This window comes from Argopecten irradians, chromosome 2, assembly GCF_041381155.1.
Source record: "Argopecten irradians isolate NY chromosome 2, Ai_NY, whole genome shotgun sequence".
Taxonomy (NCBI): domain Eukaryota; kingdom Metazoa; phylum Mollusca; class Bivalvia; order Pectinida; family Pectinidae; genus Argopecten; species Argopecten irradians.
In genome coordinates, this window is record NC_091135.1 from 39709372 (window position 1) to 39853550 (window position 144179).

Here is a 144179-nt window from a genome sequence, read left to right on the forward strand (position 1 = left end):
ATTTTAAGTAAATTATGTTTATATCGCTATTTTAATTTTTCACAAGATTTTTTTCCTGCCCGGAATCAATTGCAATTATTTAAAAATTCGTTATATTATATACATTGACATTTATACGCCTTGGGCGTTACTCTTAATCTTTACATCAAATCCGAACCCCTTTTTCTATTTCATGTTGAGGATGATCTAATTGTTTCATGATGGACAGGCCTAGCTGCTAGTAATTAAATTTAATAGCCGACGCGTCTTTGTTTAATTTATATATAATATATGAGGACAAAATAAAAACTAATATGAAGTTCCTTTGTCTCGTAACTTATGAAACCTGTGTTAAATTCAGAACGGGACAAAGGAACTTCATATTAGTTTTTATTTTGTCCTCATGTTTTTGTTAGTTTCTTCCAGAACCATTCACAAATATCTTTATGTACCATGTCATGACGTAATCTTACTATGACGTCATTTTACTATGACGTCATGTTTTACAAATAAAAGAATTCAAACCCCTGAAGACCGGCATGAGCCGAGAAAGCGCTAGGAAGGAAAAACTGTTTTATAGTTGTGTTTTCTTTCTATGTATATATATATATTTATAGCTAGAGTCCTTTTTGACCTTGTCATGCAAATGGCGGTTATAAATTATATCACGCAAATATGAGATAAAAATTTATAAAAGGCATACACCATGAAATATTTTTGGAACACTGAACATGAAACTCAAACTTTTCTAGTTTTGAGAAAAATGCTCAACCGCTGTATTTGGGGAAAACTTGCATGTTTGTAAAGCCAACGTAGACGTTAATATTACAGGACGGCTCAATATGTATACATTCCATATAATTTATGTAATCAAAGGGATTCAGAGTGTTATATGCTTTTGTAACCCAAATGAGTCCTTGTTCAATCACAGTTTAAACTCACTACTAACATGACTAACACAAGTGAATCAGGAGAGTATCACGCATGAACACGAGGCGTTCGTGTGTTTACAGTTAATTATAGATCGACCGGAGTGCGCCGAAATTTGTCGAATGAATGTCCTCGTTCCCTGACTTCATGAAATTAGTTTACTATATAATTTTATCTTAAACACAGCCGTTAAGATTAAAAACTTCTGCATGGTAAGTTGAGTTCTTATTCAATTTACAAGAAAACCGTATTAATATTAGAACGCAAAATAATCCCATGCAGGCATTGACACCTGTAACTAGGCACAGTACGTCTGGGATCAGAAGAACTGTCAAACAACCACAACAATCACACGTGATCAGTGAATGCGCACGCAGATTGGTTGCCATATACGGGACCACAAACTCATCAATATTCATGAGATTACCATATATGGCATACATAATTGTAGTATTAGCCAATCAAAAAGCGCCATCAAAACGTAAACACGACTGCGTCGTTGCATTCATCTGTCAGAAGAAGAACAGCTGATACGAGAACAACATTGCAGAAAATTAACAGATTTTCACTGAAATTTGTCGAAGTATCCACAGAAAGTGATCGTGATTGATAGAAAGATAGTTGTGGTACAGAGTCAGGTATGTTATATGCTTTAATTTGTTATAATTTTGCAGAATTTTGATTTGGTGTTTGAGGTAGGCGATCGACCTTCATTTTCTCATTTTGCAACGCCAATCCTTGCAAAAAATCTCGCTACGGAGACTTGATTCAATGCGATTCCTTAATTGTGTTATCTCAAACCTGGCTTATTATGTAACAGAGATAGATGTACGAGGCAATAATGAAATTGCATATCATACAGCTTTGATTTTCCATCAAATGCGATTTTCTTTGTTGATTTGAATTTGACGAACCAGGCCTAACAAAGGGCGTTACTTCGCTAGCATATCTCCGCGTCTACTAATGTCTAATTATCGCGGACGCTAACCATAGTGATGCTTATTGATTATAGATGTATTTCGTCTACATTTTACCGGTCAAATGAACAATATCAATTTAAAATGAAAACGTAGGTATTTTATAATATAGGTTTAAGAATTGTGCATCATCATCTACTTATTAAAAAACTGGGCGCGACTCCAAAAAAATAAAAGTGAACCTCAGCTTATATCCCATCTTATCTGTTTGCCACAAAATACTGGTATGTTAGGCCTAGTAACTGTTTGCATGTGTAACAAGAGATTCCGGATACCTCAAAAAATTTTCAAACTTCAACTATCAAAATCCAAGAATATTGTTATATAACGGACGGACAGAAGGACGGACGAAAGGCGATTTTGAATAGCCCACCATCTGATGATGATGGGCAAAAAAGTGATCATGAAATATGATATAAATTTCCTGACCTTTATCTATTTATAGGTCCTTATTTTATCTGACCTGATTGCATCACCTTTTGCAATTCTATTTTTACTTTTGAATCATGACATAAAATCTAAAACTGGAAAGATTAATTGTGATTTGTGTTGAAACTGCATGCTATCAGTATAATATAGTCTGTCCCAAGAGATAATTTCAATTTCTGATTGGAATTGGAAAGATTTATTGTATTGTTATTCTATATTACACCACATACTATGTGCAATTTTTATGTGAAGCTAAATTATAATATATTAGCTGTTCTTTTAGTGACCATTTGATCTCTGATTGGAAACCTTAACTTGAATAGGTAGCAAGATGCTGACAAGTGTTGCTAGCTATCTGTTCGGGGGCTCTGGTGCCGAAGAGATGGAGACTACCCCAGTGGAACTGGAGACCAAACCTGCACCCGACCAGGACCAGGACTGGGTTCTTGTGGATGTCCCAGGTAAATTGAATAGGATCAAAATAAGAAAGGGAGTTAAGAATGAGGCATGTCTGATCTGTTGACTGTATCCATTGATAACAATGACAGAGGGAAAATCATTGTTATCTAAGGATAAAGTAAAGGATTGACTTCATTTTTAGCCGTTTTTCACTATGAGCAGCATGTGACTGGAGTACCGTTAAATAGATAAAAATAAATATACCTTTCAATATAGTAAATATTAAAATTCTATGTTATAGGAAACATACGATAACATGATTCTGTTAAATTAATTAAATTATGAAAATATTTAAATACTTATTGATAATTCTTCTAATTAAATATGGGTAGGAAGTAAATGGTTGAGCATTACTGTATAGTACAGTATTGTTCATTGCAGATACAGCATGCAAACCTTCAACATCACCAAAAGCAGAAATTCATGGTCACACAAAATGTTGCCGACTTGTGCGAATAGCAAATCCTGTAAATAGTGACAGTGATTCTGAAACTGCCTCCAATTCTCATCCGGCTAGCCAAACTCCATCCACTCCCGGCTCTTTGAGCCCCGTGGGACATTCCAGATACTGTTTGAACGCTAAAATTGGTTTTCATGAAAGTTGGATTCTTACACCTCCTCCATGTTTCACTGCAGGCGGCGCAACCTCTTCCCAGGTAGGAATGGATCCCATGGAAAATCTCCTCATAGAACACCCTAGTATGTCTGTTTACAACAGCCATTGTTCTGGAGGAAGTGCAGGTGAGGAAAGTGACTTGTCAGAGTCTTCCACAGACAATATTGCCAGAACAATTCAAAAACGTGGTCTCCGTCCAAGAAATGCCCGTGGTATCGTTGTACAGCAGTCCCCACGAAAACCACAGGCTGTGGCAGCAAGGGCTGGGATCATCACTCAGACTGATTCCTTCAAGTCCTCCCAAAGGTCAAAGCACTACAAGGAGACTCGCCGCCTAACACGAGCTACCCTTGACCGCAACAACCAAACCACTAGAGTAAACTCTGCTACTAAACGTAAAAATAATAACCACCAGCGCATCAACTGTCCAAAGACCTGTGTCATGTCCTACCAGGCCAAGCACTAACATTTCTGTTAAACTAGGTACGAGTTTTGACCCATCCATTGTAGCCCCTAGCTCTAACTGGTTGTTTATGATATATCTATATATACAGTTCAGTAGTTTTAAAACACCCAGACTTATTATACAAATGGAACGATCTTGCTGAATTTAATGTTTGTATATCTGTAAAATGTCAGTTGTTATACCTGTTTATTTGTTAATTATAAATCCATTTAGTTGTTATTTCAGTGAACAAGAGTTGTTAAATGAGAGAAAAGGAATGCAGTAAAGAATGAGATAAATTTATAATTACAAATGATCTGAATATTTTATCAATGGGAACATTTTTTGAAGATAACATCAAATTGTTCTAGTTTAAGATCATGCAGATTTATTCAATCAATAATTATTTCTTAATTTAATTTCAAATGTTGCAAAAACATAATTATTGACAAAGCAATATATGTTTACAATGTATATGTATGAATTAATTCCTTTCATGATATACTAGATCTGAATGTTCTCAGTGATAGGTATATTATACAATAGAAAATTGTATACCTATGATAGATCTCCACACAGTATCCACACAAGCATTTGAGAATTTGAGTGAGCTGAAATATTGCAGCTTAAAGTCGTTGTTTTCAGTTAATATTCAGTTAATTATAGTCTGTATATATGTGCATGTAGTTTATAAAGTTAGATATTGTGCAAATAACTGTTTTTATTTCCACAATTATCTCAAAAGCATTGCCATTATTTTAAAACAAGTATGTAATGTTATTTTTCTATTTCACTCAGAAAACTAAAAGATCTCATCTCATTGGAAATAGTAGACCCCTTCTATTGGTGCTGGCCTTGAGAAACAACATTCAGTAAATTTTGGTCAGTTTTGTTATTCTCGGGTATATAAATCAACGTGGTGCATAAATATACTGTAAATAACATCCAGCGATTAGTATAGAATAATTAATAACTTCTTAATGCCATCGCCTAGTTAATTGTAGTTGTATGTCCGTTTTCATTAGTAGTAGCAAATTTTAAAGAAAGCTTTGGTAACGTTTATTATGTAGGTCTATGATATAGTCAAAATAAATGAGTAATTCAATATATGCTTGACAAGTGTAAATATCTTGAACAAATCGGCTTCTTCTGTTGTTGTAAATAGCAAGATATTTGATATTATATTGTCTTCTTTTGATATACACTACATCCCATGGCAGATAATTTATTGTTAATCATGAATAAAGTAACAGTGTGTCTGTTAAGTGTGCAATAATATGTATATATATATCGTAGAGTAACAAATTATGTGTTGGTGTGGGCAGTAGTTACTAATGTACATACATCACCTAAAGATCAAGTCGTCATCTGTATATAATTGTCATCAATCAATAGTGATAAAAAATCCAACAGCAAACTGATTATTTTTCAAATTGTACCGAGTATTGATTTTTTATTCTTATATATTATTTTTATCAATTTTTGCACCTGTTATGAACTTTGATGTGCAAATTACTGAAAAGGGAGTTCGGACAATGAAATATTTATAACATATTGATCCCATGAATTTCATCTTATATATACACCTTTGAGTTTTATCCAACTGCTTTTGTTAATAATAGTGTGAATGTGTCTGCAAAGCTAATATCCGCCCCACTTAATTTGTTAGCTCATTCCAACATCTGTTGGTTCATATTAATTACTGGTATGGTAACTCAATGTACCTGTAGATAAAATTGATTACTTAAAGAATGGTCCTTGTTACAGATATTAATGCATAAAAGTTTATTAAGATTTATTAATGGTTATATAATTGATATTGTGAGAACAATTTGAAAGCCTACTGTAGATTGTCAGCTTTACACGTAGAGCTTTCAATGTAAACAATTGTCAGGGTGTATCATCCTTATAATTTTCCAATTATTTATAGATCTATGCAAATTTTTTGTCAAAATGCAGAGCATGGATAAGTCTGTGAAAATGAGGTGTCATAATTCATTTAAACGAAAGTGTGGATCCCAGTAAAACACTGCAGGTCGAACAATTCATCTTGGTGTATGTTTAATTTCATTAGATCATATAAGCTTCAAGTTAAATAAGTGAGAGTGTGATAACTGCTTCTGTCGATAAGACACTAAACTCATTGCCCCTAACTAGGGTTAATGCGATGTAAGAAAAGTGGCTGCCCAACGATGCCACATTGTCTCGGGTAGCTACATCCTGCCTTTTATATTGTTACACCTCAGGGAGTAGTTACAAGTGGCATTCTTGTTATTGAAAAAAACAACAACTATTGATCAGCTTATACAGTGACACTAGCCATCTTCAGTCACGTAATCACTGTCGCTCAAATTATATATATATCTTTTAATTAACTGTTTTCTCTGTAGATTTTTAATTTTAAATTATTTATTACTGTTCGCTAGTGTGGCAGAGAGTTGATGCAGATGACCAGTCTGATAGTAAAATGGCGTTTTGTGTGTAGTTAACAGTATGGCTAGTGGCTATCGCAACGACAGAGTTGCAACACAACATAGGAGATATTGTGAGACTAAAAACCTCGTATTTGCATATATTGTTAAAAACAATAAAAAAATGTTTTATTATGTTAATTTGGCCTTATTTCATTATTGATTTGTAACAGATGTACTGTATGCAATGACGGCCTATGAATGATAATGAGAGTGGTGACTTGCCAATAAGAAATACAATGTACTGGAATATTTACAACACTGACAGATGCTGCTATGTTCAAATATTGTTGTATCTATTGTCAACATCAATGGCTGATGGACAATATTATGTAGACATGTAAATAAAGGTTTACAGGTCTATGAAGAGGTAAATTTCAAAACCTGAGATTTGAGATTGAGATTTGAGATTTGACTTTTGTTTGTTTAAGCTTAACGGCCCATCGACAGTCAGGGCCATTTTGGGCCAAACTTTTAAATGTGAAAAACAAACAAAAAGTAAGACTGAGATAATGATCAAGATTTGAGATTTTATATTGTGTTGACATACATTGCATAATGGTATTCCATAGATGATGCTGATATGTTTTAAAATGATCTTAGACAAAGGAAACGTCCAGACATGTTGGTAAGTTTTGATGATTGATGCTACTGGTATATTGATATGTTAAAAGTGTTATGGCATAAAGTTAATGGAGAACACACCTATAAAAAGATAGTGGAGACTAATATATAATGCTGTATTCACTACAGATTATACATGTATAGATCTAATGATTGGTCAAAGTATTCTCAAAAATATTTCTTAAAAATAAAGATTTCTATATAATATTAGAATTCAAATTTTCAAAAACTTGTGGTATAGTTCAAATGTACAGTCTTCTTCATAGCTGTGAGTATATCAGAAATATACTATTCTGAGTTAGGGAAATTTAAAATTGAAATATAGTTCTACAAAAAGAAAACAACGCCTATAGTTATATGATTTCAATAGTTACTTAATTAAGTAATGTCTTGTGACTAAACTTCACAAGTCACAAGAGGAATTCTGAATAAAAGTGTATAAAATATACCTATACCAGTACATGTGTGGTTCAGTTTTAAACAAGTTTTTTTACCAAAGCTATTTTAGGAATTCAATGTTTCATAACCTATACCTAAACCAGTTTAATCATGTGAATGGTCAGAACTACAGGACAGTGACCAATGTCAAGATTGAGGTATATAAGATTGAAACTGCTAAGAGTTTACAAAATAGAGAGGTCAGAACTTGAGGACAGTGACCAGTGTCCTGAGTGAGGTATATAAAATTGACACTGCTGAGAGTATACAAAATAGAGTGGTCAGAACTTGAGGACAGTGACCAGTGTCCTGAGTGAGGTATATAAGATTGACACAGCTGAGAGCTTACATAGAGTAATACCTGATATTATAGTCAGTTACAGATCATTGAAGGATTGTTAGGCCTAAATTTGTCACACAGCATAATCTGATTATATCATAGAAAGGGAGATAATCCTTCTTTGCCACAGTGTGGCACACACAAACAACTTTCTCTTGTCATGTTTATTTGTTTAGTTGACTTTCATAGTCAGTCGACAATCAAATCCTACAAATCCCTATAGATGAACTGTTATGTCCTTATATACACAGTTTAGTGGGACAGCTAGGATAACTTCCTTTATAAGTGAAGCTAAATCAGGTAACTCCTTAAATTACAACACAGATAATAAGTGTAAAACAAATTTGAGACTTGTCTTCAAACGTAAGAATTAGAAAAGTGTGTCAAGATATTGACAGCTGTCCATTTCTGATAAGGGTGTACTAATTGACTGACAAAATTGTTATCAAAGATGATCAAGGAAATTAGTGTTTGTGCAAGAATATGAGAGGTCTGAAAAATGAAAGCATATTATCTTGAACTGTGTATCATATGTCGTATGTAATCTAAGATAAGCTATGAGTATATAGACAGTGAGACCACCTGTCCTAATCTGTCAGTACCTGACAGCTGTCACTCCTAATTACAGGTAATACAAGAACTACAGGTAAACAGATGGTAAGCTGACAAGGTATGCCTTGTCAACTTCACAGGTGGTGAACAATTAGTGGTTATTATATTTAGAAAAATAACACCTAATTGACTGCACAATGTAAAGGAATGAAACACACGATTTATCATGAATAAGAAGTTTCTCTTTAAAATGGCTATCCACTTTGAGTAAAAACACCAGGGCAGGACTTAGATTATGTCAGGTATCCTTAGAATGTATTTCAATAAATAGGCAAGGAATTTAACTGTGAATACAGGTGATTTACAAGGTATTAGGTGTTATGGAATCACAGAGAGATATATAAATAATGCATTATGCCTTAGCTTGTATAACTGAGATGTCAAAAATCCATAGCTTTCATAACTTGCTGTAGTTTTCTCATATTACTACTATCCTACATTACCCACATACAACCCACATACATCAACAGCACACTGACCATATATATATATATATATAGTTGTTGTGATAAAACCTTGAAATGGGGATAGGGGTACATTCATCAATTTTTAGCGTAAATGTGATCTTGATTAGTGCACAGAATCACCATAATGGCTATATAAACAAAACAAAAAATACAATGAGAACAATAATGTATTAGCGCAGCATTTCTAGCGTGAAAAGTGTTGAAATAAGATAATCGCCATTATATGTATGCTCACCGGACTTCTATTTAGATCCCCATATGAAGTGATGATATAATTTAAAACAGTAAAACTTACAGAAAGATCTAACAACATATGTTTATTTTTTAACAATCAGAGATAATATATATTCACATGAAATAATAAACATGGAAACTTGTTAACATTGTAGGCATGATAAAAAAACTAAAAGGATTCACACTCAAAAACCAAAAGCAATGATTATATACATAATTTACACATGGATCTCATGACTAATAGCACTACGTTGTTGCGATTATCAAAGTGATACACTATGTAGGCTAGCATAGTGCTATCAGCTGTAGGTCTGCGACGATGCAACACAAACTGATAAAGATAAATTAAAACTACCTAAAAGAACAATGACTTCATACATTGATATGACATAACACAAATCTTTGTACATCAAAGTACTTATTTTGGGAGTATATTATGATATAAATTGACATTGAGAGAGGTTTTTGCATTTGATTTACCGATTCTAAAACATCAAAAAATTATAAAATAAGTATGATTTAAGTATAAGTATAAATTATGTAATTCTCTGCATTATTGGTTTAACAACATTACACTGTACATGGAATGCAATTATTTTTATAAAGCTTTCAGTTGACAACTAGTGTCTGAGAGCTTCACTAACAAGTCACCATGTATATATATGTCTGTTTTCCAGTAGTTTGTCTCACAAATCTCAATAGATAATTACATATTATAAACAGGCTTATAGTTACCATGGAATACTTATTCAGATGATTTTTAAAAATACTTACCTTGAACTTGGACAAAATTGTAACTTTGTAAACTGATGATACATGTCAATTGTGTATCAACAGTTCCAATTAGAAAACTTCTTTGCAAGCCCATTTTTTTTTATTATAGAAAGAACTTGAAAAATCATAAACATCTCAAATATTTTGAGAAATTATTGCACTATTTTGTAGTATCTTACAGTTCAGATTCATACAAACAAATTCAATATTTAGTTTCCGTAATTGTGGAGGCAAATAAGTGGCATGATTACCTTGTGACAGGACTCACATGTGTAACATTTAGCATACATATATATATAGCACAATAGTTTATATATATAGCACAATACTTAATCTATCACAGAATCATATTAAATCTAGTACAGGCTAGACACCTGAAGAATCTTGCACCATATTTTCTGGTCAACAAGCTGCACCTGGGTATAAGCCGCAGAGGCCTTTTTTATGATTTTTTTTTTTTATCAGGTTTTGTACACGTATAAGACGCATCGTTATGTAAGCCGCACCCAAAAGTTAGGCCCATTTTTACATTTTTATATCCTCACATATATATTGCAGTCTAGATTTTTGCCGACAATCAGAGCAGTTCACAGATCCAAAAATCCAGGACCCAGAAAACATTCCATACAGTAGGAACCAAATGCTTGAAGTAAAATTTCACAGACATGTTTGTTCACTGACAAGAAATGTTTGAAATCATTCCTTTTATATTACAGCAAGCAGAACATCTTAAAAACATTCCAATTTAAGATAAAATGTGCTGACAATGGTTCTCTCATCAGTAGAGATTTCATTGAGTTGGATGCACAAACCAGCATCACACCTAAGATGGCCATTGATGAAGATAGTTTCATATTATGCTATTTAGCCTTGACAGATCAATCACATGGACTATCCATATAAATGTCTTGGCAGTCTACGACTTTTCCAACAACATGGCTCGATCTGGCTAGTCCTTTAATACTGACCTTGACATTTTATCCGTAATGAATCATCTAACAACAGTTTACGATAGGAACAATAGTTTCCTGGGTTATGCTGCCTAAACTTGACCATACAACTGTTCAACGTGATCTTTCACAGAATAATGATACAGGTACCATCAAGTCCGACCACAGAAGTCCAGTTTGTATCTGACCTTGAACTGTTGATTTGGAAAATGAAGTTGATCATGTAATGCAGCAGAATTCATCGCTGGCAAACTTGACCTCTCCTTCAAGGAGGTTACGGATGACCGCCTTTGTGATGTAACTGGTGGTACCATGGCGGATGTTTGGGGGCGTGTTAAAGAAGTTTCGCATCTCATCCATCTTCTCAAGTCCCTCATGCTTACTCTTATCTCTCTGATACTCCTCAAATGCATCATGGATAATCTGTGACAAAGAAAAAAGATCTCATCTTGGCACTACATATCATTTGTTTGCTTTCATTATCATGCAGTGATAGCGTTTATTTTTTCTTATCGGGCAATTTTGAAAGGAATTTACCAATTACGCTTACATTAGTGTGTGACTTACTTTCATCAATTTAAAGTAAACTTATGAATGTTTATCTTTTACATCACTTTCATTGATAGGGATTTCCATCTTCGTAAACGGAAGTAGTCATGAAAGAAAGTTAATTTTCAGTATATCTTTCTTTTAAATTAAGGAAAGTTGAAGTCTGATTACATTGAAATTAGTCATGAATTAATTTTCAGGACCAAGATCTGTTTCAGACCTACCTTATCCATATTAACAGCTTGTTCAAAGGTGACTTCTGGATTTCTGTTCAGCATGGTGGACACCACAACAAATGTCTGTAAAACAACACGAGTTATCTCCCCTTCATAACAATATGAGGCAACATATCTATGCATCAAATACAGTAACGGAAGGTGAGCATTGTGGCTTGGGTATTCTATATAGTATTAAATTTTTGTAATAAGTAATATTGATTTTACATAAATTTCAAAAACATGTAACATTTTAGAAAACTGGAACACCCATATAGAATCAATATGGCTCAAGACGTTCATGTCCAAAAGGGAAATTAAAACCCCTAAATGGTAAATAGAAAGTGTGTTATCACATTTGTAGGACACTTACCTCCACCATGATCTGTCTGTAGGATGGATCCACTATCTTACTCAACATCTGTTCCACCAACAGGGAAAAGTTCAGCTCGTACATTGTCATGTCAGACAGGGTTGGATGCTGAAAAATATTCATGTCACGTTGAATGTCATTCAAAACTCATTAACACACAAGCATATTATTATGCCATCCTGATCTAAATAGCAGTAATGAAATTCTGACACTTAGATGTCGCCTCAGCTGGTATGTGTAATATCTGGTCATTTTAATGTTGCCTTATTTATCTTTATCTTATGAATTAGCACAAAATATATTAAATACCTTCTAAAATATGGTAAATGGTATTCTGATATTTTGATACAACTTCGCTTATGATAAATGGTATTTTGCCACTTTGCTGCCACTTTACCTCTGGTAAATGGTAATTAGCCACTTTGCTGCCACTTTACATGTGGTAAATGGTAATTAGCCACTTTGCTGCCACTTTACCTGTGGTAAGTGATATCCTGCCACTTTGATGCCACCCGGAGTATTTTCAAGGATCTGCCACACACGATCATAGAAGTCCTTGGGAACCTTGTTTAGGGCTCCGTCAAGCTGCCGTTTCTGGAGTGGGGTACGGAGGTGAGCCTCATCTAAGTTACAGGTCAGGAGGGAGTAGAGCCTCAGTTTGATATTGCTAGGCGACAGGGAATACAGGTCAGTCTGTTCAGACTCCAGCTCTATCTGCATAGCACGCACAAACCACCTGGTAAAAAGGCATTAAGTAATAGCTAAGTCTGTGGTGTAATTTGTGTAATAGACACAATGTTTTCCTAATTTAACAAAACCATGTGAATTTACTTTAGCCATTTACACCTTTCCAAATCTAGAATGGTTATGCTTAAGTTCAAGTTTAGGTCAAATGACACAGTACTCAATCTTGATTTTGAGGGGTAAAGATGTTAACACACAACCTACCCTATCCTGATTTTGAGGATGCCCTCAAAGATTTCAGGCTTTGTTGCGATGAGTTTGCCGATACAGAGAATCAGTTCCTGCTGGATAACTGCCTGTTGGATGTCATGGGGAAGACAGACTGAATACAGAATATTCTTTAGTTCATTTGGACTGATGGGTTTGTCTAACACCTCCTCTTCATGTCCGTACACACCAACGGTTATCTATATAAAGAGAATGCTGAATTTATACAGAGTAAACTATAGCAAGTAAATATCTTGAATATATGAAAAGTTGGTACAACTAACCAAATCTCTAAATTCTGAATATTTTTTATTTTGATTTTTACTGTGGAATGTTGAATGCAGAGAGTCAAATACTTGAATGCATGCAAAATGCTTTAACAAATACATGTACTGACAAATGATCATCTATATTTGAAATGTTTGCATAAAACAATTTATTTTAAAGTGAATAGTCGGGCAAAGAAAACCAGTCTAAATGCGTTCATTGGCCTTCCAAAAGTTCTGACATATTAATACGACGGTCAAGTTCTGCTTAGTTTCCCAGTTCTGACCATTAAAGTAAAGAAAAGTTGAAAGCATTGAAAGCGAGGCTGCGTGGAAATGTAATCACGGACATAGTGACCCGGGAGGACGTTTTAGAATTTCCATACTTTAAATTAATTTCTTCGTACGCAGACAGATTTTGACGAGAGATTTTATTTTCCATTTCATAAGAAATTATACTGGACACATTCACACCATTTTACCGACTTTAGCCATCCTTGCCCGACTGTTCACTTTAAGAATTTCATATTAATGAAAAAATAATCTTAATTTGAGTAGAATAATGCATGCTTCAGTCTTCACAAACTAAATAACCATATTCTTCTTCATAAGAAAATAATTTTGATGTACTGTTACCAAATATACATTGAAATACCTTCAGTTGATAAATGAAACAGAACAAGAAAAATAAGTGTTTCTAGATTAGGATGTAAATTAATTGAAGACAACAAGTCTACAGATTTCTCTACCTGTTTGCCTCTGACCAGTATGGTGGTGATGGATGGAGCAAGACTATCCACAAGCTTGCCGAGGAGAGCAGCCATCATTCTGACTACTGACCATTTCTTATACAGACTGGCCTTGTTGATGAGTTTTTCCATCCGATGGGAAATATGTTCATTGTCAATACGGAACTGTGGTCCCTCTCGCTGGTACAGCACCTTCATCAGACGACACTGAGCAGTCATCCCTTCATAGTGGTTCAGCATCTGGACCAGATCCCAGGTCGCCTTGTGACTCAGATCCTTAAATGGAAGTTTTCACTTCATTATCAACCCACCATAGCCAGTGACATTCAATGGTTAAGTATATCTATAGGTTTTTTTTGCTTTGGTTTTGTGTGTGTTTTTTGTTTGGTTTTGTGTATGTGTGTTTTAAATACTGATATAATTAAAACTCAGAAAAATCTTGGATTTAGAAGACAAAACCAAGAAAAATCTATCTTTTGCATCATGACTTACCTATAAAGTATAAACAGTATCAGCACCACCTAACTTTGGACATATTAACATCAGCGTCATCTGACTACTTACTGTATCGGACATGTTGAGATCACCATCATTGAGGTGTGGAAGTTTTGGAATATCTGTGAGACTACGGAAGCTGGAACTGATGGTTTTCCCTTCAAATGCACAGAACTTGAGGGGATCAGGGAGGTTTGACAGGAAGTCAAGGTGTTCTACTGTGGCTGCCGAGATCAGCGACTGAATAAAAAGTGTCAATAATGTAATTACAACAAAACTACTCCCCATTTTACCCTATATGTGTATACATAGTGCTGACTTCCAAGAATACAGTATATCAGGTTGTTTTTGCAAGTCAAAATTTTTGTGATTTTAACTAAAAACAAGAAAGCGAAATTTATATGGTTTTAAATTTTCGTGATCTAGCTGGCTTAAAAGGTATATTGGCAGATCAAATTTTTGCAATCACAGTAATATCCCGAAAAAAATCCCGAAAATATCAGCCCATAAAAACCCTCTGGCTATACGTTAACTAGAAAGTGTGATGACTGGGGACGAGTGTGCCTAAACAAGACAATTAAACAAAGATTTTGTGTGCCATAAAGCAGTGAAGACATCAACAATGATTTGAAAATGTTAACTGTTTTAGCCAGATACTTTCATGGGATGATAATTTCATTCCAGCCAGATAGGTAGTGAGATTTCGATTTGTTAGAATTAAATATTATCGTTTTATGTCAAAATTGCAAAATTTTTAACCCTCAAAGATAACTAGCTGTACAGTAATGCAAATATATTTTCAAGAGAAAATTTGTTAATCTCATAATAATGCTTGGGATATGTTCCGCTGTCATCCAATGTTAACAACATCAAGTAATAAATCTGATAAATTCTATTTTCTAGGAATTTCGTATAATAAATAGTTTACTTTTCATGTTTTCTTATTATTTTTTTCTACACCTGATTATTCTAAAAGTTTAGGATAACCTGTAGAACGCTATAAACACAACAAACTGGCATGTTTATCACTGGTAAGTAAGTGTTATGTCTCACTTGCTATCAACCAATTACATCTTTGACATTAAAATGAAATAGTCAACTTCAAGAGTCATCAAAGACCATCATATACAGCTTGATCTCCCCCCTCTCCTAGTACAACGTAAATTGAATTCTTCATTCCAATCTACAATTACAGTACTTATTTCTTGTCTATAATTTTTAGGAAGTAATTGTAAAACAGAGGATAGATAGAAAAAATGAAACCACTTGATATGAAATTTTGAATATCAAGCTTACAATTCTTTTACAATTGGATGAGGTCAAAGGTTGATCACACCATGAAGGATGCATTCCAAAGGACATGTAAGCATTTAATTAGCCTGTGACATCATCAAGGCCTGGAGGAATGTCACAAATACACAGCTAGGAGCTACAAACATTTAGTGATGGTAATTAAATCTTACCTGTAATTTCCCCAGGCGTACCCGAATATTGTCTACCTGTCCACGTTTGAACTGGGCCAACAGGTCAAGGAACTCACCAAAGTTTTGACCCCTGTAGAGATGAAAAGGGAAAAATACAATATGTGACTTTACTGACTATGGTCGGTGATGAATTTGACATGTGTGTATGCTTACCGGTAATAATGACTATGATAGGTGATGAATTTGACATGTGTGTATGCTTACCGGTAATATGTGATATGATGGTGATCGGTGATGAATTTGACATGTGTGTATGCTTACCGGTAATAATGACTATGGTCGGTGATGAATTTGACATGTGTGTATGCTTACCGGTAATAATGACTATGGTCGGTGATGAATTTGACATGTGTTTATGCTTACCTGTAATAATGACTATTGTCAGTGATGAATTTGACATGTGTGTATGCTTACGTAATAAGTTTTAATGATACCAATTTCTCTTATTTTTTCTCCAATAACCGAGTTTGAATATGGTACAAATGTTCATATGTACCAGGCATATGGTAATAACAATTCTTTTCAGGAAGGCTACAAAATCAGAATTTATGATAAATGTGGTAAAGATATGTTAAATAAAAGAAAACAGTGACAGTTTTTGATTTATCTAGAAACAGGCAAAGTTTGAAACAAATTTGGTTATACAGTAAAAAACTGTTAATGACTTTGTTATAAGCACAGTTTATTAGGTATATACATATTAAAGGCATATCTTAGGAACATTGATGCCGAATGAAAAGTACTTGTAACCATGAATTCTTTGTAGGTGTACTAGTGTTAATTATAAACATGTTTTAATGTAGATACTTTCACTGGTAATGGTTTATCTATACTCATGATAGGAGTATACTAAGCCAAGTGCATACAGATGAGAATGTTAAACACCTATAATTCCAGATTAATTCCCTGTTCATCTTTCATGTATATCTCAGCCAGAGTATAAGATATAAAGGTGACTTTTATTGATTTTTGTTTGGCTTTTAGTACTGCTGACTAAATATAGGACAGTTGGTCAGTGGTCATTACTGTACTACTACTGGTCAAATAAATCAATACTGACCACATCAACAAACACAAAGACACCACCTCGAGCTGCCAGGATGTTTAAAGGCTTCTATAGAGACCTTAACTTTGACATGACCTGGCCTTTTCAAACATGCATTCCTGACAATAAACCAACCAGTCATTCTGTGCAATCAATGGATATAACATATATCTCTCCTTTTAGTTGTTCTCTTGCACAGAGTTATTGTAAAACCACAAGATCTGTCTCTTTCAATGCTTGGTTTGATAGTACATATGTACTCTTCGTAAACTGTGCTTTCAACCTTATACCTTTTACAGTCATATTCAAATATCATATATCACATATATCTTATCCTTAGCATTGTCTAAATAACTATGAATTAATTCCTCACATCTACCAAAGGACATTTATAGATTATTTAATATACAGCATGTATGCAAAGAAAACAGCATGTATGCAAAGAAAACCCACCTAAATGTTTTCATTGGCCTTCCAAAAGTCCTTACATATCAAAAACTAAGGTCAAGTTCTGCTTATGTTGTCCAGTTTTGATCATTAAAATTATATGAAAAAACCCTGTGTAAATTTAGCACCATTCTACAAATAAATCTGTCCAACCTATTGAAAGCGAGGCTGCATGGAAATATCAACACAGACATAGCCAGCCGGGAAGACATTTTAAGATTCCTATATTTATAAATCAATTTCTTCCCATGCAGAGCGATTTTGGTGGGAATTTATTTTATTTTTCTACTTCTTAAGAAATAATCCTGGATATCTTAACACCATTTTTACTGACTTTAGCCTTTCTTTGCCCGACTATTCACTTTAAAATACAATGGTTCTTAACAGCCATGGATGTCTAAAAAAATTAAGGTATGAGATTAAAGCTGGTAAAATGCCTAATGGGCCTGTATCTTCTACCTGTTATCTACATTTTGTCTTTCTCTCAAAATTTTACATATATCTAATTTTATCAAGTCTTCATAAACCCTTTACCTAGGCATACTATAGACACACTATGAGGCCTCTTGGTTTGTGAGAAAAAAGTTGCTTAATGCTACAATTCTAAAATATGGCTTGAAGTGAAATGTAGACAATGATTTTTTTTTCCACAACTCACCTGATGTTATTTTCTCTGAGAATCATACAAAAGGTGGGACGTCCATATAATTTCCAGCACTGGGATAGGAAAGCCAGATCGTTCTGTAAGTAGGTACATAATCACTGTTATGTTGTGATGCTAAAATAACTTTCAACAAAGCTGCCAGAAAACAACAGCCCTCATTCTTCCATGTCAGACCACTTTAATTTTGAACAACCCCCGAGTTGTTCTTAAATATCTTGATTTTACAGTTTTATAGTTAAAAGCAAATAGTCTTTTAGAGGTATCAAATCAAGATAATCTAATATACACAAGTTTATACTTACAGTCAGGTCCGTGATTTTATTTTTAATATTTTTGATGTAGAGCCCATATCTTATTCCTACATATTCTACCTTATTAGAAGTTACAATTCTTCGTTTACTCTCAAAGACAGACAAACCTTTTATTACTATGATTTCACCTATCTTGTTAGAACACCCATTCTGTCACTAGAGTAATATCTGTTTTAAGGGATCATTTCTTCCAGTAGAACTTTTACTCTTACCAGAGTAGAACACACTTCGAGTCCTATTGGACCCCTTCAAAACCCGAAGTAGAACCTTGCTGTTTTATGAGCAAGGGTCATAACCTGTCTTAAGTGACATCCTCTTTACATCGATCCCTTTCTATTACTACTGTAAACTAGAACCTATCCAGGGTTATCTCCCCTTCTGTAAGGGACACACCAATGGTCTTTTGACAACAGAGAAAAATTGTTAGTTATGTGTAAATTATAATTGTCTTTAGACTGCCAAGAAAAATTGTTAGTTATGTGTAAATTGTGCTATTTGATAAATTAAATTGGTGTATTGGTGCTTGTAATAGATACATATCAATGAAAAGTAAACTGCTAAAAGTACATGGTTTTAAAATATCTGGATTGATTCATTTATAATGTAAAAATTATAGTCCTGTACTGTGACACATTAAAAGCAAATGTTTTGATCGTAAACCTTTCAACGGCATGAAATATCTGAGTGTTGTGTGACTTAAACACATCCAGTAATTCCAGTTGCTGGGCAACGGCTCATCAAAATGGTGTAAAAAGTATCATAACTCAATTTCATAATATCGTATTCAACCCAATATAAGTGCCCATGTCCCTATAAGCACCTCTCCCCTTTTTGAGGCCTCATTTCAATTGCCCAGGCATAAGATCAAAACTATCAAAACTGTATCGGTTTGCAAAAATTTTGTCTTATTAAGCACCTTTTCTTTTTTCAATTTTTTCAAACGCCCTGGGCACATATTGGGTCGAATACGGCATGTCACCTACCTTTTTCAATATAGATTTGAAGATTACATGTACACATAATTTTTGTTTCCACAAGGTCTTTTGACAACAGAGAAAAATTGTTAGTTATGTGTAAATTATAATTGTCTTTAGACTGCCAAGAAAAATTGTTAGTTATGTGTAAATTGTGCTATTTGATAAATTAAATTGGTGTATTGGTGCTTGTAATAGATACATATCAATGAAAAGTAAACTGCTAAAAGTACATGGTTTTAAAATATCTGGATTGATTCATTTATAATGTAAAAATTATAGTCCTGTACTGTGACACATTAAAAGCAAATGTTTTGATCGTAAACCTTTCAACGGCATGAAATATCTGAGTGTTGTGTGACTTAAACACATCCAGTGATTCCAGTTGCTGGGCAACGGCTCATCAAAATGGTGTAAAAAGTATCATAACTCAATTTCATAATATCGTATTCAACCCAATATAAGTGCCCATGTCCCTATAAGCACCTCTCCCCTTTTTGAGGCCTCATTTCAATTGCCCAGGCATAAGATCAAAACTATCAAAACTGTATCGGTTTGCAAAAATTTTGTCTTATTAAGCACCTTTTCTTTTTTCAATTTTTTCAAACGCCCTGGGCACATATTGGGTCGAATACGGCATGTCACCTACCTTTTTCAATATAGATTTGAAGATTACATGTACACATAATTTTTGTTTCCATAAATCTGTCCAAGACACTGGGATTATTTGCATTTCTTTATAGATTCATGGCATTGTAAACAAGCATACTTAATTTGTATAAAGGAAAATCTAGGTTTTATGCAAATTACACAAAACAATCAAAACAATTGTATTTTCATTATGCATTCTGATTTATTTACACATTGGTGTTTAGTATTAACTAAATTTTAGCCATAATGTTTTTGGGTGGCCAAGAATTTAACAGATATTTGGTAACATTTTGATGGTGATATACAAAATTATGTGCAAAAATGGATTAATATATCACCAACAAGTATAAGTCAATCAGTAATTGGTGATACCATTTTGTGACATTTGATTCTGCGGCCTCAGATAGCCAGGACAGCATCATGGCAGTAGGCCTCCCGTATCTTTGAGGCTGCATAAAGGCCTCCTACACGTGTAGGGGCTGGGGTAGTGCATTGTTAACACAGCAGATACATGCATACAATATCAGTCAGAAACAACAACCCCATGCATATAACTTCTATCTTATGACACAGATAAATACAACTGATGCAAACTATTTCTTATCATCTCAAACATAATCATTTGTAGATACATCACTTATTTTTTTTTCTTCAGGAGAGCTAAATTGATTTCCATAGTAACGCAAATTTTCAATGAATTTTCTAGAAAAAAAATTGTAAGAGTTACTTCATGAAAAAGTGGAAAACCATAACATCTACATTAAGGGGAAGAGATGGTGTTGTTAATAAAACTACCATGAAAACTGTTAGCAAACATATCCATCAGAACTGGCACAAGTCAATCCTAAACTTTTAAACATCTGCTTTGTAGTAAAATAAATACATGTTCATTGTTCAAAAGGAAAGTGAAAATACATACAAGGGTTATAAATTACACATTTCTTGTAATTTCATACTTTTACTATGACAAAGAGGCATGGATTCAAAATAGTTTAAAAGTTATGGAACAAAAAGACTTAATTTGAAATTCCATATATGTGTATATAAAGTATTGTCAGGAAAAAGATATTAGCAATAAATTATATTAGCAAGAAACCTTATTGGAACTGGTTACATTACATTTATGTACGTCATATCTTTAATATATATAGTGATTTAAATTTTGACACTGAAATTTATAATTACATGTATACCGATGTTGCAGTGCAAACAAATGGTGGTATAAGCTACAGGGAATACATACATATAAATACATAAATACTGGGAAGCTGTAGCCAATTCAACTGTTCGTACCAAGATGTACCAATCACATGATCACATGGAAATTATGTACCACCTGAAGTATATACAGACTGGAATCAATTTCTGATATTTCAAATTCAAATTTAGCTTGTATTACCACAATGAATCACATGTATTTGTATCCCTAACAAGATATTTGCAACACAATCGATTATCAAATTATTCATTGCTGTAATTTTCTTTAATCAACTGTTCCAGCTTTATAGAAATTGAAAACCATATTTATTCACGATTTTAGATAAAATGATGTGAAATAATCGTTTTTTAACATTTTGTGGATCAAACTTTCACGGGCATAGCAATGTTTTGCAAACTCATGAAAATGTCATAATTTTATGGATTCACTCAATTTCTAAATTAGTATCAATTTGACTGGAAAACCAACTTATAATAAACAACAGCTCTTAAGAATGCAATATTTGAACTTTAAACAAAACAACTAACTCTCAGGCACTATATAACATCCATTTCCAAACTCAAACTTCCAACTTTCTAGTTCATAGCTGTTTTAGACAGAATGTAATAAATACGGCAAATGTAAACATTTTTCTTACATTCATGGCTGGCACATCCTCATACAAACAAGCTAACAAACCACAGCGGCCACAGTTGGACTTACTAATGACTAGTTCAACACTTACCCTCTGGTAGTGTTCGGGGGGGATAACAAAAATCACACAATTCTTATACATCAGATAGAACATTTAAGGACATAGTTGGGGATTTCTTTTGACACAGATATGACAATACAATATAAAGATACATAAGACTAAAAGTATGTTATCAGATTTACTTCTAAAAGATTTCTAAAAAGAACAAGAGATCCCAGAAGGATCTTGGCACCCACCAAAGATTGATCTATGTCTGACAAATGAAAGAGGGATCTTTTCTCTGCTTTTCATTTATAAACTTCTGTTTTATGCTTTTCAAACTTAAACTTCTTTTTTTCTGTTTTTCAAACTATAAACTATCAAAATCCAAGATGGTGGTCGGCCAATTCCTTCAGTACTTTCTGAGAAATAGCGGTCACAAACTTTATTTATCCAAGATGGCTGCCTGGTCATCTTGTTTTTCTGATCAGTGTCAAAATCAGCATGACACTCCGTGTGCCCTAGGGGAACCTACATATGAAATTTGAAACAGATTCCATCAGTTCTTTCTGAGCTATAGCGTTAACTGCCAAAATGCAAGATGGTTGCCTGGCGGCCATATTGTTTTTCAGATCAGTCTGAAAATCAGCATGACACTCTGTGTGCCCTAGGGAAACATATGTATTGAGACAGATCCCTTGAGCACTTTCTGAGAAATAGAGGTAACAATCATCAACTGCAAAAATCCAAGATGGCTGCCTGGCGGCCGTATTGTTTTTCCGATCAGTTTGAAAATCTGCATGACACTCCATATGAACTCGGGGAACCTACATATGAAATTTGAGACAGATTCCATTAGTACTTTCTGAGAAATTGCGGTAACAAGCATTGTTTAGGGAGGGACGCCGGATCACGGACGACGGACGAAAGGCGATTTGAATAGCCCACCATCTGATAATGGTGGGTTAACTAGAGATTTGTACAGGAAATAAAATTACGTGTACATATTCTTCTCTCCAGAAAAAAGTTATTTGTCTAAAGGAAGACCACTTACTCTCAAGTTACCTCCCCTTAAGGCAGTTATTAATCCATGTTGTGCCTAACAGATATTACATCCCTCCTACAAAAAACAGACAGCAGACGAAATGACCTACCTTGAGATCGTCCAGTACGATGGACATGTCCTGAGCCAGATAGAAATCGCTGACCTCGAACAGGAGAGGATAACACAACACGGTCTGTCCACCGACACGATAAATCTGGAGCAGAGACATGCTTTTATTACAAAACGTGAATGTATACACAGGCAACATTTCTTCACATGAATTTCAAGTCATTTTTTCTCATGATTGTTTTTTTCACCTGAAGAAATATTGCCTGTGTAAAACTATAAATACCCTGGTAATGCAAATCTGGAGCAGAAACATGCTTGTATTACATGATTACTCGAATACAACTATACAACATGGTATTTGGAGCAGAAAAGGATGATGATGATGTATTACAACAAAATCAATCAACTGTGTTTACAGTCGGGTCATATTTACAAGACAACATGGTCTTTTCTCCAATAATGCAAATCTGGAGCAGATAAAGGCTTCTAGTGTTAAATGTGATGTGCATCATATAATATTAATAATTAGTATCGTAGTAAATTAAATACATGATTTAGTTATATCAATACAAAACAGCACAGTGTGTCTTTCAATAAAGTAAATCCAATACAGAAAAAGTCATGCATCATTCAATTTCATCACATTTTAACACCTATTTTGCAATATTTGTTTTTCATTTAATATTTTTAGATATGTCTCTACATTAAAATGATCATTGTGATGTCATGTATGACAATGATCTGTTTTCAGGAATTTAATGACATATTTTTTTTTTTAATCACATTTTGACTTAAAACTTGAAACAAGGTGGGATGTATATTTTGAAGTTATCTAATTTCTGCATTAATAAGATGGGTTCTACCAAAATTGCTGTACATGCAGCTTTTTACCTTTGATGTGCTGAGAACACCAAACGGCCTTTTTGGTCGACCAGACAGTCCCAGTTTTGTGTTGATGCCCAGATACTCATAGGCTTTTGTCAACTCCTTAGGGGACCATATCTGTATGGGATCTATCTGGTTAGGGGTCTGAGTCTGGATCCCATATGTAGCCAACACCTGTTGTAGTCGGGAACTTTCAGCGATCAGTGCCACCTGGACCACCAAGTCAGGGGGAGTAACCTGTTAATTATATTGACAATTCTAATCATCAATGGTTACATGGTAAAAATATTGTTTTGTAATCACATCAAAGTGAATATGATGCATGCAGTTGATTAAATACTGAATCGAAAAATTATTATAACTTCTTGTTTCCCTATATATACATCTGATGACCTAATTAATACATCATCAATTATTATTATGACAAATTAATAAGGCTCCATAGAAAAGTTTCCTGATACTGGTCATAGGTTAAATAGTAGTGTTTCTTTAGATTTCTTTCATCCACAAAAATAAAGTGCATTTAGTTAAGTCACAGTCAACTATACATGAACAGGAGTTCTTGTTTTCATACAGAACCTGATTTATATTTTAACTAGAAATATGTCTATTAGACAAGTGGGCACAAACTACTTCCTAAAACCTTAATTTCCAGTACAATATGCAACTATAAGGCTCCTGCTGTGAGATATTTTGCACGTACAAAACTGTAACAACTAATTAATAAATAACGTGTAGATATATTCCACCAAGCTTATTTATATGAAATCATTCTAGGCAACAGGTGCACTGTCGCTCATTATCCTTGGGACTAAAGGAGATGGTTTACATCCTTGTTGTATTGTAATAATTTCCTTTACTTCATCAGAACTATAAATGTGAAGTTATTTTGAACTTTGGTAATTGTGTTCTTTGTTACATGGAAGTTTGTTTATTATTTTATTGATATTGATATGATAGACTTGTTTCGCTGTTCAAAATAGTCATCCGCTACAGCACTGTCCAGTCTCTGTGCACGTGGTGATTTACCTGTGTCATGCTTGAATGCCTTTCTGGGGTACATCAGATCTAGAGCTCGGGCACCAGGACTGATATTGTATAATGTGTTTTTTATTCTGTTTCTATTACACAAGGCTGGGTAAATTAATAAATATTTATTAGAACCGTAGCAAATGCAGTCTATGATCACTGGGGTTAGTAAGAGATAGTACAATTAGGACCTAGGATAATGTGAAATAAATTAAATATAATCTGCTAAATAACACTGTAAATGTCTTTGGCCGGTTCTAAAAGTTATCCGTTTCTTCACTTTCTTTCATTGACTATATAAACCTGATTTACATTGTATTGTTCTGGAAGTTTCCAAAGTTGATCAGATGCTTAGAATATCGTGACCGCTGCAGGAGTTTGTATGATATACCACTTGAAGTTTACACAAAACGAATGTGTTTATCACTGTTTAATGTCACTGTTGTTAATTTACAGAATAACATCGCTGACAGGTATCTCTTATTTTTGAAATGTTGGTGTCACTAAATCACGGCGAAATCTATTAAACTGTACAAGACAGTGAATTCTGGAATCACGTGCCCAGTTGGAATCTGCGCATAGCGGATGTACACAGACTCCACACCCGACAAGGAAAACAATAGTGCGAGCCTGCTCGCGCTAAAAATAGTGATTATATTGAATTTCCTCATTGGGCAATCAGTTGAACTTCGACTTTTAAGTACGGTATACAAGAAACCTTTGTTGACATGATAAATGCCCTCATCTCCATATGGAATTGAAACAGGATGTTTTTAACAAGAGGCCAATGGCCTCGTAGCACGATGGTCCAGTTAATTAATGTTTAATAATTGGTTTTGACTAATATTCTTGATTATCATTCATATGCACTGTTTAAACTAATAATTAATTAGGACAATTCAAATGACCACTGGTATTTAATTGTTATCAATGTTGGTATTAAAACAATCATAAAATTCTTTCAAGACAGATGTCATTCATCACATGTTAAGTTATATATAGATCAACAGTTTTATAAAAAGATTGATTTGTGCAGAACAGTTTTTTTCTGAGCAGGATTTTAGTGTGAGCGTATGCAGAAGCAGCATCTTCTTAGTAAGAATATTGTTGGGACCAATTCAAATAGCATCAACTTAACTTCAATATTAGAAAATTTAATAAAATTCAAAATTTAACAATGCTGTTTATTCAAATTTATCAGAATATTGTTATATGATAAAAAATAATTGGGGAAACTGTTTCCTGTATGATTGCTTTAGGTATCACACATGTACAACTATGTATAATCAAAGTGTTAAGTTGACTAGACTTTTAAAAGATACCTGCTGGAGGAGGGCTTAATTCATTATAGGTGTCAAAAAAATCAATGATGTTTGGCTGTCCTGGTTATAAGAGGTAAACTGAATTCGCTTCAATACGTTGGAATTAATTACTTATCTTTTATCTCATTTTCTTCAACACAATATAAATTTCACAATTAAGATAACAATGCACAAGTTGTATTGGCTGGGTCTCGGCACAACGGAATGTGTACTACGGGTCAACAAATTGACATTGGCAGCTACAGTCGAGCCTTTCCCAGGGCCTTGATAACAAAATACATTAATTAACTCTCAACCATTGTTTTTCCCTTTAACAGTAAATGGTATATGTAACACATTTACACACACATATAGGCCTATAAACAGCATCTAGATGAAACTAGGTCACCTGACTTGTGACACTGTCCAGGGAATATAGATTATCCAACACAGGTAATTATGATGTCATGACACTTTGAGTAACATATTTAAGAATAGAAAAATAATGAATATTTCTTAATTGCCTTAATCTTTTCTTAAACTTATTTCTTTTGTATGAAGTGGTACCGTCGGCCATATAATTTCCCATAATGCATTGTGTTTCTCATTTAAATATTACTATAGACAAAGAAGGAATGAAATATATTTTAATTCCTCAAAAATAGAGTTTATGTCTGTTTGTCGCCAAGTTTTATCAGTTCCGTCCTTATCTATAACTACATGTCTCTGTCAAATTTCATTGCTGTCAATGGTGTATAACTTATGATATCCTGTTCACAACGTGATTTTCAAAACTAGGGGGTATGCTATAAGCTACGATGGAGCTACGCTCCATCGTGCTAAAAAGGACAGGTGCAATGCAACGCAACAGCATAGGACATGATGGAATAGAATAGGCAGGGCATAATTATTATTATAGAACATTTTTCAAGACTACTACAATAGGCATACATGGGCTTTCCTGGATAAATATGATAATATTAGATTATTTACCTGGAATGATGAGTATCTGCTACTGTTGACGGGCCGTTCTGAGGCGGGTAGATGTCGTCTAATAGGGTCTAACTCCATTACATTCAGTAGCCCATTCACTGATAAGTAAAAACACAATTTGTCAGTGTGAACAGTAACAACACAGATTTATCTTTACTTGTCTTTTAAACGTTTTCATGATTTCAAATTTGAAATCATTCAACACAGACATTAGATATTGAGTCATTTTGATTTTTTGTAAATGTGATGTACTTCAAAAGGCTTTAAAAATGCAATGCTATAAATAGAATACATTTTAAGACATTTAATCTTGTTTGTTTGTTTGTTTGATTTATTAACGTCCTATCAACAGCTATGGTCATGTAAGGACGGCCTCCCATGTATGCGGTGTGTTGCGTGTATGTTGTGCGAGGTGAGTGTACTGGGAGACTGCGGTATGATCGTGTTGTGTCCTCTTGTATAGTGGAACTGTTGCCCTTTTTATAGTGCTATATCACTGAAGCATGCCGCCGAAGACACCAAGCAACACACCCCATCCGGTCACATTATTCTGACAACGGACGAACCAGTCGTCCCACTCCCTGTATGCTGAGCGCTAAGCAGGAGCAGTAACTTCCACTTTTGGTGTGTCTCGGCCAGGGGACAGAACCCAGAGCCTTCCTCACAAGGGCGAACGCTCAACTTAAGGCCAAAAGTGAGGCGGTGCCAAGGGAGGCATTAGGAAAGATAAAGTCAGTTAGGAAGAAGAGAAAAGATAAGATCCTAAATTTAGTCGCCTTTTACGATCATGCAATAGGGGCAGCAGGTACAATTCTAACGCCCTACCTGCAGGGCATACTACAGTCTATACTATTACCATTTAATCAGAATTATTTGCAAAACAAAATTTGCAAATTAAAAGTAGATTTGATATAAAGTGTAAAGCATTACATACTGAGGAGTTGTGATATGAAGTAAATAGACTGTCCCCACAAAAACACCCCATCTGTAGATCCCTCAGCGCTAGGATACCATTCCGCAGATCCTGGCCTCATGTTACGCTCCAAATCAAGATGTTCCTTTGGCACAAAGTAGAACATCGGCAACAAGTCACCTGTAATAAAATCAATAACTCGTTATTACTAGCTTCACATCAGAACTATTAACAAACAATCAATAACTCATTTTCTGTTTGTTATACGTCCAGTTAGGATCTATAGTTATCAGATTTAAGTGGTTAAGGAAGGTTGGATCATCAAATGTTAACTAATAATTCACCATAGCACCTAGCAATGTCAACGGTGTCATTATAATAAACAAAATCATAAAGAAACAAAACTATATTTTACCATATCTGATTTCTATGTAAGAACTCATAAAAGTATTACCAGGTACATTTTTGTAAGTGTACTTTATTAGAGTTATCCTTACTGACATGATGAAGTTTTACCTGAGTTCTACCTGATAACACTTACTATCCTTACTGACATGATGAATTTTACCAGAGTTCTACCTGATAACACTTACTATCCTTACTGACATGATGAAGTCTTACCTGAGTTCTACCTGATAACACTTACCATCGTTACTTTTCCTGAGTAAAGGATTGATCAGATTTGTGTAGTGTTCTATCCCCTCCATGTCATTACGGAAGATATCTGTGAGTTAGATCAGATGACAAAGTTAGATTTGATTGCTTTCCATACTGAAATAATTTGATTATTATTGTCCGATTTTCTGTGGGAAACAAATCTGTAGATATCAAAATTACCTACAGTCAATATCTGAAAATAGTTTTATATGTCTCTGTAGCAATAGGTTACCATTTCCAGCTGAATTTATTTCGGCATTTATAGTTTGAAATTCTATAATCACAGACCTCTGGAGACCAACGAAATCACTTTTGTTATAGTTTGTTATACACATAGTATAGATATACAATAGAAACTTTGAGGGGGGGGGATGGAAATTACTATGTAATAACTATGGTTTTAAGCGTGTTCGTTATAAACATGTTTTACTGTAATTATGGTAATTTAACTCAATCTCTAGAGTATGAAACGTATAAAGGATTATGCTATAAATATGTTTAAACCCTCAGTAAATCTGAAGTCCAAATACCAAAGTCTTGTGATAACTTGAGTACTGGTTGGCAATCCATCATAGTGATGGAACTATTATCTTGATTTTAAATGGCGCGATATACAAAATGCCATTTTTATAATTTCTTGTGTATAGAAAGATGACACGTACCAAAATTATCAACAATATTTTCAAGTTTTAGAAGAAAATTCGATATTTAGATTTAAAATGGTGAATTTCAGTAAATCTTACCTGACAAGAATGATATTAGTCAGAGGGGAGCATGATATCAGCTTTATTCTAAGATAAATAGTACTGATTCACATATCGTCTGCTTCCTCTGATGTCAGACAACAGCGTTCAAAAAACGAAAGTCGGATGGGAAATCTTAGTAACTTGACACAAAAGAACGCTGGTTTGGGTCACCTTAGCGCTTTTGACCAGATGAAAATACAAGGTAGACCACTATGTTGATTTTGTTTGTTATTTCTATATTTACAGAATCAATCACCATCGAAAATCATTTAAATATCTTTATTTATGCCGAGCAATTATTAATTAAGATATGTTAAAACTATTCATTATTTTGCCAGAAATACATCTTGAAAAGGTGGCTGCTTCATTCCCTCTGTAGTCAGACTCTTACGATATCACTGACTGGTGGCTAACAATTATAAAATTGATCATAAATCTATGGAATTTTATTTGACTGAACTGTTGTGAGGTAAAGATTACTCAGATACCTAGAAATCTGACATTAAATACAACATTTAGAGAAAAATTGAGAAAAGTCTCCATTTTTTCACGATAATGAGTCGCCAGCCAGTAGAATACTGATACATACATTAGTCACTCATATCTTCATATGAAAATCCTTTAACCTATACTCACTGTCCATCAGAAGATATACAAGGAACAGGGGCCATTCACATTCAATCCCATCAAACAACTACAAATAAACATCGAAAATAAATTAAAAAAAGAAATGGATTCATATCTATTTTGTACCATTATGATGTATTATTACCATTTCCTACATTCAGCAAAACATTTTATTCTGTTCTATTTTATTCATCAGGCAATTAATTGTGTCACTTAGACTGTAGGTATTGACATGAGGGAGACAACTCCATTACATCTCATCTTTATGGAGAAAGGAAATATTGAATAAGTGATATTACTTTTGTTTGAAATTCTCTACACAACACAATGTATCAGTGTATAGAACTGAGATCAATGTTTAAACAGTATATGACCTTGACATACAAAGCTGACCTTGACCTTAACTTACCTTAATCTCTGCTGGTTTGTAATGTTTCCTAGTTTTATCCTCTAGCACTGTCCGGTATCCGTCCCTTAGGAATCGTTTGATGCCATGATTGCCTTTGAGTTTTCGCACTACCTTGTCAATGGTACGATGTTTTAAAGACTTTTTGTGGATTGCAAATGCAGGCCAGCTTACGGTAGGCAGGAGAGAAGCATCAGTGTTCTGTGGTAAAACACACCAGGAATTTACTGTATATTTCTAAGGGGTATCGATTATCATTTATAAAGGATTATTATATACAGTCAAACCTTGATGTATTGAAGTTCAAAGGACTGACAGAAAAACTTCGAAACATCGTTCATGGTTAGAATTAGATTGACAAACAAAACAAAATAAAAACGAAGTATACAATTAATCATGTGTATTATTACCATTAGCAATATATTATAAAAAAGACTTGCGTGTACTAGGCCTAACCCATGTACATGTGTACATGTGGTGACTATTGAAGCGATGGTCAATATAACGGATTGAATATAAAAACAAAACACACAGTAAAAACAAAAGTAAAAAGGAGGAACCAAAAGCGCTACAACACCTACAAAAATATTTCAATTTAGAAAAAATTCAATTCATCGGAGTTTGAATCATTGAGGTTTGACTGTACTGCATAGTGAAAAGAACAATAATTTATACATGAGTGTATTAGTTTGTCACATTTAAAATCATGAATTTAGTTTTGCATATTTTTTGCAATAAGTTATACTAAGATCACAACCCTGTACAGTAGAACAACCATATATTCATAAGGAACAAAATTACTCAACATGTACAAGTAAGAAATTACAGGTAGTTATATTTCTACTAGCATTAAAAGGAAATGACAAACACTGTTCTGTATTTCATATTACAAAGTTATCTGCCCTTGCGGGTAGGTATTGATTGTGATGCACATCATGTGTTTGCAAGCACAACATCATATTTTTTTGGAGAAAACAATGTGAATTGTGCTCACAAAATAATGACATCACAATGGATACCTACCCGCAAGTGAGCTAACTCTGTAATATGCAAAGCCGGAATGATGCACTCAATTTCGAGTTGAGTTCATTGAGTCTATAGTAAACCTTAAAGTAATTAATCAGTTGAGAGAAAAAGAATGTTCTGGACCAGTAGAATGGAAGTAAAAAATAAAATGGGTCATCAATTATATGAGGTTGATTCATCAAGGTTCAACTGTAAGTATGGCAATATAGTACATTAATGGATACCTTAGAGTTAGACTCGCGAGGAAGAATAGTTTCAAATATTGTCCTGTTTCTGTTATGGGCATCTATATCCACATAGATAACCGACCATACAGCTCCCTCGGGACCATACAGGTTTTCTCCATTAATGGCCTCCAGAGCTGCTTTGACAAACCCTATGGAACTAAAATTGTGTGTACACTATTATTTATCAATGAAAATGTTGAATTTATATTTAGGAAAGAAAGTATAGAGATAGAATTTGCAATGCGTATGCTTTTAAAGTGCTAAAAACTTTTCATTCATATAAAGAAATAAATATACTTTATCATTTAATGGATTGTCGTATTTAGTTCCATACTGAGAAGACCATATATTGCCAAGTGAATGCACATTTGTGAGTTTTGAGCCCCTGCGCAACATATCGCCGGGTAAAGTTATCATGGGTTTGTTGTTTGTTCTATTGTAAACCATTTGATTTTCACAACATTTTGTGTCTTTGTTATAACATATCAACGAATACATCGTAAATACATAAATTGGCAAATCAACCACTCTTACTGACAATCGTGCGTTCAAATATATATTTATTCATGAAACATTTGAATTCACATCGAATATCTCTCACAAAATTCACAAGAAACTGTTTATATAAGAGCAAAACCAACCACAGTTCTGTTAAAAGATGAAAATGTGGTACCTTGCATGTACTTCTGTTGATCCATTGTTGTATTTACTGCCTCTCTCCCACATCCCATAGTCCGGTGTCCTGTATGCACGCTCTATATAAAACACGAGGTTCTGTATGAAGTTCACTTCGTCTGTCGTATAAATCACCTGTCAGATCAAAGTAATAATTAACAGTTAACATCGTAAATAACAATTCTGAAATTAATTCATGACATTTAATTCTAACTAGAAGTGTGTTTCTGTATAGTGATAACAAAGAATTTTCACTTATTTGTATGAACTTACCTTTAATCCTGAACGAATCATCTGAACCAGGTATATGAGATAAAGTCCAACTACATCAATCTGCAATGAGAGTGCTTACAGTTTATTTCTGTAAATTGTTTTAATAATTGTGATTTCTATAAATATTGCATACATAATATTCAGAACACTCTTGTATAATGTCTCAAACGTCTGTTTTTTTTATTTTTTTTTTTTTAATTTCAGGTGTGTATACATGTAGCAGAGGGCAGGATTTTTACATACCGTTAAATGTAATCACTGCTTTCGCTAGAGATCAAACTCAGGACCTCTGGCTTACTAATCTTACACACAACCGATCAATATAAAGAGAAATTCTCTCTAGCCAAGAGGTACATTGCAGCTAGTATTGGCCTGGTTTACATACCTGATTCCTGAACAGACAAAACTCTAGCATTTATACCTGTAAGTGTCCATACTCTTCATCATTGTACACTGGGTCTCCAGTCACCATGTCAAACACGGAGTGCAGGGCATACGCAGAACTCTGGTTCAACTTAAATTTTTCTACCTGAATTTAATCATAAAAGCATGGCTGACCTCGAGTTTCTCAATCTTACAGTCTGAGACTGTACATGGGTCAATTCTAACTTATTTCACTAGATATCAACTTCTGGGGGCCTTTCTTAAATTCCATCATACCTTTGTGTTTAGGAAAAATAACCAACAAATATTTAGACTTTTTTAATGAAGTATCAATATAAATTATGAAAGAAAATATTAGAGTTATCTCCTTTACAAAAAATAAAAATAAAAATAAATAACATAAGTAATACTTATACTAAGGCTCTGGTTATACAAAACTGAATAAAACATAGTGAAAAGGGATCTGACTGCAGTTTCCAGTGCAGCTTATAAACTTGAAAATACAGCAATACATGTATCATCTATTGATATTTCTTCAGTGATAAATAGTAAAGGATGAGCTTGACCTCTACACTGACCTTGTCTGCTTGTCTTAACCAACAAAAGAGGATCCCTCGCATACATTTTACTGCTGACATGGATAATTCATGTGTCCTTCCCTCATCATCATCAATTTTCCTATCAAAACACAAATCAATGGAACTGTAGCAATGATGCAATACTGTTTCATTTTAACATGTTATGAAAACATTCCTTTCAATAAAATGGATGCACAGTTGCACACAAGGTTCAATAACTTGGTTAATCCCATAGATAGGTAATGGATCTACTGCATATAATTATGTGGTTTTCTATGTACTCTTGAGCTCAAGCTTTCTGCTAAATCTAGACCTCTGTGTTACTTATAATTAGTAATTACTGACAAACAAGTCATGACTAATGATGTGTAAATGGCTTGTTTTGCAAAAATTGTAAAATAGAAATTTAATTCCTCAAAATTATCCAGGTACTCCACTCCAGCTTTAAATTTCCTTTCATCTAAGCTTCTAAACCTGTTAATTCTTAAATAAATGAATCTGGCTATCAGTATTTATAATAAAACAAACCTTCAAAAATTGAACGAAGAGAATGAATTTTTTTGAACGAAGAGAATGAATTTCTAAGTCAATTATGTTATATAGCATCTCATTCGGAGTAGATCTTATTTTCTTATACTAACCACGTGCAAAATTTCATTGACTTTTGAATAAAACATTAAATTAACAGCTATATATTACCTGTATGCTTGTGACAGTGCCCATGTTGCCACAGCACAGTATATGCTGTCACGAACATGAGCGACCTTTGCTTGTTCTCCATCTCTACCAATAGCGGGGTAAAGTCCTAACACACAACCTTGGTACTTTAAAATCTGACGCTTCACTGTTGTGGAAACAATTGAATTTCATTATTCAGTTACATGTATTTGTTTTCTTATATTTAATATAATGTAATGAATATATATATTAATATATCAATACAGGAAAAACATTTTATAACATCACAATTAAAAGTTATTACAAGAATATCAAAAAATAATTTCATGATTCATATATATATATACACAAAATTAATGAAAAACCCCAACAATTTTCATTTTGCTATGTTACATTCTAGTGGAATTGTTTTTGAAATCAGATAATTTTATTTTACTGAATAGAAGACACAGCATATTAATTATCAGTTACTTGACGTATCAATGCATTCACACGTACAATGTAGCTAGGTCTGTCCGATTTCCATTATATACCTTCTCAGTATATATACATACTGATAACAATCTATATAACAATCTAGAGAGACAGATTCATGCTCACATTTATTTTGATATTTTTTTTTCTTTAACTCACAGATAATGTACTGTTCATGCAATCTTCTGGAAAGCAATTCCTGTTCGATTGTTTGGACGGACATTTGTCTGGTATATCCTATACGACCATCAAGTCGTTCCAGTCGGGATGTAGATTGCCGACTAACTGTGACCTCGCTCATGTTTCAGGTCATCAGAGCTGGCCTTGTGACCTTGTTGTAAACATCTATACTGTATACTGAAAAGCGCTTTACACGCCTAAGCAGGAAATTGAGGGAAGATGGAGGAAAGTATTGTTCAATTAATGGTTTAGCTGCGTTTTAGCATTGTTAAATCAGGATTCATTCAGGATGATTGGCACATGGCTGTGATGCAAATGTCACTTTAGACTTCCGGTGTTATCATCATGAGTCACAGTCTTTAACATGTTTGAAATTCAAGGCTCAAAACATCTCACTTTTCAAGCATGTAAACCACATAGATTTTACAAAATTGACAGGTGGAAAATGTTTCAACTTCATGTTTTCGCGTTCAATTTTATAGTTCTAGCTATATTTTTCAAATCGACTAAATCTTCCTTGAGCGATGTAACATTAGAAGCGTTCGGGACAAATTTTAATGGGGTGATTGCTGCTTTTGGTGATTTCAACGCTGATAAAAACATTGATATTTTCATCATAACAGATGGAGGTAAGACAAATGATAAAAATCAGTAAAGCAATCTTTTTTCATGCGATACCATCATCTCCATGGATTCCTTGCTGTTAGATATATCAAGGATTTATAAGATTCGTTTAAGTCCTTGGATATATTTAAAGTGAATCCATCATAGAGAAAAGTGAACTGTAGTTTAGGTGATTTATTTGGTGGAATAAAATATTAAAATAAAGTCTGTGTAAAGATATCTATCTTAAATCTGTATATTGAAATAAAAAGTAAATAAAAAGCTATTGAAAAAAGATAAATTCTAACAGGAGATGATGAAATATTGCGACCAGACTAGGGTTCAACATGTACAAGTATATGCAACATAGACCTGCATTTGAGTAAACAGTCCTGCAGGGAACGACGAATCACCGAAACGGACGGAAACGGACACCAAATCGGACCGAAATGGAGTCGTTTTATAATCTTTTAACTATAAAATGATATTTCTTTGTATAAATAACGTAATATAATGTGTTTTCATATGTACATGACCAATAAACGGTCTTGTAGATAAATACTAATGGACCGAATCGGACCTAAACGGAGAGAGATTAATTACGGGAATATGTTTGATATATTAGAGATAAATAATGATGATATATACATATGACCTCAAATATTAATCAAAATGGTGATTGGAGAGCGAACCGAAACTAGCTTTAAGATAAAATTCGACTGATAAATGACATTTTTGGACAAGACGGTGTGATGAACGCTGATGACTCCATCACGTTTGACAAGATAAGTGACGAACTTGAGACTGCGTGCCAATCCGTCTCTCCTGAGTTCGGTAATTACTTTTCTAGTAGGTTAAAACCATTATTAAAAGAAAAGGTCAATGAACCACAAAGATTAGGCTCAGTGGACAAATAATAATTGCGATAAATCATGTTTTGAAACATTTGGTTGACTGGAAAGCAAAACCTTTAGTTGATTTTGTTGAAGCTCTCAACTCTTTACTTGTCGTGCAGTATAAAGATCTCAGGAGAGCCATCATTGGCACTGGACAATTCAGACTGACCGAACAATTAGGACGTTATAGGACTGACAAGGTTAGGTGGGCGTCCCTGACTTCTGACCAAAAAAACAAGCTCATAGCTAAAGTCAAACGTGGACCAGTGACAGATACTGTAGTGACATCTTCTGACGGACGAATGAAATGCCAAGTACCAAGAACATTAGGGAAGAAACCAGGACAAGGAAAACGACGCAGGACAGAACGAATGATGACTATCAACAAGAAGGCAATGCATTACTAGATTCTGACAATCACAGCTTCTCGCCTCGTCAGGCGCACTATACTAGGTAGTGAATGATCTGTGATAGACATGACAAATGACGCTATGACACTTCTGACAATCACAGCTTCTCGCCTCGTCAGGCGCACTATACTAGGTAGTGAATGATCTGTGATAGACATGACAAATGACGCTATGACACTTCTGACAATCACAGCTTCTCGCCTCGTCAGGCGCACTATACTAGGTAGTGAATGATATGTGATAGACATGACAAATGACGCTATGACACTCCTGATAATCTTAGCTTATCGCTCAACTACAAAATGAAGGAGTATTTATTTATACACAAGTGACACTATTGGCGAAGTGGCACTGAAAGAAATTAGTGATTGATAATATAAATGAACTATTATTGTGTGTTTAAAGTGTGATTAATGTGTAAATATGATTTTGCCTTATAATGGTGTATCACTCCACAAAGTATTTTTTTTTTTAATTTTATATCAACTTTGATAACGCTTGTGATTAATGTGTAAATAATGTGTAAATATGATTTTGCTTTATGATGTGTATCGCCCCACAAAGTATTTTTAATTTCATATCAACTTTATGAGATCTTAATCATGATTTAGGTCGCTAGTATTATTCCAATTTACATTAATAGACTATTCAGAAATCTGGGAAATCCAAATCCATACAATTCAAAGTGTTTATTAAGCCAGAGCTAAATAATGAATTTTTGATAAATGTCGGATTTTTTATTAATAATTTTAAAGGCCCACTACCTTTCCGAAACAAAAAATAAAAGTTAAGTAAAAGCAATAGTAACGTAAGAAATTATATATTGATGGCCTAATATGTAACTTTGAAGTTACAACCCCAAACAAATGCAAAATTACCTGCGTAATCTTTTTTAACAGTAATGATCTATTTCTCTGTTTTACCGTCTGGTGCAGTAAGGCTTATGGAATTAACATATTATTTATCTTGATTAAATTGTTATGGATGTGTTAATAAGTGTAGCCACTGAAAGTAAATTGATAACTTTTGCAACTCTGCAAAATTATCAATCTCGATTGCAAAATTATCAATCTCGATTTACCTTCCATTTTTAAATATTCAAAGATATTTTCGGAAAGGTAGTGATCCTTTCAAGTTATGTTTGTAATGAGAAATTTCTCTTCTTGATATGTTTCGTTAGTATACTGGCTTATAATATCAACTTCATGATTTGGAGCGTGCAGTGTATATACGTAGTCTCTGTTAGTAAATATGAACTCAAAGTGAAAACAACAGCTATTGTACTTTGACAATATGAAATTATAATTAGTAATAAATTAATTATGATTTTTGGGGTATAATTAAATAAAAATGGGGCTTACGAAAGCAGGGTCCTCGATCCCAAGTCCTGGGTGCACGATGTGTAGCTGATGCTTTCGAAAATTTTACATTATACATTTTTCATTACAGTATATTTTGTATCTATTTTAATTTTAATCATGTAACAATTTCGTATAGTCATGTAATATTATATATTTTATATCTATTTTAAGTTAATCATGTACCATTTTTACATATTATATCCATCACGTTATATTTTCTTGTTAAAATGTGCATTTATACTTGTTATCTATTGTATATGGTTATAGCTAAATTATTTACATTCAATTGCATTATACATTTACTTTGTTGCTTATAATAAAACTTTACATCATAAATCAGGTTTTTTTTTCTTTTCGACAAAAATACGCTTTGGTGATTGCATCGCAACAGCTTGTATAAACGGATAATATGATATGAATTAGCATGTCCTATAGTAGAATTTATTTAAGTCATATTTAATCTACATAAATTAATGATGAAATATATAGATTATTATCTAACTGAACGAAATGTTGCGATGCAATCATATTATAAATACAACGTGAACATCATGGTTACTACAAATACATGACCACTTCACTTACTGGTCAGGGCATCTGCAAACACAATATATTACATATTCTATAATAGCTTATATAGAAGAAATTACTTTTTAAAATGAAAAATAGCCATAAATGGTTCAGTTTTGGTCTGATTCTGTGTCCGATTCGGTCCAATTCAGTCCGTTTCGGTGATTCGTCCCACCCGTCCTGCATAGTAGCATTTGAGGGATCATTTTGTTACGTAAATGCAAGATTCTGTGAAATAAAAAAGGAAAGTTATTTTAAACATTTTTACCAATGACGTTTTATATGCCAGCATCACTAATACAACTTGACACATTATTTCTCACATGGAAACAAATTTCATTATCTAAATGTTTGTAAAAGTCATAAACAAAATCACCTCTATTGCTTACTATGGGGCAAAAAACAGGTAAAACCATGACATTTATAAATTTTGTTTCAAAATTACTAATTAACTTCTGTATATATATCAGCCCCTGTGATATAATCACTGCCCACCTGTGCATGAATACTGCTCACCTGTCAATCTCGCCCTAGCTACCTTCTACCTTCACCTCTTATTCCATATGCTACCCATTGGTCATAGACAGGTGTGATAGCCCGAGAATTCATTCTCTCAGATTGTCCCGAAAGACCACTCAAAAACCTTCCCTACCCACCCTAAATTTCTAATTTTTGCTATGTTATGTGGGTTTATTTATATATACATATACATGTAGTAATCAATATTTTCATTGTATTTTATACATTTATAGGTGATAAATATGCATTTTCTACATAATTATTTAATCATGCTCAGTTAGATTGCATAACTTGCATGAGTGCTTGATAAATTTTGTATGCATGTCAGACAATTCTGCTAGCTGCATGCTTGTAATGTATGATGTTATGTTTTGATGGTTGATTTTGCTTGCTTGTGAAGCTGTGTTTGCCTTAGATTGTAAAGCTGTGCTTGCCTGAAATTGTTTGTATATGTAGCCCTTTCATCCCTTATTAGCTCACCTGCCCAAAGGGCAAGTGAGCTTATGCTTTGGTGCAGCGTCTGTCGTCCGTCCGTCTGTCCGGCCATCAGGCGTCAACTTTTCCATTTAAATAACTTCTTCTCCAAAACTTGGAGACCTACTGTCCTGAAATTTGACTTATAGCCTGCTGGGATGAAGGGCTACCAAATTTGTTCAAATGAATGACCTTGACCTTCATTCAAGGTCACAGGGGTCAAGTAGGCTGAAATATCTTGTTAAGACTTCTGCTTCATAACCAAGAGGCCTATTGAACCTGATATTAGGCCTGTGACATACTGGGATAGAGAGCTACTAAGTTTGTTCAAATGAATGACCTTGACCTTCATTCAAGGTCACAGGGGACAAAAAGGCTAAAATCTTTAAACGACTTCTTCTTAATAACCAAACAGCCTAGGGACCTGATATTGGGCCTATGGCATGCTGGGATCAAGGGCTACCAAGTTTGTTCAAAAGAATGACCTTGACCTTGATTCAAGGTCACAGGGGTTGAATAGGCTGAAATCTTTAAGCAACTTCTCCTTAATAACCAGACAGCTTAGGGACCTGATATGGGGCCTGTGGCAAGCTGGGATGAAGCGCTACAAATTTTGTTGAAATGAATGACCTTGACCTTCATTCAAGGTCACAGGGGTCAAAAAGGCTAAAAAAATTTAAACCACTTCTTCTTAATAACCAAGAGGCCTGGGGACCTGATATTGGGCCTGTGACATGCTGGGATCAACGGCTACCAAGTTTGTTCAAATGAATGACCTTGACTTTGATTCAAGGTCAAATAGGTTTAAATCTTTAAACGACTTCTTCTTGATAACCAAGAGGCCTAGAGACCTGATATTGGGCTTGTGACATGTTTGGATGAAGGGTTACAAAGTTTGTTCAAATAAATGACCTTGACCTAATTCAACGTCACAGGGGTCAAATAGGCTAAAATCTTTACACAACTTCTCCTTAATTACCAAGAGCGCTAGAGACCTGATATTGGGCATGTGGCATGCTTGAATAAACGACTACCAAATGTGTTCGAATAAATGACCTTGACCTTCATTCAAGGTCATGGGGGTCAAATAGGCTGAAATATCTTGTTAAGACTTCTGCTTCATAACCAAGAGGCCTAGGAACCTGATATTAGGCCTGTGGCATACTGGGATAGAGAGCTACTAAGTTTGTTCAAATGAATGACCTTGACCATGACTCAAGGTCACTGGGGTCAAATAGGCTAAAATTGTTAAAAGACGTCTTGATAACCAAGAGGCCTAGAGACCTGATATTGGGCCTGTAACATGATGGAATGAAGGGATACAAAATTTGTTCAAATGAATGACCTTGACTTTGATTCAAGGTCACAGGGCTCAAATAGGTTTAAATCTTTAAACGACTTCTTGATAACCAAGAGGCCTAGAGACCTGATATTAGGCCTGTGACATGTTGGGATGAAGGGTTACATAGTTTGTTCAAATGAATGACCTTGACCATCATTCAAGGTCACAGGGATCAAATAGGCTAAAATCTTTAAACGACTTCTTTTTAATAACCAAGAAGGCTAGAGACCTGATATTGGGCATGGGACATGTTGGGATGAAGCGCTACAAAGTTTGTTCAAATGAATGACCTTGACTTTGATTCAAAGTCACAGGGGTCAAATAGGCTTAAATCTTTACACGACTTCTTCTTAATACCAAAACAGTCTAGAGACTTGATATTGGGCATGTGGACATGTTGGGATGAAGCGCTTCAAAGTTCGTTCAAGACCTTGACTTTCATTCAAGGTCTCAGGGGTCAAATAGGCTAAAATATTTAGATGACTTCTTCTTAATAACCAAGAGGCTTAGGGACCTTATATTAGGCCTGTGACATACTGGGATAGAAGGTTACCAAGTTTGTTCAAATGAAAAATAACTTCTTGATAACCAAAAGGCACAGGGACCTGATATTGGCCATGTGGCATGCTTGGATCAAGGGCTACCAAGTTTGTTGAAATGAATGACCTTGACCTTCATTCAAGGTCACAGGGGTCAAATAGGCTTAAATCTTTAAACGACCTCTTTTTAATAACCAAGAGGCAAAGGGGCTTCTAATGTGCCTAGGGATGATATAAATTCTTATTTACTCTATTTGTTAAGTATGAACCATGCATGATTACCAGATTGCAGGTGAGCGATTCAGGCCCATTGGGCCCTTGTTATCAGTGAAAATCTGGAAATATGGACTTGCTGGAAATTCAGACCAGGGGTTAAAGGGCATTTATTTATTTATATATGTTTGTAATAAAATAGCCAAAACTAGATACTTTAGTTTGTGATATATAAAGGGAGGTAATTTGCACTAAATTTCCCTGATGGCTATACATTGTAGTTAATTGAGAGCATCCAACTTGTCATTTTATGACAATCGAGACATTAGAATTCAATAGTTCATGCATTAAAACATAGAATTATAAATCAGTTAAATGGCTATCTGAAAATTATGACACCTTTTCTTGATACAATACAAATTTTTAAAACAACTTTATCTATCTTCATTTCACAGAATCCTGCATTTGCGTATCAAAATGACCCCCCACCCTCAAATACAACACTATTATTCAAATACAGGCTATCCTACATAAAAGGCAACCAACCTGTTCAAACCCAGAACCACGGAAACAAGCCGGATACTCTACTGATTGAGCAAAACGGTGGATAAACGACCCAGTTCATTCCTACTATAAAAAATATATAAAAAAAAACAATGCACAATTAAAAACTATCATCATTGACCTACAAATGATTGAAAATGAAGAGTTGTTTACCATTTTTTCAGGAACCAGTGTGCAAGTACTTCTTACATCCATGGAAAAGGAGCCATTTAAGATTGTTCCTTTGTTGAAGAACAGCAGTGTTATTGGAGTGATCAACAATATTGTTCCAGCCGACTTTGATGGGGACACACAGATGGACCTGATGGTCACTCGCAAGGATAGCTCCTCACCATTCAATGTTCAAGTCCAGATATACTGGGGTGTCCTCACTACAGACAGTCTGGGTAGGGCTATTGTTTGGTGTTAGTGACAGATATATAAAGTCAATGTAACAGTACATGTATTATGATTATTCATGCCCAATAATATTGATGTTTAATGGAGATGATCTCGACTTCTGTATGTTTCACATCTCATTTTAGATGAATGAACTGAAAGCTCATGGTTCCTGCGTTTTGAATTTTCCAGCTTACAGACAGTATATGGGCATGGGTCATGTAGAAAATTGAATTGATTTGGGTACTCCTACTGAATCAGATCATCTCAACATCTTCATGTCAAGTGAATAAATTGGTATATGCATTCCATTTAGGATAAAACATTTAATTTGCATGCTATTTTATCATTAACATCAGTAAATTCTCGAGTTATAAAAGCATGTTTAAATCAATACACTTTTTGATTACAGTACCAGAACCTTTTACATTATCAGGAATTTTTGATGACCAACCTGTATTATTGGAGTAAGTATATAATACAAGATGTGTCTATATATAGCTATATGTAGATTACCCCAGACTGTGTACATGTGTGTAACTAAATATTAGAAAACTTCAGAATTTGGACACATGCCTGAGTTTATTTTTTTGTGAATTCATTCACTAAAATTATAAACTTGACTTGAAATTTTGGTAAGATTTTGGAACATTTTAGCTACTGGACAAATCCCTCTATATAATATTTGACCCATTAGGACATTATTAGAATGACACTATATGCGTTATACCATACTTTTGAATTTTTAGCACGATGGAGCATAGCTCCATCGTAGCTTATAGCATACCCCCTAGTTTTGAAAATCACCTTGTGAACAGGATATCTCAAGTTATACACCATTAACAGCAATGAAATTTGGCACAGACATGTAGTTATAGATAAGGACGGAACTGATAAAACTTGGCGACAAACAGACATAAACTGTATTTTTGAGGAATTAAATAATATTTCATTCCTTCTTTGTCTATAGTAATATTTAAATGAGAAACACAATGCATTATGGGAAATTATATGGCCGACGGTACCACTTCATACAAAAGAAATATAGTTTAAGAAAAGATTAAGGCAATTAAAAAATATTCATTATTTTTCTATTCTTAAATATGTTACTCAAAGTGTCATGACATCATAATTACCTGTGTTGGATAATCTATATTCCCTGGACAGTGTCACAAGTCAGGTGCCCTAGTTTCATCTAGATGCTGTTTATAGGCCTATATGTGTGTGTAAATGTGTTACATATTTAAAGGGAAAAACAATGAGAGTTAATTAATGTATTTTGTTATCAAGTCCTTGGGAAAGGCTCGACTGTAGCTGCCAATGTCAATTTGTTGACCCGTAGTACACATTCCATTATGCCGAAACCCAGCCAATACAACTTGTGCATTGTTATCTTAATTGTGAAATTTATATTGTGTTGAAGAAAATGAGATAAAAGATAAGTAATAAATTTCAACGTATTGAAGCAAATTCAGTTTACCTCTTATAATCAGGACAGCCAAACATCTTTGATTTTTTTTTGTCACCTATAATGAATTAAGCCCTCCTCCAGCAGGTATCTTTTAAAAGTCTAGTCAACTTAACACTTTGATTATACATAGTTGTACATGTGTGATATCGATAAGCAATCATACAGGAAAAAGTTTCCCCAATTATTTTTTATCATATAACAATATTCTGATAAATTTGAATAAAAAGCTTTGTTAAATTTTGAATTTTATTAAATTTTCTAATATTAAAGTTAAGTTGATGCTATTTGAATTGGTCCCAACAATATTCTTACTAAGAAGATGCTGCTTCTGCATACGCTCACACTAAAATCCTGCTCAGAAAAAAAAAACTTTTCTGCACAAATCAATATTTTTATAAAACTGTTGATCTATATATAACTTAACATTTGATGAATGACATCTGTCTTGAAAGAATTTAATGATTGTTTTAATACCAACATTGATAACAATTAAATACCAGTGGTCATTTGAATTGTCCTAAGTATTTATTAGTTTAAACAGTGCATATGAGTGATAATCAAGAATATTAGTCAAAACCAATCATTGAACATTAATTAACTGAACCATTGTGCTACGAGGCCATTGGCCTCTTGTTTATATGTGTCTGAGTCTCAGTGTCTAATCCCTTCATCTTCTGGTCCTGTTTGTTTATTACATCCCCTTCTTCCATTTAAAGAACAACAAGAATTTTATTATATGTATGGATGAAATGTCTTTTTTATTTTCCAGCGCTAATGGTGATCTCATACCTGACCTGCTTGGTGAGCAGAATGGAAATTCTTACTATTGGCTATTTAGGTATGTCTTTAGTATTTGAACATTTACATACATTTATCCTGCAACTGCCCCACATACTGACAGATAACAACTGCTGGATAAACTTGTGCTTTATCCGTCAATACGATCACATGCATTCGTTCCACATCTGACGGAACTTTTTCAAACTTGACCTAGAACTTGAACCTTCTGGTGAATGAAACGTCATTAAGTCCCACTAAAAAATGATGTCATCTTTACGATATCGAAAATCTCATATGGGGATGTCATCTTTTTCTTGGTTCATGGCAAAGGTATGTATTGTAGAGTAATTCTTTGATGGGGAATTATTGTATTTTGATTATTTTCATATTGTTTCAGTGATATTATACACTGAATAGAATTACTGGTACTGTTTGCTGAAGCGCTTATATATATCTCATGGTAGTAAAAAAGGTGTACACTCTCATTCGGTTTAGTTGATGAATCTTTTCTTCCGCATGAAAGAAGCGTCTCGCTTCAAGCAAAACCTAGCAAATAACTGGCAGTTTGCTATTGTTTTGAATGTCATAATGGTTGCAGGATAAACAGAATACATGGTTAGTATCTTACAAGACAAGGTTTATTTTGGTGCTTGACACGAAAAGCCAAGATGACTCGACAAAGCCTCGTCATCTTGGCTTTCCTAAGTCTTGCATCAAAATAAACCCTGTATTATAAGACATAAGACACTAACCATATATTCTCTATATAGACATACATGTTAATGGTGATTCCAGGTATTTTTCTTTATAATCCTAATATACCCTGGATATTTCACTTTCTAATGTCTTTAGATAAGAAGGTAATTTCTATGCATTGTAAAAAACTAATATGTTTATTTCATTTGTCAGTAAAGATTAATACAACTGTGTGTAGTTATTTTCGAAATTTGAATAGTGGAACTCTATAAGACCGTGCAAAACACAGCATAATAGTTGTGATAAAGTATATGCTATTAACACTGCATTTTAGATTTAAGAACTTTTTATATGATTACAGCGAAGGAGTAAGAGGAAATATTACCAAGCATTCAGTATCGCCAATAAAACTCAATATGACGAAGCCTCAGTCTAGTGGGTTTGTGGACCTGAATGGAGATCTGGCAGCTGGTAATATCTTAATAACCTACAATTCTGATAAATGTGTATGCCTTTACAGAGTTTACCATCAATAACTTGGATTTGTATTACTTGAATTAAGACCCTGGTATATTTAAAATATTTTATTGGTTCAGACTAATCTAACTTTTCACCACAATTCTATAACTTGAATAACGTGTACTACAGTAACTCTATGTGATACCATGGTTCTGCCCTTTTGGAGTTTAGAATGTTTTACTCTATTTTGTGAGATAGAATTTTTACTTTTGCATTATATCAATGTGTATTCTTGAATTAAAAAAAAGAAAGAAAAAAACCCCCAAAAAAACCCAAGGGCATTGGAGCAGATTAATTTTGTATTTCCAACTTGTAACTAAGTACAATGAATTATTCTTAATGGCTTACATTGATGTGCCTCTTACAGATATAAGTTTGGTGACAGACAATGGAATTGAACAGTGGTATAATACAGTAAGTATACTTGTTTGGTTTACTTACAAAGACAAACTAGCAGAGTTTGCTTTTGTGAATACAAATTACATCATCAGTGATGGTCTTTTGAGAAGGTATCAGGTTTTAATGGTGGATAAAAGTCAAAGTTCCCTGTAAAAACACAGACCTACGGCCAGTTTATGGCGACTGCCCCTATTCCATGCCCAGTGTTTATGTCAGGAAATGGTAGAATTTAGTTAGTAGAGAACTAGTGGAGAATTTAGAGATCTCATCAGTTAGTGGTAGAATTTTGAGATCTTGCAACCAGTCAGCTGTCTTCTTTACTGAACAAAGAGTTAAGCATATTGAATCATGTTTAACAATTTTTCTGTCTGTCTTACTATGCTTTAATTATGCTAAATGTGATGAAGATTATTGTATTTATTTACACTTTCTTTATAGCGTGGAGAATTCGGCCCGAATCACCCAGTTATTACTTACCCGTCAGCTATGAAGGATGGTGTTCGTGGTCAGGCTACCTATGTGGATGTCGGTAGGTTGTAAGACAAATCAGATTTATGTTTACAGATATGAGTAGTGTTTTGACATCATTTCTATCTGTATTAAATTTCTTTGATCATATTGTTATAGATAAAATCAATATAAGCTTTTAATTTGTGTGTTGGACATGATCAGATATACATGTACTGGGGGTGCAGCGCTCATTGCCAAAAGTTTAGACATTTGAACCAATTAATAACCAATCAGGTTAAAGTGTCCAAAATTTAAGCACTAGACCTTAACTTCTGCAAGATCCTAAGTTCATGGCATATGGAGCAAATGCTAAATATGATCATAAGTTTGTAATTTTTGTGTTTGGTAGATTACTTTTAACTGACCAATAGGTTAAACTTCTTCCCTGAAACAATACTTAATTTACAGTGTTTTAATTCATTTTGTTGACAGATGCGGACAGTAAGGTAGATGTCCTGATGCCAAGTTGTGATGGCGATGAGTGCGACATCTGGGTCCTATCGAAGCTTGAGGTAAGTTATGACATATGGGTCCTATCAAAGCTTGTGGTAGGTTGTGACATCTGGGTCCTATCAAAGCTTGTGGTAGGTTATGGCATCTGGGTCCTATCAAAGCTTGTGGTAGGTTGTAACATCTGGGTCCTATCGAAACTTGAGGTAAGTTATGACATCTGGGTCCTATCAAAGCTTGTGGTAGGTTGTAACATCTGGGTCCTATCAAAGCTTTAGGTAGGTCACAACAATCAACATGTTGTGATGTATAGATACATAGAGTGATCTATTCTTCATGTGTATTTCTGCCAGTTTCTAATTTATTTACAGCTCTAAGTCTTTATATTTCCATATTCCAGTGGCAGAAGCTTGGTGTCAATTTTGACTCGGGAGCTGGAACTAAGTGGAGGTTTGTGGCCGCTAATCAGAACCCACCGGAGATGAAAAATCTGCCCGTCACATTGAGGTCCGGGGACTTTGATCTGGACGGCTTTCCTGATCTATTGGCTGTACTCCAACACACCAAGGATGACGGGTAATATAACAGTAATTAGAACAAAACACAATCTTACAATAACTACATGACCAACAACGGTTAGATAAAACAAAACACAATCTTACAATAACTACATGACCAACAACGGTTAGATAGAACAAAACACAATCTTACAATAACCACATGACCAATGACGGTTAGATAGAACAAAACACAATCTTACAATAACTACATGACCAATGACGGTTATATAGAACAAAACACAATCTTACAATAACTACATGACCAACAACGGTTAGATAGAACAAAACACAATCTTACAATAACTACATGACCAACAACGGTTAGATAGAACAAAACACAATCTTACAATAACTACATGACTAAGAACGGTTAGATAGAACAAAACACAATCTTACAATAACTACATGACCAACAATGGTTAGATAGAACAAAACACAATTTTACAATAACTACATGACTAAGAACGGTTAGATAAAACAAAACACAATCTTACAATAACCACATGACCAACAACGGTTAGATAGAACAAAACACAATCTTACAATAACTACATGACCAATGACGGTTAGATAGAACAAAACACAATCTTACAATAACTACATGACCAACAACGGTTAGATAGAACAAAACACAATCTTACAATAACTACATGACTAAGAACGGTTAGATAAAACAAAACACAATCTTACAATAACTACATGACCAATGACGGTTAGATAGAACAAAACACAATCTTACAATAACTACATGACCAACAACGGTTAGATAGAACAAAACACAATCTTACAATAACTACATGACTAAGAACGGTTAGATAGAACAAAACACAATCTTACAATAACTACATGACCAATGACGGTTAGATAGAACAAAACACAATCTTACAATAACTACATGACCAATGACGGTTAGATAGAACAAAACACAATCTTACAATAACTACATGACCAACAATGGTTAGATAGAACAAAACACAATCTTACAATAACTACATGACCAACAATGGTTAGATAGAACAAAACACAATCTTACAATAACTACATGACTAAGAACGGTTAGATAGAACAAAACACAATCTTACAATAACTACATGACCAACAATGGTTAGATAGAACAAAACACAATCTTACAATAACCACATGACCAACAACGGTTAGATAAAACAAAACACAATCTTACAATAACTACATGACCAATGACGGTTATATAGAACAAAACACAATCTTACAATAACTACATGACCAACAACGGTTAGATAGAACAAAACACAATCTTACAATAACTACATGACTAAGAACGGTTAGATAGAACAAAACACAATCTTACAATAACTACATGACTAAGAACGGTTAGATAGAACAAAACACAATCTTACAATAACCACATGACCAATGACGGTTAGATAGAACAAAACACAATCTTACAATAACTACATGACCAATGACGGTTAGATAGAACAAAACACAATCTTACAATAACTACATGACCAATGACGGTTAGATAGAACAAAACACAATCTTACAATAACTACATGACCAACGACGGTTAGATAGAACAAAACACAATCTTACAATAACTACATGACCAACGACGGTTAGATAGAACAAAACACAATCTTACAATAACTACATGACTAAGAACGGTTAGATAGAACAAAACACAATCTTACAATAACTACATGACCAATGACGGTTAGATAGAACAAAACACAATCTTACAATAACTACATGACCAATGACGGTTATATAGAACAAAACACAATCTTACAATAACTACATGACCAACAATGGTTAGATAGAACAAAACACAATTTTACAATAACTACATGACTAAGAACGGTTAGATAAAACAAAACACAATCTTACAATAACCACATGACCAACAACGGTTAGATAGAACAAAACAACAATCTTACAATAACTACATGACCAATGACGGTTAGATAGAACAAAACACAATCTTACAATAACTACATGACCAACAACGGTTAGATAGAACAAAACACAATCTTACAATAACTACATGACTAAGAACGGTTAGATAAAACAAAACACAATCTTACAATAACTACATGACCAATGACGGTTAGATAGAACAAAACACAATCTTACAATAACTACATGACCAACAATGGTTAGATAGAACAAAACACAATCTTACAATAACTACATGACCAACAATGGTTAGATAGAACAAAACACAATCTTACAATAACTACATGACTAAGAACGGTTAGATAGAACAAAACACAATCTTACAATAACTACATGACCAACAACGGTTAGATAGAACAAAACACAATCTTACAATAACTACATGACCAACAACGGTTAGATAGAACAAAACACAATCTTACAATAACTAGATAGTAGGAAGCACAAAGTTAAGATGTCAGATAATTTAGAGTTGAGTTATAAAAGTTCTAGAAATAATTATTATAGTAATTATTTTCTTTATGAAGTCCCAAGAGAGCAATGATTTGCACGATATTCTGTATCCAATCATGCTTATAGTGTACTATATACAGTAGTAGATCTGAAGGAGATCTCTAAAAAGGCTCTTGTTGTCCTTGCAGATGTGTTGATGTACTATTTCATCCTGTATGAATAATAACAGACAATATGATGACCACCTAATATTTTATACCAGGTTTATTTTACCATTTAGACTAAGTTATCTGCTAATTTTTTCCAGGGAGGTGCTACAGAGAGCCTACATTCTCCTGAATGTGGGATGTAGTGGGGCGGGATGTGAGAAATTTCCCCGAACCTATCGAGTGTCCTGGACTACCACTCTCCACAATCCCTCAGACAGAGCTGTTCTCGCCACATTCTTTGATTATGAGGAAAATGTAAGGGAAATAATTGTATCTAGTCAAATGTGATCTTTCATTTATAAGTTGAAAAATTATTGTATTAGAAAATATCTACAGGGAAAGAAAAAGCATTTTGTTTGCTAAGTCGCTTTCTAGTAAATATCTAAAGTTTGAGTAAACTGGAAAACTGTAATGAATTCTAATAATGAGTATACTTACTTACTAAAATGATAAATTCTATAATGAGAATATTAAAATACTAGGAAAATGAATTCTATAATGAGGGTATACCTTGCTTAATTGAATGATAAATCTATAATAAGAAAATTATATTTAATTATTAGGATGATGAATTGTATTTGAGTACACTTAACTGCCTTGAATGATAAATCTATAATAAGAAAATTAGATTTAATTATTAGGATGATGAATTGTATTTGAGTACACTTAACTGCCTTGAATGATAAATCTATAATAAGAAAATTAGATTTAATTATTAGGATGATGAATTGTATTTGAGTACACTTAACTGCCTTGAATGATAAATCTATAATAAGAAAATTAGATTTAATTATTAGGATGATGAATTGTATTTGAGTACACTTAACTGCCTTGAATGATAAATCTATAATAAGAAAATTAGATTTAATTATTAGGATGATGAATTGTATTTGAGTACACTTAACTGCCTTGAATGATAAATCTATAATAAGAATGTTACATTACTTGGACATGAATTCTATTAATAATGAAAATAATTTTACATTACTGGTATATGGTTATTAAGATGATAAATTATATAATGAGTGTATATCTGTACTTAATTTACTAGGGTATTCTGGATATTCTGGTCACAAGTTTTACAAGTCAGGGCAAATACCAGACTACTCTGATGAAACACACGTTTGAACAGGATGCCTGCTTTATGAAAGTTATGGGTGAGTGAAGTCCTGTCTTTTCTGCATATTCTATCATCTTTAGTGAGCTGATCTTGGTATCTCATTATATTAGGAATCCTGAAAGCCTCCTGGATCCTCACTTTGTGTTTCTTGTCATGACTTCTAAAGGATTGTCTCATGATTTTGTTTACTTACAGTGACCAGTGGCGTGTGTTCTGATAGCTGTCCAGCTCACAGAAAGGTACGATTCAATCTGACACACCATTTCATTACTCTAAACCACTTCATTTTCGAGTACTGTATACAATATTTCGCATTTTTATTTTTTCAAAATATATATGAGTTGAGACATGAACTTGCTATCAAAAACTCTTACTGACAATCGTACAGTCAGATATGTATGCTATGTATGTATACAATTATTTGTTAATTTAATTCGTGTTCAAGCAGAGCTCTTGCAGAATCACGCTAAAAGTTTAATCTCACAAATTTAAAGTGGTTTAAAGTATCTTCAGTGGGTTTTAAAAATGATATATTATGTCAAAATGTAAAGATGGTTTATAAGAAACGTTTCGCTATTATAAAATAAATTTCTTTGGGTTAAAATTGATGTCAAAGAAAATTACATGGTATATTGTGAAAGTGATTTAAAGTTGGTCTTGATAGATACTCTGATACCCAAGTGCAAATGTACCTATATTTGTTTGTCCTGATTTCAGCCATATGGTATCAACCAGCCTGGTCCTGTGGCCAAATTTTCTACCCTGGACACAAACGGAGATCCCCAGGTTGGAGCAGGTGAGACATATCATTTTACAGCCGTGCTACCCCAACTGAGAACGACGCATGTATATAAACCCCTACCGCTCTACCGCTGACTTGTATCGATGTATTGAATGAGTGCACTGTAGCCGTTTTATTTATAGACTCGAGTACTGTCACCAAATCCACAGGTAAATTGGTACTGGATGCTACGCTCCGGCCTCTCATCCAGCTTAACGAAACTGAATGGCTAGTTAGCTTAACAGATCTATATATCATCAACAATGCGTCTGTATCTACTTAACAACAAAACAAATATTCCGCGATTTACCTGTGGATTGGCGACAGTACTCAAGTCTATAAATAACTAGCAACACTCATTCAATACATCGATACAAGTCAGCGGTAGAGCGGTAGGGGTTTATATGCATGCGTCGTTCTCAGTTGAGGTACCACGGCTGTAATTGTAGTTTTAAAATTTTGTTCATTTGAATATGTTTTAAGATAAATTATTAGCAATTTTAATGAGCTTAGGTTTGTGGTTCTAATTTGATATTGATTATATATACATGTACAGTCAAATCTGTCTATATAGACCACCCAAGGAGTATGTAAAAAGTGATTTGTTTAGCCAAGTGTTCTTTATACACAGGTGTGTTGTGTTATAACTGACCATTCGGTACTCTTACAAAGTGTTGTTAATTATCAGGTGGATGCTAACGCAGGTTTCACTCAGATACACATGTTGTGTATTCTTTATGGATTCATACAAGTATTGATATATAAATGTAGGAATTAAGTTTTTCTACATATGATTTGTGGAGTTTTAATGTGATTAACCTGTGATTTTTAACTTTGTATTGACAGCCACCCAGTTGACACAGTCTGCCTACTTTTCCCTACAACAGCCATATATAGTGTTTGGTCTCGGACAGACTCCTAACTTTGTAGACAAGTTGTATGTGGGCATTCCTCATCCTAATGGTACGGTAAGTTTCACCAGGTATTAGTGCTGAGAGCTGTTAACCAGGCAATACTACCAGTGCCAAGAGCTGTTTACTTGAAATTTCTGGAGGGCTACATAGAGATAAGAACATATGTCTAACTTAATTCTAGGTTTGTCAAACAGGAAACTGTCAAACAAAAATTTTTTTAATTATTTAGAAGTGCATGTACTATATAAAGGCACATCTTGTGTGTCTCAAAAAACTATCATGTAAAGATATGTTTGGAGTATGTCAAATGTATTTTATTATTTATCAGTCAAGAAGCTTAAGGAACAAGACACAACGACTTATTCATAAACTTCCCGGTAACAAAACATGTTAGATAATGAATAATACTTTAATAGTAACTTTATACAAATAATTTTTATGGTAACATGTGAGATCATATATTTTCCCATACTTTACTGGGATATCCCGTAGTTGCTAGGGAAAAGATAACTCTATCTTACACAGAGTGGTGTCAGACAGCTGTCATGCACTAGACAATAACATGACGTCATCAATACATGCGGCGTGCATTGACGATGAGGTCATCAATTTTGACACATAACGACGTTCCAGTGATAATGGTGCGATGAAAAAGCTGAAAAGCAACGAGAATTTCATATTTTTCTACTAAGTATGGGAGAAAAATAATCAAACATGGACCTGTAAACGGAGATATCTCGGCAAGCCTCAGGTTGGCCACCAAAATCTTTCACTTGGGTTGAGATATCCCTATCCACTTGACAGACCCATGTAAGATCCTATCAATTACCAACTACCATGAAGATATCAATCTGAATTACCATGTACCATAAATATTTACAGGATGTCAGGACAAGGAGCTGGGCATCGGTCATCCCCAACTCTCAGCTGGTCATCATACCCTACCCTCACGATGATCCATCAAGGTAAACACATTTGAAGTGTGTTAAATCTTTCAGGTTTAAGCACTTTGTTTATTGATTAATCTTTACTTAAGTCTCATTATAAATAATTTACATTTGAACAAACACATTGCAGCAGAGACAGACATATTGTAGCACGACTTTTACTTTAGCACTCTTTGCACCAGGCATTTTGCACTGAAATGTGATTGTAGATAATTAGATTTCTGTGTGTCATCAATGCAGAAATTACCTACTTTAGATTTTTTTAAATGTTAATTCATCACCTTTCTAACTTGTTCAAAAACCCTTTTGCACCATAATTTGTTTGTGCGTAAATAAGTATGTTTACATTATTAATTACTGTGTAATAAACCTTTGTATTTTCCAACTGGGTCAATAAGTTGCTTGTGAATTAGAAGTCATTCTTTGTTTTCCACAGCTGGACCAATAAGTTGTTTGTGACCCCCAGTAAACTTGTACTTCTGACCGGTGCTGCCTTGTTAGGGACCTGTGGCTTCCTGGCTGCCATCGTGGGAATTTTACATTGGAGAGAGAAGGTATGCACTAGTCCATTATCAGTCTGACCTTGAACTGTCTGAATCGGAACTATTTTTTACAATAATTCTATAGACATATACCGAAATGGTTTGCTCATATATTTGCCAGAAGGAAAACGTAAACAAACACATGTGCGCTTACGCAAGTTACCTGGCTCACCATGACACATGCAGGTCGTGTCGAACGTCAGTTACGTGATACGATTCGGAATCCGAAAAAAACCAGCGGTGATTGAGGGCGCTTTATTCAAAACCAGGAATATATGATCCCTAGGTTTCGGCTCTCTTATAGGCCAAAATATGCTTTTGGGGAGCTAAAACAATGCAATATAACTTTAAAGGAAAATATGTTTCTTCTTGTTTTCTGTAATTTGACGTTAAAAGTTGATACATCACATTGAGATGGGATATGCAGTTTAAAGGATCCAAGTTTATATTTACATTTACTTTTCACTTCTACTATATAAACTAACCAAGGCAAAGTGAAGTATATGACGGTTTAACTGATATCCAAAACATGACCATTATGACGTCACTAATGTTGACGTGGTGACGTCAACTGATCACAATAAAAATGGCTGTTCGGTCTTGTGGATTAAATTGTCATTGATAAACGGTTTTTCTGGTCTAGCTTAAACAATGTTTATGCAGAACCCCTAAAATGAGTGATAATGTAAATATAAACATTAAACTATCTTCTTATGGCATCTATGGTCTATATAGATGCCAGAGCTTTGCAGACAATCATCTCATAATGTGCTAGCATGCAGATTCCTAATATAGCTTGCTTCATCAACTGAATATTTGAAATTTTATAACCATAAGGCTTTAGAAATCACAATTCATCTACCACAATATAAATTTTGGACTATAAACTCATGGTGCAGAATATGTCTCATATATTATCAATATTTTTTCTCTAATGGGTTTCATCCAGATTTAATACTGGTTTTCTTTTTTAGCCCACCATCATCAGATGGTGGGCTATTCAAATCACTTTTCGTCCGTGGTCCGTCGTCCGTCCTTCTGTCCGTCCGTTAACATTTTTTGTTACAGCTATTTCTCCGAAAGGACTGGAGGGATCTTTCTCAAATTTCATATGTAGGTTCCTCTAGGGCCCTAGTTGTGCATATTGTATTTTGGGACCGATCGGTGAACAAGATGGCCGCCAGCTTGGATTTTGATAGTTAAAGTTTGTTACCGCTATTTCTCAGAAAGTACTGAAGCAATCTCTCTCAAATTTTATATGTAGGTTCCCCTAGGGCCCTAGTTGTGCATAATGCATTTTGGGACCAATCGGTCAACAAGATGGCCGACAGGTAGCCATCTTGGATTTTGATAGTTAAAGTTTGTTACCGCTATTTCTCAGAAAGTACTGAAGCAATCTCTCTCAAATTTCATATGTAGGTTCCCCTAGGGCCCTAGTTGTGCATATTGCATTTTGGGACCGATCAGTCAACAAGATGGCCGCCAGGCCGCCATCTTGGATTTTGACAATTGAAGTTTGTTACCGCTATTTCTCAGAAAGTACTGAAGCAATCTCTCTCAAATTTCATATGTATTTTCCCCTAGGGCCCAAGTTGTGCATATTGCATTTTGGGACCGATCGGTCAACAAGATGGCTGCCAGATAGCCATCTTGGATTGTGATAGTTAAAGTCTGTTACCGCTATTTCTCAGAAAAAACTGAAGGGATCTCTTTCAAATTTCATTTGTAGGTTCCCCTAGGGCCTTAGTTGTGCATAATGTATTTTGGGACGGATCGGTCAACAAGATGGCCGCCAGGCCGCCATCTTGGATCTTGATAGTTAAAGTTTGTTACCGCTATTTCCCAGAAATAACTGAAGGGGTCTCTCAAATTTCATATGAAGGTTCCCCTAGGGCCCTAGTTGTGCATATTGCATTTTGGGACCGATTGGTCAACAAGATGGCCGACAGGTAGCCATCTTGGATTTTGATAGTTGAAGTTTGTAACTGCTATTTCTTAAAAAGTAATGAAGTGATCTGTTTCGTATTTCATATATGTTGTATGTTTGAAAAAGTTTGAAAAGCAGAGAAAAGATCCCTCTTTCCATTGTCAGACGTAGATCATACTTTGGTGGACGCCAAGATCCCTCTGGGATCTCTTGTTTTTAAAATATTATTAATTTTCATATGTTCTAATAATTTGAACATTTCAGATTGAGGATAAGAAAGAGAAGTTACAGGACGCCCACAAGTTTCACTTTGATGCCATGTGAATATCAGTGGGAGGTCCGTTGTCCTACCTATACAGCTGTATCTCAGAGAATTCCAACAGCTTCTACCTAGGAATAAAGTTACAGTTGGAGAAACCTGAAGATCTCAATGTTTGTGAAATCCGACCATTTGTTTTTAAACTTAGATTCTTCACCCATAGAGCTAGGAGAGACATTGCCTTATTCATATTTTTCACAGAGGGTAGGCGCGGTTCCAGGTCACAAAATATGGTTTTACTTTGAAAATAATAGCCCTTCCCAAACACGACCCATCCCACCACTACATATCATTGACCAAAAATATGTAGCTATGGGATGGGTCATATTCAGGAAGGGCTATTATTTTCATAGTAAAACCATCTTTTGTGACCTGGGACCGCGCCTACCCTCTGTGATCTTTTTATACACTAATCTGTATTCAGCCTATTTTTGTTGTACATCCATCCTGCTTCATCAGTTGTATGTGTGAGTAACAGTGATGAACGCCACCAACTGACTCGAGAAGTTGTTTGCCAGTACACAAATGATTAGAAATGGTGTGTGGTGACAGACAATTGTACTTCACATCTGTCTGAGGAAATCATTATTTCAAATAATTATTTTCTGCTTTATAGACTATTAAACATTGCATTAGTCTTCTTTTATCTAGGTGGAGGTTGAACCAATCTATACATATACATGCAATTGTCAGATGAATATGTGCAATAAGTGAGCAAATGCTCTAATGAGGACAATTTCTGTATGATCAAGGGGAGATAACTCACAACTTTTAGTTTTTAAGAAATGCTTCTGAAGTGAGGTAAAAATAATTTCTTTGGTGAAAAAACAGGTGGGATAAAATTATTGGTATTATGTAAATGTTACCTATGCTCACATTTATTTGTATTTTTTACATGAATTTTGTTTTATTTGGGGATGGAATCTGTTCGAAGAGATTACAAATGTGTAACAACTGTTTTTGAAAACATTCCTACTCTTTTCTCTTTCTGTGATATCTGTAAAAAAAAAATATGCGATTGTATGATGTATGAAAATTATGATGTAGTCAAAACGTTGCAATTGAATTTCATTTTTTTTTTTTAAGAGAAAGTGAAATGTGCATGTGTGTACTTTTTTTAAACAGATGTTTTTTGTTGTTGTCTTGAGTGTTTTTGACAATAATGTCAAGATTGAATCAAAAGAGTCATGAATGAAAAATGTTGTATGAAATTTAGTGAAATCAGTTGAGAGTTGATTTGTGTACAGCCTACTGTGATGTTGAGGTATAGGTATGATATATGTAACTTTATATATTAATTGTATATTGAGGGGATAAAAACATAAAAGTTATCATTTCATCATAACTTTGTCATACAAGTATACCACTAGGATACTATCGTGTATACTAATTTTTCTTTTGAGATTATCATTAAAATAAAAGACACTTTAAGTCAGCAGTGGTTTCATTAAATTTCAGGAGAGGTGGTACAATTGCAATTTCAGAAGGTACTTTTCTATACTATCTGTATGCTATCTAAGGTAATTTCGCCCAAATCAGGTGGTACCACAGCCAGGTTCAACTGGCAAAAAGTACCTGGTACCGCCTGATATTGAAACCCCTGTGTGACTTTAAAGGGACACTACCTTTCCGAAACGGCTTTTAATTTTCAAAATGGGAATGTAAAACAAGATCGATAATTTTGTAGAGTCTTAAGAATTATTAACTTACTGTTAATACTACATTTATCATCACATTCTGAACGATTTGATTAAAATAAATAAAATGTTTATTTTCATAACGCGGGTCGTATTATGTTTCCCACCGTCGTCCTAAATACCGCGCGGTAGTTGACTATCACTGCGCCAGACGGCAAAACAGCGAATGGACTCTCCACTGTTTTCATATATTACGCAGGAAATCTTGCATATGTTTGGTGTCGTAACCTTATTTTAGGTCATCGGTATGCATTTTCTGATGTTATTAATGTTCTTTAAGAAACCTTTATATTTTGCTCCGGAAAGGTTATGGGCCTTTAAGACTTTGCAATTATGCACTGAAAATGACCGTAATGGAACTGGATTTATTTGTGAGGATTTTTTGAAGAGAATACTGTACGTGGACTATTTTTAGCAGTATTCCAATTTTAGCACCTTTCACGATCACTTCATTGCACTAAAATTTATCCGAGATAACATTCTATATACATTTGAATAATGAGATGTAGTGGTTGCACGGATTTAAAACTGCGCTAATAAGTCAATACCCCGTCAGAGTGCTGAAATTTGACTGTGCTAATTTAAGTACTGGTACACATACAGTAGTTTACCCTATCACTTATGACTTCAAGTAAAAACTTTTGTTTTGTATCGCATAGTGCGATTAAGAATCCATTTCTGAATTTCAAATACATGTACTAGGTATGTACTAAGCTTGTAAGAAATAGCAGTAGCAGTCTAGCAAAGTACATTGTGGAGATATTATTTCATAGTTAAATTGTAGTTTCTATGTCCTGTCGTGAAAAAGATAGTGGCTAAACACATCTTATCATGTCCAGTCCCATACCTTCCTGTCCTGTTACAACCTGTCCCAACCTTGATTTAGGGTGTGGAGACAGGAACATTTGTGTCTTTCAGATAGTTCTGGATTCCTTTAAAAGTCTTAAAAGACAAAGACTTATGATGAATTTCCTATCTATTTAATTGATGCTATTTTCTCAGAAATTCCATATCTGTTATTTCTAGTTTATAAAATAGCTTTAACTGACACAATCTGATCAAAATCATACCCTGACTTCCATGCTGTCCCAGAAACTCCTGTTTGTATTACCATGGTCTTCTGTAGCAGAGAAGAATTTACTGAATAGTCTAGAGATCAATATTTCGTTTTATTCAGATAAACACGATCTATGATAAATTATCAAATCATCAAGTTACTGAAATGTATTTTGTGTTTGGACATTATTTTAATGACCACATTTCTTTCTTTCATTCTCACCATCCATTTTTTTTTTTTTTTTTTTTTGTACATTTACCTTTTATTTAAGAATACTGTCGTTATTTTACTTGGTAATTTACCAATCATGATCCTGAAACTGGTCACATGATCAAATATAAAATTTATGTATTCAGCATTTTGATATATGTAATTAAAATTTTTGGCTAAATTTGTTTTTGAACAAAGTACATGCAATGATTAATGTGTGCTTACTAAAATAATGGCTTTATTGCTGTCACACAAAAATACAATTAGAATTATCACATATAAAGGCAAAGTTTCTGACTTAAAAAGCACTAAAATATAAAAAATTGTATGTTTATTGTGTGTATGCAGGGTTTACTTTCTACACTAACAACCTTTATATCAGAAGTACATTCATGTTAGTGTTATGGTTGCGAGTTTCATATCCATGTGGGACTGTTGCCGGGTGCTCTCTTTAGGTCAGTGGCTTTCCTTTGCCCTTTTCACTTGGCACATTCTAACTTGTTAATAGGACATTAAACCAATGAAACCAATATTTGTTTGTTGCCTAAAACATGTTATGAATGAAGTAAAAGCCCTTGGTTGCAAATTGATGTATTCAAGAATATGCTGAAAATAACAAAGATGTGAAATATTGCATACACGAAAATTCTGTACATTTTTGTATTTGCATATTATAGAGTTATCTGTCCTTGTAGGTAAGTATTGATTGTGTCATACTGTAATGTCATACTTTTTTCGTAGAAAACGAGGTGAATTGCACTCACAAAATCAAAACATAACAATCGATACTATCCTGCAAGGGAGCTAACTCTGCAATATGCAAAGACAGAATAATGTGGTTATCAGTTGCACAGTCAGTGATAGTATGATGCAGTAACATGAATACAGTGTGTGACTAAAAGATTGTTTATTCTTTAAGAAACTTGTCAGACATACTTCTAACATTCATTGTATTATTGAAGTACCGTTATGAGGGTTGTTTATTGTATGAGCTCTTAGCTTTTGTTAAGCTTTTACACAATGGTTTTATCATGTATCCATGCTCACATGTATGTACAAGATCTGGGGTGCTTTGTGAAATTGATCTTGTATATATATAACTGACAGTTTTGTTGATAATAAAATATTTATGTGATTCAAAAATGATCGGATTGTTCAGAATCATTTGATTATACTCCATCGCTGCTGTCTTCTTCCATGTCTGAAACCAAAAATATTAAACTTCATAAGATGGAAGAATATAACATCAGGCATATATTATAGTATAGAAAACTCATTTTAAATAAAGACTAGCTTTCAAAATGACTCACATTTCTTCTTGAAACTAAGTACTACAGGATGAAATTACAAATATGGCTTAATCTTGATAAAATATCACAGAAATTTAAGGTATATTGAATACTAATGCCAATCAATCTACTTCAATCTAGGAATCCACTTTTTGTTTAGGAGTACCATCCAAATGGAATCGTAGTTAGAAAAAATGAATTACAAACTTATTGTGCCAAATGTTGATGTTGTAGCCCTATACAAATTTAATAAGGTGTAATTTGACCTGAGTCTCTTTGTAACAAAATGGCTACTGATAACAAAATGACTACTGATAACAAAATGGCTACTGATAACAAAATGACTACTGATAACAAAATGGCTACTGATAACAAAATGATTACGGATAACAAAATGACTACTGATAACAAAATGGCTGTTGATAACAAAATGGCTACTGATAACAAAATGGCTACCGATAACAAAATGGCTACCGATAACAAAATGCTAATGATAACAAAATGGCTACTGATAACAAAATGGCTACTGATAACAAAATGGCTACCGATAACAAAATGGCTACCGATAACAAAATTGCTGCTGATAACAAATTGGCTAATGATAACAAAATGGCTGTTGATAACAAAATGGCTACTAATAACAAAATGGCTAATGATAACAGAATGGCTACTGATAACAAAATGGCTGCTGATAACAAAATGACTTCTGATAACAAAAGGCTAAGCTGATAACAAAAGGCTAAGCTGATAACAAAAGGCTAAGCTGATAACAAAAGGCTAAGCTGATAACAAAATGGCTACTGATAACAAAATGGCTACTGATAACAAAATGGCTGCTGATAACAAAATGGCTGCTGATAACAAAATGGCTACTGATAACAAAAGGCTAAGCTGCTAACAAAATGGCTGCTGATAACAAAATGGCTACTGATAACAAAATGGCTGCTGATAACAAAAGGCTAAGCTGATAACAAAATGGCTACTAATAACAAAATGGCTAATGATAACAAAATGGCTACTAATAACAAAATGGCTAATGATAACAAAATGGCTGCTGATAACAAAATGGCTGCTGATAACAAAATGGCTGCTGATAACAAAATGGCTACTGATAACAAAAGGCTAAGCTGATAACAAAATGGCTACTAATAACAAAATGGCTACTGATAACAAAATGGCTGCTGATAACAAAATGACTTCTGATAACAAAAGGCTAAGCTGATAACAAAATGGCTACTAATAACAAAATGGCTAATGATAACAAAATGGCTACTGATAACAAAATGGCTGCTGATAACAAAATGACTTCTGATAACAAAAGGCTAAGCTGATAACAAAATGGCTACTAATAACAAAATGGCTAATGATAACAAAATGACTTCTGATAACAAAATGGCTGCTGATAACAAAATGACTTCTGATAACAAAAGGCTATGCTGATAACAAAATGGCTACTAATAACAAAATGGCTACTAATACCAAAATGGCTACTGATAACAAAATGGCTGCTGATAACAAAATGACTTCTGATAACAAAAGGCTAAGCTGATAACAAAATGGCTACTGATAACAAAATGGCTAATGATAACAAAATGACTTCTGATAACAAAATGGCTGCTGATAACAAAATGACTTCTGTTAACAAAAGGCTAAGCTGATAACAAAATGGCTACTAATAACAAAATGGCTAATGATAACAAAATGGCTACTAATAACAAAATGGCTAATGATAACAAAATGGCTACTGATAACAAAATGGCTGCTGATAGCAAAATGGCTACTGATAACAAAAGGCTAAGCTGATAACAAAATGGCTGCTGATAACAAAATGGCTACTAATAACAAAATGTCTAATGATAACAAAATGGCTGCTGATAACAAAATGGCTACTGATAACAAAATGGCTGCTGATAACAAAATGGCTGCTGATAACAAAATGGCTACTGATAAAAAAAGGCTAAGCTGATAACAAAATGGCTACTGATAACAAAATGGCTACTAATAACAAAATGGCTGCTGATAACAAAATGGCTGCTGATAACAAAATGGCTACTGATAACAAAAGGCTAAGCTGATAACAAAATGGCTACTAATAACAAAATGGCTTATGATAACAAAATGGCTACTGATAACAAAATGGCTGCTGATAACAAAATGGTTGCTGATAACAAAAGGCTAAGCTGATAACAAAATGGCTACTAATAACAAAATGGCTAATGATAACAAAATGACTTCTGATAACAAAATAGCTGCTGATAACAAAATGACTTCTGATAACAAAAGGCTAAGCTGATAACAAAATGGCTACTAATAACAAAATGGCTAATGATAACAAAATGGCTACTGATAACAAAATGGCTGCTGATAACAAAATGGCTACTGATAACAAAATGGCTACTGATAACAAAATGGCTACTGATAACAAAATGGCTGCTGATAACACAATGGCTACTGATAACAAAAATGGCTGCTCATAAAAAAATGTCTACTGATAACAGAAGGCTAAGCTGATAACGAAATTGGCTACTGATAACAAAAAGCTAAGATGGTTATTTCGATGTTTCATTTTAAGAACTATCTCTACAAAGGAATGAAGAGATAATGGCAGATTTTTACCTTGTATTTGATAGAGAAAATCCAATAGCAGTTGTTTTTTGGTCATTTGTACACCTACAATTGAATCACAAGATCTTAAATTTGAAAGCCTTTATAACAAAAGGGTGAAAATAAAATGATCACAATATACATGTTAAAATTGATTAAAAGCTTGACAGCCTTCTCTGGGCCACTGAATGGCTTACAGTACTTAATTGTAGAGTATAACCTGACTAAACAGGTTCTTATATATTCTCTACTTAATTGTAGAGTATAACCTGACTAAACAGGTCCATATATTCTGTACTTAATTGTAGAGTATAACCTGACTAAACAGGTCCATATATTCTCTACTTAATTGTAGAGTATAACCTGACTAAACAGGTCCTTATATATTCTCTACTTAATTGTAGAGTATAACCTGACTAAACAGGTCCTTATATATTCTCTACTTAATTGTAGAGTATAACCTGACTAAACAGGTCCATATATTCTGTACTTAATTGTACAATATAACATGACTGAACAGGTCCTTATATATTCTCTACTTAATTGTAGAGTATAACCTGACTAAACAGGTCCTTATATATTCTCTACTTAATTGTAGAGTATAACCTGACTAAACAGGTCCATATATTCTGTACTTAATTGTACAATATAACCTGACTAAACAGGTCCTTATATATTCTCTACTTAATTGTAGAGTATAACCTGACTAAACAGGTCCTTATATATTCTCTACTTAATTGTAGAGTATAACCTGACTAAACAGGTCCATATATTCTCTACTTAATTGTAGAGTATAACCTGACTAAACAGGTCCTTATATATTCTCTACTTAATTGTAGAGTATAACCTGACATAAAAGGTCCTTATATATTCTCTACTTAATTGTAGAGTATAACCTGACTAAACACGTCCATATATTCTCTACTTAATTGTACAATATAACCTGACTGAACTGGCCTTTATATATTCTCTACTTAATTGTAGAGTATAACCTGACTAAACAGGTCCTTATATATTCTCTACTTAATTGTAGAGAATAACCTGACTGAACTGGCCCTTATATCCTGACTAAACAGGTCCATATATTCTCTACTTAATTGTAGAGTATAACCTGACTAAACAGGTCCTTATATATTCTCTACTTAATTGTAGAGTATAACCTGACTAAACAGGTCCATATATTCTCTACTTAATTGTAGAGTATAACCTGACTAAACAGGTCCATATATTCTCTACTTAATTGTAGAGTATAACCTGACTAAACAGGTCCTTATATATTCTCTACTTAATTGTAGAGTATAACCTGACTAAACAGGTCCTTATATATTCTCTACTTAATTGTAGAGTATAACCTGACTAAACAGGTCCTTATATATTCTCTACTTAATTGTAGAGTATAACCTGACTAAACAGGTCCATATATTCTCTACTTAATTGTAGAGTATAACCTGACTAAACAGGTCCTTATATATTCTCTACTTAATTGTAGAGTATAACCTGACTAAACAGGTCCTTATATATTCTCTACTTAATTGTAGAGTATAACCTGACTAAACGGGTCCTTATATATTCTCTACTTAATTGTAGAGTATAACCTGACTAAACAGGTCCATATATTCTCTACTTAATTGTAGAGTATAACCTGACTAAACAGGTCCATATATTCTGTACTTAATTGTAGAGTATAACCTGACTAAACAGGTCCATATATTCTCTACTTAATTGTAGAGTATAACCTGACTAAACAGGTCCTTATATATTCTCTACTTAATTGTAGAGTATAACCTGACTAAACAGGTCCTTATATATTCTCTACTTAATTGTAGAGTATAACCTGACTAAACAGGTCCATATATTCTGTACTTAATTGTACAATATAACATGACTGAACAGGTCCTTATATATTCTCTACTTAATTGTAGAGTATAACCTGACTAAACAGGTCCTTATATATTCTCTACTTAATTGTAGAGTATAACCTGACTAAACAGGTCCATATATTCTGTACTTAATTGTACAATATAACCTGACTAAACAGGTCCTTATATATTCTCTACTTAATTGTAGAGTATAACCTGACTAAACAGGTCCTTATATATTCTCTACTTAATTGTAGAGTATAACCTGACTAAACAGGTCCATATATTCTCTACTTAATTGTAGAGTATAACCTGACTAAACAGGTCCTTATATATTCTCTACTTAATTGTAGAGTATAACCTGACTAAACAGGTCCTTATATATTCTCTACTTAATTGTAGAGTATAACCTGACTAAACACGTCCATATATTCTCTACTTAATTGTACAATATAACCTGACTGAACTGGCCTTTATATATTCTCTACTTAATTGTAGAGTATAACCTGACTAAACAGGTCCTTATATATATTCTCTACTTAATTGTAGAGAATAACCTGACTAAACAGGTCCTTATATATTCTCTACTTAATTGTAGAGAATAACCTGACTGAACTGGCCCTTATATCCTGACTAAACAGGTCCATATATATTCTCTACTTAATTGTAGAGTATAACCTGACTAAACAGGTCCTTATATATTCTCTACTTAATTGTAGAGTATAACCTGACTAAACAGGTCCATATATTCTCTACTTAATTGTAGAGTATAACCTGACTAAACAGGTCCTTATATATTCTGTACTTAATTGTAGAGTATAACCTGACTAAACAGGTCCTTATATATTCTCTACTTAATTGTAGAGTATAACTGACTAAGGACTCTAAATTGTAGGTAAACTTATATATTCTCTACTTAATTGTAGAGTATAACCTGACTAAACAGGTCCATATATTCTCTACTTAATTGTAGAGTATAACCTGACTAAACAGGTCCTTATATATTCTCTACTTAATTGTAGAGTATAACCTGACTAAACAGGTCCTTATATATTCTCTACTTAATTGTACAATATAACCTGACTAAACAGGTCCTTATATATTCTCTACTTAATTGTAGAGTATAACCTGACTAAACAGGTCCTTATATATTCTCTACTTAATTGTAGAGTATAACCTGACTAAACAGGTCCATATATATTCTCTACTTAATTGTAGAGTATAACCTGACTAAACAGGTCCATATATATTCTCTACTTAATTGTAGAGTATAACCTGACTAAACAGGTCCTTATATATTCTCTACTTAATTGTAGAGTATAACCTGACTAAACAGGTCCATATATTCTGTACTTAATTGTACAATATAACCTGACTGAACAGGTCCTTATATATTCTCTACTTAATTGTAGAGTATAACCTGACTAAACAGGTCCATATATTCTCTACTTAATTGTAGAGTATAACCTGACTAAACAGGTCCTTATATATTCTCTACTTAATTGTAGAGTATAACCTGACTAAACAGGTCCTTATATATTCTCTACTTAATTGTAGAGTATAACCTGACTAAACAGGTCCTTATATATTCTCTACTTAATTGTAGAGTATAACCTGACTAAACAGGTCCTTATATATTCTGTACTTAATTGTACAATATAACCTGACTAAACAGGTCCTTATATATTCTCTACTTAATTGTAGAGTATAACCTGACTAAACAGGTCCTTATATATTCTCTACTTAATTGTAGAGTATAACCTGACTAAACAGGTCCATATATTCTCTACTTAATTGTAGAGTATAACCTGACTAAACAGGTCCTTATATATTCTCTACTTAATTGTAGAGTATAACCTGACTAAACAGGTCCTTATATATTCTCTACTTAATTGTAGAGTATAACCTGACTAAACAGGTCCATATATTCTCTACTTAATTGTACAATATAACCTGACTAAACAGGTCCTTATATATTCTCTACTTAATTGTAGAGTATAACCTGATAACAGGTCCTTATATATTCTCTACTTAATTGTAGAGTATAACCTGACTAAACAGGTCCATATATTCTCTACTTAATTGTAGAGTATAACCTGACTAAACAGGTCCTTATATATTCTCTACTTAATTGTAGAGTATAACCTGACTAAACAGGTCCTTATATATTCTCTACTTAATTGTAGAGTATAACCTGACTAAACAGGTCCATATATTCTCTACTTAATTGTAGAGTATAACCTGACTAAACAGGTCCTTATATATTCTCTACTTAATTGTAGAGTATAACCTGACTAAACAGGTCCTTATATATTCTCTACTTAATTGTAGAGTATAACCTGACTAAACAGGTCCATATATTCTCTACTTAATTGTAGAGTATAACCTGACTAAACAGGTCCTTATATATTCTCTACTTAATTGTAGAGTATAACCTGACTAAACAGGTCCTTATATATTCTCTACTTAATTGTAGAGTATAACCTGACTAAACAGGTCCTTATATATTCTCTACTTAATTGTAGAGTATAACCTGACTAAACAGGTCCTTATATATTCTCTACTTAATTGTAGAGTATAACCTGACTAAACAGGTCCTATATATTCTCTACTTAATTGTAGAGTATAACCTGACTAAACAGGTCCTTATATATTCTCTACTTAATTGTAGAGTATAACCTGACTAAACAGGTCCTATATATTCTCTACTTAATTGTAGAGTATAACCTGACTAAACAGGTCCTTATATATTCTCTACTTAATTGTAGAGTATAACCTGACTAAACAGGTCCATATATTCTCTACTTAATTGTAGAGTATAACCTGACTAAACAGGTCCTTATATATTCTCTACTTAATTGTAGAGTATAACCTGACTAAACAGGTCCTTATATATTCTGTACTTAATTGTAGAGTATAACCTGACTAAACAGGTCCTTATATATTCTCTACTTAATTGTAGAGTATAACCTGACTAAACAGGTCCATATATTCTCTACTTAATTGTAGAGTATAACCTGACTAAACAGGTCCTTATATATTCTCTACTTAATTGTAGAGTATAACCTGACTAAACAGGTCCATATATTCTGTACTTAATTGTACAATATAACCTGACTGAACAGGTCCTTATATATTCTCTACTTAATTGTAGAGTATAACCTGACTAAACAGGTCCATATATTCTGTACTTAATTGTACAATATAACCTGACTAAACAGGTCCATATATTCTGTACTTAATTGTAGAGTATAACCTGACTAAACAGGTCCATATATTCTGTACTTAATTGTACAATATAACCTGACTGAACAGGTCCATATATTCTCTACTTAATTGTACAATATAACCTGACTGAACAGGTCCATATATTCTGTACTTAATTGTACAATATAACCTGACTAAACAGGTCCATATATTCTGTACTTAATTGTACAATATAACCTGACTGAACAGGTCCATATATTCTCTACTTAATTGTACAATATAACCTGACTGAACAGGTCCATATATTCTGTACTTAATTGTAGAGTGTAACCTGACTAAACAGGTCCATATATTCTGTACTTAATTGTACAATATAACCTGACTAAACAGGTCCATATATTCTGTACTTAATTGTAGAGTATAACCTGACTAAACAGGTCCATATATTCTCTACTTAATTGTACAATATAACCTGACTGAACAGGTCCATATATTCTGTACTTAATTGTACAATATAACCTGACTAAACAGGTCCATATATTCTGTACTTAATTGTAGAGTATAACCTGACTAAACAGGTCCATATATTCTGTACTTAATTGTACAATATAACCTGACTGAACAGGTCCATATATTCTGTACTTAATTGTACAATATAACCTGACTAAACAGGTCCATATATTCTGTACTTAATTGTACAATATAACCTGACTAAACAGGTCCTTATATTCTCTACTTAATTGTACAATATAACCTGACTGAACAGGTCCTTATATATTCTGTACTTAATTGTACAATATAACCTGACTAAACAGGTCCATATATTCTGTACTTAATTGTACAATATAACCTGACTAAACAGGTCCTTATATTCTCTACACTTAATTGTACAATATAACCTGACTAAACAGGTCCATATATTCTGTACTTAATTGTACAATATAACCTGACTAAACAGGTCCATATATTCTGTACTTAATTGTACAATATAACCTGACTGAACAGGTCCATATATTCTCTACTTAATTGTACAATATAACCTGACTGAACTGGCCCTTATCTATTCTGTACTTAATTGTACAATATAACCTGACTAAACAGGTCCTTATCTATTCTGTACTTAATTGTACAATATAACCTGACTGAACAGGTCCATATATTCTCTACTTAATTGTACAATATAACCTGACTGAACAGGTCCATATATTCTGTACTTAATTGTACAATATAACCTGACTGAACAGGTCCATATATTCTCTACTTAATTGTACAATATAACCTGACTGAACAGGTCCATATATTCTGTACTTAATTGTACAATATAACCTGACTAAACAGGTCCATATATTCTGTACTTAATTGTACAATATAACCTGACTGAACAGGTCCATATATTCTGTACTTAATTGTACAATATAACCTGACTGAACAGGTCCATATATTCTGTACTTAATTGTACAATATAACCTGACTGAACAAGTCCATATGTTCTGTACTTAATTGTACAATATAACCTGACTGAACAGGTCCATATATTCTGTACTTAATTGTACAATATAACCTGACTGAACTGGCCCTTATCTATTCTGTACTTAATTGTACAATATAACCTGACTAAACAGGTCCATATATTCTGTACTTAATTGTACAATATAACCTGACTGAACAGGTCCATATATTCTGTACTTAATTGTACAATATAACCTGACTGAACAGGTCCATATATTCTGTACTTAATTGTAGAGTATAACCTGACTAAACAGGTCCTTATATATTCTCTACTTAATTGTACAATATAACCTGACTAAACAGGTCCTTATATATTCTCTACTTAATTGTACAATATAACCTGACTAAACAGGTCCATATATTCTCTACTTAATTGTACAATATAACCTGACTAAACAGGTCCTTATATTCTGTACTTAATTGTACAATATAACCTGACTAAACTGGCCCTTATCTATTCTGGATCCCTGTAGGTTCTGGCACCATTTTATGGCATTTACCTTCTTAACTTAATATTGTAATGAAGACTTGTATAGTCAGGAAACCTGGCTATACTGACCAAATATGCTGATCCCAGTGACATCTGGTTAAGACAAGTTATTCTCCACTCCCTTACACAATTTACCCGTGAGTTTAGTTTTCTAATACGTTATCACCACACCTCCAGGCTTCCTTGACATCTTACCACTCTATGTGGCAGAGTGGTTGAGGAAGGAATAAGCCACAGTTGCTGTGTGGGTAGGGAATTTAAAATTGTACAGCTAGATCCCTGCCTCTGGATCATGGTGGCTTGGTGGTTAAAGTGTCTTGACATTCCACCACTAGCTTCCCAGCTTTGTAAAGACCATGCTGGTCAGATGTCTGATATTCTGCCATTAGCTAGCACATCACACTTGCTAGGTAAATTTATTTAGGAATTGATATTATGTCAGTAATAGTCAGTAATAGTTAACCCCTGGAGTATCGAGGGTGAATGTTGTTATATAGAAATAACATGCATTGGGTTCAGTAGATTTATCAAGGGTTTGTGCCTTACTAATGTAAATACAGTATTGCAGAATAACTACTTACTACATAGCTCCACAGGATCATTCTGGCCACAACTGGTGCCCATTGGACAAGCCGTACATGGTTTCCCTTTCTTATAGGGCTTCTTTCCTTTTATGTTACCACTGGAAAATACAAAGTATTACTTTCAAAGAAAATGTGTTGACATAGCAAGACTGCATATTTATTAGAACTTAAAATATGGTGTTTCTATACATTTTTTTCTCATTTAGAAAATAAGTTGTACGAAATACTCACGCTGGTCCATACTGGCACACCACAAATGTTGCCGAGGGTTTCTTCACCACTTTCGCCCCATTTTTAATTTCGTAAAAAGGCTCGCAGTTGACTGAAGAACATCCCAATTTGGTTGAATCGGCCCACACGACCTGTTGAGAGTGTCATACTCATTTCTACATCATTGAAGATTATTTTGAACTTAAGCAATATTGTCGTTAAGTTCAGAAATGTATGCAACAAGGTAAATAGAATAAACTTAGGTGATAAAAAGTTCAAATGGATCAACATGGCGATTCATGACCAACTAATCTAAATAGATATTGATATGTGTAAATACTTAAAGCAAAAAGGACACCATATTCAACTGGTGTTCAGAATACTATGCAAATAGTTTACAATGGTCACTGTTCCCTGATGCTCAAACCTGTGTAAAATGACCTCCCCCTGAAGATAATGTCTAGGTTCATACATTACTATAATTAAAAAGAGGTACCTGTTTGTAGTGGCCACACACTTTCCCATCCTGACAGCTATTGTCTCGGAAGTTATAGTCCTTTTTCTCCCTGTACCAAAGGTCAAGAACTTTGGTCACATTCAGTTTTTGATTTCCTAAATAAACAATCACTGCATAAGTCATATTATCAGCAACTGCCATCAAAGTTAGGCAATTTAAACCATAATGAAGATTTGTATTTGACAAATGTCAAAAGTATTTTTCTATCAATAAATATATATACATGTGTGTGATCCAATTGCTTGTGATTTGCTGTAATTATAGAAAAGCACATAGAAATTAACTGATTCCCATTTCTCTGTGTTATAAATTTGTATCTGCAACTGATACTCATGTCCCTGTGTTAGAAACCTATATCTCAGATAGAAAAGCACAAAGACAGTAACTTATATATATATATACCGTGTGCATAACACTGCCTTTAACAAAACCTACCTGTAGTATACATAAGGTTTTCTCCGACCACAGTGGGCGTTGTCTGACCGCGCCAAGTGATTTTTCTGTCGTCGGAGGAACTGTGCTCCCAGACACACTTCTTTGCTACCTTATAGGCATTCCTCTTTATAGCTCCAACCCATGTCTGAAAAGGATATTTTTATATACGCCATGCCACAGCAGCTAAGAGCGACAGACAGTGCGACAATACGCCATGCGGCAGCACGACAAGGATATAAGGCGGTCATCGCACGACAATGTGCCCAGCAAAGAGCAACAGTGCGCCTCGAGACAGTGCGCCATGCAACAACGCACAATGATATAGCGCCACATGACCGAAATCATCCACCATATCTTTTAGACTTAATCTATACCTAAGACAAATTGGAAAAGAAAATAAAGGTACATCTAAGTAGTATCAATTCGGAATCCGGTATCAGAACTTTAAAAAAAAATCCGGTAACAGGATTGGCAAATATATTTCAGAGAGTTACTATGGGCTCTTTATCTCTACAATGTCAGGTTTAGATGGCGAAGTAAAAGCCGGAGTTCTCGGAGAAATTGACGGACTAGCGGTCATTACATGGCAATTTACAATTGCTCCACGTGGTCACGATAATTCATATATATCCGATTTTTTAAAAGACACATTGAACACTTTTAAAGCCAGTTGGTCCGCTCACATCGATGAAATAATATTTATATATTTATTAATTATAATATTTCTCATGTAAAAAAAACCATCCATAAATTAAAGACAGACACAATAACTAGGATGAATAATTCAAATAGAAATTCAAATTCTAAGTAGGATTATCATTAAATAAATATTAATAAATGTTCTTGCTGAATTAAACGCTAAGAGTACGTGGTCCTCTCATATTGTAATACATGATTTTGAAAACACAGTTAAATGACAGCGGGCCATTGCACTGTTCAACACGCCCAAAACAAGTGCTCATCGGGCGTCGTCTTAAAAAATATGAAATTGTCGTTAGTGTCGAATTCAAATACTATATATTCAAATCACGATGACATTTTCGTGTGGTGGAATGATTTAAGAAAACTGATATGAATACCACGGGTCTTGATATAAAATGTTCTGATACAGTTGAAGTAATTCGTGTCCTCTGTGAGTGGTCCATCGTTATCTTCTCCATGAATAACCACACATGCGAACTTCTGCTTTTAAACAGGTAAAGAGTGTTTTAAAGTTATTAAGTTATGTCCAAAGCGCGGAAGTATACTAAAATTGTTTCGTGGAAATATTTAGATGTAATTCATAATTGGTGATTTAAGTAATTTGATTTGAGTATCTATATTGGACGTAAGCCACAAAATGACATTATATTTCAAACGTTTCCAACACAAAACACGGGTTTCAAACACAACTCACAGCATTTGAATGCAAAATGAAACTTTTTACATTACACAGCTAAATCACTAAAATTCCCGACGTTTTATACATCTGGAATGATTCGCTTGGATGCACGTCAATTGATTAATCTTGCAGTGAAAATCTTCTAGATAAAGTTCAGTAGGACTAGGGTGAAAACACTGTTCATTCCACTACTTCACTCAAGATTACTTGCAATGATAGTGTTGTTATTATCCAAAAAGTTCGTTGTTTTGCTTTCTGAAGTAATATTTAAGGATAGAATATGTAAATTTTATTTTAAGTTTGATTGAAATTCACACCAACATTACATGTAAAACCAGACGTGTTCCAGAAGATAACCCATATCACTATTCAGTTCTCGAGCACTTTGCTTGCTCAGCCGGGTCCTGTGTTCTTCCATGATTCTATGTTTTAATAAATACATTGCATATCTTCATTGTACAAAGTACTTTTATTCGTAATGTATTGTAGGGAGAATAAAACAGCGCAAATTCTGTATCAATTCAAAGAAAGATTGGAGCTTTGTGCCACCTTAGCTTTACTAAATAAGGATCAAAAGCAAAGGCCCAATGACATCACTTTGGCGAACAACCCCCATAGATTATTTATATTCGAAATTCTTACTAAAGTATATGACGTGATTTCGTGGTATTGCACATCATCTAGGTATTTATCTGTGACTCAAATACAAGTTTCATAAACTAAACTGTTATCAAAAAATAAATTTCGTCAAGATAGCAATGTACGGGTTTAAAAATTTTGATAAGAAAAAGCATTAACAGAAAAAAATCCCATAAAAATTATAGCTTCTTGTGCCATAACAACAATATGTTGTTGTTTTTTCTCGTGAGATAATCGACTATTTGGTGGCTTGGGTTTTTTTCATGATTAAATTGAATTTTTGACGATTTGAAACTCTAAAAGGTATGATATTAACGTAAAAACTAAAAAGAAAAAAAAAAATTGAAAATTCGTATGTTCGTCCAGTTTCTCGTACCTAATTAGATAATATTGCTTTTAAAGAAATAGATAGGTAAACATCTATTTACTTTTTATGACAAAGTTGGCTTCCTGTCGCCTAGTTACTTAGTTAAAAAGCAAAATTTACACGAACAGTGCCTAAGGACAACCGACAAATGGAAATATTAATAACAAAATAAAAAGATTACTCATGCAGAACGAAAGAGAAATGGCGTATCAAATTAATTATCAAAATTAAAAATGTGACGGTCGTTTTTTTGTTTTTTTTTTGTGTTTTTTGTTTTTTGTTTTTTAAATGTTTTCTTCTTCTATTTATTGTTTCCTCCTAAGTCTCAAAACAGAAAATGCATTATAACTAGAACAACATAAGAATATTGAGAACAGTAATGTGCTATCTCTTAATACGAATGTGCTTAATCCAAAGACGACCGCTGTGGCATTTTCATTTGTGACCGTTTCAAGTGTGACCTTTGGCGCATTGCAAATTGTGTCTTACAACAACGTCCATATGGGAAATGTGGACATTGTAATCAATATGTTTAATAATACATGCCTGTTTACATAATACAAGACTTATATTTTCCTAAAAGAATGTAACTGATAGCATATAAAAATTAAATACTATACACTTAGCATATCTGTATTACTGTACATGATATACATGTAGTATAATATACTATCGAACCACATGGATCTGAGAATTAGTTACAGATTATATATCGCATATTTTTATCGCCATGTAAGTATATTTTACATTTTTTATCTAGAGTTAAATTTATTAGTAGTGCCATGTAGAGTATGATTTTTATCGTTTTTTATCTAGAGCTCTAAAAACGTCTTAAATGTTCTTAGGGCACTCTGGTGGGTCCATGATTATATAATCTGTAACTGATTCTCAGATCCCTGTGTATCGAACGTATTGTTTTGCCTTTTATAATGTATATAAAGATCCTCTCACTACTTTCTAATAAATAATTATAACATTAATTTGCACAATCTAGTATGGCCGACTGTCAGTCATATGGTCTCGGGTAGTTTAGAAGAAACACAAATACAGACGGAACTTAAGGGCAAATAAAGTGTGGGATAAATAAATCTAATATTCTTTGAGAAACTGCGATAACAAACATTAGTACAGACGGACAGAAAATAGTCGGATGACAGAGCAGATACTAAAGTAGCTAAAGTGAACTCTCTTCTTTTTAAATTTTCAAAGACCGCTTGCTTGTTCTTGGACTTAATGTAGGACAGTTTCTTATCGGATCTATTATTTAATATATGTTAATGATAAAGTTGAAATCAATATTAATATATATATTTACCATTTCCTGCATGTTTTTTGCGCTCTCCTTCGCTCGATAAGCATTGTGTACTTCCACAAATTTCCTTTGTGCCATGGCTACGGAAAGGATGGGTAGAATGAGCGACAGGACTAATGTAAACTTCTCCATGGTGGTGACGACATAGACATGAAGTATATCTGTACTTATAATATATACCCAGGGTGTCCCCGTAAGTCACGTGACCGTCGGGAAGTGCTGAGACCAGACGTGACATATCGCGAATTTTGAAGAAAAATATCATAATATCTACGTGCTCAACCGAAACCTTTAAATCATGTATGACCTAAAATCAGTCAATTTAATTATATATAGAAAGGAGATTAAAAGATAGGGTTATCGCCTTCTAGATGTTTATGCGACAGTCAATAGGCCGGAAAGAAACAAGTATCACTTTAAGTAACTTTTATCGATCTTACTTACGTCACTGTTATATACTGGTACATTACAAAAATAAAATTAATGTTGGTATAATGTTCCAGAGAAAGTCCTTAATTACGAGAAGTAGAAAATGGTCCATTGATTTACTGCATTATAATATATATATCAATTGTTAACTAGCGCCAATAGGTTTTAGAATGAGAATCATAAGTGGTTTCTTAATGGTCATATAACAGGAAAATGCATTTGCACGCTCATTTGACATGACAAAATAAGTTTAAATAGATGATATACGTTCATAACACAATGCAAAAGTTCATCAACGTAATCACTGGATCAAGAAATATATAGAAAACGCCCTGAACCAGCTCCCAATCTAGTTCTAAGCTACATGTACAAGATATTAAGGAGAAAACAGTGTCATAGGAAGATGAAACTTAATGGGGGATGGGGGCAAAAGCCCTCAATATTTCGTAACAACCCCCACCCCCTCGGGCGCCCCGCATTCACAGGAGATTCTTGATAAACTGTTTTCATATATCATTACATATAATCCTTAATCCTTGTACACATCTATAGACAGTGGTGTTGTTAAAAGAAAATTAATGAATAAGCATGCGAGTTTTGGGGGTCCGGGATATCCCCTCGACAAATATGAGTGTTCCCCGGGGAAAAAATTAAGACTTAGAATGGCTGAGATGAGTTTTACAATGTATTTTGATGGTTTTAAAGCGTTATAACACGGTAATTTTTCGATTTAAAGTTACCTGCGTTTAGAAATGATTATTGTGAGTTTCGTCATACCATTATGCAACAAAATAGACCCCTCCCCGCTTCCTACGCCTCTGGGAAAAGAAAATCCTAAATGACTGAGAATATCACCGCCCTACAGTCATGACATGACAGCTGTCGCCACTCAGGAGTTTTTAAAAAAATATCCAGTCAGCACCGATCTGGCTGGGCCAATATCACGGCAGAAGCAAGAAAGACGTGTAAACATCCAATAATAAGCACCAATCTGTTTGTGTCAATATCCCGTCAACACCAATCTGTTTGTGTCAATATCCAATCAGCACCAATCTGTTTGTGTCAATATCCCGTCAACACCAATCTGTTTGTGTCAATATCCCGTCAACACCAATCTGTTTGTTTCAATATCCAGTCAACACCAATCTGTTTGTGTCAATATCCCGTCAACACCAATCTGTTTGTGTCAATATCCAATCAGCACTAACCTGTTTGTGTCAATATCCCGTCAACACCAATCTGTTTGTGTCAATATCCAATCAGCACGAACCTGTTTGTGTCAATATCCCGTCAACACCAATCTGTTTGTGTTATCCAGTCAGCACTAACCTGTTTGTGTTAACCAGTCAGCACTAACCTGCTTGTGTTATCAAGTCAGCACTAACCTGTTTGGGTCAATATCCAGTCAACACCAATTTGTTTGTTTCAATATCCAGTCAACACCAATCTGTTTGTGTCAATATCCAGTCAACACCAATTTGTTTGTTTCAATATCCAGTCAACACCAATTTGTTTGTGTCAATATCCAGTCAACACCAATCTGTTTGTTTCAATATCCAGTCAACACCAATCTGTTTGTGTCAATATCCAGTCAACACCAATCTGTTTGTTTCAATCATCCAGTCAACCAATCTGTTTGTTTCAATATCCAGTCAACACCAATCTGTTTGTGTCAATATCCAGTCAACACCAATTTGTTTGTTTCAATATCCAGTCAACACCAATCTGTTTGTGTCAATATCCAGTCAACACCAATTTTTTTGTTTCAATATCCAGTCAACACCAATTTGTTTGTGTCAATATCCAGTCAACACACACCAATCTGTTTGTTCAATATCCAGTCAACACCAATCTGTTTGTGTCAATATCCAGTCAACACCAATCTGTTTGTTTCAATATCCAGTCAACACCAATCTGTTTGTTTCAATATCCAGTCAACACCAATTTGTTTGTTTCAATATCCAGTCAACACCAATTTGTTTGTTTCAATATCCAGTCAACACCAATCTGTTTGTGTCAATATCCAGTCAACACCAATCTGTTTGTGTCAATATCCAGTCAACACCAATCTGTTTGTGTCAATATCCAGTCAACACCAATCTGTTTGTTTCAATATCCGTCAACACCAATTGTTTGTGTCAATATCCAGTCAACACCAATCTGTTTGTGTCAATATCCAGTCAACACCAATCTGTTTTGTCAATATCCAGTCAACACCAATTTGTTTGTTCAATATCCAGTCAAACACCAATCTGTTTGTGTCAATATCCAGTCAAACCAATTGTTTGTTCAATATCCAGTCAACACCAATCTGTTTGTGTCAATATCCAGTCAACACCAATCTGTTTGTGTCAATATCCAGTCAACACCAATCTGTTTGTTTCAATATCCAGTCAACACCAATCTGTTTGTTTCAATATCCAGTCAACACCAATCTGTTTGTGTCAATATCCAGTCAACACCAATTTGTTTGTTTCAATATCCAGTCAACACCAATCTGTTTGTGTCAATATCCAGTCAACACCAATTTGTTTGTTTCAATATCCAGTCAACACCAATCTGTTTGTTTCAATATCCAATCTGTTTGTGTCAATATCCAGTCAACACCAATCTGTTTGTTTCAATATCCAGTCAACACCAATCTGTTTGTGTCAATATCCAGTCAACACCAATCTGTTTGTTTCAATATCCAGTCAACACCAATCTGTTTTTAATATCCAGTCAAACCAATCTGTTTGTTTCAATATCCAGTCAACACCAATCTGTTTGTTTCAATATCCAGTCAACACCAATCTGTTTGTGTCAATATCCAGTCAACACCAATCTGTTTGTTTCAATATCCAGTCAACACCAATCTGTTTGTGTCAATATCCAGTCAACACCAATCTGTTTGTGTCAATATCCAGTCAACACCAATCTGTTTGTGTCAATATCCAGTCAACACCAATCTGTATTCTGAAGTTCATAAACAAGAAAAACTGATGATATATGTGTCATGTTATATGTTTATTCTCTTAACAGAAAACAAGAGTGTGACATCTACACAGAACAATAAGTATTGATATCACAGCCTAACATACAGTAGTCACATTCACTTGTCTTCATATGTATGTGTGTCACTTTATAGCCATACATATGATTCTTTTGTTATACACACATACAAGTGTGTACATAATACCTTTAAACATATACCTAATTCACACAGGTATAAAATGACCAGTGATCTGGACTATAATCTGGAAACTTCAGAATTCACGAAAATATTACATTTCCAAAGATATTCTACATGATTAGCAGGTATAAATAAAGAAAATTGAAATCACTTGATGTCACAGGTGAAATAATCAGAGGCTACATTATACCAAGTTCGTCCTTAAAACAGCTGAGTTTTCAATGAAATCCAGAAATCATTGGAAATTAGATGTCAAGGACATATATATACATGACTAAAGGACATTTTACATTTGATATGTATCCATAATAATAACCAGTAACAAGAACAAACAAAGCTGGAACAGTATGCATACTTAGCAGGATACGATTTTTGCAACAATAAAGTTAACTATTCCAGATCTCCTTCACAATGACTTAACTATGATATACAGTTAAATGAATAATAGGGCATGTACATTCAGGGGATATTGTTTAACTACATTTGAGAAAAGTTTACATCAGGAATATCTTATACAATGTTTATACAGTAAAAACATGTTTCTACTGGACACATTTACAACATAGAACTTTTCATTCCCCATCGTGGTTCCTATAAGATGTTTGTAATATGTGTATAACAATCTATGCTTATAACAAACAAGTTTCTTGGACCCCAGAGGTTTGTTATAACCTTGTTTTACTATATCTTAAATAATGTTGAATTCACTGGTACAAGTTGACAAGACAGAGTACCGCATGTTTCAGCTTTTAGAATATGATCTTTTTCTCCAGTTTTTAGAACATGATTTTAAGTGTTCAGACTTTGACAGCTTAATTAGCAGTAATCAGTGCTTCAACACTAACTTCGTAAAAATAAAAATATGTACGTAGACCAATTTCACAACCAAACCTACATTAAGTTGTATTAGAGTACTCATTAAACACATATCACATACACAATTAGGACAGACATCATTACAGCTGTGTTGGGAATGTACTGTAAAACAACTAATTTTTGTGGCAATATAATTTCGTGTTTTCCCATCCCAACCACTTTTTCACTGCGATTTTATTTTGAGATTTACAGTAAAAAGTTTGTTTGTAAATGTAACTGAAAATCATTTGCAATTTTTTAACATCAAATCACCAGCGAAATACATGAAATAAAGTATGCTGGTTAACAGTAGGTTCACTTACTCCATTACAACAAAATGAGACTGTTATGAGACTTGACACATATTATTTCTATTTTCCTCTGTATCTATTAATCTCAGTTTCATAACAAAAAGTAAAATAGTTCTCTTCAGATGTATGTCTTCCGGCTCGATTCCACGACTCCAAAATTGGGTTCTGATTCTGACCTGGCCACCATCATTCTGAATTGACAAGGAAATAAATAAAGTCCTAAAGTCTCCCTAAACAAATTCCATACTTCAATATTGTTTTACATATCAAATACCAATTTTGTTATGCATTACATATTTTGTCAAAGTTTTCAAAGTTGTTAAAGAAATTGAACATAAAATTTTTTCCTAGATTAATATTTAAATAAACATTTTATGTCCATGAAAACCCAGCAATAAGTTTTAAGTTAAAACTGTAATTATCTCTATATCATTCACATATTTTACCACTACTGATGCTAATATGCACAAAACACATCATTCTGCTCTAATCTAAAAACACAAAAAACAATTTTAACCTTACAATATATATACTGAAACTAGATATAAAAGTAGAGGTGTAGACAGAAATTGACCAAGAGTAGCGCTATTCCAGGTGTAGCATTATTCAAACTCATTGCAACTAGCTAGTAAGGGCATGCAATCACGATTTGTAGGCACCAAGAGGAGATTTTCTACCGTCTGTTTTCTTCGTCCTCGAGACTTTCTCTACTTCCTGATCTTTCCTGGTTATGTCTACCACGTCTGGCCGGAGCTGTTGGAGGGGGCATCAAATCTCCTGCACTCTACAAACAGTAATGTATATGTATGTACATTTTGTTGTATAGGTGTAAGAATAAACACATACATTTCTCTAAATGGTTATCTCCCCTGTATGGTTATCTCTCCTCACTTAGACATTTTAACTCATATATATTGTTTGGACATCTATCTGTCAAAATGTCTAAGTTTGGTGTCAAGAAAATGTAAGCTGAGCTTAGATTTCTAGTAATATAATTCACCTTAATTATCAGGCATGCTCATGTAAAGAGATTTATTCAATCAGGCATTTACTATATGAAGTGTTATCTATAAAATGTTTCCTTGATGTATTTCGACTTCTATAATATGGAATTAATCATTTTTGTAAGACGGACAAAATGTACAACAGGTGAAATTTTTATATTATATAAGAAATGTTTTACTTCTCAACATAAGAAATGGCAACAAAGTTCTATAATTGTTGTCAAGTATCTATATCTTGGCAAACTTACAACACCTCGTCGAGGAATCTGAGGGGAAGGACCAGCACTGCCTGGTGGTGTACTGCTGGGACTCCTGGACCGAAGACCCCGGGGACGGTCGCCTGCCACATTCTCTGAGGATCCTTGCCAACTCGTACGAAGCATAGCCTTCCTCATGCCGGCTGACGTTGTTTGTATGAGTGACGTAATGGCTTTGGCACGATTACTCTTTCTAAAGGAAGTACTTCTTAAAAAGGAGTCATCTAACGATCTGCTTGATACTGCAAGTCAACAAGCAAGTCGTACAGTGACATACAGACTAAGGCATGCTGTCTATCATTAGAGAGCCACCAGCCATGTAACAATCTGGGACTTCACTACTACCAAATCTCCACCTCTATTGCATACGTTTGTATGTGAACTCATGCATGAGTAAGGACTTATTTTTGGTAGGGATTTTTTATATAAGAAATACTTTCTTTGTAACCAGATATAGATGGTAAGGGGCTTGTTTGTTGTTGATCGGAATGAGGGCTCTCACTTTGTGAAAAGGATTTAACTTTCAGGTAGTCACGAATTTATTGATGTAGACTAGTTTTAGGGCATGGGTTTATTTATAGGTAAATGCATCAGCATAAAGGATGAGATTTGTGGGAAGAGATAAACTGTACTAGTGGGCATATTTCAATGTTTTTTGTTAATTTGCTTAAGTTGGGTTATTTAGGACAGGAGCATACAAGGAAGGGGGGAGGGTTAGTGGAAAGTTGTCTTAGCATTAACAAATCTATTACATTTACTTTGGTATGAAAAAGGTGTGGACCAGAAAATTAATATTTCTGAACAATTCACTGAACTGGAGAAAAGTGGGGGCACGGGTGTCACTGGCCACACAGCATGCACAGTAAGTGAAACCTGTGTAATCTGTCCCCACAAATATACCAACAGGTGAACCTTGAAAAGTTGGCAAAACAGTGGTAAAACGGTTTTCCTTGTAATAACAAAATACTTTAACATGTAATTAAACTTTGTTTTCAAGTTTATTTTATATTTGTTTTTGATAACAAAGTTTATCTGTCTATCATGCCTTGTTTTGGTATTCTCTCTATTCAGACCAATATTTCTAACATGAAGAGGGTCACATTACACAGGTTTCTTTATATATGCTTATAGTGCTAGCATCTCTAAAACTTCAGCACAGCAAAATAAAGTTCAGATTTAAATGGTGATTAATTCAGAATGATGGTAAAGGTATATATATAGATATCAGATAAATTCTGTGTAAACTTGTCCATGCAATAGATAGATCACCTATGTCTAATAGAATACATTTCTTAATGAGTATAATGTATATAATTACATTACAACATTTCTCTATTTAGCCATTCTCCCTATATTACCAATGTTACATTTCATTTCCTGATAGATGTGACGGAAAGACGGACATTTGACAATGAAATTCACAAACCTGGCCCCAAGATCAGGAAACCGTCTTAATTATAAGTATAAAACAGTCTAAGTTTACACTTAGCCAATCAAAAATGATGTTACAAAATGTTATGTCATATGTGGTTAGCTAAGTCTAAACTGACGTCTAAGATTGTTTCATGATCATGGAGCTGATATTATACGGTAAGTGTTGTTCAAAACTAATATAAGTGAGCTGAATTTTGCGTCTGACCATCATGTAGGAAAGGAAATAGTCTGGACTAAATATACATGTATATTTACACTTACATCAAATATTAAGTATCAAGGACAAATCACATACAGAAGCTTCAACATAAGAGACAACTTACCTAAGGAGGCACCAAGTCGGCGTGAGAGTAACATTTCTGTAACAGAAAAAGTCTGATGGTATATAGACAATGCAATATCCTAATCTCAGCTAAAAAGTGAGTTTGATTTAAGATATGGTACCATGCTTTGTCAATGATCAAAGCTACTAAACTAAACCCCAAATAGGGGCTGTTAGTGTTACAGAGAATCATGCTTTGTTGTTTGAAAAGTGATAGAGAAATAGAATATTTATATATTATACTCAGTAGATACATGTGTAAGCTATGAGGACTATAGTTTATAGAATACAGACTTCTATAAATATGTTTTGTTAGTAGTTGAAATCACTTAGTACTAAAGATTCTGTTGAACATATGTAGTATTTATACAGTATATCGCTGAAATCTAAATTATCTCTTTGTCATTAATATATAAGGAAACTTTTAAATAGAATTGCAATACTTTCTGCCAGTAAAATAACTAGGATCCAGGATATAATAATACAATAACACAAAAATACCAGGCTCCTTTCTTGTCTTTGTCACTTTATTAAGAGACATACAAACAATGATGTCATTTTTGTTACTACGGCTGAATTTGCTGAAATTATGACTCAAGTTCTCGCAAACTTTTTTATATTTTTATTTTTTTATTTTACTAGCCTACCTATGTGAATATATGTGTTGTACTTTCAATAATTAATCTATACATATATAAATATACTACTGTGGTTATTCACTGAAAAGTGATCTAGATTTTATCAACAACTACCTAATAATATTACACCTTCAGAAAGTTCAAAGATTTTATATATTCAGGCAGTGTATACAGTATACTATAATTACCATATACAAAAGTAATCAAATTGTTTTCATGGACATATTTTTATGTTTTTCATCATCAGGTTAAAATCATGTGCCAAAACAATTGTAACTACATATGATTTTTGTATCTGTACGCTGATAGTTCAAAAAACTCATATTCTGGACGGAAATATCAGGAAACATATTTGAATATTGACTAAATAAACAGAATTTGGCTGTCTGGTAAGTTCACAATCCAGACAGTTTGGACCGAAGATGTTCAGTTTATCGAGGGCTCATTAAATATAGATAATAATTCACTCCAGGACCTATACTTTATTTGTTACTGGGCAAATGCAGGTTATTAAGTTGAAAACATGCCAATCAAGTCATAGTAAAACACAAGAACTTCAGGAATCACAGCAAGGTACATAAACATTGTCATGGAAATAGAAACTCATGGAAACAAAATCTAACACTTGTTAAGGGAATGATGGCATTCACAACAAAATATTATCAACAGATACAAATCGAAAATCCAAATAAGTTACAATAATAGGCCTACAGCTATGTTTCAATTTTCAGATTTTGGGGTCTAGAAATATTGTTAACCTGCAGATCTGGATATATCAAATTTGGTCTTAACACATTCAACCCTGAAATCTTGAAATAGACTCAAACAGTCTTTAAATTACGTAGAAGAGTTCAAATGTGTTTTCAGGGTGTATGAGTTAAAGACACTTTTAAATATTTTAACAGCAATCATGTACATGACATTATATAGATATGCTTTATCCATTCTTTAACTTTTATCTCTGAATGTTGTCCCAGTTTTTGATAACTTTTTTATGCAATATAAACTCAAACATTTGTATTCTGCATGACATTTTAGTCTTTTTTTTTAACATGCAGTTATCTGATCTCGATGTTGGTAGGAATTTATTTTTATTTTCTTTTTGTGTAAGAAAAGTATCAATTTTTTCACACGGAGCAATTTCCCAACAATCAATACCTGTTCCAAAGAGCAGAATACTTTGTACTTCAAAAATATTTCTAATGCTAAACTAAACCACAGGCTCAGTGCCTGAAGTAACCTGTACAAACAGGCTATAGGAATAAGGTTTCTTCATTCCGGATACTGATGCAAGGATTACAGAGTGAATTAGGAGTGCAATTGCAGCATATCATTCATTTTCTTAATCCTTTTAAAAATTAAAAGTATATTTTGAGTATCTTTTTTTAAAGATAAAAAAAAACACCAATTAATGACAATCAAGAAATAAAACAATTTGAATTCTTACAGAAATGATTAAATAAAGATACATTGTATAAAACAGAGATAGCCATTTTCCTTCTAAAAGTGTAGTCAAGGTTTCAAAGGAGGGGAGACAACTCTCTACATACTAAGTAATATCTGGGTAGGGAAAAAAACCCACATCATACCAAATAAACAAAAAAGTACTTACACATTTATTATAATTAGGAGATCCTCGCACACCATGAGGTCACTCAATTATAATTATATAAAAGTAAAACCTTTCTTCTAAAAGATAGAAATAAATTTTACATCAAACATGTTCATCAAAGTGATTTTGTTTTGACCTTTGTGCACTGTTAAAATCGTTGTAAAAATTGTATTTTTGTCTTCAATGTTAACAAAAAGAAAGATATCAGTTTTCATAAGACTTGCATCATTTCATGTGGCAATAAGCATGTCAGTAGACAAAGAAAGCTTAATTTAATGCAGTTAACATTTCTTGAACAATTTCATCCAGCTAAACTCAAAATGTACAAAACTTTTAAATCATGTTGTTTTTACTTTTTCGAATGGAAATGTAAAATAAATCTTCATCTGGGTAATACACTATTTATATTCTCTATAAAGAGCAGTTTAACCTCATTTACTTGAACTCATTTAACACAAAAACAATGAACAAACTAATTTAAATTGAATACTTAGATAAGTTTTACAAAATGTATAGTGACTTCAAGATATTGAGATTTAACTGAAGAAGTAGCTAGGTAAGCAAATTTGAACATAAATAACCAAAGTATGAGCTGCCAAACATCATGGCATCGTTTTGGACAAATAGAGGTAAATGTATTTACCAATGCATGTTTCTAATACACACTATATTATATGCCACCTAGGAGCAGATTTTGCTCTCTCTAAAGCCAATGTGATAGACTGGCAATATGATACACTACATAATCAACTAAAACAAAAATACATTTCATATAATAGTTTATTATCAACATAATATAGAATAATTACACATCATTTCTTACTTTGGTATGGTAGAACTAAGCTAGGTGATATTATGGCCTTTTAACACAGTACCTAATGAAGGTCATATATATTGTAGAAATTTGTATCATTTTGGATATCATATCTTTTCATACAAAACACTTACACATTTCATAGACTAATTCATATTTGTGATCTCAATGTTAAAAGGCATTGAAAGAACATGTTGATATTTACTTTGATTTTGAGCTTAAGTTACTAGAAGATACTATATATAACTAAATCCCCTCTCCAATTTTGGCCAATATTGTTTTCTCTATGGGTTTGAGTTATACCGGTATATGCAGTTTTTAAAGGGAGACAATCTGCTCCAGTTATTTTGATGCTAACTAATCTAAAGCCGGAATGGATAATTTTGGAGTTCCAGGGAGGGGATTTAATAACCATCTGATACATTTTATATTATAGGGATACATGTGGTACGATTTACATTCAATTGTAGACATAATAACAACTTATTTCTACAGTACAAACTTGAACAAAACACAAATTATGCATTTGGAATAGTTAATAAAATGAATGAGCATAGCATTTTTGGCAGGAAAGTTCAATTTGAATGTAATATATGACACAATAATCATCTTTGTATAATTATTGCTATCAATTTTTTATGCAATTCTTATTTAACAACGACAATAGATACAATATTTCTTTCAAAATCTGAAAACAGAACATTTAACATTTTAATCAAGTGTAATCAATTCAAGCTGGCATTGCTTAAACGACTCTGAACTGTAGATGATACGCTAATGACGGAGTAATATGATAAAAGCAGATGAAGCGAGAAGGCAGGGCTATGGCAATATCTGTGCTGAAAATTATTGTTATTATCTCAAATATTAGACTTTAAATTTGTGACTTAGTAATGCATTTCATATGCATGAAAACAAATTGAATGAAGTCATGTTTGATTTACCCAGGTAATCCATGCATTCAATCTTTGTGTAAAATTATGATTGCAGGTAAATTATTTAATGATTTCTATAATGAAATCAATCTGCATACAACCATCTATGAATCTAAATGACATTAAATAACTGAATGTATAAATGATTACACTTAAAACTGTAAATAACACTGAAAAACATATAAACAAACAACACATCCTTTGTATTACAGTTAAACACCAAAGAATCTATAAATCTGAGTTGGTGGTTTAAAGATACCAATCAAACTTTAACAGAATTTCTAAAATGAATGTTTACTGAAGCAAACTATAGACTCTAGAAATTAGCTACGAGAAACTATAGTCTTCAGGAATTTCTGAATTGAAGGTTTATTGAACGAAATCATAATCTAGTGGAATGATAATTTTTAAGTGTCACATTATGGCGCACAATCTGAGAATCCTCAACTCCAAATTACAGATAAATGATGATTACACTTCTAATTGAGCCGGCGATTTTTTTGTCATGCCAAACACGTGTATCCTTCTAACATGCAGATTCTATCAATCAGTTCATTCATTTCATGCCTATTATACAGATACTGAAATCACAACATCTAAATGTAGACATTTGTAAAATGCTTCATGCATCTTTTTTTCCCTCACAATAAGTTTGTTTTAATAACATCTTACATATTGTTATTTCTAAGTAATTCTATTCTGGAATGTTAATTCAAAATCAGTTTATTATTAGAAATTAATTCATTCATATTATTCATAAATCAGCAATCAAAAACGTTTTGGCAATTATTCATGTAGGTTTAATCAAAATGGCTTATTGTATGTACCTGAAATCATGTTAAATAAAATAACATGAAATTTCAGAAAACTTACTGATATCTAAATGGAGATCTTTATGAGGAGCGATTTGAATGAAAAGTGTTTGAGGTTTCAGAGAAGCATATGAGATTTTATAATTTTTAGGTGTAATATATGTGCATACTGACAAAAGTATGATTATTAAATTCTTGAACAAGTGTGATTTTTTCGCTTGATTGCTTAAATGGCTGTGTAAGGTTTCAGTGCCAGATGCAATATATTTTTGTGCCAAGGTACAAATGTATCAATCTCTATGATAACCATACCTACTCTATACAAACTAAGTTTTGCAGTGACTTACTATCATGTTTCCATGGCCAATATCATGTTTTTTGCATGCCCAATATCTTTTTCACAGAAATTTAATTTTGTTTATATTGAGTCATACGGTGCTTCTGATCTGTGCTCAAATGCATTTTTGCAGCTATTAATTTTTGTGGTATTTATTTTTGCAGATTCTGATCATCCACAAAATATAGAAAAACCCTTTGGTTAAGTTGGTTTACAGTACAAGTAAGAGGAATTCCTATCCTTTAAGAATGTATGTCAAAATGTTTTGATGAAATATTTTGTATGAGTACCTTACAATTTAACTTGTACACCCCTGATATTGCATAATGAACTGTTCCATCCTTCAAATTGGAAGAGTTCAAATATGTGTTAAGTGTTGAATGAATATTTGAGGAGACAACACTACTGACAGTCATGGGTGTAGCTTTAATACTGACTTGTTTGAACCCCTGAATGTCCACATCTTAGGATTGAGATAAAAAAATGCAGTCATGCCAGAATTCTTCTAATAAATCGACAAATACAGGGAGAGAAGATTACAAAGCACAAATGCACAGCTGCGATGCATCACTTGTAATATGCAAATAAGGTACGTAAAAGTCAGTCTGAATGTTGGAGTGTCATAATAATGCTGTTGTTCACCCAGGACAGTGTAAACACTGAAATTTGTACTAAGGTATCAGTATCTTAATACATATTCATATAAAAAGCAAATAAATTCGGCAGAAAATAAATTAATATAATGATCATTCAGGGTTTAAGGATAAACTATATAAGAAGACCTCTGATTGCCTATTCGCTCCTCGCTTGTAAGCACACCCTGTTAAATGACAAAATGTAAAACGCATATCAAATCATGAAACAGTATGTCTTGTAATCATTTACTGGAATTTAGAACAGGTATTACTATTAAAGTGAAATTAACTCATTTTTAAGCTATCTTCAATTTGACTAAGGCTGTGATGTATATTATTTATAACACATGCACATCACCAATAAACAAGACAGAATTATTTTGTGATACTAATGTGGTCATAATGACCTAAAAGACATCAATTTATACATTTTCGGTTCTGTCAGGGGTGATAAACTCCATAGGGGAGATAACCATTCAGTAAAAGTAAAATCCAAGGGAGATAAGACAACAAAAGAGGTAAATGGGACAATTTATGACCATTTCATGTCATTGACCGAGTAGCAAACAAGTAGAGACAACTGTAGAAGAGTCTGAAGAATGTCATTATATACTTGAAACTTAGATATCTGTATACTTAAATAAAATTTACCAGAGTCTAGCACCAGTGCTAAAGATGAAAAACAAAATAAAAAATTGAAAACATTCATACTTACATGGATACACATATATACAGTAGTTAATATATCACTGGCTATCACTAATTATATGTATGTATCAATCAATTACTAGGTAACATTCTTAAAATCTATGATGTAATAATTCATATCAACGATTTAAGTTTTAACATTCACAATAATCATGCATATTTATAACATCTTTATATTTAGTCTCTGTTAAAATCTATCATCAGTATTATCTTTACCAATAAGTAGTAATCCATATTATCTGTACCAATAAGTAGTAATCCATATTATCTGTACCAATAAGTAGTAATCCAACTCTACAGAAAATCTTCTTGAAATATTCCATACTGCCAAATTAAGATTGGTTGCAAGGGAATACTATATATGTACCAGTTTCATCTTACAGTATCTTCTACATGTACATGTGCGAGCATATGTAAAAACTAAATATACTATTATTCATTATCTATGTTTTAATACTATTATTCATTATCTATATTTTAATACTAATACTAAATGCACTTTTGAAGTCATATACACTGGCAACTTAAATATGGGTGAATGCTCTATGAACTTTTTCTTTTACAATTTTCTTTTTAATTAGAAAGGATGTAACCTTTCCAAACTCTGTCTACTATAAGCCAGGGAATTTTACATGACCTAATCATGATTCACTATAATAAACAACATTTATGTAAATTTACTAAACAGAATGTTACCTATCTGTATGCATAAAAGTATTGGGGCATGCTAACCTTGTAAACAACCGTCTGGCCTGAATGGGAACACATCACTTTGAGGTGAATCGGTATACAACACAGGATGTGAGTGGATGTAACATCGTAGGTAACATGCTTACCTACTATATACTAGTAAAATGGCAATTTCTATGGCGTTATTTGCATAAAGGTTAATTGTTATTGCTTGATTAAGTTTTCAAAACTCTGTTTCTGGAGTAAAACCATGCAAAGTATGGTATACACCATGTACAACCTTGAACAGATAGCAACTCTCACAAAGTAAAGTATTAGTGGCTAGTATGTCTATAGCAGGATTGTAAAGTAGAAACATCACAACTGACAATTAAAGCTTTCTTCGTCAGACTTGCTTCATTAACATATTGAGTTTGATTATGTATGACTGTATTGACTGATGATGAAACTTTTACACAAATCTGTGATCTAGTACTGAATTTTACACATTTTCTTGCTTTTTCTCTTAATTAAACAATACAAACAATTGAAAGATTATGCCTTAACTGAAAATGCTGAAGATGAGATGTCTTGATGATATTTCTCTTCATTACAAAGTGAATTTATCAGCTTAATTTTTCTTTTTCCAAATTGAGGCATTTTAACATTTGTGAAAAAAGTGGTTCTGTTAAATTTCTTACAACATTTATACGTTTGAATGTGCACTGTAACAGCTGAAACATATATACTGTTCAGAAACTTTAGAAATTTTGAATAAGAAAGTTGTTTACAAATTACAATTTGCTCATATTTTATGGATTAATAATTTAGTAATGTTGATAATCCGCAATAAAACAGTAAAAAAAAAAAAAAAAAAAAAAAAACAAGCTCTACTTGTCTAGTACTAGCATTTTAGTTAAAACTAAGGATCACAATAAAGTATTTTAAATCTATAATATATCAAGTAATTTTGTATTATTTGTATAAAACACATTCTGAATCATCTTGTTTATTTTAGTATGGTACAGTATGTATATGTGTACCGAGTATATGTTGGTAACCAGGCAAAACTTAAGTATTTCTTAATAAGGAGAATAAATAAGATATTTAAATAAAGAATATGGCAAGCAACTATTATTTGTAGATAGAAATAAAAACAATGTAGTAAAATTTAAGAACACGAAAACGTAGACATATGAGTACGGTCATATCACAATTGTTTTAAAATATCTCTTTTGTAGTATAAGGCACACATCAATCAATGAAAAAACAGAATGAATATATATATAATTGTATCACATGTACATTTTAACATCAACTGCAAAAAAATCTCTTAAAATGAGAGAAGTAACCAACAAAGAGTGTTCTATATATTGTGACTAGAGGTTTCACATTTTTGCCCTAGAACTCCCATCTCCTGACCATAGACTTACAAAATAATATAGAAAATAAATTTCTTAAATAGTTAAAATGTTAAACATACACATATTTTATAATAATTTTTCTTTCATGAAGTCTATTAGGAAAAGCCTTTTCATATCTGTGAATTGAACCTTTTCTTATTGATAGTGCATACATATTGTCAAGGAATAATAAAGCTTTTCAAATGTCTTTGTAAAATTATTCTTAGTTTACAGTGACAATGGCAACAACATTATACAATCTGGCAAAGAAACACGACATAACTACTCCTTGTAAATTAGCTAACCAGAAAGTCTACAATAGAAAGAGAGGCTAGAGTGTATCACTGAATATTGATCCCACTTTAGCTAAATAGAAAATTTATAATAGATAGAGAGGCTAGAGTTAATCACTGAATACTGATCCCTTTTAACCAACTTCTATTTATACCCACATTCTGAAATGTATTTCCCCTTCATAATTTTAATCATCTATAAAGATTTTAATATCACTACACTCATTTTTCTCTATATTTCACCTATAATAATAGTTATTATTTAAATACCCTGTCCTTACTATATCCTCTCAAAATTACTAGAGTTCAGAAAAACCCTAACCATCACAGTTCTCCAGTTCTCTCTCTCTATCTCTCTCTCTCACTCTCTCTACCATTCCTCACTTACAACATAAATTTACAAATGTTATTTTTAGCACTGTTACACTATTGTAAACTGTAACATGCATTGATTCTCTATAACCACCCTTCTCATTAGGAAATGCTGCATAATTATGGCAAGGAGAGGTGTTAATACAATTTTCTTTCACCTGATAACCCCCCCCCCTGGTAATTATGTTTGAAGTTCATGATTTTAACAGTATTGATTATATGTAAACAGCAACAAAAAATGAAAAGCTAGAAGCATATGAACACTTTCTAAGAGGAATAAGATATTCTCTGCTGCCTCATGAGTTATGACTGCTTTAAACAGATCAGACTCAACTGACATAATTGAACCTTCGTCTTAAGTCAAACTTTCCCAGAATAAATGGGATAAATTGGTATCTATCAGTTGGACAATATGTCCTTCCAAACACACACCTTTAGAACAATAGAAGCTTTTACTATTAATTCAAAATGACATGTGTATTTTCTAGTCAACTTCAGCATTCTTAAGAAGAAAAACTTTTAATATGTAAAGTCATGATCAAACAGAATAGATAAAGAAATGCAGGGTCTTGCTCTTTTGACTATTGGTTCCACTGAAGGTCAAAGGTCAGAGACCACCCATACTGAGATGCTGTATTTGTATAGATGATCTGAGACTTTGTCGGGAGTTAGGCTCCGTCCCAGACGACTTTCGGAGGACGAGAGAGGATCGAGCTGAGGACGGCAGCTCTGGCCCTTGTAGGGTGACAGATGTTAGATCATGAGTTATGTCCCCTGGGCCGGGGTTAGGTACGGTAGGAAGGATTTGCTTACGTTGTGCCTTTGTAGATGCTGAGTTGGGAAGATACTGCTTTGCCTTTTTACCACTAAAGTCTCGAATGTTTGGATCTGCCTCTGAAAAAAGGAATACATCCAAATTTTAGATTTCATACAATACATAATTTATTGCTTTGCTTTTCTAAAGACCTTTTCTTTATTTGAACACATTTTATTGATACATGGCGGTAGAGTCAATAGAATCGGATAACAAGCTAAGTCTACCCCGGTATACATATTCTCCCTTTCTAAAGCACTTTCCTGAATTTGATCTATTACTACTTCATTTCAATTCAGTGATCTTTCCATTGGAGTATTTTATGAATATTTCATTTCACATTTAGACAGGTTTTATACGAGATATGAGTCAGATGTATTGGTACTTCATAAAAATCTGTAACGTTAGACTTATATCAACCACAGTAAAACCGCTGTATAGCTGATTGTACTTACTGAATGTCTGTACTAGTAGTTCAATGATCTGTTCATGACCATGCATGGAGGCCAGGTGTAAAGGAGTGTAGCCCTGTGGAGTAAAAATGTACAGTGTAAACATTTATATCACTCGTAAACATCATGTATGTACAGTGTAAACATTTATATCACTCGTAAACATCATGTATAAAAAAGAAAACTTAACTACATACATGTATATACCAGATCCAAGTTTTGAATGTTTTTGAAACCTGTGCATATAAGCATAAAATGAACCTTGATAAAATCTTTCAGAACATCAGAGATGATAAAATGCCATGGTATTTTACCAGTAATATTGCCTGTATCCCTACAACTGTGAAATGTAAGGTGGGTGTGCATGGCAATAGGATTTGTATGGTGATAAATTATTAAGGGGACATAACTTTGTATTCAATACTTGAATAGTGGGCAAAGACACAATCTTATAAAATAAAAACAGAAAACAATAAGAAAATGGTGTCTGATTATCTAAGTACGGGTGTGGACTTACCCCCTGGTGTTGATAAAGACGAAAGTCAAGTGATTCCAACACAGGGTCAGCACATGGAAACAGATCAATGGAAAATTTGACAACTTTTGTATTCAGTGTGAAAATTCTACATCATGTCATTCTCAAAATTTTCAAGTTTATGAAAAAATTATCATTTATCAAATCTGATGCTGGTATGGTAGAAACCCATTTTTTTGTCTGATGAAATTATTCGTGTACATGGATAACATATATAGGAGTTAATCATGTGATGATATAGAAACATTATACTTACATTCTGTTAGGTAATCATGAAAGGAAAAAAATAAATGGAATAAGTATATTTTCACCGGTAGATAAAATGAATATTTACAGATTAAAACATTCATAAATGTAATTGGTCCTGAATTATAATTTATAAATAGCTCACCATAACTTTAAACATTTCTGAAAGTATTTTTCATTAAAGACATACTGGTAGTGTTACTGTTTGCTACTATAGACCAGTTTTATACTTCAAACTTTAAGCTACACAATATACATTCACAAAATATTACACACATTGGAATTTGTAATCAAGCAAACGACACATAACTAGGGGAAATTCACCCCTCACTCAAATTCCCACTTTACAGTAACTTAATCCATTATGTTACAAATGAAACAATAATCCACCTAAATATGTTCTGAGGGATGGTGTGACTCAAATTGTGCTCTCTAAACAAATAAACATACAGATAAAGTAAATACTCACCGTTCTTTTGTTAATGTCAGTACTGTTTTTGCCTAGGACTAGTTTTAAAACTTCTGGGTTGCCATGTTTAGCTGCCCAATGCACGGCTGTCTGTAAACAACAGAAAATATCTATGAACTCTTTCACCTCTGAAAATACATTTGAACTCTTCTAGTTCAAATGGGACAGTTCATTATGAAATTTCAGGGAAAGCAATGACTTAATTTATTAAATAAATTGATTCTGATCTGATACTTATCATTTCTCTGATTAGTATACTTACATACTGATGTGATCCAATCCAAGTAAGCAGTGAACATGAAACAGATACAAGGTGTCAGCATTGATATTTGAAGGTTCATTAACATAAAAGTATACAAGGCATTTTAATGACATGCTAAAAGAACACTCGCCGTAGCTGGCGGAGTCTAGCTATAGGTGCAGTTACATAGAGGTGGTTACCAACTATCGGTAACTCATTTCATAATGACATAGTACTCTTGGTACATTATGTTTACCATAGACTCTATTTCAAATTATATCAATCATAATGCTTCTCTTATGATATAATATACATTCTGACAAGTACACAGAACATAATTATATGTTTATGGCCAAATAAATTCATTTACAGATATGTCATATTTGTCAGTTATGTTATAGTAACAGAACTTTTTTATACTTACACCCTGGAGATTGAGGAACATGAAAAAAAAAAAATGTATAATACACAAAACAAATGTATAATTTGTCATCAAAAACAACAGTCAAGGGAGATAATAACTTCCTTGTGTTAGACCATTTCATATTCCATGTTTACGTAAGAAAATTACGAGAATCAAGAAATACTTCCAGGTGGTTAGTGCTTCAAAAGCTTAGATATTTGCAGAATTTCTAGCTGTCAAAGATGTTTAAGATATGGATGATTCACAAATCATAGATAAAATTAAGACTACATTTACTTACATTGGTGAAGTCCTTTCCAATGGAACAGGATGCAAAGGAATGGAATTAAAAATAATTAGAAAATTCTTCCATCACAACTAAATAAATGAAGCAAAAAAGGCAAACAGGAAACAGAACATTGACTGAGAAATAAGGAAACACACTTTTATTTTTACATATCCCTGAAATTGATTAAAAACAAAATGTAGAATTAATGTTATAATAGTTTATATAAGTGACATCTTGTGTCAAGTATATAAGTAGTGTTTTGTATTTTGTATTGTAGAACTGACTTACAGTATTCGACCTAATAAGCGATCATGTCCCTATAAGCACCCTCCCCCTTTTTAGGCCTCAATTTCAATTGCCCAGCCATAAATAAAGACCAAAACTGTATAGGTTTGTAATAATTTTATCTTATTAAGCACCTTTTCATTTTTGGCAATTTTTTTAAATGCCCTGGGCGCCTATAAGGTCGAATACCATATTCTGACTGTCACCGAGGCTTACCCTGCATCTGTAATATGATCGTGAGATAAAATGGTTCTCAAATCCTAAACCAGGCTTTATTTTTATTCATTTAAGGCTGAAAGATGAATCTGACATGAAATTAACCAACAAATTCTAGAAATCTGCCCTTCAGATGTTATATACTTACCCTCACCCTGACCAGCTCAGGATTTTTGGAGAGCAGTTTATGCATGGGATGGTAGTCTCCAGTGGCACAGACAACCAACCATTCTCTCTCATGGGGCTCCAGCTGTGAGCATTAGATCAGCATTAAAAAATATTCTGGAGTATCATGGATGTACAGGAATGGTTATAGAATTTTAATCTAATTTTCTACAGACATTGACTCTGCAGTCCAGGGGAGATAATCAACAGTATCTATTACAAATGGATGAATTTTTCAAAAATCATTTACAGAATCTGAGCAGGTTTAAGTTTATTGGACAAAAAAGAAGGACAAAAGCACTGGATTCAAGACACCACTGTACTGTATAAGACAGGCAGATCCTGATGAGTTTACATTGCATGATACAGTCAAGGGGGGGGGGGGATTATTGTTTTCTTGTTTGATACAAATGAAACTTTTTGATTAATTCTCTACACTTGTATACAATATATAAGGGTTCAGAGAGTTTTTGCCAAAACGAAGGATGAGAACAGTGGATTAAGAAAAACTTACTGATGTATAGCCAGAACCGGATGAGTGGGAATCTTCGTCAATATCTCTCTCTCGATCACGTGACTGAAAATAATGATTATCATACAGAATTTAAAAATGTGTAATTCCTAACAGAAAAACACAATTTGCTAGGTTGTATGTACTTTTAGTAAACTGATTATTCTTGATAAAAAAGCATGCTTTTGAAGAAGAAAAAAAAAAGTTTATTGTTAGTGTAACGAGCATGGATATAGGAAAACAAAATCAAATCAAGGATATAATTATGTATCTGTTTGATATTACTGTTAGATAAAACTGCCAAATAAGTATATCCTTAGTAGTTCCAGAGTAAATACCTACACAACACTTAACCTTTAGTTTTTCCTTTATATATATGTAGTATATACAGTAAACTTTTTTTAAATTTTTGATAAACCGTATTTCCTTCCCTCAAAACCTCAAACTAAAATTCAAACAATAAATATCCAAAGACCAAATAATTGTGCATAAAAAATGAACTTTTAAATTATATATATATTATGTTATGTACTACATAAATGCTTTCAGTATAATTCAATTCTGATAATGTGTTCTCTTTTGAAGGTTTTCTTCATCAAATACAAAAGCACAAGAATTTTAATGAAGTTTCAGAATACATTGTAGTTATATTGCTGATGCTTTGATTCTCTTCATGTTCTCAAGGACATACTTTGTCTGATCTATATATGGTCACAACAATTATGGGTTTATCTATTGCTCTAAACATTTAAAGTATTCTACTAACACAAAATGATAAAATATGGCATGCAGCTTATCATGCAGAATAGGTTAAAACCAACAAATCAAGTAAAATTGTTAATATCTCATTAGACTTGGAATTAGAATTTTAAGCAGCCATTTAATTTCAGCCCTGTGATAAATTAAGTTATCAACCATCATGAAGCAAACTGAATACAGCTGTTATTTTGCAAATAGTTTGAACTGTTAATTTTAATGCAAAATATCTTTTTAACTAAAATAGCAAAAAAAAACAAACAGTAATTTTAATGAAGTTATGCTTTCATATACAGCACGCCTCTTTTTAAACTTCAGTTTGCAAACCATACTCTAAATCCTTATATCAGAGATGTATAGTAGAGTCTATCAAAGTTACAAGGATATAGTCCTCCCAATTGAGTGATACCCACATTCTATACCATACACGTAGTAATATAACTATGAATTACTCTATTACCCTTGAAATCCTATGTATCTAAGAACTTTACCTATATGTAAGACAGTTTCTTGAAATGTTAAAGCTTCTTAGTCTATGGTTAATTTTGAAATCAACATGAGCCCTAATACTGTAATCTGACAAACCCCCAGTTAGTATAAAACTGACTCGTATATCTTTCTTTTTATGGTGGCTGATTCGCTGTAACTCTGACTCTGTCTCCATACGATTCAAATGTTTGGCACGGTCCTTGACGCTGATGACAGAGGCATTTACAGCGTCGTCCAAGTCTGTGCTGGAGGCGACCGACTGCTGGGAACCACGAGACACCTGCAAGGTCAAACGGGTACAAAACCGCCCAAAGGTCATAAGTAATCCCAGTACTGATTAATTAATAATGCACAAGTTTCTTAATTGCTTTTAAGACGTATGGTGGACAGTGGACATGGTATACAAACATTTGGGAGGTATATAATGACAAGATGATGTTGATTCTGTGTAATTACTGTACATATGTTACATACATGGCATCAAATCTTTTCTTCATTCTATTAAAGCATCACATCAATAACTCTTAAAGTACAAAAAAATTATGAAAGGCTCTTGGTAAACATCCTCTTTAATAAATAAATTTTCTTTGATTATAATTGAGTATAATTACTATGATTATATATTACAGATAAGCTACATATAAGCCAGCGTACTCCTATGCCATCACTTGTGGCAGATGAAAAGACTTTAACATTATTCCAGTAAGCAAAATATATTTGTCTTTTAACCAAATATCCAAGGTATGTAAACTGTAACAACAGAAGCATTGTGCAGTAATGAGTATGTGCATAATACCACGAACCAGTGCATTGATCACAGGCAGAATGTAAAACATGTGTATGTATATATATATATTGTACTGACTTTTGTTTTGTTGTTGATAATTTTTTGACTTATTAGATTTCTGAAGATTTCAATACTTGTGTTACCACTAGAACATTAGCATTTTAGCCTAAGGTAATTCATAAATGACCTTACTTTTGGGAATTCTAATATTCAATCTTACATATACTATTGATTTTCAAAGCTTTTTTTCATATTTAAATACATGTATACCAAAATCAAATGTATACCAATTTCACAACCATGTATATGAACTGATTTTTTATTAATCTCAACATGAAATACTATCATCAAACATGCATTGAAAACATGAAACATACATGCACGTTGCATACTGAGTAATTTTACACGATATAATGGGGTTTTCATTAAACTAACATTCAAACACACATCATACTCTCCGTACAGTTATTCAAATGACAAGATGCAAATATTATTTGACAGAGGTAACACCGATTTTAACTAATATGGTAAATAACGAGGTAATTTTATTCTAAAAACAAATGTGTATCGGAATGAGTTTGAAAATAGATGATGCAATTCAAGGGCTAAATGGCCAAGTCTGTACTATATTAATGCATCTTTTTTATATGAAATCTGAGTACCTGGACAATCATTATGGAAGCTTAAGTCTAAAAAAGTCATAATATTATGTCTTTGTGAATAAATTACCGTGGATGATGCTGCTGAGGACACTGATATCGTTCCCATACTGGCACTTCCTGTCATACCCATTTCTGGAGTTGTCTCCCTTGAGGTGATATTATTCTCACTCCGTACTTTTGACATTCCACCTCCATCCACATGGTCTGAACTTGCTGGGTTGGCCGCCGGAGGTTCGGAGCGAGCCCGTATATCGTTCCGTGGATCTTGATTTTCATTTGACTTTTCATTTTGCTCTGTAGAGTCAGGTCTGAATTTCTTTTTCAGCACCAAAACCTTTTCACCACGCTATGGAGTAAATACCAGTATCACAGCCAGTGTCGTTTACGAGTTGAATAACTACTTACAGTAAATTGTGTGGGAATAAATTGCTGATAGAGTGAGGCTTTGATATCAATGTGTCATCTTTAAAAAAATCTTAGATAATAGATTATAAATTACATGAAATTTTATTTCAGGCAATTCCAAATTGCCACATCATATTTACAATGAAAAATTCTTCCAACAAAGTTATACCAAAATGGTTATCATAACGTGATATTTTTCACTTACAGATATATATAACAGTCACATCAAATTTGGTTTTGCTTTATTGTTCTATTGGCCATTTTAGAGAGCCAACAACTCACCCCATATTATAATTAGTCCATTATATAAATTACATGTTAAAAACATATATCTATCATTGTCTGGTGAAAGAATGGAATAGGATCAACTCCCCTAATTGAAGAAGAACAGGGTCAGCTTCATGGGAAATTTGTATTTGTAAAACTGAGCCCAGGTATAATATTGAATTTCTGCTGCATATGACATTTACGTCATTAGATGTAGGGCAAGTATTTGCATATGATGTAAAACACACTGAACTTGTAAGAAACCTTTTACAAAACATACTTACATCATCTACTTTGATAGTAGCAAGAGTATTTACAAAGTCTTTAAAATTTTCCCTGTTTTTACCTAAAAAAGAAAAACAAAAAATTATTGCATGTTTCATGCATTTTAGACACAGATACAAACAAAAACTTAGAGATTATACAACTATTTGTAACTTTATAAAGCACTTATCAAGACTGTGAGATTTTTTAATGGCTATGGGACGTTTGATCAATCCTGTTACGACAATTTAAATTATAATCATATTTGTGTATAAAGGCATGTAAATCCTGAAATCCGTGGGCAGCTACATGATTCCATAATTCACAATATATAGATATTGTTTATATAATTATTTCATATGGTTATATATCAAATGAATAAAAATATTAATGTTCCACTTTGTTAAGTTATAATATTGGTTTTACGTGCAATTATTTGTTGGTTTTCACTTTATCCAATCTAAGTTCAATATTCTAATTCAAATTATATACAGTGAAGGTGCAGGTAATTTCTTTTCTTTTTATTTAGATTATTGCAGTGAGACTGGACCGATTTGATTATCAGCTAAGTATCTGTCTCAGTTTAAAATTTCTATAATTGATATAGATGTTTCCATTCTTCTCTCTTGATAGCAAAATAATTAGCTAAAAGAGTTCCAGAATATTTCAGGCAATGTAAAGAAAGAATAGTGTGACTGGTCTATAGGTTTTATCTTTACCCAGATCATCCTTCTAGGGTTTGGAGGTTTTTGAAGGCAAACCATATCATCAATGTTCAAAGGGTTAACATCTGTATTATTCACTCCTAGACTTTGTCATAGTAACAATGAAGGAGACAAAAACTTACCGACTACAGGCCATAAAAGTCTTCATTTGAAGATTACAAGAGTGTCTTCTGTACATTACTAATTACATGTATATAAGATAGCTTATTTATTTTTTTACTGTGGTAAGTATGACTTTTCTCTCTGCGATTTCACATAAAAATAATATGGGAAACAGAAGAATAGTTTTATTCATTCATACATCCTAAAACATTAAGCTATACAATATAATCAGGTCGGGGAAACACACAAACTTGCATATTATACGCAAACTAGAGTATTATACCGCAATTGGAGTATGGATTTGTTACTAAAAATAGATGAAATTGCTTTAAAATTAGCTTTTCCCATAGCACATTTATTTAACAATGAAACATAACAATCAAAGTACTGAAGGTACTGAAGGAGGTGTTATTCAAATTCATGAAAAAGACATGTAATGGTCCCAATTTCAAACCTATATGGTATTTTGTTAATTAAGATAAAGCATAGAACAGCTTCCTCAAAGTTCATTCACATACCGATATTCTCCAATAATCTTAACCGAAAGGAAGTGTTAACGCATTCAAATTATGGCAAACAGCACATCAGGTTTCTTAAGTTAACTGTCACCAGACATATAGACTGACCTTTTCTGCCATCTGTACTCCTCGAAATTACCTCATAACCACGCCCTTTTAAGTCCTTTGTTAAACTCCTTGGATATTTTATACTTTTGTTATTTTTATATATACATTACAAAGATTCATTGTGATTGAAAGAAAAAAACAAGGGTCCAACAGAATGCATTGGTCACTTGCTACCAGGACAAATTTGGATTCACTTAAAATATAAGCATAACACTGGTTAAATACCAGTACTCTTAGCTGTAATATTAACAAGAAGTTGTTACAAATAGCTTATTTGAACCCTATGACTTTGAATAGAGGTCAATGCAACTGATTAAATTATTTGGACATACTTTGAAGCCCTATACTTTGTATTATATTTAATACTACAGTTCTAATAATGTATAAGGTCATCTGAACTAATGACAAGAAGTCAATTAAAAGTAATTCATGTGACCTTTAGTTAAGGTAAAGTTTATTCATTTGAACCTGTTTTGCAGTCATTCATCCCAGCATGTTATAAGCTGGCAGACAGGGCTGTAATTAAGCCTCTTATTTATTGATCATATAGAGATATGTGTATATCTGTTTAGACCTCGTAGTTATATGGTTTTGAGGAAATTTTGTTTAAAGGAAAATGTAATTCAAATGGCCTTGACTTATGACTTCAATATATCCTCACAAGCTATTCATCTAAAAAATATTCTAAATTTATATAGACACTTTAACTAAATGACCATAACAGTTGACCATGAAATCAAACTCACTTACATCACAGATTTTGACAGGACTGGCATCTCAATTTTGAGTGCAAAAAAGAAAAAGGAAAAAAAGGACTATCTAAATCTGATCTTTTTACATACATGTACATATTTTGTTCAGAGAACATCCATGTGAGCTGCAATAGAATAATCTTATACTATGAAATGATGAAATCAAAATAATCAAAGTTAGTGGATGAACAGATATATAGATAGATTTAGACAATTGATAGACAAATAGTACCAGGTATGAAGATATATATAACATTTCATTGATTTATGAAATATACATACCATACCACAAAAAACCCAAAATATCAATGTCCACATGTTTCTTAAAGTTTGTACAGTATACTGTATTTCCTGAATAAATGTATTCAAAAATGTACTTCCTAAAATTTAAAAGAAACGTCAAGAGGCATCCAAGTTTATATGCTGTCAATATATTGATAGAATAAACTAATTTACTTGACTGTCATTAATTAAAATCAAACACGTAAGTACATTTTGCACAAAAGAGCTTAAATTTTTTTAACAGAATGGATATAAATTGATTGTTTTAGTTGTAGCTATTAATTACTGGGCAACTATGTTATGTCAGATATTTGTTGTATTCTCATTATTTAATTTGTACTACATGTATGTTATTTACTTGCATTCGCTTAATACCTTTTAGTTTCTATTGATTAATGTTAATTGTTATGTATACAGTACATTGATTATACTTTACAGTCATGTATAACCATACTTATCAAGGGCTGAATGCTAGTAAATTAGAAATGAACCATTGGCTTATTTTTTTCCAAACTGGAGATTATAGGCCAATATAAGTTGTTAAATATTAAAATCAACACAAAGATATAATTGGTAAAAAATATATATGCAATAATGAAAATAATAATCACTGTATTAGTTATCCATATGAAAGTGTATCTTTCTCTTATGAAAAATATTTATTTTTTTAAATGCACTTCTCAAGTAATATTTGAAAAAAATATTAAAGTGAACAGTCGGGCAAGGATGGCTAAAGTCGGTAAAAATGGTGTGAATGTATCCAGTATAATTTCTTATGAAATGGAAAAATAAAATCTCTCGTCAAAATCTGTCTGCGTACGAAGAAATTAATTTAAAGTATGGAAATTCTAAAACGTCCTCCCGGCTCACTATGTCCGTGGTTACATTTCCACGCAGCCTCGCTTTCAATGCTTTCAACTTTTCTTTACTTTAATGGTCAGAACTGGGAAACTAAGCAGAACTTGACCGTCGTATTAATATGTGAGAACTTTTGGAAGGCCAATGAACGCATTTAGACTGGTTTTCTTTGCCCGACTATTCACTTTAATCAAACAATGACTTGAAATATCAATTTTAATATTGAATCATGATTCCTAAGATGTAAATAGAATAAATTACATGTAACAAGATAAACTACTTGTTTCATTTCATTTCAAGAAACTATTATTTACCTTTTACTGACTCTCATTAAAATACAAATCATAGATATCTTTAATCTAGTAAAAGCAATGTCATTAACTTTAAAAATAATTGATGGAAAAATAATATTATTTCATATAAGCCTACATTGTATTTTATATTTCATTTTATTCCATATTTTATTTTTAATGCCCAAAATATTAATACATATATCTTTTCTGTTTTACATTAATTAATAATACTGTATTTAACTTTTTTGTATTGACCATCTGTACTTAGAGGTATCTCCCGTACAATACTGCATGCGTTGGAGACAGAGCACTCGATTTTCTGTCCCAATGTCTTGATAAAAAAATACAAATATCTGATTAAGCGTAAGTTGACCATTTATGTATTATAATCATTGTAATGGAAAGTTTGATGCATAAAACATGTGTCTGCTTGACCAAGGACGTAGTTACAAATCCTTGGTACACTGTCAAAAGATCGGGGCAATTTCCCCTCAAAATGGTGACCATCATGTATCACATTAAATCAGATATATGTTTTGGTTTTGTTATCGCAAGGATACATACTGCGGAAGTTAGGATTTTGTTTACTTCATCTCGTACTTCAGCTGAAGAAATTTAATATCAGAAACATATATAAATATGTATATATGCTTCTGTTAATATAAACGATCTGATTGAACAGCTACCGTAATGTATGCTACCGTAATGTAAACATTGACTATAACGGTTACAACATTACTGTAGATATTTAATTTTGGAAAAATATTGCAGTATTTACTGTCATGGTCGCAAAACTTAATCTTTCACTAGGCCTAGCATAGCCGCTAGCTTTTTGTAAAACTGAAAAACTTCCGTCGCGCAAGTAGAACGAATACTTGCGATATAAAAACATTTAGGGTACTAATGAAGATGATCTGATTGACTTTGCTAACAATCAAGTTTATTATTTACAATCGGATTCGAAGTTTATAAGAAAATACGTACAATACTAGATCTAGCACTACGTATAACGCTTGTACTAGACACTGGCCGGCTCACTGTTAAAAGTCATTAGATCTAAAATGTAGTCAAATAATTAATATAATAACATATAACATTGGGGGATAATATAACATGATGACCCTTGCTGTTGATAGGACGCAAAACTAAATTAACCAAATCAATTACAGATATGCTAACCCAACTGAGAATGACGCGTGTATATCGATGTATTGAATGAGTGTACTGTAGCCGTGTTATTTATAGACTCGAGTACTGTCACCAAATCCACAGGTAAATTGGTACTGGATGCTACGCTCTGGCCTCCCTCATCCAGCTTAATGAAACTAAATGGCTAGTTAGCTAAACCGATCTATATATCATCAACAATGCGTCTGTATCTACTTAAAAACAAAACAAATATTCTTCAAATTGCATCAACATTCACTTGACTAGTATGTCTTTACATTAGATATTTTAACAAATCTTCATATTTCTAGTAAAATTGCATATGAAACTCCTTATAGATCTAATAATGCTCATTACGTAGGGAACTGCCATGTGTCCCGGCTGCAGGCCGTGTGCAAAAAGTCAAAACACACGTGGGATTTATAAGATGGGTTCTAAAATGTCCTATATTTAGAATATTCAGTAAGTGGTTTGTAATATTATTACAGCAAAACTAACAAGCTACAAGGTTAGTGGAATTTTTAACCGTACTGTTATTTATAATTAGCCATCAGCTTGGATCTGATTACCAACAAAATGTTGCGAGTTCACTCACAATGTAATTATTGCAAGCCAACGTATCTGCTATCTGATTGCTCTTTAAAGTTTGTTAATGATCTCAAACACACTAATAACTTAATATTGTGGCAGTTTTAAGTAACTAGATTATAATATTTTCACCAACTAACATTTTGAAGTCAAGTAAATATTGAAATTACATAACTATGAAGAAATGTATGCACCAGAAGCATTTAACATTGATTAAATGTGTCAGTTTCAGGGAATTTTGGCATTTCATGCTATCCGGTTTGTTTGCTATGCGTACCCAAAATGGCGGACAATGTTTTCGATCGCTACTTTCGTTGTGTGACAGATGGGAAATACCGACAAGAGCAAACTATAAAACGCTTAGAAATGATAGCATTCATGTTATTTAGGAACCTTTGTCATAGATATACAGTAAGTATTCATAAAACCTGTATAGACATCGCTAAAATGTTGTTGCCCGTTAGTCTTCATCCACACACGTGTGCGGGGTGTGGGACATTCAAATGACACGTTTTGTTTTGAACATGGCGTTCTCGCTGTTTCTATGTGTAAACACTTGGCAAAGATGTTCTAAGTTGTCCAATGAAATAAATTTAGTTCTTATACAGAATGATCAGATATATGTTAAGCATCAAACTGATGTGAAACAGTATTTTATTAGCATCTGCAAAGACAAATCGTCACAATCTGGCACAAAAAATGTATGAAATTAGTAGATTTTTTCAGCAAAAAACGTGGGGGCGCCCTTATTAGAGGAGGCGCTCTTAATAGGAAAAATACGGTATTTCAATAACAAAGTCATACTTCAATTGGGCTTTATATACTTAAATACTTATAAATTAAATCTACGCAAGTTTGTGGTTTTCCCCAACCTGATAACGCATTCCTGATTTTCATGCATTCTTATCTAATTTAAACTTGATCTGTATTTGATATGAAAATGTCAAGTTTGAAAATAGAGTTGATGAAAGTAGTTTCCGGTTATAATAATAAAAATGTTTTCAATGAGCTTGACCCTTGGCCAGCTGTTGACATGGGTTGACTGTTGAAGACATTATTCAGACGAATTCCATTTAGTTAGAGTAGTTCGGTTATGATTTGGTGTTAGTTTTAGTCCTTGGATAGCTATTCAAGCTACAAAGTGCATTCAGTGGACCTCATTATATTCATGATCAGTGAATAAAGGCTAAAAAAAGACAAGTCCACTATGTTGAACTTTATGGAAGCTTATAGTGAGCTGGGGGACATTTTCATTATTTGAATACTTACTCTTAAACTGTGGATCATTTAAATCGGACTTGAATCGTGTCACAAGCTCGTGATTTGTCACCTTGTTCCCTTTTTGTACAATAAAATCTCTGACAGCTTCCAAAGTGAACCCGGAAGCTGCCATTTTCAAAATATTCAGTCTCACTGAAACGCTCTAAGCGCAGAATTGACACAGTTTTAAAGTCCGCGTTCTATTAGGGCCATTCGTATTGCTCACTCTAACAGTAGATTTGGACAGAGATTTAAATAGTATGATATTTAAATCTCTGATTTGGACAAATAGTATGAAAATAAGGCGCATGCCTTAGAAATAGTATGATATTTAAATCTCTGATTTGGACAATCTATGAAAATAAGGCGCATGCCTTAGAAATATAGATATAGTCATTTAACTGTAAAAAATACCTGTACAAAAGTATATATAATATGAATTTAAGGCAAAGCCTCAGAAGAGCGCAGCTACATGTAAAAGATTATAATATCATAACTTTATATTGTCTATATTTTTCTACGAGATTAACAATAAAATATTTCACTGACATGCACATACTATCAATAGTTAGAAAGAATTAAAAATAATCCAAATGAAATAGTTCAATATACTTCAATCTTGTTTTTATCAGATGCAGAGAAAACTTGGCAACATGCCATGCTATCAAAAATACGCGCGAATCTGTGCCGTCATCTTTGGCGTCAGGTTTTGTGACGTCACTGCTGACGGTGCTGTGCGCTTGAAAACATACACAGTATATATTGGACCAGTACATTTATTGCGTTGTTCTTGTATATGTGTAAATTTAGACTACTTACAGTAATTTTAAAGCGTATACTGATAAAACATTTAGTCTAGAACATAAATTTCAAATCTCGTCGTGCTGATAACGAGAATTAAAAGATGGCTGCCTACATGGAGGCGCGAGACTTTTCCCGCGGGACACAATTTCAAAGTCCAAGGGGTACTGGAATGTATTGGAATCTATATGCACACACGTGTTATGGTTAGTAGAGCTTCGCTCTACGCGGCCTTCGACCGCGCAGAGAGCTGCGCTCTTATAATTAATCAGCACAACTTTTGCAACTACAATTTGATAAGAGCGCAGCTCTCTGCGCGGCCGAAGTCCGCGTAGAGCGAAGCTCTACTAACCATAACACGTGTGTGAGCATATAGATTCCAATACATTCCAGTACCCCTTGGACTTTGGAATCGTGTCCCGCGGGAAAAGTCTCGCGCCTCCATGTAGGCAGCCATGTTTTAATTCTCGTTATCAGCACGGCGAGATTTGAGATTTTCTGTACTAGACGAAACGTGTCATCGGGATACGCTTTAAAATTACTTTAACTTACATATATACAAGAACAACGCAACAAATGTATTGGCCAAATATAATGATAGGGTACTCTTATGTTCTCAAGCGCACGGCACCGTCAGCAGTGACGTCACAAAACCTGACGCCAAAGATGACGGCACTGTTTCCCGCGTATTTTTGATAACATGTGTGGCATATTTCCAAGTTTTCTCCGCATCTGATGAAAAGTAAATTGAACTATTGCATTTGGATTATATCGAATTCTTTCCAACTATTGATATCCTGTGCATGTCAGTGAAATATATTTTATTGTTAATCTCGTAGAAAAATTTAAACAATATAAAGTTATGATGTTATATAATCCTGTATTTACATGACATGGAGCTGCGCTCTTCTGAGGCTTTGCCTTAAATTCATATTATTTTGATACAGATTTGGCCATATTCTGCGCTTATTCATGCATGTGAATACCATGGTAACAACAAAAAAAATACCTGATAAATTGCAAAATATCATGATTTTTAGCCCAAAATTGCAGAAAATTGTACTCAATTTTTTTATCAAGACCTACCTTAAATTGAGCACTTCTACACAATGGCAAAATAAGCTAATTTATTTCATAGGTCGATTATGTGGATTTTTCAATATTTTTGCCTAAACCCGCGCCATGGATTTTCCTTCAAGTAAAGCTAGCATTTCCGGTCAAGACGCATTCCGGAGGTTTGGTTTGTTTATTTTTACGTCCTATTAACAGCCAGGGTCATGTAAGGACGTGCCAGGTTTGTTGGTGGAGGAAAGCCGGAGTACCCGGAGAAAAACCACCGACCAGCGGTCAGTACCTGGCAACTGCCCCACATGGGATTCGAACCCTCATCCCAGAGGTGGAGGGCTTGTGGTAATATGTCGGGACATCTTAACCACTCGGCCACCGCGGCCCCGCAGCATTCCGGAGGAGCCCAGAATTGTAATCTCTAACCCATTTTTGTTATGTTTATTTTTGAAAAAAATAAAACTTATATCAAACCCTCCATATTGGATGTACCAATTTCAGAATATATCTGATTTTTAATTGTTTATGAATGGCTCAAAACAGGGGCTCCCCACTTAATAAAAATTATTTCAACTATAAATCCTGACAGACCTGCAGTTTTTGATACAGGCCTGTGAGGGCTTTGTCAAGGCTCGCCTGAAAACAATATAAAATCATCAGGCCCTTCTTTAATTAATAAACGAACAACTAGGTCCAACCAGTCAAACCGTATAAGCGAAAACGGCCGAGTCGAGGCCTACGGTTTGACTGGTTGGATCAAATTGATCGTTTATGAATTAAAGACGACCTAGTGATTTTATATTGTTTTCAGACGAGCCTTGACAAAGTGTAGCAAAAAACGCAGGTCCGCCAGGATTTGTACATGAAATAATGACTTTTGCAGATCTAGACGTAAAATTTACTTATTTTTCAAAGTACATAATGGACTAACACCCTCTTATCTTTATACTCTACTCGGGCCCTCCTTTAAATTCTGAAAACACTAGATTCAGACTAAGAGATTCGAAAATTACATCTTACCCAATAACCGTCTGGAAACAACTAATTTGTCTTTCTTTCCATCAACTATAAGGCTCTGGAACAGTTCAGATACTAATATTAGACATACAAACAGAATTATCACTTTTAGAGATAACGTTACCCTCCGTAAAAACATAATGCATGTCCATCCTATCTATTTCTCCTTGGTGACCGGAAAACTAATATCTTGCACTGCAGACTAAGAAATAAATCAAGTATCCTAAAATATGACCTGTTCAGAGTAAATCTTTCTGAAGACCAAATATCTTTTTGAATCAAGAATGTATTTTTGAGTTTCATTAATAATAAATTCATTTTCGTTATATATATGTTAAGTTAGAATCACCGAACAACAAGGTTTGTAGGCTGAGTGGTATATAATCGTTTAAATTTCTGTAAAGCTCTATACGTTGCCGAGCATATAAGTTGCAATTAAAAAAATAATGATATGCGTCTTCACATTCAAATCATTTCTAACTCGATCTAGTCTTGAAACTGTTGAGGGGAAAAAACCTATGTTATCACGTAGAAATACACCACATGTAATGTACAGTGTAGCTAGGGTGGTATAACATAACAAAACCTGGTTTACGTAAAAAAATATTTTAGAAAAAAAAAAAAAAAAACCATCTCAGAAATTGACAAACTCAGCATCGGCTCGGTTCGTCGACGTAAGGTTGGATTTTCAAAATCCAACAATAGATAACAAGAAATCAGGTTTTTGAATACATACAAGTATGGGTATGTGTGCTTAACTTCTAACATATATATTTTTTTAAATGAATATATCTTATTTGCGAAAAAAACAGTTTGTGAATCGCAGAAAATAATTCATCAAATGACCACAAAGTTGCATCATATCATGCGATTTGCGACTTTGGAAGGGGGTTTCCCGATTTTTTTTTTCATAGAACGCATCAGACAACAAACATCTACTATGGCTTATTTTATTTAAACTAAAATACAACTTTGATCATATTTTAAAAAGTAGGCCTTAGAAGTTCTCGTACCGAAAAACGAGGAAAACGTAGTTGACATTTTTTAAAATTCAAATATTTGCTAAACTGAAAACAAAATGAATCAACATCAGAGCAAACCTGAGTGACATGTCTGCATAAGAGTTGTCGCTCAGTAATCGGGAGGTTCAGTGTTCGATTCTCTTGTCTCCTTATCATTTTGACAATCAATAGATATCCTTTGTTTTGTCATGTAAATGGGATTTCATTAAGTTTTGAATTATGCTATATCAAATAAATGTGAAGATGAAGTCTATCAGAAAAAAATGCCCTTATGTGAATGACACATTTTTCCGTCTCCGCAACGTAACATTGTATTACCAGCGTAGTTTACAAGAGTTATTCCTCTTTACACTCACGGAAATAAAGAGTGGTTGGAAATTGGCCCAAAATAAGCATTTTAAAAGCCCTTTGGTGGGGCTATTGGTGTCTCCGATGTATTTTTTAAATGCTTTCTTTTATCATCTTTAGTATAACTGATTTATATTCCACTAAACTTTCACCTCACGCAACGCCTGTTTGAATAAATACATTTTCAATACTCACAATTCCGTGTGATCTTGTCAATAACTTTTCTTCACAAGACGTTTTAAATATTCAGACTACAAGAAAATATTAGACATTAAGACATTATTAATAACAAGTCAAATCATATTTTCCATATGATGAACTAAAATTCATACAACTTCATTTTTTGTGTCTTTTTTGTTGTTGTTATATTGCTTTGTGAAGTTTCCCTTGAGTGAATGATTGCTCTTGACAAGGAACGTATTGTTTCTTTAATTTTGTCAAAGGCACTAAGCTTATGTGGTATATGTTGTTGAACTTTCGTTAGCAAACACCAAAATATTCATAAACGGGCAGGGGTGGCGGTTAGGAGAATCTTAATGGTTTTAGGTGCATCACATCCTACAACTTATCGTCCATCTCGCTGTATCACAAGTCTAAGCTTAGCTGCAGGTGTTTGCCGTTGGTCGCGACTTATTCTCTTGATAATAAAGATAGGACTTGAACGCAACAAATCGAAATTCCATGGCAACCAACATATCCATGTCAATTATATTTGAATAATATTTTTATATATAATCTTAGAATCCCAGGTATTGAGAAAAAAAAGAAAAAAAAGAAAAACCTGCAAATATTCTCGGATATTTTGGAAACAGTCGATATAGGGACTGAACATTTCTCTTTAAGTTAACATAATTTACAAATAATTCTATTAGCAGAAATCTTTTAAAATATTACTTGAATCTAATAACAAATTTTATTGATTTCAATGAAAGTTAGTTGCGTCATTGAGCTAACCCATTTAGTTTCAATTACTGATTATCTTGAAGAGAAATTGTTTCGTCTTTCATCAAAACAAATATTTGTTATATGTCCGACTCCTCTGTATTTTAGATGAACGAAGCCTTTTTAAAATCAAGATAAACGTAATAGGAGCACAGCTGTGAACTATACCGATGAACATTTCATCAAACGTACACGGGCTATAGGAAATACACCGAAGATGCAATAGCAGAATTTTTTTTCTATAAATGTGACAGTGTTATTTTGCCTCTATGTCGTATGTAATGCCATCACCCAGGGTTGATTGTCCTAGGAATATTTTTTTTCAGACGTTTATGCCGTGCTAGACTGTCTTAGGCCTTAACCCCTCGACCTGTCATCAATGTTGTTCCCTGAACAGACGTAAAAAGGTAGCAGCTTTCATACATATTAACGCGGCGGGCATGCGACAACGTCACGAACCTGTGAGAGACTAACTCACGTTATTGTACAGAACAACACCGTGGCCCTCATTTTAAACTGCGTTTTATTAATGGGATTCGCTAGCCAGTCTATCTGTTATCCAATACGGATGGGAAATGTTGATACATTACCGTTAAAAGCATCATCAATTATTGTCATCGGTAAGCGCGTACCGTTACAGGACCTCGACACCTTAACGCTACAATGGACATCCAATAAAGGAGAATTCCAAACCGAAGTCGATCGTCAGAAATCATCGTGTTTTTGTCTTCACGGGTCACTCGCACCTTCTGTCCATCCAAGACTGTAAATTACTCAAAATTCAGGAAGCACCGTAATATAATCGGAGTTGGCTAAGTGTGACAGTAATAGCATCACCATGGTGATTGTCTGGGAATGTCTTCTGCTTTTCCATTTATTATCTTTGAATTAGAATGGTGATTGTTGTGTAATTTCGACAACTCAACCCCCCCCCCCCCCCCCAAAAAAAAAAAAAAAAAAAAAATCACTGAGCAAGGAGGTGAGAAAAACCACAGAAGACAATCGTTCACGTTAACAGCACTCTATTTTGTATCCATTCTTGTTGTATGATTATAAGTTACGAGTTTTGCATTAATACTAAAGTACAGTTACTACCAGTTAACCATCAACTGTTTATTCCTTTATCTATAATTATGAGTTGAAAATAATTATTTTATTGAATATCAGCTGAAAATGATTGTGAAAAAGTAATTTATCTTTCAATGACTTGTACTTTGATTTACTTAAATTTCGCATTAAATACAAATCTGTCTGCGTAGGATGAAAGTCGAGTGCTAATTCAAGAGAATCCATCTTTAACAAATCCAATATAGGATGATAAATTACACTTGAATGATTACTTGAACTAATCGTGCTTAGTTCATTTTTAATCCAAGTTAAGTTAAAATTTAGATAAATGATCCGTGTACAAATCAGCCGCACATCATACATTGACATTTCTGTAATTCGAAACTGCATGATGACTTTATCAACTCGAGGTTCTCTATAAAGTGTCGGGAGATTGCAAGAATGTTAATCAAATTGTGTAGACGATCTCCGTGTGGGATATCGACAAGCTCCGTATGACGTTGTGAGCTATATTTGTACAGATTACATGATGGTGAGAAATAAAATAATCTATATCCGACTCCAGTCTGTTTAAAACATTTTTATTCAATCATGCACCTATTGATCAATTAGTTTTGAAAGGAGAAACGCAGCGTTGACATTGTAATAACGACAAATACGGATCTATTTACCGCAACAGCAGCTGGGAAGAAACCAAAACATATATATATAATGTATCACTTTTATCGTGTGATAATTTCTATATTGATGTATAAATGATTAGAACTCCGTCATTTCACTGTAGATAATCAACGTCACCGCTCTTTACTGTGATCATTCATCAAAAACTTTTGTATGTTCGTAATATTAATATTACAAATGAAGGTAAGGCTTTCTATGACGCCCACCATGACATTACATTTTGGCTTTTGTCAAAATACTTGTATCTTTGACATTTTTATAGCAAATTATTAACCTATTCAAACTCAAAACTGTTCTTTTTATCAGCAACAATACCCATTAACTCACAGATGTCGAGTTGTCAAACCAATCGCTAGTTTACTATTTATACAACACTGTATATTGTTGTTTCTTCTCATCGAATACAGGTGTATACCATCGTTTTAGTATCTCTGATAAATATTGCAGGGAAATGTAGTGTGATGTAGCTTGTTTGTCTGTGTAAAATGAGAAAGTGCACAACTAACTGTCATTATATCGGTAATTCCCCATTGTCGTATCCTAGTGAATCGCAGTCAAGATCACACAAGAGACAAGTGGACTCTATAACTAAGTGGCCTTTATACACAGGTCAAATTGTGTTATAAATGATCATTTGGGACCCTAAACGTGGTCTTAATAAGCAGGTGGTCTTTATACAGGGGTGGTCTGCTAAGGCAGGTTTTACTGTACTAGAAAAGTGTTGATATAAAGCAGGTTGTCTTTATACAGGGGTGGTCTGCTAAGGCAGGTTTTACTGTAATAGAAAAGTGTTGATATAAAGCAGGTTGTCTTTATACAGGGGTGGTCTGCTAAGGCAGGTTTTACTGTACTAGAAAAGTGTTGATATAAAGCAGGTGGTGATGGCTAAGGCAGGTTTTAATGTATACTTATACCTCACAGGAAAACGTTTTTTAATGAAGCTGTGTGTTTTTTTTAACTTATTACTATCACTATTATTACCAAATATAACGATGACCTTCCATTCACCTGCTATTGTCTTTGACGATCTTGAACTCTCTTAGACCTGACATCAAGGACACAGCTTTGTCTTCAACGTAAGCTGCTTACGTCCAATGTAACTACAGCGTAACCACCAAACACGTAAGCTGTAGATAAGCATGGTGTCTTTCATTTCCTTTTGTGTCTGGTTCATTTCTCAAACTTAATATACGAAATCTTCCGTGTTCCTATATTAAAGATGATTTATTTTAGATAGCAGCTTTTATGACTAGGACAGATTTTGTGTTCTACAATCCTTTGAAATCTCTAAAAGTTCTTGACATTTTGTTTTGAATCTTTTTTTGTCTGATTCATTCCTCAAAAGTAATCTACCAATCTTCCGTGTTTCTATGTTGAAGACGATTTTTTAAATAACAATTTTATGTTTATTCCTGCGGCAGATTTTGTGTTCACATATCCTACGAAGAAGTTTTTTCATCCCTTTCAAATATGACTTTAAGGCTACACATTAATTATTTTGAATTTAGCATGATTGACTAGTCCTTATCGAACCATATGCTGCTGAAAAATGTTGATCATAATTAAAGCTATAATCTGATTGAGTTTTTTGTTTGCATAAAGTCATCTGCTGATTGACGAAACCTGAAAGGAATGTTCAGATCCACGTTATGTATAGATGGATTACTAGCATCCTAAGATACTCCAATGCTCCATTGAAACAGTGTATGGAAGCACATCTATTTGACATGTACATGTTACAGCATGTTGTTTTCTATTGGAAATATGAGATCAAAAAGTCTCATTCTCAAGTAGTTTTATAATGGCGAACCTTGGCGTGTGCATGAAGCTGCAAAATTATATACTTACTCAAAATTCCTCACCCATCAATGGAACTTGACCAAACAAGAATTAAAACGCTGTTAATTGTGGCGTAAATTCCATGGAATAGAGGTGATTGCGAAAAGAATAGATTAATTAAACACACACTCACAAAATTACGTCCGTTTGGTCAGCTTTGAGAAAGCATTGCACCCAGAGTATGGGACTTGCTTACGACAATCTGATTGAAATACTTATCATTATTATCACTCTGTCTCACAAAGAATCTTAAAACATCCCATTTGAAACGTGATAATAAGGCTATGTTATTTTAATCAGATAGTGCTTAACTTGGACAATTCTATTGATTCTAACGTAATGTAATTAGTGGCATTAAACAGCAATAAGACATTTGTTGGGTTTTGAACTTTGTTATAAGCTTTAGCAAGGTCACACCTGATCCCGGGCGGATACATTTTATAGCTTGTAGTAACCTCGATATTAATGACCACGTGGTGTATCAGCTGATTGCCATGCTCGATAAATGTCTGTCACAGTACAGACAGAATTATTTGTCATCAAACTCAACAGAGACTATGGTCAATCAAAAATAAAATCAGCATTGCCAGGTTTTTTTTTTTTTTTTTTTTTTTTTTCATACGGGTGTGATTTTTGAGCTATTAACATGCGTTGTCCAATTAAGGGTTCGCATAGCCGTGTATATGTTTGTATATTGTACAAAATAATGCCCTTTGTCATTTATGGAATAAAGTTCTGTTCTCGTTACAAAGTAAAACCAGGATATATGTCATTCATTTTTAAAGATGCTACACCGCTTTTTTCATGTAAAAAAACCCAGGAGCAGACGGATAAGCATTTTTCTTCAATTATTAAAAATACTTATATCACACCATTACCACTTTTAAAAGTTTGAGCTTCTGATTTTACTTCAAAATAAGATATCAAAAATAACCAATTGCGTCCCGTCACTATGTCATATATGGAATGAAATATTGATTGCGTATGCAGCAAACGGAAAATAAATTGTTATATATTTTTGTGTTAATTAGGAATCTATACACGGTTAAGTATATACGACGAGTTTCGTTTATGCTCTGTCGGTGTTGGAGCATCTTTAAGTTTGACATTGCAGAGGCTAAGACTGGAATATATGCTCAAATATAAAACGGTCCTGCAAGAAACATACAATATTCTCATTGATAACAAATCTTTAGCTATCTTAAGACTGCATATCTAAAACAAAAACAGAAAAACTAGTGATAATGACAATCTTTTGCCTTTTCTATCAACTAATGATAAAATATCTCCAACAGAGCCATCGTGACACTGATGGGTGCGTTTTTAACCTAATGACGGTTGCCATGGAGATTATTTCGGCTATTGGTAAAGTCTCTGGTGAACCGGAAACCCTGATGACAAACGCATATAGAATTCATTAGGCCGGCCCATTCACCGTGTGACAGAAGTCGAGAAGTAATATAACATAACATCGGCAAATTGGAGATAGGGTTTTTTGATGAGATGATTGGATATGATTCCCTCGGACAATGGCGAGATTTTCTATCTACAATGGTGTCTATTAGAGGACACATCCACATCAGGCCCTTTTAGTTAGATCTAGGTCACATTCCTGTAAAATGAAAATCCCAAATTTCCCTTTGAATGTCAAAGAAGTGAAGATGATTCCATGAGCTCAAGCGTAGGTCTAGAAAGCAGCGATCTCAATTACGCTATTAAATATAGCACAACTATCAGACTGTATATTGTCTGTACTTTTGTTTCACAAAAATAGGTAGCATGTATGATGAATCAAATAAATGCCATGGAAATGCCTAAAAGTCACATTATCTGATGGACCAAGAAAATAATTAGGTGTTCCAAGAAGCTAATACCAGCCAATAACATATATACGCCGGAAATTAACATAGGTTTTCTCGAAGTCCTGGGTGCTTGTACTCATTATAAGACACAGTATTCCACGAATAGTCACGAACGCAGTATAATTGGTGCAAAATGTGAAAATCATTACATAGAGCTCATTCAGTCTTAAAAGTGCATTGAAGACATACAACCGACATAAAATTTATATACAAGGCAAGTGGTGAGTATTTCTGAACATCACCTTTAAAAAGTACTCGCTATCAAAGACGCGTATTGGTCAAGTGGTCAAGATGACATAATATATTATCACAAGCCCTCCACATCTGGTTGCGAATCATTATCTCATGTGGAGAATTCGCCATTTACTGACCGCTGGTTGGTAGGTTTTTACCGGGTACTACTTGGGTGTCCTCCACCTATAAACCTAGCATGTCCTTAAATGACCCTGGCTGTTAATATAACCTTAGATTAATCAAACAAAACATTAACATAGTACGATTGAACGGTATGGTTGTGTTGGGCAACAAGTGGGTCTAAGTAATGTCTGGCCAACAAAAAAGGGTCAAGATGATCAATACTGAAATCAAAATGACTTTTCAACAAAGAAGGGTCATGTACGGCAACACTGAGGCTTTAATGGCTGATCAACAGAGGAGGATTATGTAGGGCACAATGAAGTCTTCATGGCTGATCAGCACAAAAGACAGACGGCAGTGCGTCATCATCGCAAGTCTTGAAATGCTATTGTCTGATAAACATAGAGAACCAATCATGCAGGGTAATGATGAAGACTTCATATTAACATCAGACCAAAGAGTTATTCATAAACATTAATGGCTGATCAACATAGAAGGATCATTTTGGGCAACACTTATGTTATGGCTGGGCATCACTGAGATATTCAAGGCTGATCAACATAGAAGGATCATTTTGGGCAACACTTAGAGTATGACTGGGCATCACTGAGATATTCAAGGCTGATCAACATAGAAGGATCATTTTGGGCAACACTTAGAGTATGACTGGGCATCACTGAGATATTCAAGGCTGATCAACATAGAAGGATCATTTTGGGCAACACTTAGAGTATGACTGGGCATCACTGAGATATTCAAGACTGATCAACATAGAAGGATCATTTTGGGCAACACTTAGGGTATGGCTGGGCATCACTGAGATATTCAAGGCTGATCAACATAGAAAGATCATTTTGGGCAACACTTAGGGTATGACTGGGCATCACTGAGATATTCAAGGCTGATCAACATAGAAGGATCATTTTGGGCAACACTTAGAGTATGACTGGGCAACACTGAGGTTTTCATTGATGATCAACATAGATAGATAATTTTGGGCAACATTTAGGGTATGGCTGGGCAACACTGGTCAAAATTAAAGAAAGAGCATAGACAGAATTACAGTCAAAATTGCTCGCCAACAGAGATGTCAGAACGGTAACGCCGTTGGTAATTTGGCTGGCCAAAATCGAAGACAAACGAAGTAGATATATATGGCAACGCCTAACGAGAAAGTTTTCCAACCAAATTATTTTCTTAAAATAGCTGAGATGCGCAAATGTCAGAGTACAGTAATGCGCTCCGGATTAAGGTAGAGTATATCTTTAAAAGATCATCTATATTCCACTAAAATGTGTAGGCCTTTTCTATTTTAAACAAACAACAAAATGTAAAAACAACATGACCTTTACAGGTTCTCACCTCAACTTGTCAAAGTTACGAACCGATTATTGTTTCGTTATTAAAGTTGGTAAAACTAAATATTACTAGCCCGACTTGGCGCTGCACGCGTACACTATTGATTGATAGGGTATTTGTAACCTTGAAGTAATTACCCCTTTAGACTGCTGTGAAGTCTTACACACTTCCTACGTAAACTCTGTCAAAATCTGCATTTCAAAAAAAAAGAAAAAAAAAACAAAAAAAAACATATGCAAAACCGGAAAATTGAATGGATCATGACTGGTTGTCAAATGTATCCACTTTCCATTTTACTGGGACTATTTTTTACGTCTTCACAGAAATTGCGTGTTTCCATTTTCTGACAGTTGGTGTTGGAGTCGTTCACCGCCCATCGGCAATTGGAGTTATGTCATCAAAATTATCTTGGCATACGGAAGAAAGCTTTTTGTGGACTTCCAGAGAGCGGTCGCATCATGAACGTCACAATAAGCCTCTCATGTCGATTTCCGAAAAGCGCACACCACAGGATACGTCTACAGCTATTCACAGCTGAAATGAACATTTGAAAATTCACTCGATCTTTATAAAACAACCATCAGAACATAGACAGGCGAGTTTATTCTGCCATCTGTAAGCGACGCCATGGTCATGGAGTAAATATATTTGATTTATTCGCGAGTAACTGCAAAACAACTTTTTTTTTAGACATATAATATAATATATATCAAAAAATGTAAAGCAGAACGAAATTATGTCTCCGCGAAACTATATACTTTACTACTACTAAAAAAAAAAAAAAAAAAACCTACCACTAAATAACAGGACCCCCTACTATTTGCATGAATAGATATAGAACATCGGCTAATAAAGAATATGTCTACCTGGAGGCAAATTCTTCGACATACGGAGAATTAAAGTGGCTTAAAACACAGATTTGAAAGACTATAGATTTAGATTTTACTGAATCTATACTGAGATAGTATCCTGCCACATTTCCATATATAATTGGGAAAGATAAACACAATCAACTACAATGTTAGGGATTGAAACATGATAATTTTTGTGAATTTCTGTCATATATATCATATTATGACAGTTCAAAAATGTTCAGACAAAAGTTTGAGAAAAGTTTATGTCAAACATAGATTATAAAACGCATGCCATGAACCCCTTTTTCTTAAACAAAGGACATATCTACTAAAATCCCGCTAAAACACTATACACCAATCAACTCTAGATAAAACACTATACACCAATCAACTCTAGATAAAACACTATACACCAATCAACTCTAGATAAAACACTATACACCAATCAACTCTAGATAATGATGTCTGTTATCCAGTCTACATTTTTTCTTGTGCATATTGACAGCACGACATTAACAGTTCTGAGATTTCTCTGATATTCTGAAGCCCCAACAAAGCCACTAGCATACCATGTTTAATCTATCACAGCAAAAGGTTATGAGAAAATGGGATTTGTACTGACAAACCTTTTAGATATGAATATTTAACATTACAAAATGTGTCAAATGACAATAGAATAGGAAAGAATGTGCTGATTAAATATGAATAAATATGAGATCTTTGAATTGCTAAAAATATCATACGTTGACGACAAACTATTACTATCAAGTTTTCAAGGTTCTTTCTGAACATTCAATGCAATCAGTGATCAGGTGACAATTTTTGTTAATAAGAATTCTTTGAACTTAAAACATAGGCCTACTTTCACAAGATGTTGACATGAGTCACACAAAAGGGAGTTACAATGGCCTTTTTGTGTCGCATATAGATTTGGTTTCAATTGCTTTTTATGTCTAAATATTTCTCCAGGAGAGAGATATCAGGTGGGGTGTGGAAGTTCAATGGTCGAAATCATCATTTCATTAAAACTTATACAAAACTGCAGATTGAATGTATGGTGGCCAAATATATCCAGTTGTTTTCTTGACAATTGCTTACAACAGTGCATAAATTGTGCATGTCCATTTTCTGTGACAGTTGATGTTTGAATCGTTTCAGTCGTTGAACCGCCCATCGCGTTTAGAGTTAAGTCACCAGGATTATCTTGACATTCGGCAGAAGGATTTCTGTGTTCTTCCATGGAACAGTCACGTCGTGGACGTCAAAATAGTCGATTGATCTTGTAAGAGCTTGCATCACGGGTTAAAACTAGTTGTGATGTCATCTATTGTTGTTTCTGTACTTTAACTCCCGGATTATCGGACGATTACCTGTAACTGTCCTATATGTTACCTTTTACTGCATTATATGTGTCTCAAATATAAGACAGTCACTTATAAGACAGTAAAAGGTAACTAATGGGAGAGTTACACAATACGGGTGAGTATATGTCCCCGGGCACAATCCCATAATTACATGTGTGTTAACACACAACACACAGCCTGTCGGAATATTGCATTAGTTTTAATCCAAATTACGAAAAAATCCCACACAATGAATAAGACGAGAATTTAATCCTCTCTTGATGCGGAATTAAACACATCCACAGAATTTCTGTATACATGTATATCCCAGATCGATTTTCCTCCTAATTATGAATTCACCATTTAACACTTATCTTCAGCATAAACTCCAGTTTCCGCTTTCTGAAACCTTATTGTTTTTGTACACCATTTTGATTTTAAATTTCCAAATCATCTACACTGTAGTTTTACACTTCTTTTGATGTTGTTTCAACAATATTCCAGAATTTCACCTAAATCCCATTAGCTTGTTGAATGAAATTGCACATGGTATAAATAAATCCAAGATTGTCCCTAGAGAGGTCGAAATTTTAAAACAGTTTCTTTGCCTTTGTCTATGAGCTCAGGTTACTCTACCAATGTGCATTCAACCATGGCAAATTCGATATAGACAATGGCAACATAGAATTACCTTTGCCTGTGTTATATGTGATGAATAGCATTCATGAACGGAATGCATGAAGCATGCTATTGGATTGGACAACTATCCGTTTATTCATTTTTACCATGTCTGCCAACAGTGATGGAGGGATATTCTTTCTCAATTTAAGCGGTATAATAAGGTGGCTTTAGTGACTTTTCATTTCTTTCCAATGTCTGATGTGGTAAAGAAATGACATATGAAACTAGACTTGCAATTTAGGCGTTTGTTTGAAAGCGTCTTGCTAAAATGATCGCATATAACAGTGATTTTCAGGCCAGTTCAAAACAGTCGATGCCCCCAGAAATCTGATTGAATTCAGGGGATTTAAAATTTCGACTTCTGTAGGGACAATTTTGGATTTATTTTATGCCCGTAGACATACTCACCCGTATTGTGTAACTCTCCAACAAGTAACATTTTACTGTCTTATAAGTGACTGTTTTACATTAGGTTATGGAAATAAGCCGAAAATTGTACAATATGTGGTAGAGAGATCTGTATTGAAGTCCTTCAGGGCTGAGATCTGTTCTCTCTCCCACATATTGTACAGTTTCGGCTTATCTCTAACTTAAAACATAGTTGTGATGTCATCTATTGTTGTTTCTGTAATTTAATTCATGGGTTATCGGACCATTACGTGTAACTGTCCTATATGTTACCTTTTACTGTCTTATATGACTCTAATATAAGACAGTCACTTATAAGACAGTAAAAGGTAGCATATAGGAGAGTTACACAATACGGTACAATACACAACACACAACACATAATTTGCTGGAATATTCCATAATTTTTTAATCCAAATTACAAAGAATACCACACAATGAATATGAAGAGAATTTAATCCTCTTTTGATACAGAATTAAACACATCCACAGAATTTCTGTATATATCCCAGATCGAGGTTTTCCCTTCTTATTATGAATTCACGATTTAACACTTATCTACAGCATTAACTCCAGTTTTCGCTTTCTGAAACCATGTTTTTTTTTTTTTTTGTACACGACTTTTGATTTTAAATTTCCAAATCATATACACTGTAGTTTTACACTTATTTTGATAATATTTCAAAAATATTTCAGAATTTCACCTAAATCCCATTAGCTTGTTGAATGAAATGGCACATGGTATGAAGATACAGTGTACATAATGATTTAGTATTTTCCCAATAAATCCAAGATTGTCCCTAGATTGGTCGAAAATATTTTAATTCATCGAATTCAATGAAAGTTCTAGAGACACCGACTGTTTTGAACTGGTCTGGAAATCACTGTTATATGCGATCATTTTAGCAATACGCTACGTTTCATATGTCTTTTCTTTACCACATCAGACATTGGAAAGAAATGTCCTTTTAGCAAGAAAAGTCATAAACCTACCTTATTACATCGCGTAAATAGAGGATGTAATATCCCTCCATCACCTTCGGTGGATATGGTGAAAGTGAATTTACAGATAGTTGACCAACCCAAAAATGCACTTTATTAACACAAAGACTTGCTATGTTTTAAGTTTCGCCTATGATATCTAAGATTTTAGAATATATATTTATGATATATTTTTGAATTACGTATGAGACAAGTACTGTCCTCTGTTTGGGATCCTTTATCACGAATCTTTATATAATCTTTTGATTTGTATTTTTTGAATATATATCATTTTAAGGATGTAATCATCTGAGAAGTCAAACTTTTCTTGTATTAAACTTTTTTTGTCATATAGATTTTTGGAAATAGGAGTTCAGACCATAAAAGAAAATGGAAGAAAAAACATATGTCTGTGTGCTCGTTTTTTGAGCTATTGTCACTCAAAGATACCTAGTTGACAAAATATTGGATTTTATGGGAATTTTGCCGTTTTGACCATATACACAAGAGATTAAAGCCATAATTTCCAAATGAGGTGTTTGATATGTATGGATGTTTGTAGATTTTACTTCCTAGTGGTCTTCATTAAAAATATACTAATTTTGATTAATAAAACTCATTTTTTTTCTCAGAATAACAACATATGCTACCCCTACCCCTTAATTTTGAGCTGTAAAATGAACCATTTTCAGCCATTTTTGTCAAATTTAACCCTTTACAGAAAAAGTTATTGTATTAAACTTTTGTTAATATTTTGCATATCAACAGAGAAAGGGTTGGTCTTTCTAAATCAGGCAGAAAAATGGGAGGTCCGTGTGCTTACTTTTTGCCCCATTTGAATATTTGTTATTTTTCAATATTTTAGAGTAAAAAAATAAAAGTGCTCAAATTACCATTAAATGTAAAAATGAAGTGACAAAAGTGTATAATTTCACACATTAATGCTCAATATTTTAATTACCACGAACCTAGTAAAGATTTACACCAAAAATTAGCTCGATACAGATAAAAATGCTGTCGAAGTGATGATTTAAGTAAAAACAATTTAAACAAAAAATGGTAAAGCAAACATTGGTAAAACTTTGGTTCTACTCAAAGCAAAAAAAGACACAATTCCAAAATGGCCGCCAAATCAGGCAAATGGGCCATTTCCTGAAATCCCCGTATAAAAAAAATCTACTAAAAATAGAAATGTAATTTTTTGACAATATTTGCAACTGGCAACTTGTAACAGATATTGATAGATTGTATTTATCCTTAATACAAAATCAACCATGCATATAGCCTATTAAAACCATTTTGTGTTATTCTGACTTTCGATAAATATTGAGTGCAGTCTGCAATATAAGCAATGATTACGGATGACGTAAATCTAGGTAGAAACGATATTTTTAGCACAGGGTATATCATAAATGACCCGTCTTGCCATGTCCCTGTGATATTGTCTATTCTTACTTTGTAATATAGTATTAAACGTGTCTTCATTACCTTTCAACACTGTCCGATATCAAAATAGGATTTTTTTCTATGAAGTCCAACAGTAATGTGCTAATGGCGTTATCGTCTCTTCATTTCATGTTAACAGCATCTTTATCTTCCTATATACATCACGTGATATCGGCCTATCAGACATGACCACGTGATCACTACTTGTCTTGTATGTCTTTAAGTGCAGATTATTGCATTAGTTTCCGGTAATATCCGATTTCCCGAGCGTCTGATAGACCGGAACACAGCCGTTCATTGACAGCTTTTATTGTACGAGGATAGTGTTTGTTCTGTAAAGATAGATTTATAACAACATGTCTACCTTTGGACAGGTCTTACACAAGTGACAGCAAATGAAGGCCAGAACTGATCAACCACCATTGAACACAGAGTATCGGCTGTCGATAAGATAATATCACAAAAAGTAAAGAAAGTATACACGATAAGAAATATCTCCATTTGTAAATTAGCCTAAAAGTAAGGCAATAACATCGAAATACAAACTAGTATTTTTTTTTTCTAGCTAGCTTATCCCATCCAGTAAGAAGATTATCGAAAACTTGGGTTGTGCACAAAAGCATCCAAAGATATGGTCATTTTTCTGTGTGTTTTTAAAAATTGTTTTAAAAAAGATACGTTTTAAACCTCTGTTGAAGTAGGTTTCAAAGGTTGTGTATTAGATGTGAAATCCTCTGTGTTCGCCCCTGTGAGGAAGGCTTTGGGTTCTGCCCCCTGGCCGAGACACACCGAAGTCTATAAAAGTGGTAGTTTCTGCTCCTGCTTAGCGCTCAGCATACAGGGAGTGAGACGACTGGTTCGTCCGTTGTCAGTATAATGTGACCGGGTGGGGCATGTTGCTTCGTGTCTTCGGCGGCATGATTCAGTGATATAGCACTATAAAAAGGGCAACAGTTCCACTATACAAGAAGACACAACACGTACACGTACATACCGCAGTCTCCCAAAACACGCACCTCGCACTTCACACACGCTACACACTGCATATGGGAGGCCGTCCTTACACGACCCTGGCTGTTAATAGGACGTTAAAATAATCAAACAAACAAAAAAGGACGATCTGCTAACTGTATTCTCCTGGTTCCCGAGTCCGAGTGCTGTGTAGAATTTCATAATTAAGGTCAATTTATTCAATAGCTGCAAGAAAAAGACACTTGATTATTGACACCTCAAATAAACCATGTTGATTTTCTTTGTGTGCGAGAGAATATCAGCGCTACTTAGGATCTGTGTGAACAATTATTGCTAAAAGAGCATGTAGCCGTAGGAAGCAGAAACCCAATTATAAAGGTAGTTGGCGGTCATATATATTGTGGATCATTGTACTAGCAGAAGGACAAGATATACCTGGGGACACAGGCTCTCCTCAGTAGACATCTATCGAAACTAAGTACGTAGGTCCTCAAAATATCTTATTGTAAGATACAAAGGGAATTTTGCAGCAGGCAAAGTTTCTTCGTATACTTACTTACAGGTACGGTGACTAGCATCCGCCATTACGTTATGTCGGCTTTTAGTAATCTTAAAATTCACCCAACTCTTCCTAACAAAATGACAAATTGGTGTTCCCATTCTTTCAAAAACCAGAAAAGTTTCGCCCTGCATTCGAAAAGACGAGATTCTCCGATTATAGAGGTTGAAAAGTACTATTATTTTGGGTCAAGTTTAATCGAAGAAATGACAAGATTTCCGTTTTGAAAGTAGTTTCTGTAATTTCGGCTAACTTCAATGATTTTGATCCAATAAGGAAAAGACGACATATCTGTTGAAAGCGCAACTTACACAATACGTTCATTCACATACAAAGACGACAACAACGTACAAGTTTAAACGCAGATGTAAAACATATCTGATGAAAAAACAACAATGACGTAAGAGTTTAAATATTGGCTTAGAACATCTCTTATCGAAAGTCGACAAGAACGTCAGAGTTTAAGGAATACTTAAAAACATAAATGAAAATACACGACAAACTAAAATCTAGTTTCACAACATCTAAACATCTATACCTTAAGCGTTCATTACTAATATTGTGACTATGCTTTTAACATTTAAAACATTGTGGTACTGACACACGCTGACATCTGTTTAGGTGCATTTGAACCATATAAGTTATTACTTAAAAGGAACTCATGACACTACCAAATAATAGCCCTCACCTCATAGCAATATGTATTAGTGGATTTTAACACATATTCTTCGGTAAGCCTTACTTATAAGTTCAATAAATATTCAGGAAGGATGTCGTGGAAATGTTAAGTCAGCGCATGCTATTTTGTATATCGTATTTGACAGCCGATTTCCTGCCATTTAACGTGTTATCTAGGGGTAAAGAGAAGCGATTTTACCACTACCTATTTCCATATCCGATTCTTTTCTAATATTGATAAGTTGCCCATGGCGACATCTGCATGAACATGTCTTTATCCGATTTTCACGATCCTAAAATGGCGAGCGGATAATCTCACAGAAAAATCAATTCTGGTTATACTTTGAAAATACTCTGTACAAAAAGATTATCAATATTTCATTGCAATTACATATATTTCTGTAAATTTAAATTCAATAATTGATATCCAATACCTTCTGGCATTGAAGTATTAAAATTGATGTTAATAGTGGAATGTTTATTACATGTGAGCAGGTATTGATGATTTTGTTATGAAGATATTGATAAAAAATTAAAGTAAAATAATTACAATGTTCTATATTCAAAATTAGTCAATTTATGATAGTGCAAAATACATTCTACATAACTTAACTGAAACCAGGAGCTGTTTCGTCCTAGAAATTGAAATTGTTTTATTAATATTAGACGACTAATGCTAAAACCTAAAACGTTTATTGCCAAAAACATTGCAAAGAAAATATACCCAATTTATTGATTAAGAAATATTCTGAACAATGTCAATAATCGAATGAAAGCAAGCTTTTTTGTATTTAGCAAACTTACCAAAACATCCATGTATTCCATCATTTGATTGCATGCACATGTCTTAATTGGTAATTAGTGTGACCCTGAACTTCGCTCTTGTATGCTTGACTCCTTTCAGTAGTATAGATAAGACGTCATTCAGTTTGATGTGATCTGAACCTAGCGAACCCTTTGGACAGATACCGCCATGGCTGTGTAATGTAGTTGTTATAGAGGATGTAAGTTCTTAAAGAACTCACACAATCACATATCTTTGTACATTGTACGTGTATTTCAATGCTATGAATAGTTATGAGGTTCGTCTGAAGTATTCATTTCATACATACATAGATACATTCCAGACATCGAGGAACGGATGTAATAGCTGTAATCGGTATTCAATGGAGTTCCAATAAGACAAGTACTGAATTTGCCGAGACATTCGCTACGTATATTTTTGTGATCACCATCCAACCCATGTCGTACTACATGGTGAGTGTTACTTTGACATTGACAGGTTTTACCCGTCCATGGCTTATATCATGACCTAAAATTCTTAGCTGCATGGCGAAATTCACATTTTAGTAACTTTACAGGAATTTCATGGTAGCGATTCTCTCACCACAATATGGCATTTCTATTACAGTAGGGTTGGTTTCTTGATGCCAAGATAGACAAAATATACAAAAATACACGAAAGCTACACACCACAATAAAACAATTTCATCAATTCGATGACAATGGAAATTGTCATCCTTATATAATTCAATGAAAACGGAAATTGTCATCCTTATATAATTCAGTGACAATGATGACAAAAGAACTGTTAACAAACACTATTTTAGAAACATACGTTTCGGCGAACAAATATCAACTACGCTAAATTGGATGCATTCTATACAATAACCATATACAAGTATAAAGTTTATTTTTATGACTGAGAATATAGATGGTTCTCTATCTAGATAATAAGGCCTGTCCTTCACCCCAGAGATTCTTAAGCTCATTATTTTTCTCCGAAGTGTCTACAAGAACTGTTAGACTTTCTTTCACAGACAGCGGCCAGTGACCGATTCCTTAAGACCACGTTCTAACTACCTATCTGTTAGCCTAGGGTAGTGATTCTATGAACCTGACACATATAGTATTGGGGCGTTTTTGTTAAGGATAAGATTTCCCCAATCTTTTATGTTTTTAGCTTTTTATGAATAGGGTTAACGGCAGTAATGAAATGCTCAATTTTCGACAATATATGCCTTTGAGGTTTTTGTCAGCTTAAAACCTAGCAGAGTCCACATGCGTCACATGTGTCACATTTGTGCTACTTACAGGGAAGTAGAGTAAAACACGATGATATAAATAGTACGTGTGTTGGTTGGAGGTGACACTGTATGCTACACATTATAAATACATAGATAAAACTAACTGACAGTTTTTTTGTCAAATTCTCTGAATGAATGAATTGTACCTTTTAAGATCACTATATCGATATTTATTGCATTATTAGACAATGGATTCAATTAGTTAAGATTGAAAGACTCCAACACCAAATCGCTACAGGAGTTGTGATAATATTAATAAATAAGAGTGGTGTTTTGCAGAAGGTTTTAATTTTACAAAAGTACAGTTAATTTAAGTGATATTCTTGCTCTATTGCTATAGAAACTTCCGTAATAATCTATTAGCGTACCGTCAATTTGCTTTGAGCCACAATATACGGGACTATATAACAAAGCTTTCTTTGCATCCAACACTCATAAAGATGAATTGACTGCTATCATATTTCCGCTGGTAATGTACTAAAGGTCTTCGTTATTCAATAAAGATATACACGATGAACATTTCTCATCGACATTAAAGGAAAGCTATACAATTTAGAGATAGAAATATGATCATTAGCCTACGTATAAAACGACCTAGCGCAATAATGGTCAGATTTCAAATAGCGGTTCAATGATACGAAATGATTACTCTAAAACAACATACGCTCGATTAATCATTGGCCTGGATTCCTTATGATTACGTAACAATGATCCTAATTCGGAATATCGTTACATTACCCCCGATTCCAGTTGAACCGACCCAAATTCTGGACATTTTCACATTGTCTCGAATCCCCATTACAGTACGTGTTGGGACACCAACAGTCAGATGTACACCGAACTGGAATGATGAGCAAACTTAAAATTCAGCCCATATTCTGGCAACCACCCTCCCCCACCCCCGAACTTTTGCGGATATTTTCCATTCTCAAATGCATGAAACGGAACTTTTTTTTCATGTAACGGAACTTTCATGCCTATTCGATTCATGTTTATTCGAAAATATTTTACAAAAATATTTAAAAAAAAAAAAAAAAAAAAAAAAAATAAATAAATAAATAAAAAAATTAAAGTGCACAACATCATTAGGGTGATTGTTGGTTTCACTAAGACCTTACGACATCTTAGCGTGTCAAAATTATTCTTTTCACTGTAGTTAAGATACAATTATCTTTTCTCATTTAGTTTATTAGTGTGGTAATGCAGAACTATAAGCAGAGGAATTAACCGAAAAAGCTCCATGTTTGATTGGCTGATTTCATCATTTACAATTGTCAATTCATGGTTTCAATTTCATGTTCTGATTGCATGCCTGCCATTTGCAAAAAAAAAAAAAAAAAAAATCATTCAGATTTATGTTTTGTCAATTGAGCGAGCTCAAAATGTAGTGCTAACAAAAATGCTGTTGAAGCAATATTGGTTTTTATTAAGATATTTTTATAAAAAGGTTTACAACTTTTTTTCTCAATGAAATGAACTTATTACGTTGAATTTAATGAAAATGAAATCATTGACGTCATAGCCATCCATTTCCTATTGAAAGATATTGTTTTCTAAATGGTTGTAAATTTATAACCGTTCGTGTTGGCTAAACCATTCCCAAATGACAGCTTTATACTTTGTAATATGCAAGGTTTTCGACAACAGTTTTATGAATAGTTTTTGCGTCTTTAGAAGTTATGTTTCACCGCAGTTCCATGTCCTTGAAACAGCTGTTACTGCCTAATAACTCCTTGTAATAACCTTGTAAGCATTCCCTGGGTATTGGACTACTATCTTTACACACATATCAATACACTAGACGAGTAGTCATCTCAGATTCAGGTGTGAGTATCATTGGAAATACATTATTATGTATTTTCATTGCCTTGGGGATAAAAAGCATGGGTTTATTTCGCTATGAATGGTCCCGATTGAAATAACGCAGGAGTGGTCTAAAATCAAATAGTACAGTTCAGAATATGGGCACTGTTATACTGATTCCATATCTCTGAAAATGTCATACAATCCAGAAGAACGTAGTTCAAACAGTTCAGAAAAAGAGATTCAGATTCTGTAAGACACATTTTCTTTTACACTTGATATGGAAACCATCGTCTGCGTTTTCATTTCACGGCAGTCACAGCAAAATTAAACATTTTTAAGAAAAAAAAAAAACATTTGGCACGTAATTATTAGTTATATTTTTTATTACAATGATACCGTACAACCGATACAAGTGCATTACATAGAGATAATATGCAAGTGCATTCCTCAGGTCATGTGGCAATGTTCATTTTAAAACCTAATTACATGTGTACTGAGAAATGTGACATTTCTGTAACGAGGTTTTCTGTTCTGCTTAAAGGTGTGATGTCTTACGTACTGCTTCAATGTGTGTCAATGTAATTAATTAATTAGCACACATTAGCTTGTATTACGTATTGTGTACGTCACAAACAATGATAGTATCGTATCAGAAACAACACATTTGATGTTTCGATGCGTCATACGATTCATCTGTTTGGTCACTTATTTTTATCTATCTTATTTCCCTCGAATCTTCGATTTAAGGTTTGCATGCTATTATTCGCCATTTATGTACGTAGCTTTACATCTCCTGATGAATTTTCATTCCAAATTTACTTTATTGGTCATAAAGATACTTTAAAAGAATATTGCAAGTATACGAAAAGTTTCAAGAAGACGTCTGAGGCACGCTATGTTTGGGATGGTGTATGGGTGTTTTATGACTGATTACGTCTGTACAATGGCTCTGATATTATATTTAGAAAACCTTCTATATAGAAAAAATCACTGACGTCATAACTTTATTGTCCATGTCGTAAAATGATGATTTTTAAAATTTACTTTTCTTGGAATGGTGGGTGGTTTATTGCTACCCGATGAGCGCAGATGGAAAAATGACAGATTTATTTTTTATTTATGCGATCCAATGTTGTTTACAACACAATAACATGCGAATGATAATATTTATCTGAAGGTACCATAGCATTATAAAAAATGACCACATTCTCGTTAGCAGACAAGGTAATCCGTATCAGAATAGAAAATATCTTATGTTTTATTGCCATCAGTTGTTAAGCCCAAAAAACATTTTAAATTAATGTAACAACATAAAACATATATATAAAATACATATATAATATAATTGTATGCATTTATCTATAGGGTGAAAGGGAAAAAATACCAGCTGTATTATAACTCAGACAGAGGACTTCCTGATTCATAACTACAATTGGCCAAGCTCTTTGATCAACCTCCAACACTGCAAGACAATGTCGTTAATATCATCAATTGAAAAGCGGTCAAACGAATGGTATCAACAGTGACAATGCAACAAAACACATTTGTATTTCTTAATGGTTAAAGTCAATAGGTAAATCGAGTATCAATTCAATGTATATCATCGAAATCCTGGATGAAGTGAATCCCTTCAGGCGAGTTCGAATGTCAAATAATATATAGGTTTAGCCTTGGCCAATATCAGAGTAGTTCCTATAAATCAACCTAGCGGATTAATCACCGAACGTTGCGTGACAAAAAGGCCGGTCATGCCATTAAAGGCAATGAAAGGATTAAACTGGACTAAATTCCCATTAGGAAGAAGTTGACACATTTTTCATCATGTCAAAAGTTTTACGCTTATGAATCAATCGTGTTGTTTCAGAGACACATTTGATTGGGTTTCAAAGCACCCAGATGGTCATGGAAGACTAATTATCAGAACAAATGTATAAAGAATAGTGATATGACGGGCCAAAGGCCAGGATAAATCGAGTTACATATTTCATATTGTTTCTTTTTCTGTCGATTCAATTAATGGATTTATACCACATTCTATTTGTACCTGTATTGATATTTTCCGACAATAAGTTAAATGGCAATTATGAACATTTTTAATTGATTATTGGTATATTGTTTTATAGCTATACAGCAACGGAAGTCGCATTTACATTAATAATATATATGCGACCATGTCGAAGACATTCTTTACGATAAGAGAAAAATCATCAGAAGACGAGATTTCTGTCAATTAGATACATTATTTAACCATCGTTTCAGTGTTCAAGTTTGAAACGAGAAGATGCAATGAGTGACTAAGGTGTTTTGATAGTACTATGATCCTCCATCACTATCCAGCTGTTTCTCTTCAGGTTCATCTTTTCTCCGCCCTCTAAGCTCTATATATTCTTAAATCATGGCTATTGATAACCATGAATACACCTAAATCATTATTTGTTAGGAAGAAGCAGATTGATGATGATTTACTGAAAGTTTTATGGTCGAGATCTTTATATCACTGGGGGATTTTTTTTAATTTTTAACATGCGATATGATGTCAGACTTTATAAGTGCTTCTTAATACGACTTGTATCTCCGTTTTCTTTATTTGTTTCTAAAAAGATATTTAACCGGAATCTATAAACGCTTTGTCTGCTGGAGCTCTTAGTTATATCATTGCTTTTTTTTTCAAAAGTCCTCGTAGATTGTAATTTGAAAATTTTACTTCTATGATTTTTGTACTTTTCGGTGTTCAATATAACTACAAAGCGTTTGATTGATTATATTTCGGTGACTGCATTCTGTAACGCTCAACATCAAAATAAACGAGCGATACGTGCGGTCACTGAGATGTGAATATCTCGCATTAGCATACAAGACAATAACCAAAGACACGTCTTATAAGCTCCAGGAAGGAGGATATCAACAAGCGTACCCTACAGCTGTCGTGTCATCGTTGACATTATTTCTGCATCGCTCCACATGTGTGTTGGCCTAGTTTTCCCGATCTCCTTTCCCTAGAGAGAGTGCACTCGTCCTTTGCCCAATCAAAAGAATTTAAAGGTAAAACTGCTTAGGTTGCGGTCATGCCCCAAGGGTTTGTATCAAAATATTAAAATTACGACTCAGAATCTTTCAAGTATGTTAATTTGTTTCTAAATTATTATTTCTCTGTTTTAAAATAATTAATATATATGATTTTTTTTCTCTATTCCCGATGCTCTGAATGTATGAGCAATAGTAAGATGATACTAAAGAATGCTCTATTACGAGCACTCTGAATACGAATACCTAGGTTTCGGTTGCAATCGACCACGAAACAAAAACCCTTTGGTGATGTGACGGAGTGTGCCCAGATCTTACACTAGAAATTAAAAGTTGAATGTAGAGTGTGATTTTGAGGTGGATACGTGATAAAAAGACACAAGAGAATTTCGAATATATTGACATATAGTCATAAATAATCTGAAATTTTGACTTCGACACTACATAAGTTTTAAAATATGTTTTTTCAAGAAAAGGAAGAGAATGAAAAAGATGGAGCATTTCGTTTAAATAAGGACCATATAATAACCCATAAAATTTCAAAACCTTGATTCAGACTTAAGTCACTCAAGTAAAAGAAAATGAATAAATGGTTAAAAATGTCAACACAGACACTGAACTAGTAAAAGAATAAAAAGCATGTTGTCATGGAAAAATAAGTTTGTTACATAGTCAATGACACTTTCTTTACATTTTACAAATCTAGGTAAATTTTGAGCCAAGGTCTTATGGGTGTCGGTTTGGTGACTTGATAACCACTCGGCAGAGTATGCCTTCCGTACATAAATGCGTCGTTTACTCGAAATATCATGACGAAATTCACACAAACAAGTGGCGCAATGAATCATACCAACATCTTAAACAGACGACACTAAAACCCACTTCATTACAATCGACTGAATGTAATATGATATTATATGATATCAAAATGTTGTCATATTCAAACAAAACTGGCCTTTATTGTTATTAACTTATCTTGATGAACAAAATTATAATATCATGAAGCAGTTGGATTTACAAATAATCGAAAAACACCTATAAAGTATGAAGCTTTATTTTAATTGTCTGTGTCGGGTAGGCATACGTTTGAAGATCGACATACCTTATGGGTTTGATATATAGCGGTGTCGTACCAAAGTTCTAAACACATTAAAAGGCTGCCAAAGAGAATAAAATGATTGCATATCCTCTCCATGAAGATCAAAAGAAAAGAGTTGACTTGCGTTACCTCCCTTGATAAAAACTAGAAAGAGGAAAACACAAATAATAATAACAAGGGTTTGACTTGTTCTAACAAACGTCATAAAACATGTTACATTATCATGCTTAAGAAGCGATAGGAAACAAGCGCTCCTATTTGCATAGCCACAAAACAAACATTGATTTTACACAATAATAATAACAACAACAACAAAGAGGCATTCGTGACATGCAATATGGTAGACCTTCATTATTTATGCATATTTCTGCTTTGTGGAAACAGTTCCCTAGAGAATTCAAGACGCTGTTTTGAGTCATTATAACAAAATCTTCCAACTTCTATAACAAAACATTATACTTAAACCGTGTGACTTTATTTCTGGCGCTTATAGTGATTTATGAATTATCAAAAATCGGCGGTTCTGAACGTAAGTTTGATATGCCTTATTTTTCAGTAACCAGGTTAATTTTTGACGGAGTTCATTAATGCATCATATCATTTAGAATTCCCGTGGCAAACTGGTGTCGTGTGGAGAAGAGCAAACCGTTTAAAATGGAGATTGAAATTAAATGTTATCGTATATAGCGGAGAAACATTTTGGAAAACGTTACACTGTCGTTATATCGGTTAAGTAGTTATAATAACTAATAATTATTAAGGGAAAATGTTCTTCACTTCATCGACGACTTCATAAAGGATTAAATATTTTCGTTATTTCTCTAAATTAGGTTATAGTTATATGAACTATTTCTTAAACCAGAAAAGGGTATTTTAAAGACAGCCATGCATGTAAAAGATAAAAAAAATATGATGAGTTTCTGTTCATTTGCAGTCAATTTCATTCTCCGCAAACACACTTCATTTTGTTTGGGATGTATCAGTTTTGAATATAGCGTCCATTCCATGTTTATCTAATAACTTGAAAAAAGAGAGAAAAAATAAGAAAAGAAAGTTGTGGCTAGTACCGATTTAAATTAATTAACCTCTGTTTCCCATATTTTGCCCTGCCTCTCCTGTAATGTGTGATAGAATAATTTATACAAAATCTGTTTCCCTTTCTCGAAGGATGTTTCTGATTAAATCGGTTATAATTCATTGAGAACTTAATGACTAGTAGCGATTTTAATGAATCGTTGACGGACAATAGACGAGAGGGCGGTGAGCTAAAATGGAATATGTTTCCCGAGATAAACAAAAGAAGCAAATGTATTTGTAATAGATATAAGTATGCTTTTCACAAAAAGATATGAATGAAACCCTACAAAAAAGGCTATTTAAAAATTCTGAATTTTGGGATAATGAGATTCTAAAGCACAATTTACTTCATATTTCTGCCGAAAAGATGTACAGATACTAATGTTGATCTATTGATGGCAAAAGTAAGTATCAGGTATTACTGTCTATGTCACTGTAAGTAATGGCCTGTGTTAAATCCGGATGTTAGCAGATCTTTAGATATATTATTGCATGCAAGCTTCTACAGCTAATTATTCCAGCTTAGTTCCTTTTGCGACAAAATAATATGTCTAAAGATACAATGGAACCCTGTCTGAAGCAAAACATTACGATAACGAATTAACATTGGTTGAGGAAAGTACAATGAGCAATATAGAACTGTGCAGATTGCATATATGTCCCTGTATAATTTGTCAAAGAATAACGGTCGAAATGTTAAATACAGAAAATGCACTTGGAATGATCCATCTCAATTAGATGCAGAAGTATATTGGCTCTCACGAGATATCGTCTTTGCCGTGAGTTTATATTGATGAAATGTTCGTGCCATGTATTTATCAAGAAGAATGTGTAAGGTAATGTACTTTATCTGAATGACATTCAATACGGAATAAGGACAAGGCAGAGACATAGACTCTCTAATGACATCAGTTGTGTATCTCGTCTTATAACCGAAATTACAGAGGAAAGCTGATGTAATTGGAATTTGGTAACATAGAATAGAAATATCAGACACATTAAACATATTGCGTAAATGCAGCAAAAAATATCTCCTTTTTGCAATGATTGAAGCGCGTTTTGTAGAAGGAGGATTTTCTACGTAGGAGTCATTGTACATATAAATACGTCTTCGATTGCCGTCTTTTAGCTAACTTGCAAAAAACTTTTGTTTTTCAATCAGCTTCTTCTGCTGTGAATGCAACAGATCGATAATGTAAGCAGATATACGTTAACACTATATATATAGTAAGTTACCATTCATGACGTCTAAATTCCTAATCAGCATGTTCCTGCAGCTGTACGTGAAATTTAATTCATCGACATTCAAAGTCTGTTAATTGTCCAAGATAGATTAACTGGCGTCCAAAACAACGAAAATGAAGAATAATATCTGCATGCAGAAATACAAACAACTGTCAGTGATGTCCGTCACATATAAAAGACAATTAAGTATTTTGTTAGAATGTTCCTATCCGACGAGTCCCGTATTTTATGTAAAATACTCTATTCAAAAGTAGAGAAAACCATTATCTTCGTTAATCATTACCAACATTGTAAGTATTGTAATTCTCCAAATTTTGGTGATTTTTGGCAGTGAATAAACTATTAGAAGCTCTTCTTGATTCGCGAGCATTAAAATCACGGCATATATAACTTAAATGAGGAAGGCGACGTGAATAACGTTACGGAATTCATTTATGATTTTAAACACAAATCATAGAATAATTCTGTGAAAGCGACATTTTGCATCATTGAGAACATTTTTTCATTGATACACCAAAATTCAGTCATCTGATGTTCATATTTTGGGTTATATATACCGGAATGTAAACCTTTGATTTACCTCATTCCGGGTCACTTTGGCCAAAAAGTTCACTACTGAGCTCTCTATATATCTGTAAATGATTGTTGCTTTGTGAACCATTTCTTGGAAATGATCTAGGACTCAGTGAGATATATTGCCAAGAGGTATAACACCACAGTAAATAGCATTTCAAAGGCAGAACTACGGTTTTAACAATGATGTATTGCTATGGTGAAATCTGATCTTCTCAAATGAACGAAAAATCATCTAGCGATTATTGATTTATTTATTTGTTTTTCATAATTGAGTACTATTGTTTCATTTCAATACTTCACTAATGGCGTCTCAAGACTTGAGTCTCATTTAGACAATGCGACTTTTGGGTAACCAGTTTTGGTTGATAATCTAACAAATCTGTACAATAAATTGAAGCGTATCGCTCTTACATCATATGGATTCATCAAGAAGACATCAAATTCCCCGTACAAGAATCACAGTTGACTAGTACATTGTTCAGAAAAAAATCCTAATCTAGATTCTTTGGCAATCTTTCGACGTTTTCCTGAAAATTCAATTACTGTAGATAGATGTCGATTTTGTCTTACATTAGCAAATCCTTTTGAATAATTAATGACATGGCAGAGAACTTTGATAGCTTAGGATATTAGATCCAGGGAAATTATCGTACAAGTGAATTATATTGTGAATTGCTGACATATTGCTCTAGACTTATCAGTGAATGATATTCCATACGCCCCCCTTTCCAGACCATAATAAAATCATGAGCTATACAAGTCATCCACCTAAGATGTAGTGTTTTTTTCGAGAGAAAATTTGGGGTCCACTTTTCGGACAAGTGACATTTTGACACTTTTATTAATTTACCGAATTAGGAGGGAAATCATTAATAGTCGGTTCCTCATTTCCACTAATACAAATCCTACGGCTGTTGCGACAATATTGTACAAAGATATGTATTAATTCACGTGCCGGAGATTTATTTCCTCCTCGTGTGCGGGTCTCTGACATGTTCAATAGACCTATTCTAGAGCATTATCAATCTAGCAAAGTAATTGATGGTAATGGGTCTGCTATCACTCTCTCTACTCTAGTGCTTTATTTATTCTTTGATGTATTCGGGTTGTAAAGCAAGTCGATCGCTCGACTTTATTAGTAAAGTACCATCGAGAAGAATTAATAATTTGTGAAATCATGCCCCTTAAGATTTGTCACTACTCCAACGGGTTTATGTCTCTATGTATTTTCACTACAATACGCGCTTTTATAGACAATAAAAATGACTCTGAATATTTAGAGTTTCGTGCTGTCAAGCTACGTCCTATATCACTCTTGGTACATTAATACGTAATTTAAACGTTTATTTGGCCTCGGTTTCCAATGGTTACCAAGAAACTGCATTAAACTTATTGTCTAAAAAATCAAAACATCTTAGTACAACTCCAGTTTCAGGGTTGTGAGGTCAAAGCTACCACTATTGCTTAACTCTATTTCTAATGTCTGGCAGAGTGGAGTGTATTGGATGTTGTTCCATTTCATATGTATGTCACATTACTGAATTTCTGTCAGGCTGCTAGAATACGTTTTTGTCATATTGGTTCTTGGTTAGTAATGTGCAGCTTTTTTTAAACGTAATTTTGTTTACGTTATCTATCGTTGTACTTAAACGTCTTTTACAGTTCTAAAGTTACAGAATCTCTGGTACACTCAGCATTGTTTGATATAACAATGGTGTCTATGGCGTACGAGATGTGCACGAGTGGCGCAATACTATTGGAAGCGAACTCCTGTTAAGCGTTTTAATAGAAAACTCCGGCAGTGATATAGGTAGTTCTTATCTTTCTGGAAAAATTGCATGTGAAAAATCCGGTCAATGAGTGTGTGTAAAATAAAATTATATAATGTCAAGAGAAAATCATGTTGCAGATAAATATTTGCTCTTTGATCTCTGTTATGTTGTGATCATTTTGATATTTTGTAAATATTTATTATGTCGCTGTCGATATCAATAGAGCTAGGTAGCTCTGTTTTTAATGGCCATGAACCTCTATTTAGATTCGAGTGTCGTCTAATGTATTATTGATTCCCTAATGAGAGGACGGTGTTTTTATATAGGGATGGTTTTGTCATGGTCTAATCTCATTTCCTCATTTTTACCTTAGTCATAATGAATTGTTGCCTTCCTTTAGTACACACATAGACACGTGTAGCTCATTATTATTTTATTAATTTTTGTTACTAATTCATTGATGTACTTAATTGGTTCAGGTGAGTAGGGAAGGAGGAAAAGACAGTCATTAGGTGTAAAGGTCAAATAAAGTTTTATTATGATTTTATGCTTAGTCATAACGAGTATTTTCGTTCAGCATCCACCTGGGTAGAAGACAAATTAAGATAAATTAAAACAAAGGGTTGTCAGAGAATGACTCTATAAGTATATATACACTGACTTACGTTGTTTTGTCACTAAAGGTGAAGCAATGCAAACCCAATATTTTTATTTTTCGGTATCATGTGCATGTTAATCAGGCTCGCGTCAGAAGAACTGCTAAATTATGTATACAAAAATAACAGATGCATTATTCTACGATTTATGCAAATAGATGGGACTATGCACGGGAATCCTAAATATAATTATCCTATATGCTACCTTTTATTATCTTTCGTGTGATCATGTCAGACTTATATACGAGTTACTTGGATTCCTACAAAGGTTTGCAAATATTGTTTTTTCATAACCGGATGGAATTTACAAAATACTGACATCAATGCTTATAATTATTTTTAAGACTATTTGATAAAGTGGAACGCATTTTAGAATGACGGAAAGAAAACATGTTCCTATAATGGTTGCAATGGCGTTTTTTCAATCTCCTGCTTCATGTCTTTAACAACTTTTTAACAAATGTGTTTTATTCCAAGATTAAAAAATAAGTTAAAACATTGACTTGTCAAAAAGTTATATAGTCTTATAGCCATATTACAATTGTGATGTTCCAAAGGCTTCCTTATTCAGGCGCTTGCTTGTGCAAGACTTACTAAAATAAGTTTTTCCTTGATGGACCACTCAGACATAGAAAGATTAATATAATCTTTACCTGCCTTGGTGGTGCGACTATCCAACCCGAGGATTGCTGATGGCTGGACATTCATGAATTTCCCCGAGGGTTTATATTTCGTTGTCCAAGGTATGGAATGATTATTTCCCTCTCACACCTACAAATGGAAATGACCAGAAATTAATCTAAAACAAGCATTTCCATTACGACATAATCTATCGGCTGAACATTAAAACTGACTGCGTCATAGACAATGTACTCCACGGTCACTCCGATGAATTCATGACGTCAATCCTAAATGTTCTGCCTATGATTTCAGTTCAGAAAGTTAACGCGCGGAATCTGCTACCTTGGGGTTGAGAGAGAAATCTTTCACGGTTAAAACTGTTGAAAAACCAGTGAATACTAGCAGAAATGATAATTTATTCCTCCGGATAGGGTTGTAATCAGTTATTAGTTATCATGTAAAATATTTTTGTCGCTTTTTAGGTCTTGATGACTGATAAACCCATCATTAATCAAAGACTTAAAGTTCATTCTATCAAAATCCGTACTTTATCGCCTGTTAAGCGTGCAACAACAAAGTTTGTTTAAAAACCGAGAAGATAAAGTCAGTCAATCAAAACCCATTGTTGTGGGTGTCACATGGTTTTTCCATTCCTCTTGAAGACTAAATGACCCTCAAGGTGCCGAGCGGTCCTTATCTCTGTAGTTGGCTTGAGGAATGCCATGACAGGGTGTTTGGTAAATGTGCTAATATTTTTCCAGTACGACATCATGGGCCTGTTAAACAGTTCGTTCAAGAGTCCTATGAAAATAAATTTATCGCGTGCATTTCGTTATCAGAAGTGATTACTTGTAACATTGACCCACGGACTATCAATAAAAGACTAATTCTAATATCCCACCTGCTCATAATTAAATATTTATGTGTCAAATCAAGAGAGGAGAGGCCTGTTTTACCTTTTAGATAAGATACAAGCGGTATAGAAAATCTAGCGTGCACCATTGCATCAAGCAAAACCAAAATACTGCTCCCTATGTTCCCTTTAGAAAAGCTTTCGGACTTGTTGTTTAACTATTTTAAACGTTATCGTTGAACATTTTTCCAATTCTACATATCGTACGTAAAGCGTCTGTTGGTGACGCACATTTTAGACATATGGCTGTTTATAAAAAAGACCAGATTCGAAATACTTTTTGAACGTAAATAAAAGAATTTTTGAAATTGAAAATGACATTGATTAGTATTATCTTGTTGAATGCCTCGTGTG

At 33.6% G+C, this 144179-nt stretch overlaps 6 protein-coding genes and 1 long non-coding RNA gene across 9 annotated transcripts; 3 read left to right on the forward strand and 4 right to left on the reverse strand.

Moving 5' to 3' along the window:
• Window positions 1–1391: 1391 nt before the first annotated feature.
• LOC138315449 (tumor protein p53-inducible nuclear protein 1-like) lies at window positions 1392–6447 on the forward strand. The gene is made up of 3 exons (XM_069256489.1): window positions 1392–1547; window positions 2639–2776; window positions 3156–6447. Exons 2-3 carry the CDS (start codon window positions 2647–2649, stop codon window positions 3854–3856), a joined length of 831 nt encoding a protein of 276 aa, XP_069112590.1. The 5' UTR covers window positions 1392–1547; window positions 2639–2646; the 3' UTR covers window positions 3857–6447.
• A 2493-nt stretch (window positions 6448–8940) lies between these two features.
• On the reverse strand, window positions 8941–35424 carry LOC138315447 (phosphorylase b kinase regulatory subunit beta-like). 2 transcript variants are annotated; one of them, XM_069256486.1, is made up of 23 exons: window positions 34957–35424; window positions 34345–34489; window positions 33646–33745; window positions 33105–33212; window positions 32684–32743; window positions 32409–32545; window positions 31733–31892; window positions 30486–30683; window positions 30086–30143; window positions 28693–28770; window positions 28068–28226; window positions 27134–27231; window positions 23817–24047; window positions 22966–23070; window positions 17978–18060; window positions 15807–15897; window positions 14413–14583; window positions 13849–14124; window positions 12831–13033; window positions 12360–12618; window positions 11883–11990; window positions 11519–11593; window positions 8941–11168 (listed from the first exon to the last, which is right to left on the reverse strand). In XM_069256486.1, exons 1-23 carry the CDS (start codon window positions 35096–35098, stop codon window positions 10965–10967), a joined length of 3249 nt encoding a protein of 1082 aa, XP_069112587.1. In that variant the 5' UTR covers window positions 35099–35424; the 3' UTR covers window positions 8941–10964. The 2 variants fall into 2 exon arrangements, with proteins under 2 accessions (XP_069112587.1, XP_069112588.1); XM_069256487.1 differs by lacking the exon at window positions 33105–33212.
• Window positions 11535–14320, forward strand: LOC138315451 (uncharacterized). Its single transcript, XR_011207499.1, has 2 exons — window positions 11535–11671; window positions 13867–14320. It is a non-coding gene; the product is annotated as an uncharacterized lncRNA (long non-coding RNA).
• LOC138315448 (T-cell immunomodulatory protein-like) lies at window positions 35371–61488 on the forward strand. Its single transcript, XM_069256488.1, has 17 exons — window positions 35371–35606; window positions 42633–42854; window positions 43259–43313; window positions 45087–45155; window positions 46155–46264; window positions 46680–46726; window positions 47150–47240; window positions 47654–47733; window positions 48072–48247; window positions 50927–51083; window positions 51880–51985; window positions 52144–52187; window positions 52666–52744; window positions 53576–53697; window positions 54526–54608; window positions 55027–55144; window positions 57324–61488. Exons 1-17 carry the CDS (start codon window positions 35423–35425, stop codon window positions 57381–57383), a joined length of 1803 nt encoding a protein of 600 aa, XP_069112589.1. The 5' UTR covers window positions 35371–35422; the 3' UTR covers window positions 57384–61488.
• LOC138315450 (uncharacterized) lies at window positions 61233–76903 on the reverse strand. Its single transcript, XM_069256490.1, has 7 exons — window positions 76749–76903; window positions 73047–73191; window positions 72591–72706; window positions 72116–72246; window positions 71882–71982; window positions 64248–64301; window positions 61233–61543 (listed from the first exon to the last, which is right to left on the reverse strand). Exons 1-7 carry the CDS (start codon window positions 76875–76877, stop codon window positions 61512–61514), a joined length of 708 nt encoding a protein of 235 aa, XP_069112591.1. The 5' UTR covers window positions 76878–76903; the 3' UTR covers window positions 61233–61511.
• Window positions 76904–80161: 3258 nt separating this feature from the next.
• On the reverse strand, window positions 80162–95151 carry LOC138315454 (ankyrin repeat domain-containing protein SOWAHB-like). The gene is made up of 6 exons (XM_069256492.1): window positions 95027–95151; window positions 94571–94651; window positions 84531–84566; window positions 82765–83015; window positions 82190–82296; window positions 80162–81703 (listed from the first exon to the last, which is right to left on the reverse strand). The coding sequence occupies exons 1-6, from the start codon at window positions 95127–95129 to the stop codon at window positions 81631–81633; spliced, it is 651 nt and encodes a 216-aa protein (XP_069112593.1). The 5' UTR covers window positions 95130–95151; the 3' UTR covers window positions 80162–81630.
• A 1122-nt stretch (window positions 95152–96273) lies between these two features.
• On the reverse strand, window positions 96274–108876 carry LOC138315452 (ankyrin repeat domain-containing protein SOWAHA-like). 2 transcript variants are annotated; one of them, XR_011207500.1, is made up of 7 exons: window positions 108676–108876; window positions 102034–102095; window positions 101145–101423; window positions 98387–98449; window positions 97856–97957; window positions 96536–97230; window positions 96274–96363 (listed from the first exon to the last, which is right to left on the reverse strand). XR_011207500.1 is itself a non-coding variant. In XM_069256491.1 (7 exons), the coding sequence occupies exons 1-7, from the start codon at window positions 108797–108799 to the stop codon at window positions 97180–97182; spliced, it is 843 nt and encodes a 280-aa protein (XP_069112592.1). In that variant the 5' UTR covers window positions 108800–108850; the 3' UTR covers window positions 97087–97179. The 2 variants fall into 2 exon arrangements, 1 of the variants encoding a protein (XP_069112592.1); XM_069256491.1 differs by lacking the exon at window positions 96274–96363 and adding an exon at window positions 99747–99908 and having other exon boundaries at window positions 97087–97230; window positions 108676–108850.
• Between the last annotated feature and the right edge of the window lie 35303 nt (window positions 108877–144179).

Bases quoted from the DNA above. Each gene is read 5' to 3' on its own strand.
- LOC138315449 (XM_069256489.1), top strand. From the start codon at position 2,647: ATGCTGACAAGTGTTGCTAGCTATCTGTTCGGGGGCTCTGGTGCCGAA. The intron at 2,777-3,155 runs GTAAATTGAATA...TGTTCATTGCAG, and splicing joins GGTTCTTGTGGATGTCCCAG to ATACAGCATGCAAACCTTCA.
- LOC138315447 (XM_069256486.1), bottom strand. From the start codon at position 35,098: ATGAGCGAGGTCACAGTTAGTCGGCAATCTACATCCCGACTGGAACGA. The intron at 28,227-28,692 runs GTAAGTGTTATC...ATTTTATTACAG, and splicing joins ACTCAGGAAAAGTAACGATG to GTGACTTGTTGCCGATGTTC. The intron at 14,125-14,412 runs GTAAGTAGTCAG...CTTCCATTTAAG, and splicing joins ATCTCAACATGTCCGATACA to GATCTGAGTCACAAGGCGAC.
- LOC138315448 (XM_069256488.1), top strand. From the start codon at position 35,423: ATGTTTCAACTTCATGTTTTCGCGTTCAATTTTATAGTTCTAGCTATA. The intron at 42,855-43,258 runs GTAGGGCTATTG...TTTTGATTACAG, and splicing joins CCTCACTACAGACAGTCTGG to TACCAGAACCTTTTACATTA. The intron at 51,084-51,879 runs GTAAGGGAAATA...TTAATTTACTAG, and splicing joins TCTTTGATTATGAGGAAAAT to GGTATTCTGGATATTCTGGT.
- LOC138315450 (XM_069256490.1), bottom strand. From the start codon at position 76,877: ATGGAGAAGTTTACATTAGTCCTGTCGCTCATTCTACCCATCCTTTCC. The intron at 73,192-76,748 runs GTAAATATATAT...TATCCTTTTCAG, and splicing joins CAAAAAACATGCAGGAAATG to ACATGGGTTGGAGCTATAAA. The intron at 72,707-73,046 runs GTAGGTTTTGTT...TTGTTTATTTAG, and splicing joins AAACCTTATGTATACTACAG to GAAATCAAAAACTGAATGTG.
- LOC138315454 (XM_069256492.1), bottom strand. From the start codon at position 95,129: ATGTTTACACTGTACATTTTTACTCCACAGGGCTACACTCCTTTACAC. The intron at 83,016-84,530 runs GTAAGTTGTCTC...GTTGACTTGCAG, and splicing joins CCGACTTGGTGCCTCCTTAG to TATCAAGCAGATCGTTAGAT. The intron at 82,297-82,764 runs GTAAGTTTGCCA...TACTGTTTGTAG, and splicing joins AGATTCCTCGACGAGGTGTT to AGTGCAGGAGATTTGATGCC.
- LOC138315452 (XM_069256491.1), bottom strand. From the start codon at position 108,799: ATGGCAGCTTCCGGGTTCACTTTGGAAGCTGTCAGAGATTTTATTGTA. The intron at 101,424-102,033 runs GTAAGTATGTTT...TTTACTCCATAG, and splicing joins CTACTATCAAAGTAGATGAT to CGTGGTGAAAAGGTTTTGGT. The intron at 99,909-101,144 runs GTAATTTATTCA...TTGACCTTGCAG, and splicing joins CCTCAGCAGCATCATCCACG to GTGTCTCGTGGTTCCCAGCA.